We start from the raw sequence: 144,179 nt of genomic DNA, 5'->3' as shown, positions 1-144,179 counted from the left end.
TATCCTGAGGATTAGGCAAAGCACAAAATCAATGAAAGTAATCGTAATGAGTTGCAAAAGGCCCTGCATGGGTGAGGTAGTGGTTTTGATAACAAATGACAGACCTGAGTTCAAAATCCTGGCTGTATAACTTACCACACCTGCAACCTCTCTGAGCCTCAGTTTTCTCATCTGTTAAGTGGGAATGATAATCTAACATCTAACTCCTGGAGTTCCTATGATGGTTAAATGAAATAAAGCACATGACATGTTTGGCACATAATATGTGATCTGTAAACATAAGCTGACATAAGCTATGATTATATTTTAAAGAAAATAAAAATAAGAGAAACCACCCATGGCCTGGCTGAGTTCCAGAAGCTTCTGGAAGGCTCTTGACCAAAGTGAATCACAGTGAACTTGATAGGAAGGGCAAAAAGCCTGGAGCCACTCAGAGAAGAGAGGGGAAGATGTTTGATGGGGTAAGCAGGCCAGCTGCCAAGCAGACTCACAGCCTCATCTGTAGATGCCTTCAAGCCACAGAAGGCTTGTTCTGGGCAGGGGGAGGGAAAGTGAGCTCTGCCACTCAAGAGACACAATAAGGACCAGCCACAGGAGCTTCAGAGGACACAGTCCAGTGCAGTATGAGGAGACACTTTCCAGTAGGACTTTGCAAAGACAGGAGCCTCCTCAGGGAAGCCAGGAGGTGCCACAGGGGAGAGGTTGTGTGGACACAGCACCAGGCCTCTGTCTGAGGGATGCTTCAGGGCACAAAGGCAGCCACAGGCCTGATCCCCTGAAATGGCCTCAGCGATTTCAATCAGCTAATCCCCTCTTGCAAACTTGCAGTTCTTTTTTCTTTTCCAGGTAGCTTCATAAATTCATAAACTTGTATCCCTTCTGTGGCAGCAAATGATATTAGAAAGCTAATTAGCTACAGAGCTAATTTTCATGTCAGAGGGAAATTATAGGTTTCATGGTATAGAACAAAATTATCTTTCTGTCCCTCCTCATCCTCCACCCCCCAATCCATCCCATTTCCTTCTCCCAGAACATGTATACACTCCCCTTTTCTGTCTGGTCACAAATGTCAGCAGAGAGGGGTGGCCGCTCTGGAGTCCCTTTCTCTCTGGTGTCAGGCATATTTGCATTTGCAAACAGCTTTAATTGAGTAGAGTTTTTATCGTTCTTTTTCCTTCTCTTGTTTTTAAATGCAAATGTTAATGTTTGGTTAGCACTGGTTCAGAATTAAGCTCCTGCTACCTGTGGCTGCCTCCTTCCCTGGGTTCTAAATAAGCACTAGTGGAGTAGCACGACCTGCTGAGAGCTTGTAAGTCCTGGAAGGCTGGAGTCCAGCTAATTGCCAAGCATGCTGAGAGGGCTGGGCAGAGCCTTGTCTCACTTACCAGCGCTCATGGAGTCCTGCTTCCCACCGGCACCAAAGGAGGGAAAATTAGTGTGCTGGGGATGGAAAGGGAGGCGGGGGAGAGGATGCTCTTTGGAATTAGGTTCTGGACTCTCTTTTGGCATCAAAATTCAGAAATTGAGAAGGCCTTCAGAAGTCATCAGGTTTGGGCCCTGGAAGTTGGAATCTCTTAGGCCAACCTCTTAATGGTTTGACATCGGACCTCTGTTTGAATGCTCCTACCTGGTGTGTGTGTGTAGGGGGGTCTTTTCTTCATGGGGCAGCCCCATCCACTGAGAGCCAGTTCTATTTTTTAGAGAAGGTGCACTTAATTTTGAGCCAAAATTAATTTCCTATTATCTCTAGCCATTGGTTTTAGTTTTCACATAGAATGTAGTTGATCTCATTTCCAAATGACCACCTTTCAGATAAATGGAGGCAGCTGTTATGGAACCTCAAATGGCTTTTCTCCTACAAGCCACAAGTTCCCAGTTTCTTCACATTGGTTACATGTCTGACCCTTCATCTGCCCTGTTTCTCTTCCCATTGTGGACTCAGGCTATCTGTCTTCCATAAAGCAGAGACTTGTAATTGTGGGTGTGATGATCCAACTGATGGGCTGACCGGCACAGGGTGGAAGGGGGTCCCAGGCCCTCCCACACATTAGAGCTCTTCCCTTTTACCAAGACCAACCAGATGCTGCAGACTTACTAAGCAGCCACATCACACTGTCCTTCCTTGCTGAGCCTACAGCCAATTTCCAGTCCCAACCTCTGTCTCATGCAGGTGAATTCATGTGGAACTCAACATAGATAGGGACCACTGAGCTCCTCATTTAGTGACAAAGAAAGTATATTCTTCTAAAGTATCAGATTGAGCTCTAATCCAATGAGAGAATTTTACAGAAGAGGATATTTTTATAAGGTGTCCAGCTTTCTCTTTTGGAAATTAGAGACCTGAGTGCTCAGAAGTCGTAGCAGGGTTAGTATCCCAGAAGCCTGGGTGCCTCCTTTGCCTTAGGCCTGCAGTACATGATTTTCACAGGGAGAGAAGTTAAATCGGAAATCTGGAGGTGATCCTAAGAAGCTCTCACCCTGAAAGGGACCAATCAAAAAAGGAGCAACTGGAAGTGACTACTAGGTAGAAATGTGCGGAGAAGAGATTGCAGTGGCTTTAAGGTAGAAAGCTTGGTAGGCTGTGTGGCTGAGAAGGGAAGAGGTAAAGGAGGCATGGCAGGAAAGTAGAGAAGCTATAGCCTACAGTAACATTTCCTATTACCCTCTAGGTTCAGTGATCACCCTACCTCCATCACCATAGCAACACATATCCCATGAGAAGTGGTATTTATAGGAAAGATAGGAGGAGCAATCTGTCACTGTAATATTTGCCTCTAATTCACATGTGTTTTTGTCTTCTGAGTCCTCACCTAATAACCTTGTCTTCTGGACTGTGGGCATTTTGCATTATATAAGAGCTCCAGAAAAGCCTCACATGGGTTTGACCCTCCCAACATTCTGGTACTAAGGATATTTTTCTTTGACTCATTTATGAGCTCCCCTATGTCTAGAATCAAGAGTTAATATGAACATCCACATTACATAAATTCTGCATATCAAATAGTGGAAAGATGAAGAATCCATGCTGTATTTATGTGACATGTGCGCGCACACATACACACACACACACACACACACACACATGCTGTAGAAGTACTCTGAATTCCCCCAAGTGACCTTAGCCATAGAGAAGAGATATAGAATGCTGGTGTGTTACAAGCATTGTCAACAAAGATAGACAAACACTGGATCTTTACAGAGTAAATCCAGTACAATTTGCACCAATTCCATCTGTATGCACCTTTTTGTTGTTACCATCTAGATGTTCCTACTGCTAACATGGATGTCTCCAGGAATATTGACTCTCTTCAGTAATAGAGGGGGTGTTTGGCTTTTATCACTATTTCTGAACCCTCACTGTAGATGCCAGACTTAGACCTGACCCTGTTATTCTTGAATGACTCCATTTACAGCTATAAAATTTACACTTCTGGAGGCTGCTGTTTGGTATAGGCAAGAACATCATGTGCTGAGGTGAGTTTTGTGAGCAGTAATGTGAACGGGTCAGATATGGATGGAAAGAAACAAAAAAATTGTGGTTCCTACAAGTGGAGAAGAAAAAAGGTAATATTCACAGGAGTATAAAGTTGCCTTTTTGGGTTTTACCTGTCTCCAAGATTTTGGGAGTACACTACTTCACCGAATCCTTACAACAACTTGTGTAGTGCAACAACAACCATTGTGCAGTTGAAAAAACTATTTTTGGGAGACATACAATGACTCATTCAATTAGTAATAGACAGATATTAGATTGAACCCAGGACTCTTACCTATTAGTCCTGTACTTTTTCTGCTTTCCCTTGAGCTGAAGGCCTAGAAGAGAGACTTGATCCAAAAGATCTATGGGTGAGAGGTGGGAGCTCTGGGTTAACTGGGAAAGGAATGTTGGCTCAAATTCTAAAGTAAAGCTGCCCTAAATGGTTGGATGATCTTACAGATTCAACAAGAATTTGCAGAGTGCTTATTGAGAGCAAGTCTCTGAGGACATATAGATGAGTCAGACACAGCCCGTGACTTCGGAAAGCCCACAGATTGGGGAAATGTAGTAGGCTTACATGAAAAAATAAATCAACACCTAAGGTTAGATATGGGACATACAAAAAAAGTGGCATATGTACACAGGCCATGAACTAGCAGTTCTGAGGCATATGAGACCAGAGAAAGCCAGGACAATCAGGAAGACTTCCTGGAGGAGGTAGAACCACTGGGTATGGAGGTTGGAAGAGAGAATCCAAAGGTCAAAAGATGTCTCTAAAGATGCTGAGCTCTGCTTGCTCGTGTTCTATTCAGACTATGCTGAGGAGTCTAATACCCAGAGCAGTGGGGACAAGGGAGAGGTGTGCATAATCAAGATGGAACAATTCTCCTTGAATTTGTTTGATCTCAAAGTCTTTTACAACATGACTTGCTCCTCTGTGCCCACTTCATGACTGTGTAACCAAGGGGTTAAGAGCTAAGTGAAAAAAGGAATAAACTCAGATTTCTTTAAAAAATCATCACAAAATGGCCCCCATAATCATGTCAAGAAAGAGCAAAATATTTGGCAGCCTCGCCTTTTTTTGATAAGTTTTGCCAGGGGACTCTTCCTGGAAAAGCTGCAGACAAATGCCCTTGTCTTAGGATGCTGCAGTGTGGCGGCATCTGCAATGGGCTACTAGGACTGATTTCATCATTTATTTCCAGTACGCTGGCCAAGGCACCAAAATGAGCCGTGCACACAGCGGGATGTGTTGTTTCTGGACTGGCGGTTCATCGTGACTGGAAATGAGAACAATTGAAATTAAAAAGTATCAATCAAAGGCATTCTCTAAAGAATAAAACCAAGCCTGATACATCCAGAGGCACAGCCAATCAGTTTAAACTAGTAAACAAACCTAGCAAAGTCGTAGAACACAACGGTGACATACAAAAATCAGTTATATTTCTACACACAAACAGCAAACTATCCAAAAAGGAAATTAAGAAAACAATTTTATTTACAATAGCATCAGAAGAAAAAAAAATTGGGGAATAAACTCAACCAAGGAGGTCAAAGATTTGTACACTGAAAACTATAAAACATTGATGAAAGAAATTAAAGACACAAATAAATGGGAAATCATCCTGTCCCCATGGTTTAGAAGACTTAATATTTTTTAAATGTCCACATTATTCAAAGTGATCTACAGATTCAATGCAACCCTTATTAATATCCCGTTTTTTAAACAAAAATAGAAAAAGTAATCCTAACGTGCATATTGAACTACAAAATATTCTGAATAGCCAAAGCTATCTTGAGAGAGATAAAGAAAGTTGAAGGCATCACACTTCTTGATTTCAAAATATATTACAAAGCTACACTAATTAAAACAGTATAATATTGGTATAAAAACAGACATGTAGAACAATGAGCAGAATAGAGAGCCCAGAAATAAACCCACAGCATACACGGTCAACTGATCTTTGGGTGCCAATAATACATAATGGAGAAAGGATAGTCTCTTTAACTAATGGTATTGGGAAAATTGGATCTTCACATACATACAAAAGAATGAAATTGGACCCTTATCTTACACTGTACACAAAAATTAACCTAAAGTAGTTAATTAACAAAAATGTAAACATGAGACCTGAATCTCTAAAACTCCTAGAAGAAAACATGGAGAAAAAACTTTATAACATTGGTCTAGGCAATGATTTCTTGGATATGACACCAAAAGCACAAACCACATAAGCAAAAATAAATGAGTGAGATTGCATCCAACTAAAAAACTTTTGCACAGCAAAATAAACAACAGAGTGAAAAGGCAACCCACAGAATGGGAAAAAAATTTGTAAATTATGTAAGTGATAAAAGGTTAATATCCAAAATATATATAAAGCTCCTACAACTCAATAGCAAAACAGCCAATCAAAACCACATACACACACACACACCCACAAACCCCAAATGGCAAAAAGACTTAATAGACATTTCTTGAAAGAAGACATACAAGTGGTCAAGAAGTTTATGAAAAATGCTCAATATCACTATTCATCAGGGAAATGCAAATCAAAATCACAATGAGATACCATTTCACACCTATCAGGATGTCTATTGTCAAAAAAAAGGGATAACGAAGGACACAGAGCATTGGGAGCCCTTGTGCAGTGTTAGTGGGAATATAAAATGGTGCCTCTGCTATGGAAAACAGTATGAAGTTTCCTTAAATAATTAAAAATAGAACTACAATATGATCCAGCAATCCCACTTCTGAGTATATATCCAAAAGAACTGAAATCGGGATCTCAAATAAATGTTAATGCTGTCATGTTCATTGTAGTGTTATTGCCAATAGCAAAGATATGGAAACAAGTGTTCATTGACAGATGAATAAAGAAAATGTGATACCCACATGTGCATGCTGTGTGTATGTGATTTTATTGGTTGTTTTGCTATTGAGTTGTAGGAGCTTTTTATATATTTTGGATATTAACCTTTTATCATTTATATGAGAGAGAGAGAGAGAAGAGAAAGAGAGAGAGAGAGAGAGAGAGAGGAGTATTAGTCAGCCTTAAATAAGAAGAAAATCCTGCCATATACAACAGCGTGGATAAACCTGAAGGACATTATGCTAAGTGAAATTAGGTAGTCACAGAAAGACGAACACCATGTGATTCCACTTATATGAGGTTTCTAAAATAGTCAAACTCATAGAAACAGAATATAATGGTGGTTGCCAGGGACTGAGGGGAGAGAGAAAATGGGGAGTTGCTATTCAACAAATATAAAGTTTTACAAGACTGACAAGTTCTATAGATCTGCTGTACAACATTGTGCCTGTAATTAGCAATACTCTACCATGCACATACAATTTTGTTAAGAGTATAGATCTCATGTTAAGTGTTCTTATCACAATAAAAACGACCATATTTATGGAGGCCCCTTCTTCTCTCTGGACCTAGTTTTCTCACCTATGAAATGGCCAGTCTGGGGTTGGTGACCTCTTCCTCTAAATGTTAACTTTGAAATAAATCATTCCAAGTTGGCTCTGTGGTGTTTTGAAAGAGCAATGGCTCAAAGACGACATAATTGTGAATTCTTTAGTGAAACTTTTAAAGAGCTTAATATAAATTAAAGCCAACAAAATTTCCTTCCTCCTTTTTAATAATATTTCCCCCAAATTAAAATAATAGTGCTAGAATCAGAGAGAAACCACCCATAATCTCATGGCCTACAAGCAACCTATATTAACATTTTGATATTCTTCTACTTGGAACTCTTTTTATATTTGTTTATTTGCTTTTTGTGTTTTTTTTTATAGCTAAGTTCATACTGTGTGTACAATTTGAGGTCCTATTCTTACTAAACTTTAAAAAATTTATTCAACCCACAAACATGTATTGATAACCTATTATGCATCAGGCACTATGCTAGGCACTCAGGAAACAAAGATGAGCAAGATGCAGTTCCATTCTAAAGAATCTCATAGTCTGGATGAGAAAATAGATAAGTAATCAAGCAATTCAAATCTAGTGTAAGCATTTTGGGAGGGGAAGCACAAGGTCCTCTGGGAGCAGAAAGGGTTCTCAACAGTTACAAATTCCTAGGTTGAAACAAGCATGAGTTAGCACCCAGCCGCTCAGCAAAATGCTACATTTCATAGCCACCCTTGAAGCCAAGGTTGGACAAATAACTTAATTACCGTCAACAGGGTGTGGGTGGATGTAATATGTTTTTTTAATCTCATCTGGATCCTTTCATTGTCCCTTTGGCCCTTTACTGTTGACTGGAATGGAAAGTGATGGTAGGAACAGTAGCAATCACCTTAGACCACCTTAGATGGAAGCCACACATTGAGGATAATGGAGCAGCAGGATAGAAGGAACTGGGATTCCTACAGCAGACCTGACTGTTTACACTTGGTTTTCTATATAAGAGAGGAGAAGCCATCTACCTTGTTTAAAAGCCACTCTTATGTCTGTGTCTTTGTTATAGCAGCTGGAACCTCAATCCTAACTAATACAGACGGCAGGAAGATGCCTGGAGAAGTGGGCAAGGGTCAGAGACAGAGGAACTGATAAGACATCCCCAGGTGTTTGAACCTTATCCTGAAGGCCTTGGTAACCACTGAAGAGTTTTAGATATGAGAGTGACATAATCTAGTTTGCATCTTGGGAAAATCACTCTGACTGCTGCATAAAGAACAGATTGAAGCAGTCAAGAATAGAGCAAAGAGATCTGTTACAAGGCTGTTGCTATTGTCCAGTTAAGTGAAATTAGTAGAGTAACCAAGGTATTTGATGGTTATTGAAGGTACTGGAGAAGAAGCAAAGGCTTAGGATCACTGGACGTGGCAGTGGGAAATAAGTCAAACATCCATGGTTTTTGCTTGCAGTCACTAATAGGAAGCACAAGAGGAAGATTATAATTGACTCTGAGTCTTCCTAGTCAAAGTCAAGGGTTAACCCTGGGAATAATAAGTTCAGCTTCTGACGTGTTGAGTTTGAATACTGATGGGACATTCAAATGGAGGTGTCCTGTAAGAGGTTGGCTTTGTAAACCTGGAATTCTTTTAAGATGTCTGAGCTAAAGATGTAAATTTGGGAATCATCAGTGTAGATCATCAGGTAGATACTGAAGTCATGGAAGCAAATGAAGTCATCAGAGAGATAGCTTGAAAATGAGGCTATGGATGGAGCCAATATCTAGGTGGAGAAAAGAAGAGGGAACTTTATAAGAGGCAGAGAGCCAGGGAAGTGTGTGTCACCAAGACCAAGGGAAGATGGTGGTATAGCAGAAGACAGTGGCTAGCATGTTCAATGTTGCAGAGAGGCCAATTAAACTAGGAACACTATGCATGGTGTTCTGTGAGCTCAGCATTTATTCAATACATGTTGGAGTGAATTGCTAATTGGTAAATCACTAAATTGATGCTGTTGTTTTTAATTTAATTATTTGTTCTGTTTTTGCTTTCATTAGAAACAGCACATCTAAATTGCATTTGCTGAGACAGACAGAGTGGGAAACCCTGCTTATGTTACATAAACTCTTGTTTCTTGAGTTAAATAATGGACTTAAAGGTTTAAAAAAAACTTTGCTGTTTTGAGTGACTATGAAGATACTCTTTATTTATTAAAGAAAAGTTGACAAATAGAAGAAGAAAAGAAGGAAATAAAGGTGACACCAGGCAAGGCAGACAGAACATGGTGTCTATTTCCTTTGGTCACGGTCATCCTCCCTAAAAGCCACCTCTATAGAACAGGACTTGTAAGAGGGTGACTTCAAGTGCGGAAGTCAATGTGGCATTCTTACAGCAACTGCTCTTTCCCTTTTGTGGGTCAGAAATGCTTCAGATAATCAGGCAAAACCTATAGTCTTTCTACTCAGAAAACTACCAGAATATTTATCCATGCAATTTTACATTCCATTTCTGTGGGACACTGTGAAGTCTGAGGACTTGCAAACTCAGTGGGAACTGTTTCCATTCAGAGCCTCTCCCTACTTCTCCCTGACTCGTAAATGCCCCTAAATGCCATAAATTATCCTCAAGGACCTGTAGTTGCCTGAGCCTTTCCCTCTATTCACAGAATAGCTGCAGAGACTCTGGATTCACCCAGAGTCTCTGGCTTTCACCCACCGTTAACAAAACCAATGGACTCATCAATTTTGTTCTGGGCCGAAGGGGCAGCTTTGAGGAGTTGACTCTGGCCATTACCAGTGACTCTCTGCAGTTTCTTAGAAGAGAAAGAGCACTAGGCTTGAAGGAGGAAGAGCTGGGTTAGGTTTCATCTCCACTTCTTATTCATGACATGACCTTGAGTAAGCCACTCCACAATTCTGAGCCTCCACTTGTCAAAAAATTAATAATTCTTCCCATATCTTCCTTATAGAGTATAAATCTAATGAGTTAACAGCTGTGAAAGTGCTTCACAAAGTGAAAAAATGTGACACAAATAAGAGGGTTTATAAATAAAAAGTAAAGCAACTAATATGGAGAATTTACTACCTGGTAGCCATTGCACTAAGTGCTTTGTCTTTATCATTTTGTTCCCGCAACAACTCTAAGAGGTCATTATTCATTATTTTACCCAAGAAAAAAAGTGAGGCTCAGAGTGGTTAGGTGACTTGCCCAAGACTACAGAGCCAGTAAGTAGTGAAGCTGGGATTCACGAAGGATAAAATATCGGCTGCACTAGGGCAGCTGTGTTTGGGGGACATAAAGATAAAGGGTACAGGGAGGAAGCTCATTCTCAGAGTGCCTGTTAGCCTACCAGATACTTCACCAAGTAGCTTCAGAAGAATGCTGAGAAGTTGGTTACATGGGTTACACTGGCAGAGGACATGAAACAGTGACTGGTACATAATACGCCTCCAGTAGATGTTAGGTATTAGAATTACGTTACTGTTGCAATACTCATTGTACAATGAGAAAACCAAGGCTCAGAAAAGTTAAGTGACCTGCTAAAGAATACATAGACAGTAAATAGCAGAGCTGGGCTTGGTATTCAGGTGTCTGAGGCCCCTGAGTTCACATACTTTTCCCTGCCACACACTGCCTCCTGCACATAAAATGCTAGTGTGTTGTTTTTTCCAGATCCTCTACCCTTCCACAACATTCCATGGCCTTGAAGTGCCAAGGTTTGTGGCCTCCCAGACCTCTGGCTTTTAGTATTGCCTCCTACCCCTTTGGATTCACTATGCAGAACTGCCGTGTTTGAGAATTGGTACCATCCCAATTAGACATTTATTGGCCAGATTCTGTGTCTGTCAACATGCCAGCTGATAGGCTCACAGCCACAAGCCTCCAGCCCTGGGGACTGTCTGGTTCGAGCGGTGAGTCCTGTTAGTGGCTGGCTGGCCCCACCGCCAAGCCCGGAAGGCTGGAGGGGAGGGTTCGGGGGGATCGCCAGATGACGGAAAGGAGACAGTGAGTCTGCACAGGGCCAAGCGAGGCTTTCTCTCCAGCTCTGGTTTTGTTTATGCATCATTTAGACCCCAATGACTTCCCAAAATAATTTGACATGGCTAATGGCTTAGGTTTGTCTAGTGTTTCAGTTTACAGAGCACGGCAATTTAGTGATCTGATTTGAATCATGAAAACATCTCTAGAGATGGGTGGTATAGTTTCCATTTTACAGATGAAGAACACTGAGGTAGTGGTGGCAAAAATAATTTACTCAAGATTATGTGGTGCATAACAGTCGAGGCTGCTAAGACTCACATTCAGGGCTTCACTCTAAAGTTGCTGTATTTCTGCCATGCCATGTTGCTTTCTAATGAAATATACATTGGAGTTTAGAGCGAATAAAGAGAAGGTGTTTGAAAGAAGTCAGAAGGGCTATGCCAAGGCTGGGGCCAGTGTAGGGGCCAGCTGGACTGAGAAATGTGAGTCCTGCCCCTAGGACTCCTGCCTGGGATACTGGATCCTAGTAGATTGTCCATGCGCTACTCCATGGGCCTCTGAAGGCTACTGAGCAGGCCCTTCTTTGCAAATATTCTCTAAGCATATAGCTTGTTAAATGGTCTTGTGGACAGCTTCCCCAGTGTCTTATTGGTGTGGGAAACCTCAGGAGCCATCCAGGAATCCCCAAAGGTTGCTCTTACTTTTTGTTCTTCTCTAGCTCAGCATGAACTCTGAGCTGCCTTGCCCTCTGCTCCTGCCTGGCCTTGTTTCTGACCATTCTGTTTTACCCAAGTTGCAGCTGGGAAGGGAGCCTTAGAAATCATTAGTTTTAATCCTTTCTCTATGACAGATGGGGAAACTGAGGATTAGCGAGATGACAGCATGTTTCCTATGCCACTCTTCTAAGATGCTGTACTCGTGAATGTGGTTGCCAAGGCCTCAGAGCCATGTTCTGAAACCTTTGGTCCTGCCATTAATCACACCTTATCCAGACCTGTAATGGACTGGCCATATCCCCAGCTCCAGCCAGATCTACCTTGACTTGAGCAAGTGTGACAACAAAGCTGGCAGCTCTCCCTGAAGACTGAGCCTACTGCAGTCTCCTTGAAGGCAAGGATCCATCCTAGCCATTGTCAAAATACTAGCCTGAAACAGCCAGGTGTCTTCGACCTATCTTATCACTGAAGTCAGGGAATGAGATCAGCTTTGGTGAATAGAGAATTCAGGATGGGAAATCCCTTCCTCCAATCCTTTCAGATCCCTTAGTATTTGAGTGAGGCACAGGGGTTTTACCACAAGCAATATTCTGAGATTCTTACAGCAATGCATCACAGTCCTTTCCAAGGAGTCTGTGTGGTCTGCTGATATTTCTCCATTTGCTTTTGGATGCATCACAATAAGCCCCAGCTGAAGTCAAATGCACTTTAGTCCTCTTATCTTAAGTATAAGGGACTGCAGGGAAGAATTAGGAATCACACAAAGGCATTGCAAGCTTATTTACACCAGTGCCTGAAAACCAGAAGAAAATTGACTGAAGTAAGATATGAGACTACATCTTGCAAAACATGCTATAAAATGGATTAATGGTGACTACACCCTCTTAATATGTGAAATTGTCCCCAAATACTAACAAAATGCTAGAAAAGGAAAAACCGATTATAGTGTTAGGAATTTTTTTTTTTTTGAGAAATGCCCCTTGTTCAAACACAACTAGTGATTTAGCTTGCCTAATCAGAAAAAAAAAATTAATGATCTAAAATTGTTTAAAGTCTACAAATACTTATTTGAGTGTGGCATTTTGTATCCAACCGTGTGCTGGGTTCTGAGGACCCAGAAGTGAAGAAGAAGACCTAGCATCTATCCTCCAGGAGCTCAATTTAACTCCAGGAGCCAAGTGAACAATGCATCTTTCACTCGGGGTGGCAATAGAAATAAACAATGTAGAGAGATGGCTCAACGAGGAGTCAGGGAAGATTTTCTAAGAAGCTGTTGGCTGAGCTGGGTTTTGAAGGTTGAAGGGTTTTCATGGTTAGTGCAGGGAGATGGTGAGGCAAAGGTGTTACTAGTTAAGAGACCTGTGTGCAAAGGCACAGGGGCAGGAAGCAACTTGGTATATTTAGGACTGAGAATGTGGAGTGGGAAGAAAAAGTAATGAGTGGAGACAAAACTGGGGAGGCAGACAGGGGCCACCTGAGGATATGATGGGTATGTGCAGCCAGATAGCTTAACTCCAACTCAGAAGAAACTAGGGGAATTTTGCCTTTGCAGTTGTAAGCTGTTGAAGTGAGGACCTAGCATTCATTTTTATATCCATTTATTATTATTATAATAAATAATAGGATCTCAACATGACAAAGCACTTTTTTCTATTTAGTTTTAAATTTACATACAGAAAAATTCACATTTTTATGGCATATAGTTCTAAGGGTTTTGACAAATGCATACAGTCAGGTATTCATCTCTGGAATCATGACACAGGATAGTTTCATCTTCCAAAAAATTGACTCATGCTGCCCCATTGTAGCCAATCCCCACTCCAGCTCTAACACCTACTTTCTATCTCTCTAGTTTGCTTTTTCTGGAATGTCATATAAATGGAGCCATACAGTATGTAGACAGGGCAAGTTTTTATCATAGAAAAAAAATGGTCCAATTTGTATCTTTTCATGTTCAGAGGTCAGAATGTTTTAATAAATTGGGAGGGAAAAGAAAATCAGTGTGATAAGGCCCAACACTGGACTCTTTTGCAGACCTTTAGATCCTCTCTCCAATTGCCTTCATTAGTACCTTATGCTTTATGGACATGTTTGTTAAGTCTGTGGCTATGCTCCACGAAGTCATCCAGCCCACTCTTCTCTAAGTGGTTCTACAGATATGTTGCAGAGACTTGGACAAACTTCTTACTGCATTTCACCAGCACTGGCTGAGGGAATTCCCTGATCTGTCTTTAGCCAAAAAGGGGGATAAAGATGATTTGGTTGAACTTGCTGGGACATTTGGGCCAATTCTTTGTGCTCCTAGCTTTCTGAGCTATGACCAGAGAAAGGAAGCTCCAAGTTTGAACTCTAGGCATCATAATGAGGTCCTACTGTAGCCAAAAGGCTAGTAGCAGATGTAGAATAAGTCTGAGGTCTGTGAATCACGGGGCCAAGGAAGCATGTGATTGAGGAATTCTACATGGTGTCAGCCTTCATAGTTCCAAAGGGCGATGGCAAGGATGGGGAAGATAAGTTTTACCCAGCAACTGAAGTCTTCAGGGAGGAAGAAAGTGTGTTTGGTGAAAACCTCTTGGGTATTTTTTCTGCATTCATTATTACTTTTTAATGTTGTGTACCATTTATTAATACATTAAAATATATGGGAAAAATCAGTGCTGGATGATTTTTGTGTTTTGAAAATATTAGAAATAATATATCCCTCATGGTAAAACCTTCACATCTGAAGGATGAAAGACAACAGATCAAAGCATCTCATCCTCTTTCTCTCTTTTTATTAGCATTTCCCAGCAATTAATTTTCTTGCATGTTCTAGAAATTTTCTATGTATGTATAAATATATCCATTTTCTGTTATATATAACCAGATTATGTTACATCATATTGTGACTTCCTTTTTATCACTTTGTATCCTAATGTATGTTTAACATCATTCTGTATCAGAACATGCAGTTCAACTTTGTGTTTTTAAAGAGCTGCATGCTATTCCATAGTATAGATGCACCATAATTTATTCTAACCAGTCCCCTATGGAAGGAGATTAAGATTATTTCCATTTTTTTCTATTACAAATAATGCTGCAATGAGCATCCTTGTACATATGTCTCCATATACTCTTTTCAGTATTCTGCCAAGTATCAGCATGAAGAAAAACAGCTTCTTGAATTCATCTTCTAGCTATGTTCGAATATCCTTGTCTTTTATATTTCTACAATGCTTCTCTCACAGCGTCCAGCAACCATTTGAAATCAATCTTTTAATATGCTCAACCTTTCTTCTTTTGTTTCTCTCTTTATTAACGTCTCATCCCAGTAGGAAGACCCCATGCAGCTACATAGGTTTCTCTCGAAGCCTCCATGTTTTTCTTCTTAATTGGCATGGGTCTTTTATTTAAATATAAATATTCACAATTGTCTCATATATTTTTAAATGTATAGACGCTAAAATAGAAGATTCTGTTTATCTGATGACCAATCTGAATTTTCCTTTCTGGATAGAGGATCCTGAGTGGCTTTGAACTTGGTTGTGCAGTGGGATTTAGATATAAGGAAGAATAAAAGAGAAATAATTGTCACATTTCTAGCAAGAGTGTTATGGAGCTTCAACTTCCCATCAGCTGGGGGAGGAGGAGAGAGAGGCTGGGAAGTCTGCCACAATATTTGGCATGGCTGGGCTTCCAGATTGCATCTATTTTTGTAGCTGCACAAGTTGGGAGGAGATTAGAAGGATAGTCAAATTTCCTGCTCCAGGTTGTAAATTGATCAAGAGGTGGAAGGAGCACTAGAATGAGAGTCAGAAGGCCTGGTTCCTGGTCCCAGATTTCTCAGATATTAATAATGGAACTTGGGAAGAACTTTTTCCTTCTCCAAACTCACTTTCCCTCAGCTCCAAAAAAAAAAAAGGATGTTGAGTTAATTGGTGCTAATATCCCCCTCCATCTCCAATATTTTATTATTTTGAGGTTCTAGGAATGTTTGCCCAATTTTTAAAAACTTTCTGTACTATAAGAATGTTTACCCATGTATCAAAGTGATTAGGAGTATCTTTGTTAGTAAATACAGAGTTGAACTGGGAGTCCCATTTTTATCCATGTGTCCTCTGTTTCAAAGCTTTGCCTCCACCAATAAAGATAGGCCTGATGTGACATGCAAACTTACTGCAGAAGACCCTGGGACCACGTAGAAGCCTCCAAATGAAACTGTCCAGATGTCCCAGAAGCAGAGAAGCCTGGTTGGGCCCCAAAGAAGAGCTGGTGATATGGGAGGGACTCTGCAAGGCTGCGTATGAGAGTGTCTGATTCCACCCCTTTGAGAGTTCCCTCTCAGGACAGACATTCTGAAGATGGCCAACACAAGCTTATATGTACTCCATGCTACTGGGGGGCTTCTCAGCCACATGTGCCTAATGGCACTTCTGGCATTGTTCTCTCCTAAGCATGTCCATCCAACTCTCTCCGGAGGCCACAGCCGTGGTGCTCCTTCTCAGAGGGCCCCATATCCCTAGGCTGCTTTCCGGATCCTTTCTCACTCAAGACATTCCCTGTGTGCTCAATAATGAAGGTGTTTTCTTCAGGGATTGTTCTCAGAAGATTGTATATCTCTCTAGGATTCTTTGACCTCTTGGGAAATTGCCAGGCTTAGCCTGCATGGTAAAATATTTTTTAATCTATAAGGCAATTCATAAACTATGACTTTTAGCAACACTAAAACAATCATGAAAAAAAGCATGAAAAAGAAAATGATTTCTATTGAAATAATAGATTCTTTTCTAAGAACAAATTGGTATGGAAAAAGAAAGGGCCAAATTAACAAAAAATATCAATAACAGTAATTATATGTTATTATTATAAACAATGTATTGAGTACCTCTACGACATAAGCTTCATAAGATTAGGAGCCTTGTTTATATAGTTATCTGCTGTATCTCAGCTTTAGAACAGTCTCTGGGTATTAAATTGTCCAAATAATGCTCACTATGATCCTGTTTGTGTTACTGTGTTCCCATTTCACAGATAAAGTAACTGAGGCTTATGGTTTAAAGAGATTGTCTTGCCCAAAATCAGAGCTGAGAAGCATATTCCAAAATAGTCTCTATTATTATTACATGTCTTTTGGTGTCCCTAGGTCATCCCAAGCCATTCAAGGTAAAAGATCACATCTTGCTTCTTTAGATATCTATGGTGAATGATGTCATTGATTTGACTAAGCAGTTACCTTTAGTAAGTTTCCACCCTTGCAAAAATTCCACTGGTGAAACCTTTAGATTTTTCTTTAGAAATCAACAACATCCCACATATGACCACTGTGGGGTATGTGAAATTGAAAAAGAAGGAAGTAGAATTTACTATTTCTTCAGAATTATTATTGTTACAATTTCTAAACAGAGATGCTGACTACCTAGGAGAGTTTGAAGATTGCTAACTTCCTTGTGTGAAAATCCTATGAATGTTGAATGTTAGAAATATCTGAAATGAATCTCTGAAGGCTGGTGTATATTTTGGAGAGAGACTTATTAGAAATCTTATTCTCTGCCTTGCTTCTGAAATGCTAATTTGGTGCGTGCACTTACTCAGAAGATGACTGATGTGCTCGTCGGCTGATTGATATTTGCATCACCCCCTCACTGCTGCCGTTCGCTGAAAATGCAGGAACAATAATCAAATGTTAAGTTTCTTAAGAACTGTCTTCCAAAGAAAATCAAACCATTGGCCCTTTGTTATCTCAATCATCTCCAGAGCTTCTTGGGAAGAGCCTGTGTTTACCTTTCTTCTCAGAGAGGTGCGTGTGTCTGGAAGAGCACCAGACTTAAGAGTGAGAAGACCCGGGTATGAATCCTGCTCTGCTAGTGTGAGGATTCACAAAAAATCAGTTTACTGCTCCTTTGCAGTTTAATGGAACTTCCTGCCTCACAGGGCTGTTGGGATGGTTAAATGAGATAGCATGTGTAAAATAAAATGAAATTGATGCTATGAGGAAACTGCTGAGAACCGGATTACCTCAATAGAAAGAGATGGTTTCTGAAGCCAATCATCCTGGGAGTGTATCCCAACACTGACACTTACTGTGTGAACTTGAGGAAGTTCCCTGACCTCTCTGTGCTTCAGTAGCCCCATCTGGAATAAGGAGATAATTATAGTACACCTGCCTCATAGAATTGTTGTGATGATTAGGTGAGATGATGCACATAAAGGTGCTAACAGCAGCGCTTGGCCCGTAGAGCTCACTTGAAAGGGTTATTATAAACATTGGATTGTTATGAGGAATAAATGAAATGGTTTATAATGAAAACATGCATAGACAGTAAAATACCGTACAATCACTCGATTAAGATTCAATGAGCTGATGAGGACATAACAATGCTCCGACAAAGCTCCTACCTTCTGCTACTGCTGATGGTAGCTAGAATTGGAGGTGAGAGAGCAGGGAGTCACCTGGGACAGTGAGGGAGTGGATGCGAGAATTCAGCTTCCAGGAGATGGCCACATAGCCTTCCTTCTGCCTACAATAATCTTCAAAGAATGCTTTATTGTTTGCTAAGCACTTTCAAAAACAGTCTTTGTACTAATGCTTACCTTAGCTCTCTAAGATGGCAGGCAGATGAGGATGTTTTTGCAGTTAAGGGCTGGAGGGAGGTTAGAGGTAAAATGGCATTGATGAGGGCTCTCTGCTTGTAAGTAGTGAAACCTGGGCTCCCTCTTTCTCCTCCTCCCCAAGCTGTGCCTGGTGATCATATGTCCCAGGCCAGATTTTGTCAGTCTTCTGAGGGTACTGTTTTCTCTAATTCTTTGCAGTACAATAGTGGTTATCAGATCCAGAAGGTCTGCTCACAGAAAGCTGTGTGTATGATAGGAGAAGAAGGGAGCTGGCAGATGGGTGTGTGTGGCGGGGACTAGGGGGTTGGGATCAGTATCTCATTGCATTGTGAGTTGCCCAGGCGGAGGTGATGCTTTATAGAGAGGTCAGGGATCCCTGGACATCACTGGTACTTACCTCCATAACCCTCTATTTCCTCATCAGTGAAATGGGTTAATAAATATTTCCTTGCCACTCTGGTCTAGAGTAAGGATTCAAGGAGATAAACTATGAAAGGACCTTCATGGTTGAGGTCCCCAAAATGATGGAGTCCTTCTGCCATCTCATCCTTCATGGTGTTCAGGACCCCATAGAAACTTCACTGCTATCCCCACAGTCACAGCTTGGCTCTGTCTATGGGTTCTGCTGAAGGGAGAGGACAGAAGCACCTGTCTGCTTTCTCTCACCTCCACTAAACCCCCACCTAGGTTTATCTCTGGCCTTTGGTGAAGGAAGAGAAACTGGACTTTCTTGCTTTTTCTTGACCTCTGGTTCCTTGTGGCTCTCTATTCCTGCCCCAACCCATGGAAATCGGCCTGAACTGTCATAGAATCGTGCATTTTAGCAAGAAACACGTGTCGAAGTTCATCTGGACCAGCTGCCCTCACATCTACCTTCTACACATTCAGATTACCTTTCCACCTTTCCAAGAGCTCGGGATGCAAGTGGCTTCTAAAAAAACCTTTGGGGTCAGACACCAGGATGAATAAATCTTTTCTAAATCATCTTGGTTAAAGTTGATGCTTTAACAACTCAAAAGACAGGAAGGTATATGTAAGTTTTGGTACTGTTATTTTGGTACTGTTATTTTACTGTTAGTGTGTGTGTGTGTGTGTGTGTGTGTGTGTGAGCGCGCGTGTGTGTTTAACATTGTTTAGGTAAGATATAAGTGGTTTTCCTCTTTAGGAATTTGGACTTATTGAGATAAGTCCTTGTGCTGAGTTCCACTCACAGCCTTTTCAGGAAGAAACAGTCTGACCCCCACCTCCCTCTGCTGTGGTCCTAACCAGTTCCTTATGCATTGGTGACCTGGCTACTCTGGTCATAGCTGATTGAATCAGAGTGGGCATTTGACCCACAGGCAACCAGCCTGTAGGATGCTCAAAGACAAATGAGGTATGATGATGAAGATTTGGACCAATTGGATTTTTTTTCTTTTGGGGAGTTTAATGCAAAAGTTTAGGGTAGTGATCCCTTGGCATTTGGAGCAAAGAGAAAGACACATGAGGAGAAGCAGAGGCAGAGATAGGAGTTGGCTTAATGGGAAGGCTTAGGCTGAGGCACCCCATTTCCAGTATTGTTAATGTCAGGTCTGCTATGGATCCTGGGTAACTTTTCTATTTCTGAAAAACTCTGTGGCTACAAGGTAGTGCCTCATCTTTCTTGGAGTCTGGTTGGGCAGCTGCTTTCCTTCCATTTCCTTGGGACTTGGCCCTGGATGATAATCTTAGTTTCTTTATTTTCATGTGTATCATTTTAATAAACTGCTCATCCCTTGAAGGAAGCTGAGTCTCTGTTGTTTGTACCAACAGTAGCAAAGAATCAACTGCCAATGAGCCCTTTCCCTGCTGGAGGGAACAAGGTAACAGAGAAGCTGGGGAGTGCTGCCTTGAGTGTCACTGTCAACTAATGCTTCTTTAGAGTGACCTTCCCTGACCACCGGTTGAAAGCAGCAGCCTGTCCCTGCCCGATCAGTCACAATCACATCCCCTTTTATTTTCTTCAAAGGTCTTCTCATCAGCTAATATGGATCTTAGTATTAGTTTCCTGTTGCTACTGTAACAAATTGCCATGAATCTAGTGACTTTAAAAGCAACATAAATTTATCGTTTTACATTTCTGGAGGTCAGCAGTCTGAAAGGAATCTCATGGAGCTAAAATCAAGGTGTTAGGGGGGCTAGTTCCAACTGGGGCTCTGTGGGAGAATCCCATGGCTGCCTTTCCCACCTTCTAGGGGCTGCCCACATTCCTTGGTTTGTGGCCCCACATCAGATCACCTTTTCCCCCTCTGCTTCCATCATCACACCGCCTTCCCTGCCTGATCATCCTGTGTGTCCTTTTTTTTTAAACAGGGTCTCACTCTGTTGCCCAGGCTGGAGTGCAGTGGCCCAACTACTTTTTGTATTTTTTGTACAGACTGAGTTTCTCCATGTTGTCCAGGCTGGTCTTGAACTCCTGGGCTCAAGCGATCTGCTTGCCTCAGCCTCCCAAATTGCTGGGATTAACAGGCATGTCCTTCTTATAAGGGCCGTTGGTGATTTTATTTAGGGACCACCTGGATAACCTTGAATAATCTCCCCATCCTGATGCTTAATTCAATCACATCTGCAAAATCCCCTTTGCTGTATAAGGTAACATTCATATATTCTAGGAAGTAAAACATGGACATTTTTGGAGGGTTATTTTTCAGCCCACCATAATCTTCTTCATATATTTGTTTACATGTTCACATTTTTCCCCACAAAATAGAACTTCCGTGGGAGCAAAGGCCTCATCTGTTTTGTTCATTATTCCCAGAGCATGAGATAGGGCCTACTATATAGTAAATGCTGACAAATGTTTGTTGAATGAATAAATAAATGAATTAATGGAATGGCCAGAATTTCTAATGTTCCAGAGGCTCCTTTGGTCTAGAACCATATTATCTTTAAACCAGTGTCCTTTTTTTTTCTTTTCTATCTTTCTTTCTTTCTTTTTTTTTTTTTTGAGACAGAGTCTGACTCTGTTGCCCAGGCTGGAGTGCAGTGGCATGATCTTGGCTCACTGCAACTTCCGTCTCCCAGGTTCAAGCAATTCTCCTGCCTCAGCCTCCCCAGTAGCTGGGATTACAGGCACCTGCCACCACACCCAGCTCATTTTTGTATTTTCAGTAGAGATGGGGTTTTACCATGTTGGCCAGGCTGGTCTCAAACTCCTGATCTCAAGTGATCTGCCCACCTCGGCCTCCCAAAGTGCTGAGATTATAAGCATGAGCCGCTGCGCCCAGCCACCAGTGTTCTTTAAGCCCAATGGTTCTGTGAAGTACTGTTTCTGCAAGATGCCTTATAAAACAAAACAAAACAAAACAAAACAAAACAAACTCCTGTGGTCAAATAAATCTGGGAAATATACAAACTTATCTTCTTGTTCTTAAAGATATTCAGTATACATTAGCATATTAAAGTCTCTGAAACTTTATTGGTTGTATAATCCAACAATTCTGAAACTTACTTGACCAGAGTTGTTCTTTTCCTTGTTACAGCCCTTAATAAGATTCCACAAAATTCATGTTCAAGTATCTCATGTCAGGAATGCTGCTGTCCAGCTTGTTGGATTTTTTTTCCCCTCTTCTTTTTATTCTTCTTCTCCTTCCTGTCCTCTGCCCCATCTTCCTCCTCTTCTTTCTCTATTCTTTCCCCTCCTCTTCTTGTTTCTGTTTTTTATCTCTGAGCTTATTTTAGTCCTTAGCTTTCCTAACTCTGTTCTTGCAAGTTTCTACCCCCATCCACTTTCCTGTCCTTCCTTATGGGTCCTTACTGGAGAACTCGCTATACCCCTCTGCACTCTGGCCTATTTGTCAACACTGTTCTGAGTGCCCCCACCACATTTTTGTATTCATCTTTGGTTATGTGGTCCCCACACTTCTATCTTTTGGACTTTTTTTAAGTCCAAATTCTTCACATAGAAAAGGGAGGCTTATTCTATGACCTTCAATTATTTCACAGCTAAAGAGTAAAAACAAACAAACAAAAACAAAAACAAAAAAAAGTCAATCCCTTTTAGTTTACTTACAAAATGCCTTTGTTACCTAAGCCCTGGAGGAATTATATTCTATGGTTTTAAATATGCTTTTATCTTCCAGAAGGGATGATCTGGAGGCCTGGACACCCAACCTGGTCTTCTAGCGATGTGGTAGCCTGAGCTGTACTCCATCACCTGAATGGAGTCAGAGAAACTATTGCTTATATGCGAATTCATTCTGTTGAACCTCACGTCCATTGAGATGTTCATTCCCCTTAAATTAAGCTGCAGGCTTTGAATAAATTTTTAATTCCTGGCATATCTCCAGGATCCAACAAGTATAATTTGGGCCCCATAGTGTGCATGTTCTGGTGTAATCATATTTCTCTTTTATTTTTCATAGTGCTTTCACATTTGTTATCTCACCTAGTTCTCTCAACAAGTCTATGAGGCAATGCTATACACATTTTACACATGAGGAAACAAAGGTCAAGTTCATGTAGCCAGTGAATGAGTGGCATTCAAGACTCAACTTCAGACTTCAGACTCTTCTATAGCTACATTTGTACTAAAATTTCAAAAAGAGCAAATATTTGTAAAGTGGCTTTATGTTTGCAGGGCACTTCTATATACACCATCTTATTGAATCCTTAGAAGTACTCTATAGTATAGGCAGAGCAAGTATTTTAATCTTCAGTTTATAAGTTACAAAAACTGAAAACCTGAGCCTCAGGCCCTATAGCTAGGTCTCAGGTCAATGGCAGGGACTGGATTTAAAAATGGAACTTTGAAATGCATGTGTCAAACACTTTCAAGGACCCCAGAATCCCTCGTATCCCAGGGCTCTTAGAGATCTCACTATGGGCCCTCACTATGGGGAAAAACATCTCACTATTTTTTATTTTTCCACATTAAAAATATGTGGAAAATACAATCTAAGGTTAAAAAATCCAACCACTAGCTTGGGGTAACCACTGGGTGAAGTATGGCTGAGGTGTTTAAGGTAATAAAATCAGATGGTAGAGACCTTTGTTTTGTTACCTGAGGGCAACCAGCTTTTGGAGATGGGATACAGTGTATCCGAGATTAGAGTCAGTAAGTGAAGGAGATTTTACCCCTTATCTCTGTTCCCTATTCACTGTCTATCCTCATTGTCAGGAAGTTTTTTTTTTTATCTGTAAATGAATTCCCTCTTGCTGCAATTTGAGTCCTTCTCCTCTTGTTCTGCCCCAGGGGAGAGGAACCTGGTTTGCCATCAAACCTTTCCTTTCTGTGTATTTATTCTGCCCTGACTAGAATCTAGTTGCTAGTTGTCTGGGTTTTAGTTTCCTGTATTGCCTGTACACTTGTTCTGAATGATTTTGTAGAGAAAGCCCTTTCCTTTTTGAGAATCACAGTGGTTACTATGAAAGCCATCTTTTGGAAAAAAAAAAAAAAGATTAATTACCACCCAACTTTAGGTAGGATGAATTCCAGTTAGGGTCAGCATATAGGTCTGAGATGACGCGAAGACACAGAGCAGGGCTGGATGCCTTTTGTAACCCAAAGCTGGATGTGGGGAAGGTCTCAGACCAGGCCTTGTGGATATGTCTCTGGTGGTGTGGAGTGTGAGCCAGGACCTGGCTGACGGTGCCTGGGTCTCAGCCCGCAGGGGTTCGCCCTCTCTGTGAGGACTGTGTTCCTGAAGGGAAGTCACCCGGCAACTCCTGATTTGGAATTTTCTCTCCTCCCCACATGGAATAATTTATGGCAAGCCCTAAAATAAGCTCCTTAAAATATCCAAACAATGTTGTTGGTGGTTTTTTTTTTCCTTCCCCCTAAGCATTTTACATCCAGGCCTCCATCAAGCAAATTTCGGATAAAAGGTGATTAGTGTTTTGGCAGGATTTTCATGAGGCTTTCTCTTGTATTCCTGCCAAAAAGCTTGCCAGGCCCAGATTTGATTAAAATGGCAGTGGGCTCTGCTACTTGAATGTAATTAGAACCATTCATTAAAGCTTTTGCTGACAGTTTGGCAACCTGTGCATTTTTCAGAGTATGGCCAGCAGCCCATGGAAACAGCTCAGGGGAGGAGTACTGGCCCACCAGCCCAGGCCAGGCTGAGGAATGGGACATGCTCTATGGCCAGGAGATTTTTGCGTGGCCAGACTGGCATTCACAGCTAGGGAGAGCTCTTTTAATTGGATTAAGGGGGATGGGAGTGCTGCCTTCTCATCAAAACCAAAGCTTAAGCGGGAGGTTTTGTGGTGCCTTTCATAGCGAGTACCATGTGCTTAAGTTCCAGTGACAAGCACCCTTGAACAAACCCATCACATGCACAGAGCTGCGCAAGGTGGTCAGGCACGCCATAGCAATGCCAATGTCCTATTCTTTCTACCTCTGGTGCCTACTATAGGGCCTGATACTGAGTGGATACTCAGTAAATGTTAATGAATAAATAACAGCCAGATGAGAAGCAGAAAAAGAAAATCTTGTTTATTTTGAAATTTGTTTATTAGTTTTCAGAGGTGAGGTCTCCCTGCCCCCAGCCTTGCCCCCTCCAAGCCATTCGCCATGGTGATCTTTGTAAAAGGTGAGTCTGGCCATCTTTCTGCCTAAAACATTTCAGTGGCTCCTGTTATCTTCTGGATGAGGTCCACCGCCCTGAGCATGGTCTTGGCTGCCTCTTGAGCTTCAGCTCTCACCGCCTGCCCCCCTACTCCACCCCCACCTCTCCCCCATCCTTTGCTCTGGGCTCTCTGAATTCCAAGCAGTTCTTGGCATAGTCTAGGAAACTCTCACTTTTGGACAAGTTGCCTCCTCTACCAGAATACTCCCATGCCACTTTATCTTCATCCAGTTCACTTGTGCGTCTTTGGAATTATTGGGTTGGTGCAAAAGTAGTTGTAGTTTTTGCCACTGAAAGCCACTTCTTCCACGAAGTCTTCCGTGTGATACACAGAAGTCTTTCAGAATAATTTTTTGGGCCCTTATCGCTGTAACTAACACAGTCTGTTGATGTGGTCTGAGTCCATATGTCTCAGTCCCACTGAAATGTTCCCTCCCTGAGGGCAGGGACTATGCCTTATTTACCTCTGAATCCTCGGTGCCTAGCACAGGACTTGAATATGGCCAGTGCTCAAAAAGTATTTTTAAATGAGCGAATGGATGTGGCTGAACAGAATGAATATATTAGGTACCCAGTGATTTGATTTGTAGGTCTTACCCTTGTGCAGAGTGACTCCAGTGCCATGGTTTGACCCACAGGTGGTTCATTGATTCAATCCCTTAGCAGGTGGTGAGTGGTGCCTTTAAGACAGCCCATAGAAGGATCAGGAAGGCATGTGCTTAGCTCCGCAAAGGGACCTCATGCTGGGGAATCACAACCTGGTGGGATGGTTTGGTTTGCCCAGCAAATCCCTGCCCTGTCACTGCCTTGATATTGACTCTAGTTTGTGCTTGACTCAGCTCATGGCATTGCTCACCCTGACTCCAAAAAACAGCTTTGGCTTCAGTCTGCCACTCTGTCCTGGCCTCTTTGAATGCTATTTGTCCATTGTTATTCTGGAACTGAAACCCCAAATTATAGTCACACTATACTATGACTTGCAGTCCCATTTCATAGGTTGCATGATGAACTAATGGAAAGGCTGGAAAACATCATGGAGAAAGTCAGCAACACAGCCATGTCTTGGATGCTGGGTGTGTACTATGTGTATCATAGCAACAAGCAAAAGGGCAGAGATGACACTTTTAAGGTTTGTCACCCAAAAGGTTTTAAAGAGCAACTCACAACGGAATTGAAGTGAACTACAAGGTGTTTGAAGTCAACTGCCTTTGGCAATAGTTTTAATTACATATTGTTTCCCCTTTTTGCTAACATTATTCCTGGTCTTTTTAATCTATGGATGGGGGTTTCTGGGATAGCCAGCCTTTGACTTTATCTTCTCTTATTTGATATTTAATGCTTTATTTTAAAAAATGGTGTTTGCCCAATTCATTGAAGCTGGACAAGGGGGAGGACATATCTTAGATCAAATGTCTTTGGCTTCAAGACAGTGGAGGCACCCAGGTCCATCAGGAGCTGCTCTGGTTCTTGCAGACACGTGGTCTTTGTCGCAGAGTTCCCAGCTGAGATCACTGAGTGAGATTTCCAAGGAGGAACAGCTCCAATAGAGCAAAGGTCTTTTGGCCGCTTACTCTGGTTTCTCCAGCTAACACTCTTGCTGATTATCAGATGAAATGGATTGTCTTGTTGATTGGAGGTGGGGAATAAACTGTGAAAAACCTGCTATGCAAAGGAGGTTATGGCATTTAACATACTCCTTTCGGATAGGGCCTGAGATGTCCCTTTGCCTCTTCCCTAATGCTGGCAAGCATCATGAGGTCAATATAATTTGTCTTTCTCTGTATTTTTGCAGTGTTCCAGGAAGTCATGGCAATTGAGAAGGCGTAGGAGGAAGTAAGTACGGTGCTTAAGCATCCAAAACCTGGATCCACTTCTTGCTGGCCGTGTGACCCTGGGGTTTCTTATAGCCTATGTGGCTCAAATCCCTACACGGGGATTTTTAATAGTACCTATCTCCTGTAGGTAGGCTTTCCCCTAAAATTTGCAGTGAGTGGGGCAAGAGTCCAAATGGAGTACTATTACCAATAGTACTCTCTTACCCAAGCCCTATCTCTTATACTTTGAAGGGCCTAGCACATAGCTTCAAGCATGCACAGACGCACACACACACACACCCCTTTGCCTTCTGTAAGCAGCATCTCCTTAGAAATCCTGTGGCCCAGGATATACACACCAGCAGAGCAATGTATCTTGTGTGAACGATCTGTTTGGCCCTGGAAATAGATTTAAGAATGTTCAAGCTCTGAAGTCCACGATATTTGAGGGTCACAATTCCTTGGCTTATTGAATCCTTGGCTTTGTAGGCTCCTCAACCCATGAGAAGGAAGACAGAGCAGGCACAGAGTAGATCTATTAAAGTGTGAGGGCCAGAGCAAGGACTCCGATTTACCCAGCACTACTCATCATGTCATAATCAGTATCGAGATACTAATGCTTAGAATAATGCCTGGTCTACAGGAAGCATTCAGGAAGCATTAGCTGGTAGCAATATTATTATTTATCTCTTGAGTATCACAGAAACTGTTGGTGGTGGAGGAATGGAGCTCATGATTGATGTAGACCTTTACATCACAGAGAAGCAGATAGAAGAGGGATTAGAGAAAGGCCGATTGAAAAGATAATTTTCATCTCATCCATGGCCACAAATGTGAGTGTGCAAACCCACTTGAGAGCCCTGGGTCCATGACAAAAAAAAAAAAAAGAAATGATATGAGAATATAGGACAGAACATCTCATTGGAGTGCAAATAGCATGGCTCTGGCAAAAAGAAACTCAGAGTGGTAACTGGGTCGTTTCCTAACCTGAGTCTTAAGGGCAGGTCCTGGCTCTGTGGCTATATTAGTTTGTTTTCACATAGCTACAGAGAAATACCTGAGACTTGGTAATTTATAAAGAAAAGAGATTAATTGGGTCACGGTTCTGCAGGCTGTACAGGAAGCATAGCAACTTCTGCTTCTGGGGAGGCCTCAGGAAGCTTCCAATCACAACAGAAGGTGAAGGGGGAGCAAACAGTCTCATATGGCGGGAGCAGGAGCAAGAGAGAGTGAGTCGGGGAGGTGCTGCACACTTTTAAACAATCAGATCTTGCTATCATGAGAACACCACCAAGGGGACGGCGCTAAACTGTTCATGAGAAATCCACACCCATGATCCAATCACCTCCCACCAGGCTCCACCTCCAACATGAGGGATTACAATTTGACGTGAGATTTGGTGGGACACAGATCCAAACCGTATCAGTGGTAAACAGCTCTACAACTTTGAGTGAATCAGTTCACTTCTTTGAGCTTCAGTCTCTTCACCTACAAACTGGGGATGAGGATGCCTATTGTACCTACCTCACTGGGCAGTTGGGAGGATCAGCTGAGATGATGGAGTCTCATGGCACCCTCTGAACATGCTGAATTGTTCAGCATGAGGCTGCTGTTGTCTGCATCATTCTTGAAGGCCTTGGTCCTGATGCACTCATGATCCAGAGGAAGCAATAAGGAGAGCCTCTGGGATGTGAATCATCTGGTGGAAGAGGCTGGGGATGCTAGGTCTCTGTTGTGCCCTAGGGTGAGACTGCACATAGGTACAGTTCATGACAGTGGAGGATCAGAGGAGACTCTACAAGCTTGAAAGCTTCTTCCTGCCAGCAGAGCACCTCTCCAGGGCCCCAGGGTAGGAGAGGGGACAAGGGAGGCTTCACATCTAGTCCATGGCTTGGTTCATAAGGATGTTTCTGGACCTTCTAAAAAAGCCACCCAATCCCCAAGTCAGGGAGGACCCTCTAAATCCTCTCACATCTTGAACATGACTTGATTCTCTTTATGCCTGGGTGATCTTGTTGATAGCAGTTGGCTCGGTAGCTCTGCTTTGAAAACCTAGTCCCATTCAATTTTAGGAGGAAGATGTGTGTGTTGGGAGGGCAAGATGACATATACTTCTTCTGAATTTTCAGATGAGCACAACAGTTCTATTTTTATTATGAAGAACAAATCATATATATTCTATATATATTCTAAATATATACTCATATTTAAGTTATAAATTATCTAGATATGTATATATTTATATATAGATATAGATATGAATTATCTAGACATTTATCTAAGCTTGGAAAAATGTACATTGGAGAACCACATAATTCATTAAAAAGAGAATTTGAATTTTTTTAACTTTATTTTTATGTTATTTTGCCTTTGTATAGCAATTTTACTTTGGAATTCCATTCTAAAAGGATAAGGCTACTGATTGCAACATCATTTATGTATATAATAGCAAACACTAGAAATAGTATCAATATTGAACCATGGACAGTGGTTAAATCATGATATTTTATTAGAATGAAATTCATAGAGTCATTAAGAATAATGTTGTAGAAAATATTAATTGACATGAGAAGTCACTCACAATATATTGTTGAGTGAAAAAAAGATTATAGGTTATGATACCGTTTTTGTCTACTCAATGTATACCCAGAGAGAGAGACAAAGTCTGGAATGGATTCAACAAAATGTTATCAGTGATTTGTCTTTGGGTGCTAGATTAAAAACTATTTTTTTCTTTTTGTTATATGTATTTTCCAATTTTTCTACAATGAAAAGAAATCACATTTATAATAATTTTAAAAAGTTATAAATCAGAACTGTGCCGCCTGGAGTTTAGCACAAACACGGGGCTCCAACTGGGGCTTTGCCATTGCCAAGGAAAGCGGAGAAACCAACTGTTTGGTTTCACACATGACGCTGGTGAGGCTGCAGCCAAGGGCAGCATTTGTGTATGAGTGTGACCATTGAGACCAATGCCCGGGAACCTGATCGTCACTCACGCCCACGTCCTTTCCATACTGTTCCCAGTCTGGTTAAGATGCTGCTCGAAAGATGCATTTTTTTCTCTCAGCAGAGAGAAGTCTGAATCTAATTGGGTCCTTTGCTAGCTACACCATGCATTTGCACCAATATTTATCCCATCTGTTCCGAGAGTCTGCTCCCCATTACTTACCAAAACTGTCAATGGCTCCCCATTATTTACAGATTCTTTGGCCTGGCATGCAGGGGCTTGTGAGGTCTGCTCCCAGCCTACCTTCCCAGCCACCTCTCCTTTCAGCTCCTTTCAGGTACTTTCTGCTCTAGCCAGCTTGGACTGCTCACCATTTTCTAGTGACTCATTTAGGAGGCTTTCAACCACCGTGATCAGAAACCCAAACTAACTTCTACAGAAAGGAAATGTATTTTTGCATTCTCTCATGTTCCAGGGATTCCAGAGGATAGGTGGGCCACAGGGATGATTGAATCAGCAGCTCAGGGATGTCAGCAAGGACCCCCACTTCTCTGCTCTGCCATTCCTAGTGTTAAATTCAACCTCAGGCCAGAAGCAATTGGCTGCAGCAGTTCCAAGCATCCCGTTCAAGCATGGAGATGCCTTGAAGAGAAAGGCATTGTCTTTCCTGTGGTCTTCTCCTGGGATAAGAAAACTTTTCCAAAAAGCCTTTCTAAAAACCTCTCCCACACAGCTCCTTGGCCAGAATCAGAACACATGGTATTCCCAAACTGCTCACTGGTGTAGTGAATGGCATTAACTTTAGTCTAGGGAAGAAACACATCCCTAAACAAATCATTCAAAAGCAAGGCATGAGGTGATGAGTGCCATAGAGAGGCACTCACAGTGAGCTGTGTAAATGTGGGGCATCAGGGAAGCCTTCTTGGAGAAGGGAGCTCTCCAATTATTTTGTATTCACTACAAACACTCTACTTAACCAACCCCCTGCTATGGGACATGTAAGTTTTTTCTAATTGTTCCATATGACAAAACATCCAGGCGGTCAAACTTTAATTTATTTTCAATCATTTGTATGGGATAAAATTTTAGAAGTAGAATTATAGCTAAGACGAAGTGTATGTATATCTTTTCTTTTCTTTTCTTTTCGTTTCTTTTCTTTTTTTTTTGAGGCGGAGTCTCACTCTGTAGCCCAGGCTGGAGTGCAGTGGTGCGATCTCAGCTCACTGCAAGCTCTGCCTCCCAGGTTCACGCCATTCTCCTGCCTCAGCCTCCCCAGCAGCTGGGACTACAGGTGCCCGCCACCACACCCGGCTAATTTTTTGTATTTTTAGTAGAGACGGGGTTTCATCGTGTTAGCCAGGATGGTCTAGATCTCCTGACCTCATGATCCGCCCGCCTCGGCCTCCCAAAGTGCTGGGATTACAGGCGTGAGCCACTGCACCCAGCAAAGTGTGTGTATATTTTAGGAAACACACACGCGCACACACACACACACAGAGACACATACATATTTATCCCTTTTTAGGTCTCAACTATGTAAATGCATCATAGTTTATTCAATCAATTATTGGACAAAAGGATATAGAAAATTATACTGCAGTGAGTAGCCCTGTGCATATCTCTTCTGGTATTTTTGCCACTATGTCTTTGGGATAGATTCCTAGAAGTGGGATAGCTGGGTCAAAGGGTAAATGCATATATGATTTTGATAGATATGGCCAAATTCCCTTTTGTAGTGATTATATTATGTCATTTTATATTCCCACCAGCAATGCATGACAGTGCCTGTTTCACTAATCTTGTCAGTCGTCAAACTTTTGGAATGCTATCTCAGTGTCCTATTCATTTGTGTTTCCCTTATTGTAAGTTATATTGAGCATCTTTTCATATGATCAAGAGCTATTTGCATTTCTTTTTCTATGCCAGTCTGTACATAGCTCTTGCTCATTTTTCTATAGGTTGTTGCTCTTTTTAGTCTCTCTTTTTAGAAGTGCTTTATATATTAGGATTGCCCTGTTGTCTGTGATACAAGTTGTTAATGTTTCTTTTTCTTCAGCTTGTCATTTGCCTTTCACTATTTTTTGGTGTGTCCTGCTATGCAAAATTTAATGATTTTTAATTTTTGTATAGTCAAATCTATCGATCTTTTTCTTATGGCTTTTGGATTTTGAGTCATAGGGTAAAACCTTTCCCCATTCCTAGGTTATGGAAGGACTGACCCATACTTTTAATACCAATATGGTTTCTTTTTTCCCTCCTTCCTTCCCTTCTCCCTCCCCTCCCCTCCCCTCCCCTCCCCTCCCCTGCCCTGCCCTCCCCTCCCCTCCCCTCTCCTCTCCTTCCTTCCTTCCTTCCTTCCTTCCTTCCTTCCTTCCTTCCTTCCTTCCTTCCTTCCTTTCCTCCCTCCTTCCCTCCCTCCCTCTCTCCACGTTTAAATCTCTGATCCAATTAGAATTTATCCTAGTGCATGATGTGAGGGATGGTTCAAATTTTATCTTTTTCCATCTGGCTATCCATTTATTCCAAATCATTTTTGCACTACTGATTTGTTTCATCATACATTAAATTTTCTTATGAAACTGGGTTGATTTCTGGAGTTTCTATTCAGTTCTATTGCTTTATTTGTATGCCAATACGACACATTTAATGATAGAACCTTTAAAACATGTTTTAATATCTGCTAGGGCTAGCCCCATTCTCCACTTGTGCTTCTTTTCCAGAGATATCCTAATTACTTTTGCTTACTTGCTTTTGAAATGAACCATATAATCAACTTGTTAAGCTCCAGAAGAAAAAAAAATATTTTTATTAGGATCACAATAAATTTGCAATTTAATTTAGGGAGAATTGACATCTTTCTGAATTTGAGACTATCTAACCAAGAATATTATTTTGTTTATAAAATTTTGTGTGTGTGTCTTTGGAGAATGTTTTCACTTTTCTCGTAAGGTTTTAGACATTTGTTAGATTTATGTTAGGTGTTGGTGTAAATAGGCCTTATCTTCCATTTTATTTTCTAACCAGTTTATGTTTGTAAACATGAGGTTACAACTTTTCTATAAAACATTTTATTTTTATATAATTCCAGGCGTATAGAAAATCCAAAAAATTGTGCAAGGCACGTACATATATGCCTTTACCCAGGTTCAGTCATTGTTTACATTTTGACCCATTTGTTTTATCATTTCTCTCTTTCTCTCTCTCTCTCTCTCTCTCATATATATATATATATATATATATATATATATATATATATTTCCCCCAAACCATTTGAAAGTTAGAGATATTGTGTTCTTTTACCCCTAAATACTTCAGTGTGTATTTCCTAAGCACAAGAACATTTCTTTTATAATCACAATATAGTTTTCAAGTTAATAAAATTTAATATCATACTCTACTATTTAATCTGCAACTGATATTTAACTTTAATCAATTGAACCAATAATGTTGCTTATCCTCTTTGCCTCCTCTTCCCCAGCTCAGGATCTATTTCAGGATCATGCAATGCATTCTGTTGTCATGTCTCTTTACTTTCTTTACTCTGGAACAGTTCCTTGGCCTTTCTTGACTTTGACATTTTTGAAGAGTATGGACCAGTTATTTTGTAAAATATGCCTCAGTTTGGATTGAGATGCAGTTTATTCATGTTTAGATTCAGGAAAAGCTATTGATTTCCATATGTTGAATTTTTAAAAAATAAATGCTGTTTATTTGGTAGACATTTGCTTTCTAAAAATGGCGTCCAAAACCCCCCATAAAATCAACAAAGGATTTCTTGGTTGTAACAAGGTTGATGCCTCTCAATAGAGTGTAGTCTCCTCATTTTTTGGGTCTGATATTCTGGAAAAAGACTATCAGGGGGAATGAATATATTGATTTTCATAATGTGCTACTAACTACATTATTCTATTATCTGTGGTAAGTTTTTTTCTAAATTCCCTTGGGTTTTCTACATATAGAATCAGACCATCTGCATATAGAGGTTGTCTTACCTCTTCCTTTCCAATTCTCATGTCTCTGTTTGTTGTCAGAAATCTATAGGGGTATTTGGATTTTGGCCTCTAGTTAATGCTTAATTATTTTCTGATGGGCTCTGACTGCTGATTTACTGCTTGAGAGGGACTGAATATTTCCAGGAGAAATTTGCTTTTCCTATAGGGTGTATATAGGCAGGCAGTGGTGGTGGCTGGTAAGATGGTGAACACTGTGCTTATCCAAATCCCCAAATAAAACAGAATTCAATGGGAGAAGAGTAGGATTATTTGCTACAAAGCACGGAGATGTGTTCTGTAATCATGGAAACATTCAGTGAGGGCGCACTGTGTGCTACAGCTTGTGCTAGGCAGTAGATTACCATTTGGGGGAAAATTCATTTATACTCCATTTCATATCAGAGGTGAATTATTCCGGATGTAGTAAATGGCCAAATATATAAGAATTCAATCAAACACAAACATATAAGCAAAAAACATAAAATTTCTGGTGTTTAGGGGAAAGCAAGGAAGGTTACAAATGATTGCAGGAATCACAAGAACAAAGACTGGCAGATTTTACCACATAAAAATTAAAATTGTTTTTGCATAACCAAAATGGAAAGGCAAACTATCAGATAGGGTAAGAATAAAGAGTTAATATTTATTTGGAAGAAATACACATTAGAGCCTTAATGAGGTATAGTATTTTGCTTATTAACGCTAATGTGTGTGTGTGTGTGTGTGTGTGTGTGAAAGACAGAGAGAGAAAGAGGGAGAAATGTTACTTATAAATGTAAAACTACATGGCTATACTGAAAACCAAAAGGAAAAGTTCAAAGGAGCAAGAATGAGAAAGAACCTTGAGTGGTCAGGAAGGGATGAAGCCATTTGGCCAATGAAAGCTGGTACAAGGGCTGGGGTGTGAAAGCCTGCAGAGAAGCAGGAGTTGAGCTTGCCTCAGGCTTGGTGGGGAGGTACCCACTGTCAGACCACATTGCCACATAGTTCAAACCAGTGGTTCTCAAAGTGTGGTCCCTGAAGCAGTGGCATCTGCATGGCCCAGAAATTTTTTACAAATGCAAATTCTTGGGTCACATCCCAGACCTACCGAATCAGAAACTCTGGGGATGGAGTCCAGCAATCTGTTTTTTAATGAGGTGATTTCATTGCATGCTAGAGTTTGAGAACTGCCAACTTAAACTTAGCTCAGAGAGGAGATTTTAATAATTACTATTAATTTCATGAATTTATTCAACAAGTATTTATTGAGTGCCTGTTGTGTGCCAGGCATTGTTCTAGGCTCTAGGGATACAGAGGGGAACAAGACCATTAAAGTCCTCATTTTAGTAGTATATCATAAGCTTTTAGCATCTTCTTCCAGTAGTTCCCATGTGTCTTGTATTATTTAATTATTAAATATCTGTCCAGTTGGTCAAGGCCTATATCCTGAGCATTCTCCTTTTCTTCTCACATGCCACCCCAGGAAATCTTGTTGCCTCTTCCCTCAAAATACATCCAGAACTTGTCCTCTTTTATCACCTCCACCGCCCTGACCTTGGCCCAAGCCTCTATTATCCACAATAATTGAGGTAAGTGATGATGGAGGTAGGAGTCAGAGTAGGAGAGGAGGGGAGGGTGGCAGTGGAGATGTGCTTCAACACAGCCACTAGAATGATCTGCTTAGAATCCAAGTCCTATTGTGACACGCCTCTGCTGAATACCTGTGTGACTCTGTATTTCACTCAGAATAAAGCCTCAGTTCTTCAAGTACTCAGAGTAAAGCCCAAATCCTTCCTATCATACAAAGGTCTCCAAGACTGTGTGTGATATTCCTTCGTCCAGCCCAACATCTACACAGAAGCCACTGGACTCTCCCTGCCTTGATGTTTCTTTAACCCCACAGGGAGGCTCCCACCTGACAGCCTTTGCACTGGCCAATTCCTCTGTCTTTTGAACACTTTTTTCTCAAATATCCACATGGTGAATTCACTGACCTTCAGGCCTTGACTCAGATGCGACCTTCTCAATGGCCTGGACCGTCTTATTTAAAAGTATCATCTCATGCTCATTGCTTGCAGTCCTTGTTCCCCTTACCCTGCTCATTGTTGTTCCCACAGCACTGAGATTCATAGGTGTGACACAATTTACACTTATGCTTTGCCTGTCTCCCTCCCTTAGAAAGAAAACTTCCTGAGGACAGAGATTTGTCTATTTTGTTCTTGGCCCTAACCCCAGTGCTGAGAACATGGTTTGGCATGTAGTAGCCTCTTCATAAACATTTGTTGAATGAATACATTGTTTGATGTTGTGTGTTGCTATTTTATGATATTTTCTGGCAATTTATCTCAGGTTCGCAGGAATTGTTTATTATGTATCAATTTGACATCTGCAACTGTTTACCTTACTTAAGTTTGGGATTGATTCCCTTAGATTTTTAGAAGGTGATCTTCTCTTTTCCTTTTCTATGGGAATTTCTTTCCATGAGCATCTCTAATTATAGAGTATCTCTAATCTCTATTAAAAACTACAATATCCTGTTTTTTAGAGGGGGCATGCCCTTCTATGGTTTCTCCATTGAGATTAATATTAAATTGTTTATATATAATGTGTTTTTCTGTGTGTGTGTATCCATTCTGAGTCTTCAGAAATCTAAAAAGACAGAAGTATAAAAAGACCAAGCCATGGCTTTGTGTGTCTTCTGAGAAGCGCTGTGGTCTGCTAGATATATCTGAGCTACTCAGGTTCCAGCTGCCTCCATCTCACTGGAAGTTCGAGCTATTTCCCACCTCTGGAACAGGTTTCCCTCATTGGCAAAATGTGAACCAGGACGAACTCATCCAAAGAAGGCTGTTTCCACTGTTCTAATACAGCCACAAAACCCAGTTTTTGCTGCTTTGTCTATTAATGTGATAGATTAGGCTAATAATTTTCCTCTTGTTGAATCAATTTTGAAGAAAGAAATGACGATGGAAAGATCATGAGATTTTTGAATAGAAAGAAGCTGGATTAAAATCTAATTTCTCCCAGATAAGCTATGAGATTTAGAGTCTCAATGTCATCTTTTGAAAGGGGAGATACTTATCTAAAATATTGATTGTGACAATTAAATGAGATTGTAAATATGAAAGAGCTTTGCAAACCATAAGATGCCATGAAAACTATTATTGTTGTTATTATTATAACCAAAAATATAAAGCCTTACTAAATTAATTGTACTCTATCAGTATTACTAATTGAAAAAGAACATGAGGCTTTTTCTGCTATTCTTTTTTTTTTTTTTTTTTGAGACAGTGTCTTGCTCTGTTCCCCAGGCTGGAGTACAGTGGTGTGATCACAGCTCACTGTAGCCTGTATCTCCTGGGCCCAAGCAATCCTCCTGCCTCAGCCTCCCAAGTAACTGGGACTACAAGTGCACACCACCACACCTAGCCAACTTCTGAAAAAAAAAAATCTGTAGAGACAGAGTCTCTCCCATCTTCCATGTTGCCCAAGCTGGTCTCAAACTCCTAGGCTCAAGCGATCCTCAATTGGGTTTCCCAAAGTGCTCAGATTACAGGTGTGAGCCATTGCACCCAGCTTTTTCTGCTATTTAACCTATCATGTGTCATTTGAAAATGTCTGGATGCCAAGCAACTCCCTCAATATCCACTGCTGAAATCTAAATAATCAATATCATCAATATGCTTACTAGAATGTTATACTTTCTGATATCTCCTGTGACCCTATCATAAGAAACGAGGGCATCTACATTTCGGCAGTTGCTGTACCCAACACACAGAAACACTTAGTACTAATTAACCATTGGTTGACTTTCTGACATGGCTATTGGCATTTCTTGGTACTTGGGTGAGGAAGTAACAATATTATATTGACTGTACCTATCATTCACTGCGTTTTTCTTTTCCATACAAGTTGGCAGATGTATTTTCATTAAAGGTGGTGGTGGTGACTCTGAGGCACAACATGTGAAAATATCTTTAAAAGATAAGCATCTATAGTGGAAATACCTTTGAAATGAGCACCAGAGAACCTGGTTTTCCTAATCCCAACTTCACCACTAGTTGAGAGAACCTGAGCCAGTCTCTTAACACATTTACCTCAGTTGCTTCACTTCTAAAAGAAGAGATTTAGAAAATATGTCAGGAGCCTTCCTAGCTCTAAAAGTCTATGATTCTAGCTAATGGAATGAAATCTTAACACTTAGAAAACCCCTAAAGCCACCCAAATAATAGTTAATACGATTTAAAAGACAACACAGTAATATCAATCTAAGACAGATTAAAGCAAAAAAGAACTCTTACTACATTTAAAAAGTAATTAGTTGGAAAAAGGCACTACATGCAAAAACTAAGACCCAGCTACAACCTGAGAGCTGTTAAAACCGTTGGCTTTCAATACTATTAAGGGCTGAAAAGAAAACAAAAAAGCTAATTAAATTCTGAGCTTTCTAAAGGTAAAACAAATTCAGCATCACAGTGAACCACATTTTAAACAGCGCACAGACATTAGAATCAATCTAGTGCCAACTCATGTAATGCAGGCAGTAGAGGCTACCGGAGCTATCTGTGCCTGCCCTTGGAATCCCACGTGACATTTCAAAAAACACTGGGCACTGGGAGCTAAGTGCATCTGGGAAGCTGAGTGCTGCTTGGCAGAAGTCCCCAGGCTGAGTGCCTTGGGCAGAAATCCCCCAGTTTAGCAGGAGCCCAGAGCTTACACAAACTCCTGCTGGTCACTGGTCAGAGGGAAGGGGTATCAGACACAGTTGACCCCAAAACAATGTCTCCTCTCCTGAGTGATCAGAATGGGACATGCTGACCGCTCCACATACCTGTTAGGTTTGGAACTCACAGCTGCTCATTTCCTGGCAGTTGATAAAAGCCTGGAGCAAATATGTCTGAGAAGAGCTTAGGCAATGTGTAAGAATGCTTGATCTAAGCCCTTTGACAGCCTGGAGAGATGCTGAGAATGTCTCACACAGCTCGTTAGCATGGAATCTGTAGGCTTTCCATTTTGCATCTAGGTTTACAAAGTGGTTACCTATGAATAAGAAGTAGGAAAACAAAATGAGACAAGCTGACAAAACAACTTGAGTCAACACCCTGATTTATCTTGAGGGACTATTCTCTCTTCCACCCCAATGGTACTTCCTACCTCCTAGTTACCTTTTATTTGGATGTAGATTGGACTATGTATTGGGTAGAGAGATAAATCTCAAGGATATAGCAATCATTCATTTGTTTAACAAATATTTATTGAGCATCTTCTATGTGCCAGGCAGTAGCCTAGGCCCTGGTGAACTTTATGAAACAGGTTTCTGGAACACCCATTATTATTAAACACTCTCATTAAATTATGCTTGTTCTAGTGTGAATATCTGTAACAGACACAAACATGCAACACTTCAAATGAATTCACAATGCATTTGTACTTTGCTGCGAACATGTCCAGTGTAGATTAGAGAAACTTCCTTTGAATATTATAATTTAAAAATTTGAATTCAGTATTTGTTGCCCAAACCACATGATTACAACATTGAGAGAAATCGAGATGTTCTTATGGGACTTTCTAACAGATGTTGAAGGGAGATTTGACATAGTAAGTGGGGGAACACGTATGGATATTTGCTTAGAGTGTTCAGAAAAAGCATCCTCGATAAGTGATGCTTAAACTGAGCTTCAAGTAGAAATGGAATTGGCCAAGAAACGGCGTGAAGGAGAGAGCCTTCCAGGGAGAGGGAACAAGAAGCGCAAGGGCACAGCTTTCAGAGGAGAGCAACAGAACAAGTGTCACATGAAGCAGAAGAGTGAAGGAGAAAAAGGGGAGATGTGGGTGGAAAGCAGATGATGGAGGCAGCAGAATGATGGGGTAACATCAGATTTTTATTTTTAAAAGACTACATTGGACTTCTGGTAAAAAGTCTGTTTACTATAGTCTCCAGTGTGTAACCTATTAAAATAATCCACGGAACATAAAGCAGAAAAGAAAAATGCATCTAGAAGAAATATAGCTAGAGCTACAAGTACCAATCAGACTAGAGAGAATATCTGCCAAATTGGTGAATTTGGAATCAATTTGAAGAAGAATGCTGAGAGATGATACATAACCCTCCAGATTTCAGGCATGGTCCAGATTTCTCTAAAAGTAAATGAGATGGGCCTCCAGTTGTGAGTTAGGATTTTCTGCGAGCCAGACATACCTCCTGTGTGGGTGGTCTGCTTATCTGAAATGGGCAAACAATGAAAATTAGAAAAAAGACTATCTCTGAATATATTCAGAAAGAATGACCCAGGACAGACACTGTCAGCATTTCAGATCACTCCTTTGCCCCAGCCATGCAGACCACTCTTGAGCAAGTAGCAGCCTCTGGTAGAATGACCCCATTCTCAAGGGAGAGGTAAATTTAAAAGACCCACTATGGTACCTATGCATAGAAACTATGAAAACGAAAAGAATGAAGGAAGTTAAAAAGTGAAAACCAGATGAGGAATTTATATCTGACATGGAATTATTCCAAGCTATGAAGAAAAATTACTGCAGAATAGAGAAGAAAATTCCAGATAAATATTTGTTAAGGCTAGGTGTGGTGGCTCACACTTGTAATCCCAGCACTTTGGCAGAATGAGGTGGAAAGATTGCTTGAGGCCAGACGTGTGAGAGAAGCCTGAGCAACACGCAAGAACTCATCTCTACAAAAAAATATAAAAATTAGCCAGGCATGGTAGTGTACACCTGTAGCCCCAGCTATTTAGGAGGCTGAGGTGGGAGGATGACTTAAGCCCAGGAGTTCGAGGTTGCAGTGAGCTATGATTGTGCCACTGCACTCCAGCCTGGGTGACAGAGAGAGACTCTGTCTCTCTAAAAAATAAAAATAAAAATACTTGTTCCACCCTTTAAGAAGTTAAAAAGAACATGGCACCTTTGAAAAAAAAACAGAGAGATAAAGACTCAAGGAAGAGATTCTAAGATAGCCAAAGGAGAAAAAGTGAGCTGGCAATGTTTAGGAAAAAAACTGAAAACTACAATAAAACCACTATAGAAAAAGAAGTCACTTTAGAAGCTGCAATAATCAGATTCAAGAGCTCAAGGAGAGGCTTGAGTAAATTAAAGAAGCTGTAAAGATGTATATAAATTGTTAGAAAGAAAAATGATGGTCATGGAAGATAAAGGCCAACCAACATAAGCATAGCAATGTTGCTGGAAAAGAACAAACACATAAGACATAAATGCATTGAAGGATATCATAGAAGAAAACTTTCCTATAATAAAGCAAAAGCTGAACCTGCAGGTTAAGAGAACTGAATCCAGAAAGGAAAAAAAAAGACAGAACCAAATAACCCTTAGATATATGTTGAGTTACTAAGCTTCGAAGACAATGTTATATCTGCAATTTTTATTCCATATAAAGAATTCCATGTAAGAACCTCAAGCTTGTCTCTGATTTCTCCATTGTAACATTTAATCTCAGAAGACAATGAGAAACTGTATGCAAAATTCTTTTAGGAAGTTTTACCTAAACATTTTGTATTCATTAAATTATAATTTATGTATGAAGATAAAAAGCAGACATTCTTTAAAAAAAAATCCAGGAACTATAGCAGCTATGAGCCCTTCTTAAAAAAAATCTACTTGCTGACAAAATCTAACTCATAGTCTCAGGAAAATGACCACAGTCAGTGGTATTGATTTTTTCTTGATATGACCCTGTGCTCATTTATTTAATAATAATATTAGTAGTAATAGTAGTAACAACTACCATTTATTTGATACTTTCTAAATGCTAGGCACTTTCTAATTTACTTATTTTCTTAATCAACCCTTATAGCACCCCATAGAGTAGTATTCCTAATCACCCCATTTTATAGTAGAAGAAACAGTTTTAGAGCTAGTATGCAGCCAACTCACATGATGATTTCTTCATTTTCTGGCCTCCACTTATGTCTCTTTTATCACTTTAATCTGTGTCTTTTTGCTATGCATTCTGAGATTGCCTCAGGCTTATCCTCCACATTACAGATCTAATTTTCTGCAAAATTAGTGCTGTCCTTTACTGCTTCTGCCAATTATCAAATTATTCTGTAGCATTATCTTTACATATATCCTTTCATTAACTACCTTATTATATATTAACATATTGTTTTACCATCTCATCTTTCATTTCTTGTTTCTTAGAAGCTTTGCTCTTATTTCATCAAGGGTATAAGGCAGATGCTCTCCAAAATGTACTTCTATGGCCTGAGAAAAATGTGTATTTTAGGAACAACCTTTTTCTATCTCTGAGTGTTACATTTATCCTCTAAGTTGTAGGAGATATTTTATAGCCCTTCTGTGGACTGTGTGTGTGTGTGTGTGTGTGTGTGTGTGTGTGTGTGTGTATGTGTGTGTGTTTATATCTGAATATTTGGTCCTATATTTGCCCAAAATTAAGGCAAGTGAATTCTCCTTAGGTCTTACTTGGATGAATCTAGAATCCTTAAGTCTTTAACTGGAGGGCTGGTTGATTGTAGTCCTCATTCAAGGATGCAGCAGCCTATGGGTAGGAGGGATCTTGTACAAGGCGAAGTTTATGTTAACAAAACTTGCACCCAAATCTCTGTCTGCCTTAGCCTTCAATCCATGAAGGCAGAGTGTCTGTGACCGACAGCCTGCTTGTATTTCTGTCTTCCACATCAGGGAAAGCTGGCCATATCAGAAAAGAGCAGAGCCATTTAAGAGAGACTCCTGCTCAGAGTGAAACCCTGCTGTCTTGGGTTTTCTGCTGAGTGCAACAGGTTTCTCCTGGGCTGCCAGTACAGCTGATTCCCAAAGATTTTTCTATGGCATCAAGTGCATTTTCAAAGTGAAGTGGTCCCTGCTCTCTGGTGGCCGTGTCTGTCCTCCAGCCTTCACCCTTCACAAATTGGGGCTGTCCTTTGCCTTGGAGACTTTCTTCAATGAGGTGTCCAATTATTCCATTTGAAGATTAGAAATTACTCAAAATTCATAATGTGGCCAGGGTGCAGTGGCTCATGCCTGTAATCCCAGCACTTTGGGAGGCCAAGGTGGGTGAATCACCTGAGGTCAGGAGTTTGAGACCAGCCTGGCCAACATGGTGAAACCCCGTCTCTACTAAAAATACAAAAATTAGCTGGGTGTGGTGCTGGGTACCTGTAATCCAGCTACTCAAGACACTGAGGCAGCAGAATTGCTTGAACCCCGGAGGTGGAGGTTGCAGTGAGCAGAGATTGTGCCATTGTACTCCAGCCTGAGTGACAAGAGTGAAACTCCATCCCCGCCTCCACCAAAAAAAAAAAAAAAAAAAAAATTCATAATGTGGTTGAGACCCTTCTCTAGTATTGACAAGTGTTGTTATGCGCCCCATTTAAAAATTGTTCATGTGATAATTTCACTTGTTTTCTTAGGGGAGCCTAATGTTTCTATACATTGCAATATTTTCCCTCCATCCCTTATGCCCATATTTCAGCTTTTGACACCTGCTCCTGGTCTCTCAGTTGTGGCCTCATCAGATGTTCTTCTTTGGCTCTTTGGATTCAAATCCACATGTGGCTCCTTGTTCAGCCCAGCTTCCTAATGCCAGGATGAGCTGCTCTTGAGGGGAAAGTCCTCAGCCAACCACATTTCAGTGACCCCTTTAACTGGATATTTCTGTCTTGGCTTCCATTCAGGGTTGGAAAGTTTGGACAGATCTCAATAGTTTATTGGGATCTCCGTTTTTCTTACATTTTGGATAAAATCTTTATTTGACATAGATCTTAATCCTTTATTGGCTTCAATTATTTATCCCTTATCTGTTCTCTTTCCTTTTTTTAAATGAAAGTGTTCAACTGAGTTTTCAGATGCTTTGTGACCTAAAAGGGACTGGGATCTGGTAGGAATCAAAGTTAATTTAGAATCTGAAAGCTCATGCCTATATTTCCTTGGCAGAATTGAAAGTGACTAAAAGATTCTGTCAGTGTGATTCAACCCAGCTATTTTGTAAAGCCCCGGGCATGGGTAATGATGGGGGCGGACACCCAGAAATAGCAGCCTCGTCTATCATGGATGCAACTTATCAAAGGCCACAGTCAATGAACAAACCCGCTCTACTTATGTCTACTTCTGCTAGAGTCAAGACATGCCCACAGATAAGGAGGGAGTTTTCTCAGGATAAGGTCAGAGTGAAACAACCTCCATCAGAGGAAAAGCTGATTCCTAAGAAGGGGGAAAAACAAGCTAATGTTTTATGTAAAAGACAAAACTGGAAGGTATTGGGCCCTATATATAGCTGCTTCTCTGTTAGAATTGCCCCAGAGTTATGCTGGGATTCCAAGAAGAAGTGATTCACCCATTCCGGTAGCCTCAGGGCTCTGGACCAATGGTCAAGGCGGGAATGTGATGAGTGATCAAGCACTCTGTAGCACCTTGCTTCTCTCTCAGGGCTTTGGCTGCATTCCCAACATAGGCATCTGAATATATGATAGAGAAAGATGTCTTCTGAACACCAAAGGACTGCTCTGTTCAGCTGGCCAGGAGAAACAGCTATTTGGCGTGTAAGGAGGACAGTGATGGGGGAGCTGATCTGAGCTGGGGCAGCTGATGTGACATCAGCTTTGGCAGGGGAGGTGCTGACAGCAGTGGTTGGGACATGGAATTGTGTTGACAGAAGTTGAATCAGCAGACACCAGAGCAGCAGGCAGGAGCTTGCATGAGTTGTCCCAGATACAACATTCCTCTCCCTGTGAACGTCCAACATGCATAATGTCTAGCTAGTACTAGAGTAAAGACAAATCGATGCCACCCACTACCAATGGAGGAAACCAGCAGCTGGCTCTCTAGCTTCGCTGCTTGCAAACTGCCTTTCAGAACCCAGCCATTCATAAGTAGTAGAATTTCTGTGTTCAGGCACACACACACAAAAAAAGGAACTACTGGCATTTTCATTACAGGTAGTCATTCATTTGGCAGCCACCATTTCTTTAAATGTAAGATACTTCTGATTGTAAGATACACAATTATTTCACCCACACTAGGAAAGAAAAATGCTGCCAAATAAACTATGACATATGAATGATTGAAAGATGGATCCTGATTTCAAATTTGTAAAAATAGGAAAAAATATGCATCTTTGAGCTGGTAAAACACAGTGTGCATCAGGCACTGGGCTAGGCATTGAACATAGGGCTGCAGACCAGATAGATATCAAGTCTGGCCTCAAGCAACGTATAGTCTGGTGGGATGATGGATGTTGACAAAGCAATTACAAGTGTGTTGCAGGGCCTGGAAGAGCATGGGGTCTTCTCCAAGGAAGTGACATGAAAGCTGAGACCTGATGGGGAGCAGGAGTTAGCTAGGTGAGGGTAAAGGTAGAATTTTCCAGGCAGAGGAATTAGAATGTGCAAAGGTTCTGAAATGGGAAAGTGTTAGTGTGAGCAAGGACAAGAGTGACTGGAAGCAGAGTCAGGCAGGGCCAAATCCTGCGAAGCCTCTGGCCCATGTTAAAGAATTGGGTTAATCTAAGAGCATGAGAGGCCACAGAGAGGGTTTAAGCAAGCGTGAAACAAGATCAGATCGTGTTTTTTAAAAAATCACTTTACTTGCAGTGTTGACGTGAGAGGAGCATAAGAACAGGTGCATGGAGATCAGCTAGGAGGTTTTTGAGACAATTCAGAGAAGAGAGGATAATGGTTTGTAATAGGTGCTGGCAGTAAGAATGGAAAGAAATGAGGCTGTAGCATACTTCAAAAAGGCCAACAATTTCTGTGATTTGTATGTCTGATTTTTTTTTTTTGTGGGAGCATGGGGTGGGAAAGATTCAATTGGTATCCAAAAAATATATATATATATGGACTAAAGAAAATTATCGCTGCAGACTGGAGCCAGCTTTTGATTTTCCAGTGTTAATTGTGACTTGTTTGGAAAATGAAATTCCCATAATTTGGATTTTTCTTTAATCAAGATACACTGCTATATTAGGGCAAAAATGAGCCCAGTGTTTCAATAATAAATCATCTCCTTCAAATTTATTTACTTATTTCTCTAGATATTATTGCAGTGATTTTAGTTAGCTTCATGTTCATAAATGTAAATTGTGAATTTTATATATTAAATTATATTAAATTTTTTTTACGAGCATCCTAACAACAAGCAGTCACTTAAGGAAGACTTTAGTGATAAAGTATTTTGAATTTGTCTGGTGGTATTAAGTGCACGTTTACAAAATAAGAGACAATTATGGTGTGCTAGAAGATGCATTGCCCTAAAAATAAGAAGGCTTGGTTGAATCACAGCTCTCTTAACTTACTAACTGTGTGACATTGGACAAGCTATCCAAATACATTTCATCTGTGAAAATGAAGAAAGAGGATCTCTCTAGCTACCTTACAGGAGCACATGAATGTTAAATAAGATTCATAACAAATATTAATTGACCTCCTATCATGTACTAGGAGGTCAGTACATGAGGCCAGACAGAAGGAATACAGTGGTACACAAGACAGCCAGAGTAATAATTTTCAAGGAGATTCTCATTGCAGAAAGGGAGATGCATATTACAAATTTCTGTAGACATGTAAAATAGTGTTATCATCAAATAGTAGGGAGTATTGTACTTTAATCTTATTAGAGAATAACTTTCAAAAATATAAAATTACTACTTTCTCTTAAATATGAAATGAACATATGTCAAAGATTTTTTAACTTTTATTTTAAGTTTGGGGATGTATGTGCAGGTTTGTTACATAGGTAAACTTGTGTCACGGGAGGTTTGTTGTACAGATTATTCCATCACCCAGGTATTAAGCCTAGTACCCATTAGTTATTTTTCTTGATCCTCTCCCTCCTCCCACCTTTCACCTTCTGATAGGTCCCAGTGTATGTTATTCCCCTCTATGTGTCCATGTACTCTCATCATTTAGCTCCCACTTATAAGTGAGAACACGTGGTATTTGGTTTTCTATTCCTGCATTAGTTTGCTAAGGATAATGGCCCCCAGCTCCACCTATGTCCCAGCAAAATATATGATATAGTTATTTTTAATGGCTGGATAGTATTTCATGGTGTATATCTACCACATTTTCTTTATCCAGTCTAACATTGATGGGCATTTGGGCTGATTCCATGTCTTGCTATTGTGAATAATGCTACAATGAACATTCACGTGCATGTATCTTTATAACAGAATGATTTATATTCCTTTGGGTATATACGCAGTAACGGGATTGCTGGGTTGAATAGTATTTCTGTCTTTAAGTCTTTGTGGAATCACCACACTGTCTTCCACAATGGTTGAACTAATTTGCACTTCCACTAACAGTGTATAAGCATTCCGTTTTCTCCACAACCTCACCAGCATCTGCTATTTTTTGACTTTTTAGTAATAGCCATTCTGACTGGCATGAGATGGTATCTTATTGTGGTTCTGATTTGCATTTCTCTAATGATCAGTGATGTTGAGCTTTATTTCATATGATTGTTGGCCGCATGTATGTCTTCCTTTGAAAAGTGTCTGTTCATGTCCTTTGCCCACTTTTTAATGGAGTTGTTTTTTTCTTGTACATTTGTTTAAGTTCCTTACAGATGCTGGATATTAGACCTTTGTCAAATGCATAGTTTGCAAAAATTTTCTCCCATTCTGTAGGTTGTCTGTTTACTCTGTTGATAGTTTCTTTTGCTGTGCGGAAGCTCTTTAGTTTAAATAGATTCAATTTGTCAGTTTTTGCTTGCAATTGCTTTTGGCATCATTGTCATGAAATCTTTGACTGTGCCTATGTTCTAAATGGTATTGCCTAGGTTTTCTTCCAGGGTTTTTATCGTTTTGGGTTTTACATGTAAGTCTTTAATCCATTTTCGGTTAATTTTTGTATATGGTGTAAGGAAGGGGTCGAGTTTCAATTTCTGCATATGGCTAGCCAGTTATCCCAACACCATTTGTTGAATAGGGAATCCTTTCCCCATTGCTTGTTTTTGTCAGGTCTGTCAAAGTTCAGGTAGTTGTAGGTATGCAGTCTTATTTGTGGGTTCTCTATTCTGTTCCATTGGTATATGGGTCTGGTTTTGTACCAGTACCATGCTGTTTTGGTTACATGTCAAAGATTTTATTCAACTCATTCATTAGTGAGGGAACCACTAAGATGTTAAAACCATTCCAAAGAAATTTTGAGAAGTAGAATATTATATTTATGGGCAATATTAGAATGATTGCTAGTTTAGATATCAAACCTATCAGTGTCCAACAGGGCCATAGACCATAACTCACTGGGATTATCTGTTCTACCAGACAAAAATCATTTTTATCTCTACAGACAAAAATCTATAAGCTGGTCACTGGCCCTACAGAGTTGTAAAATAACCTAGTTAATAGAAAGTTAGGCCCCAATGAGGATTGAAAGAACACTCTAACTAACCTTATTTGCCTGTTTTCAGTTTCAAATTATTTCTCTCACAATCTCAAGTTCTCTTTGTTTTATTCCTCCAAAAGGTCATGTGAATATTAAAATATTTTGGAATAGGCTGGGCGCAGTGGCTCATGCCTGTAATCCCAGCACTTTGCGAGGCTGAGGTGGGTGGATCACGAGGTCAGGAGATCGAGACCATCCTGGCTAACATGGTGAAACCCCATCTCTACCAAAAATACAAAAAAAAAATTAGCTGGGCGTGGTGGCGAGTGCCTGTAGTCCCAGGTACTTGGGAGGCTGAGGCAGGAGAATGGCGTGAACCCGGGAGGCGGAGCTTGCAGTGAGCAGAGATCACGCCACTGCACTCCAGCCTGGGTGACAGAGTGAGACTCCATCTCAAAAAAAAAAAAAAAAATTGGAATATTAAGATACATTTACAATAATTTTTATCTTAAAATATCACTAGGATTGTGGTGGACATTCCAGTGAGCAAAAGTGAATAAACTGGGGGAAAGGATAGTAAATGAAATGCAAAATGGGGACCTGGGAGAAATATAATTAAAAACTCAAGTAACCCAAGAATATTCAGAGTTTCCCAAGTTTCAGAGCATCTCAGTAGATTACTACTTTATAATAAGGCCTTCCCAAAGCTCCACTGGAGCCTGCCACCAAAATTACCTAGCACATTTCCAACATTTCAACAAGTAATAATAGTAATATTCCCAGATGTCAGTGAAGTTATTCTATTCTTTAAGACTTAAAATAATGTTGGGAGAGTGACATCAGTAAGATGGTGGAACAGGAGTTCCCTAGCTTCTCTCCCTGCCCCAGAAATTCAACTAGCAATTACCCACAGGCAAGAATATCAATGTGAAAATTCCAGAACTTGGGAGTGAGGCTGAGACATCGCCTTAGACCACAGAATTGAGAAAAGCTGCAACCAAACAGTTAGAGGACTGATTCTGTTTTGACTACACTGCCCCTCCCCCAGACTGGCACCATGCCACATGCAGAGAGTTCCTCTGGGCCCATGGTTTCTGCAGTGGGAGGGGTGAATTAGAAGCAGTCATTGGGCTTCCCCATCATTCTAGGACCCTTTGTAGGAGGTTCACTCCTGTCTTGTCCTAAAACATTGAGAATGCTGGCAGGGCTAGACCAGTTGGAGACAAAAAATGGAGGTGGGGCTCACAGCGACCAGCAGAGGGATCCTGATGGTTGCTCTGCATTCCAGCCAATTAAGTGACACCAGAGAAACTAGCCAACAACATCACACCACAGGAAATATGGTACAGATTTCCAAAAACTGTACTACACAACCGGAGGAGACAACCTGGAACTCTCTCCAATCAGAAACAATCAAAGAGCCTAGCCAGAAGCCCCTCTTAATGACAGAGTCTAGCCAGTGGTCTCACCAAACCACAGAGCACAGCCAGTAATGCCATTTGACCTTAGAACAAAGGAAGTGATCCAGTCCAACTAGGGAGCCTGACAACAAGGTCTACCCATCTGGGGTTGCAACCAGATAGCCCATCCAGAATCCCCAGCCCTAAATAGTAAAAGTCTGTCACCATCAAAGAACACCTGCAAAGGCTAGAAGAGGTGACCATCTGCTCAAATGCACAAGCAGCAATGTAAGGACACAAGGATTATAAAAAGTCAGAAAATATAATATCACCAAAAGAAACTAATAAATCTCCAGTAATAGGCCCAGAAGAAAAGGAGATATATAAAATGACTGACAGAGAATTCAGAATAGAGTAATGTTGGCTTGAGTCCCTTCCTTCCCTCCCTCCTTCCCTCTCTCCCTCCCTTCCTCCCTTCCTTCCTTCCTTCTTTCTTTCCTTCTTTCCTTCTTTTCTTTCTGTTACCCAGGCTTAAGTGCAGTGGTGTGATCACAGTTCACTGCAGCCTCAAATTCCTAGGTTTAAAGGATCCTCCTGCCTCAGTCTCTCAAGTAGCTAGGACTACAGGCACATGTCACCACTCCTGGCTATTTTTATTTTTGGTAGAGACAGAGTCATCTTATGTTGCCCAGACTGGTCTCAAACTCCTGTCCTCAAGTGATCCTCCCACTTCGGCCTCCCAAAGTCCTGGGATTACAGGTATGAGCCACCACACCTAGCCTGATACTTTGCCCATATTCTGTGGGAAGTTCAATGTCCTTTCCTCCTCCTAAGATATCTATGAATTCTGGATGGCTTATGTTCCAGGGCTACCTCTAGCTCTAATTCCTTCCCTCATTGATGTATTATTCTCAAACACATATCGTCTTCACCTCTTCATTGTACTTATTAGTACCGAGTGTAGTAGACTTTACTAAAGTAAGGTGAGATAAGGGAATGTGTTCACATCCTAGCAGTTGATAACAGGATGTTAAAACAAGGCTCTTTCTGTCTGTGTTTTGTTTGAGGTCACAATGGCTGGCTAAGAACAAAGTAATAGTCTCAAGTATCTCTACATCCTTAAGCAGAGTGTTGGAATAGACTGTGCAGGTCTTAAAAAGACCTGTTGTTTTTTTTTTAAAACAACAACAACAACAGTTTGCTGATTCTTAGCCCATCACCCACCCTGAAGGCATAAGAAGGTTGAAGCTGGAGGGGCTAAGAGAGAACCTCTTTGGAGAAAATTGGTTATGCAATGCAGCTTTTTTTCCCTTACTTCACAAGGAGCGGGGTTGGGTTTTTTCTCCCTACTGAGAGAGGGAGCCTTAAGAGAACCATTCAGGCAATTTGACCTGTGATTCTTGAAGTTCTGTAGCACAGAATTTAATGCCAGGCCCAGGCCTAAAAAAAGAAAAAAACACACACATAGGCAAGAGCCTGCTTGAAAGAATCTATGGCAATAAATGGAAACTGTGTTGGGAGCAAGCTGCACCTCTATGAGTAGTGGGGTGCTGGGTGGATGAGAGTATCTCAGGGACCAGATCCAGACATGGTCACAAGGGAGGGAGTCAGCTTGGAGTCATCCTGGATTCCCTCAAAGAGGATTTCCCAGAAGGGCAATAGAAAGATCCTCCATATACACAGCGGTTGAGGGGAAGCTTCACTCACATCAGGCGGGATGCAGTCAGAGGCTGCAAAGGAGAATGTCTCAGGGACATCATGAAAGCACCCCTTGGGGACAGAATCAGCACTGGGACTCTGCTCTGCTCAAAGGGCACCGGCACCTGACTGTGTCTGTGCCAGCCAGGGAGCACATTTCCTGTCTATTCTTCTCTCTGCACTCCCTCTCCACTTTCCCCCTCTTATTTCCAGCCCTAAGAGGGCAAGAGACAGCCCAGTGAGGGGGTAAGAAATAGAAGACCAAGGTGGGGAAACAACAGGAAAGAAGCTGACCCGCCATGGGTCTCCAAGTTTGAGGCAGGCCAGAGATGGTGGGTGAGGGAGAGAAACAGAGAGCTTTAACTTTGAATGCAGTAAAGTTTCAACAGTTGCATTTCAACTGTTCATTTTATTTACTGAGAGGAGAATGTCTTTGTGATTGGAAGCATCGGGACTTTTTGTTATCTGTGAGTTCCTAGAAAGGTTAAGGGACTTGCCTAGACTTGCATCCAGGGACAGAGAAGGAATGGGCCCTCACAGCAGCAAGCGCCTTGATCCTATATGTTTGGGAGGGGGTGAAGGGAGGCTGGGTGTGGTTTCAAACACCACCTTCCCTTCCATCTTCTGGGTGCTGAGGCTTTTGGTTTGGGCGAGGGAGGAGGGGAAAGGAAAGAGAAGATGTCTCTTTATTTAACTGGGTAAGGTTGTAGCCTCCGGGGTGGCTCACGGAAAGTCAAACTCATCTTCTGCAGTTTTGATAGGACAGTGGTGGCTTCAACATGACAGGTTGATTAGGGACTTGTGTCCAGGAAGCTCCTTTGGCCATTAGAGGTCCCTTGAAAAGTTTGGCAGCAAGTTTCAACTGAACCCCAGCTAGTGGACTTCTCACAATGTTCCTCTGATATGGATGCCTCATTGTCCTCTACATGAGGGCAGTCAGGGACCTCCACATATGAGGAGGCTGGGGAGACTGTCTCTTTTTCTCATTCAGATTACACAGCCTGAGCAGTGATAAAGAAATGAAATGCTGGCTCTTCTCCTTGCAGGCATCTCCTTTCTTTGTGAATACTTAGAGAAGGAAAACACATAACCTCAAGAGAGTCTAAGAGCAGGAAGAACCCCCTTAGCCTTATGGGAAGGGAATAGCCTGTCTCCACAAATGCAGCACTACCACAAGGCTGATCCTCTCTCAAGCTTCAGGTCTTTTCTTCCTATGGAGTTTGGGTATGGGTGGTGGATCTGGCAGATGATTCCGGAATTAGCACTCTCAGTAAGTCCGTGTTGTTGTGGCTGGGCCTGAACATCCAAAGTGGAGCACCAAGTGCCTTTTGCTCTCTCCATTCAGGGTCTTGGCAGCAGTCCTGGGGCAACAGGAAAATCCCCAGTTGACACACCTGTTACAGGACAGCTGTGGAAAGCCTGCCTTAATAGTCATGTCTATCTCACTCTCTGCCACTGGTACTTATAGCTCTTCATCCATCAAACTATCCAAACAATTTAAAAGTTCATTTATATTTCTTGTCAGTAGCCACTCTCGAGTTAACATGCACCATACATATATTATTTACCAGGTGAGATAGAGCTACTGAGAAATAGGCCCAGGATATAATAAAAAGGAGACATGTTGGAGAGAATCCTCCTCTGGACAGTCCTTTTTATAAAGGTCAGTGGACTATCTTGTACACCCTCCCTTTGCAGGCGGGAACTGATTGTTTTGAGGGCAGCAGTTTTCATGTTTGTGTGTAAGCAACTCAAACAATAATGATTCCTCGGATTAGTTTAAATGTGCCTATTCCTCCTCTGTGACTAATTAAGACTGAATTCCGTGCATACAAGAAGCTGTTTGGCATTTGCTGGTATCTGTGAGACCTGCTGTGTTTGATTAGCCACTATTAGTTCATAGCTGTTGGACACACCAACCGACTTCCAAGATTGCCTCAATTATCAAGACACCTTGTCACCTTTCTGGTGAAGTTTTAACATCTTCACATAATCCCAATAGAGAGTGTGTGTTTTAAACTTGGTCTTATCTGGAAGACTAGTAAAAACATTGGGCACTTCCTCCTTAGGTGGTTAATGAAGTCCCCGGCAATTACAATAGAACAAATTACTTACAAATGGTTCCTATTTTTGTCAGTGCTAAAAATACTTTTTCATTTATATTTTCTTCCAGACTAATGTCCCTTTCCAAGGTGGAGAATTGAAAAAGAAAGGATCTGAATACCAACCTTATTAGACTAACAATGCAACATTTAGGAGGATAAATTAAAAATGCATCTATGAATTATAAATAATGTATAACCTCGCCATATAATATGGTGCATCCACAAAAATGCTGCTTTTTTTTTTTCTTAGGGGGTAACTTTTTTTACTTGTGGATTTGTATTAAAGTCCCAAGTCCTGGCGGTTGGGATCGATGGGTAGAGCTTTTAATTGGAGCTCTCTGGTGATTATCTAGATTGGCACCTGCTGTCAATCAGCTTCTAAAGAAATTACTGAGCCAATGATTAGGCTGATCCTGGAGATGTTAGGCCCCTTGGGGGCAATGTTAAGGCTCCCAACCACAGGGGAACCCTTAAGAACAGTGGAGCTATAATTTTCCAAGTTGCCGGCTTACCTGGCAACATACATGCTCAACTTTCTGGCTGAGTGAACTCAGAAGGATGATATCCCAGCATACATTGGGTCCACATGATTTTATAAGCAAAACAATGCTGCAAGTCCCCTAACAGCTTCCATTAGAGTAAAATGACAATACCCCATGTATGTGTGTGGAGCCCTTCACAGTTGTACATTATATAATTGAATCCCATTAATAAAATAACAATGTTGTGCTGGTCATTTCTGGAGAAAATATACCAAGTTCACAAAAATTTCCCCCCCTTGGTGTACATCATACTTTTTTAGAAACACTTTTTATAGAAATATTTTTTAGACTAACATTTTATAATTACTTAATCTTTTTAATTCAGGACCCACTAACTTAATTCAAGTAGGATTGGGCTAAATTTATTTTTTCCTCATCCTTGAATTGTGGCAAATAATGATAAAAAGTGTTCTATTGGTTAAAAAAATTGCTGCCATTTTCTTATAAAGTTAAATGTATGCCTAACATGTGACCTAACAATTCCACTCAGGTTTTTCCCCAGGGGAATGGAAATATGTGGAAATACACCCAAAGAAGTGTATGCAAACATTCATAGCAGCTTTATTTTTAATAGCTAAAAACTAGAAGTAATCCAAACATCCATCAGTAGGTGAGTGGATAAACAAACTGTGATATAGCCAAACAGTGGAATATTAGTCAGCAGCAAAACGAAATGAACTGCTGATACATGGGAATGAATCTCAAAAACATAATGCTGAGTGAAAGATGGCCAGACACAACAGATTATGTGCTGTATGGTTCTACTTCTGTGATGTTCTAGAACATGCAAAATTAATCTATAGTGACAGAAAGCAGATCGTTGGTTGCCTGGGGATGGAGGTGGGGTTATTGACTGGGCAAGACATTTTGAATATTTTGAGGTGATGGAAATGTTTTGTTTGCGGATTGAGGTGATAATTATACGGGTATATACATTTGTCAAAACTCACAATCTGTACACTTAAAATTTAGGCATTTTATACTATGTAACTTATAACAACAAATTAGATTTTTTAAAAAGTGACACCCTGTTACATATATCTTTATTAATAACAAAATTTCTCTATCTCTTGTATCTCTCTGTGCTTCTCCTGTTTCTGATGTTAATTTGTTTTTTAGCAATACTATTTCCAACATCCAAATGGTATTGGAAATCCCAGCTTGAGTTTGACAGATAACTTATAAAACAAGAAAAAAAAAGATTCAATCTTTCCACTCCAGGTCTAACAGGTCCCCAGATTCCATCTATTCCAACTCCTAAATGTTTATTTTGTCTTTATACTGCTGCCTCGCTCCACCTGCACTGCTTTAATTCAGCGTTCAATTATCTGTTCACTGGTCTTCCCTCCTCTGATTTGGTTTGAACAAGAGGATCCTTCATACTATCTTCCAGGTGCCAGAAAACAAAATGGTACCCAGAAGCCTTATGGCTGAGGGAAGGGCAGGAATGTTGGAGAAGAAGCAAGGCAGAGGGTGGAATTGAATAGGGGCTTTGGGAAAGCTTGATGAAGGTCTCCTATGCTTGCTCTGGGATTCTTAGGCCCAAGATATAGTTGTGAGTAAACTGGATTGTTCTCAATGCCATTGGTATTTCTCTATGTTCATTTCTTCAGTGTGTTAGTAAAGCCTTTTAGAAAGTATTGGCCCATTTCAAGTATGTTCAAGAGAAACAGGGCCATATGTGCTGGTGGCCACAGAAATCAAAAGCAGAGAACTTCAAGGAGGACAGGAGACTTGGAAGGGTAGAACTAAAGCTCAAAGATGCAGCCCAGTCAGCTCCTAGCATCCAACCACCCTTCACAATTTTCTCCCAAGTCACTGCTTTTCTGTCTGACCCAAAGAGGATTCTACCCCGTGTGTATTAAGGGAGTGATTTTCTTTGTGTTTGTATCCTCACATTTTTCTCTGCCAGAGAGTTGGTGATAGTGAATGGTCACCTGGGAGGATAAAGGTGACAATTTTAGGCCAGCTTAGTTCTTTGTAAAAGGTCTCTAAGAGCCTTTCACCTCTCTGAAAGTGCCTTTTATCAAGACTCCAGATAGGATAGCCTCCAGTGAGAGATTTCCCATCGATTACACACTTGTCAGGGGAAGCACAGGGCCAGCTTAGAGATTTCCATCTTAAACTTTCAAAGGAAGCTGCTTGCTAAAGGTTCTGGAGCTGGAGGAGCCACTAAAAATCAAACAAGTAAGCAGAAACCAAGTTTGACTTTTGGCCCTAGGGGTTGGAGAGATGGAGATGAAAGCTGACAGGCTCCTGCGTGACAGGGCCTCTGTGGAGCCCAAGAGGGTGACTCACAAATCTGAGTGGCACTTCCTCTCCGTGAGTCATCCTGTGAGCAAAGCCTGAACACCCCTGCCCAGCCCCTCAGTGTGAACTCTCCTGGCCTGCTGACCCGGATATTTGCAGGCAGGCCCTGCTACCCTCAACACAGGACACATCCTTGAGGGGTACAGCCTCACTCTCAAAGACAACCAAGGCCTCAGCCCAGCAGATACTTGCTATGGCTAAAAAAGCAGGGGACATTTTATCATAGGGGGGCCATGGGGATGAGCTCTGTTCCTAGGTTATCTTGTAGTCCTGGATCTGCTGTTGACAAACTGAGTGAACTTGAACTTCAGTACGTCACTTAGTCTTAGTGTTTGGGGGCCAGAGTTTCCCAAACTATAAAATAAAAAGAGTACATTGTTTTGTGGAAGAGAGGATATGTACACAGCCATGATGTTAGACATTGACAATAATTTGTGGGGAGTGCAGATCAAGCGTAGGTTAATAACACAGAGAGGAAGTGATATTTGAACCGGGTCTTGAAAGAACAAAGAATTTTCCATTCAGGCAAGAGAGAAGAATATTTCATGCTAGGCAATATATTCCTAAAGCACTGAAGGCAGAAGAGGCAGGGGAGAGATAACGAAGCCAGTATGTGGGAGGAGCAGTGGATTCAAGAGCATGAGAGAGGGAGAGAAGCATAGAGGTGTTTTAGATGCAGGATCAGTAGGTGATGTCCACTGTAGGAACGCACTTCCCGCATTCTACAGAGGATGGCCTGCTGGCTCCTGGGTTGGGTGACTGGGCACCTGATGATTTAATTAAATAAAACACCCAAAGCAGAAGGGGGGTGGGAAATGATGAATCGAATTTCTGACCTATTGAAATGGAAGCATCCATGTTCAACCAACTGACGTGTCCATGAGCTGAATAAACCAGTCTCATGCCCAGAGGAGTGCTTGAAGCTAGAAACACAGATCTGGTGTCATCAGCTGACATTGCTCTAGATCGTTTCGAAGTTCTTTTTTAATTCAAAGTCAAAGGATTTGTGATTCTAAATTTTGTAAAAGGAAAAATTCAAAAATAAATCTTTTTTTCTTCTCATTCTAATGAGACACTTAGTATGTTATCCCCTGCTTCTCTTTCAGTAATGTTTATGTGTCACCATAGGGTGTTTGCAGGATTTATGCTACCAAATTTTGTTTTATTGAGTTTCTGTTGGCTATTCATAGTGGTATTTTAGTCAACATAGAATGGCCTCAGCCCAGAGAATTAAACAGTAGACTGACATCAATGAATCCTTAAAAAAGGCTTTGGAAAAGACTCTTAGCTATTCTCATCAATCATCAGTGGCTCCCCATTTTGTGTAGAATAAAGTTCAAGCTCTTCAGTTTGACATTTGTTTCTGATCATTAGCCATGCCATGAGCAGTCCTATGGAGAGGCCCGTGTGGTGAGAAACTGAGGCCTCCAGCCATCAGGCGCATGAGTGAGCATGGATACAGGTTCTGCAGCCTAGTCAAGCCTTAGATGATGCAGCCCTGGCCGACACCTTATCTGCAGCCCCGTGAGAGGCCCAGAGCCAGAAGCACCTAACTAAGCCACTCTTGGATTCCTGACCCTCAGAAACTGTATGATAAATGTTTGTTGTTTTAAATTTCTAAAAGTTTTTGGGTCATTTGTTAAGCTAAGATCAGGAGAAGGAGAAAATTGCTTTTCTGATAATACTGTATGTGGAAAATGGGCCAGGAAAGGCTGAACATGATTTCAGTATTTTGGAGCTCTCTGCAAGGTGCTGAAAGGAGGGGACGGGGGTCTGGTTCCGACTCTTCTGCCTGTTCACTGAGTGGCCTTGAAAACATCATATCTCCTGTTATTTTCTGTTTGGGCCTCCGTTTCCTTATTTTTAAATGGCGATGGGAGTGTTAGTGCCAGTCTCCAGTCTAAAACCTTTACTTATGTGCAATAGTTAATAGTTGGCAAATGTTTTTATATACTGTGGTCAGGATTTGGAGACAACAAAAAATAGTTCTCCAAATTTCAAACTAAGGAAAATAAAATTGGCTTTTGGGAGTCAAACTTCAAAGTTAGTACATATGGCTTAGGACAGAGACACACCAAATTACCTTAAAGCAGTGTTTATGGGGGCTTCTGACAGGCTACAAGCTAAACCAAAAATGTAATTACTTTCTTCTTACCAATGAATGATTGGAAATACCATGAATGCTCATTTTTTAATGCACAAAAAGCTCTTTGGAGACTTTCTGGAACAAAGTAAATACTTAAGAGATGTTATTTATTACTGTATTTATTTATAGCTAAGGGAAACAGAAAATGAATAAGTTGGTCATTGAAAGATATTATGATCTGATATTTATAAAAAAAGGAGCCAGGGTTTATTAAGAACTCTAACTTGGTGTTCTAATAAGAAGTCTAGCTGCTACACACAGTACTGAGCAGCATGGCAAATGTCCAACACCGCACAGAAAACAAAGAGTTGGAATTCCCAAGATGCTTAGGCAGGATGTGTTGTTATCAGTGCATCATCATAGCTGTCATGAATTGGATCTGACTTCCAATTGCTGTTATTCTTTAATTAATTAAAGCACTTTGTAAAATTATATACAGGTCTTATCCTTATAGATACCCTTTGGGGGTAATTGCTGAATTGTTATGATTTGAATACTATGTTGTTCCTCTCTCATTTTGATCACAATATTCTTTATCTGCTGGGAAGTGGAAAGGGGTAGAGTGGGTGATTTTGTGTGATTTTTACTCTATTCAATGAGCCATGGTAAAACTTTTGAAAATTATTGACTTAACGGCCCTGTGGGGCCAGCCTTGACCATTGTGTGATTAAATATATGAACCTAGCTGAAGCAAAAAATGTGCCAATCAGCAGCCTGCCAGCAATGGGAGCCAGTAGGAGTAGGAGAATCATAGGGACTTACACTATTATTGGCCATCTATTGCTCTCCATGGACAAGAGAGCCTTGGTCAACAGCCCTAATGGGAAGGGTATACTGAATGTGAAGATGCACACAAGGGATTGTGTCCAACGGACTTAGAACATCCCTGTTTTCTCGGCAAATTCATCCTTATTGTTGAAGAATGTATCCTCTCAACACTTGACCACTAAACATTAGATCCTTCTGACTAACCCCCTGCTGTGGTCTGAATGTTTGTATTCTCTCAAAATTTATATACTAAAACTCAGTTCTCAGTGTGATAGTATTAAGGGGTGGAGCCTTTGGGAGATGATTAAGTCATATGAGTGGAGAGCCCATGAATGGCGTTTGTGCCCTTACAAGAGGCTAAAGAGACCAGAGTTCTCCACTTCCGCCTTGTGAGGACACAATGAAAACACAGCCAACTAGGAACCACAAAGCAGGTCCTCACCACACTGAATCTGCCAGTGCCCTGTGACTCAATCTTAGACTTCCCAGCCTCCAGAACTGTGAGAAATAAACTTCTGTTTTTTAGAAACCAGCCAGTTTATGGCATTTTGTTATAGCAGCCTCAGTGGACTGACATTCCTCCTTGGCCTGATTCCACATTCATCACATGATATTCTAATTATGACATGACTTTTCATATATGTCCATATGATGTTGGTCACAGAGATGTGAAGTATTTTAATCAATCTGTCCAGATAATGAACATGTTGACTTTCTAGGTTTATATCCTTGTCCAAAGTCAACATTGCCATTCTCCTTGATATAACCCTACCCTTCTAATTTGTCTCCCAGCTTCCACTCTTGCTCCCTCCATTTCAGTGTTGTATTGGCCTCTAAAAAGATTATTTCTCTATGTGTGTTTATTAAAACACTATCTCATTTGACCATCACAGCAAATGCAAAAGGTCTTATTATCTCCATAAATATATGAAGAAGTTGAGAATTATAAATAGTAAATGACTAAAACAATTAATAAGTTGTAGAATTGGGACTCACACACAAGTGAAGTAGGTTGTTTTTGTTACTGGTTTGGTGCATTTAATGATCACCTATTACATAGGTTTGTTTGTCCTAAACAAATAGTAACAGCATGTTCATGTACTTAATCTTTATTCTATTGTTGCTACAGATGAGAAAATTGAGGCCCAGAGATGTCAGGTGAATTGTTCAAATTTACCCTGCAAGTAACAGAGTTCAAATTTATACCCTAGATTTTTTTACCAGTACATTTTTGGAAGATATTATTATTCATATATATATATTTTATTTATTTATTTATTTATTTATTTTTTGAGACAGAGTCTTGCTCTGTCACCCAGGCTGGAGTGCAGTGGCATGATCTCGGCTCACTGCAACCGCTGCCTCCCAGGGTCCAGCAATTCTCCTGCCTCAGCCTCCCAAGTAGCTGGGATTATAGGCATGTGCCACTACACCTGGCTTTTTTTTTTTTTTTTTTTTTTTTTTTGTAGTAGAGACGGGGGTTTCACCATGCTGGCCAGGCTGGTCTCAAACTCCTGACCTTGTGATCTTCCTGCCTTGGCCTCCCAAAGTGCTGGGACTACAGGCATGAGCCACCACCCCCGGCCAATATATTTTTATTTTTAAGGCCTACTATAAGCATTCCATTTCTATTTCTAAACATGTTGACAATTTTTAAAATTTTAATTTTATATTTAACTTTTCAAAATCCCAATTTGGTTTCCATTAAAATTTGTGTATGTGTGTGCGTGTGTGTGTGGATGTTTTCTATTGTTGACATAATAAATTACCACAAACTTAGTGACTTAAAAAATGCGAATTTAGTATTTTTGAATTCTTTAGGTCAGAATTCCAACACCAATCTCATGAGGCTGAAATGAAGGTGTTGTCAGGGCTACATTTCTTTCTGGAGACAGTAGTGGGAAATCCATTTATTTGCCTTTTTCAGATCTAGCCATCAATTGCTTCCCTTGGCTTGTGGCCCCTTCTATCTTCAAAGCCAGCAGCAGAAAACAGAGTCCATCTCACACAACCATCTCTTTGGCTTTCTGCAGACAAGAACGGTTCTCTGCTTTTCAGGATGCATGTAATTAGATTAGGCCCACAAGAATAATCCAGTATAATCCCCCCATTTCAAGGTCCTTCACCTTAGTCATACCTGTCAAGGTCTCTTTTGCCATGTAAGGTACCATATTTCCCACGTTCTAAAAGTTAGGAAGTGGACATCTTTCAGGGCCATTATTCTGCCTATATACATATGCAGAATTATGTATATTTATATATATAAAAAAATAGATTATATAGTACATAATCTAGATAATCTGATAATCTAGATAATCTGATTATATAGTACATAATCTAGTAACGTTGTTATGTTACTAGATTATGTACTATATAATCTACATGTTTTGTATATATATAATTCATGTGTTATCTATTTATAGTGTTATAAAAATACTATATAATTTATGCATTTTGAAATTTCTGTTTATGTGTATATACACTGTGTGCTTAGATATATATATGATATGTGAAATACCTAGAAGTCTTTTTCACAGTTGTTTTTTCTGATTCTTATTTCTCCACCCTTTGCTCCACACTCAGTGACATAGGTAGAATTGGCTATTTTCATCTTTTCACTTTTTTACTTGAGTCTACTTTAATTGAAGTGATTATAGCAGTCAGAGATGCTAAGTTATAAGCATTGGCAAACATCCACCTTCCACGCCTTAAAACTACAAAAGCCCTCATTTTACTCATACTCCATGTCAGTCATAGGGTGACTGCAGGGCTCTGCTCTGTGCTGTTCTTACACAGGGACCACAGGGCAGGGAAAATCCAGCTCCATCATCCACAAACACCAAGATAGAAGGAAAGTGGTGGATTGTGTGCTCATTCTTGAAGCCCCACTTCCAGGCCCATTTCATTAACCAAAGCACATCACTTGGCATCACCTAAGTTCAACAGCACATTGAATATTTATGGACAGTCCTAGTGACTCCCTTTAAAATGCACAAACATCCTTTAAAAAGTCCATGTCCTTTAACGTAGAACTACAAGATTTATTATGGAAAAAAAAAAAAAGTCTTTACCCCAGAGGACTACTGCTCCACCTCAAGTAGCAAGCACTTTAAATTGTATAGTGATTTCTTCTGAATTTACCCTCCAATTTTGAAATAAAAGGTATAGTTCTTTTCTTCCATTTTAGATACCATCTATTAGATTCCTGTTAAGGAAGTTTTGACTTACTTCTCTTCCTCACTGCCTCTCCATTCACACCCTTCTTCTCCCATCTTCCTAACATAATCACATTACAATATTTGGTTAGATCATTATTTAGTGTTTACAATGTCATGATCCTATAAACTACACTTACAGCTGAGCTATAGAGTGTACTATGGTTTCATTTCCTTTCTTGTACATTTTTTCTTAGAGTTGGTAAGTGCCTCTTTTTAGAAATTTGCATAGTTCTCTGTGTATTTATCATTAATTTTTTCCCAAGTTCTCTGACCAAGCTGTAAAACTCCTATTAAAACATTCAGACACACTGAATCCTTCATTAGTTCCATTCTGTTCTTCAAAACATCTCTCCTCAGCCCTCAGTCCCCCTGCTCCAAGTAGGATGGGTCATTCTTTAGGCTTATTTACATCTAGAATTCCTGTGCCTTGAAAACTGTGAGTTACAAATCAAGAGAGAAGAAAAGACTAGATGACTTCTGAAGTCCCTGGTCCCTGCTCTGAAATTTGAGGACAAAGACGAAATGTTATGAGAAGCCTACATAGGTTCCAAGAACTGACTCTGGACCAGTGTCCTATGGCCAACACTGCCCATCACTGCAGCCTGGTCACTGGATTCTGGGTCCTCCTCTGTACAGCTCAGGTTTACATTCCTTACCTTGACTTTTGTCTCTGCTGCTTTTTACATCTTGATCATCCTCCGATCTCCATTGTCCTGAAGCCAATAATAAGAGACAAGGGGAAAGGGCCAGCCTGTTTTGTGGGGGTTCCTAAACTCCTGAACTCCAGCCCTAGAAGCATCCTCATGGTTTTGTTTCCCCTGTGTCCCATCAGAAAGGAAATTATTAGACTACTCAATAAGTAGAAAATCCAAGTCATAGAGAAAAGCAGTGTGAAAGATAATATCTTGTTATGCTCTTATCTAGGAACTGATTGAATTCCTGAAAGCTCTTGAGGTGCCCCTGCTGGCAGCTGTGGCTGAGGGTTCAAAGCAGAGAAACAGAGCATGTGGGGAAATTTTTTTGCTGCACGATTTTCTTCTCACACCTGGAGATGGAGTGAAATTTGCAAGGGGAGTGGAATGGGAATATACATATTGCAATGATGATGGTAATGCTTTTATACCTGGTGCACAGATGAGATTTGGTTTGGTTGTAGAAGGATAAAGCAGAGAGGACAATCAAAATGATTTTGAGAAACTGATGAAATCCAGACTGCTGCAGTTCTGTTTGTGTGAAGAGTGTGTTAAATAAACCTAAGTGATTTTATGCCTGCTTAGTCTAACACCAAGGAAATGACATTATTTTTCTCCTCTCCTTTTCTGTTATGTGGTAACATAACTGAAGATTGGACTAGAAAAGACATTCCTGGGGCTTTCTCTGAAAATAATGACCCCATCCAGTGACAGGACAAGGATTGATGCTAGGAATTAACCACTTGTAAATGGAAATTAATACTCTAATTAGCAAGATAGGAAAATCCATCTTATTGTAAATAGTGCTACTTATAGATTGTGATATTCCTCCAGGGATTACCAGGTTATTTAAAAGGAATAAATCAAGAACTACATTCAGACCCATGAAGAAAGAGCAGCAGAAATATTCATAGCAGGCATATGTTAAAAACTGGCAATATTTTCACCAAGGTTGTAAAACAATGGATAAAGTCAATTTTTAAAAAGATACACATTTGTGATTTTTAACACTTCTTAGATGGAAAGTGTTTTCAGATTGGCTCTTGAATATTAACATTGTCACCTAGACAGCTTTCTAGCAAACAGACTCAAGACATTGGATAAAAAGATTAGTCTCACAAAAAAATGAGCAGATGAATACTGCATTTCAAATAAAAGCGAGGGTCTCCAAGGATTAAATATAAACATTCGATAAACCTGCAGCTCTGATGAAAATCTATTTAACAGCCTGGCATTTCTATAGCTGTTTAAAATGTGGAACCTGCTTTCACATCCATTAACTCATTTGTTTCTCAAAAGAGAACAGATGAGGAAATGGAGTCCAGAAAGATTAAAACTCACACAGCCTCCCAGGTATTAAGGGGCTGTATTTAATGTTAGCCTCCCTTGACCTGGAGTTAAAATGCAGCCATACTTCTCTAGACAGCCCCATGAATGAACATAGAGAGGACATTCCAGCCACAGTAGGGTTGTGACTTCTTTTTGAGTTCAAGAATGAATCCATGCAAGCCAATTAGAAAAATGGCTCCCATTCCCTTCATGTGTATGAATGTAAGGATAGCAGAATTTCATCCTATTATTCCCATTATAACACTCAAGTGTGACAGATTGATTAGGGCTCTGGTAGTGACAGTGCACATCACAATCTGCCTTGAATCAAGACTCTTCATGTAAACATCTTCCCTTCTGGACCACAGGAGCCAAAGACCAGCAACAAGGTCTTTAATATTTTGTCTCCATCCTGTGCCCTTCCCAGTGCCTAGCACAAAGGAGCTGCTTCATTAGCATGTGTGGTGCTTGAAATAAGCCACAGAACAGACACTTTGCAGTGCGCCAATTGAGTTAAATTGTGGACCTGCAGACTGGAAGTAGTCACAGCCCCTTAGAGGGTTAGCGATGTCAGATTGTTCCCTTTTCAATCATATAAGCTGGTTCTTGTTTTTTTGCACAGTTCCATCCCGTTTGGGGGGATGAAGTCAAACATGAGTGACCCCCTACTTTCACACAGAGTGAAAATGTGTGTGAAAATCAAGTCATAAACTCATACTCTAAAAGGAGTTGTTTCCGGGTTTCTGTTTTCCAACACTTTAAATCCCCTATCATACCAGGCCCTCTGGCTGGGCTAGGGGAATTCTGCAAACCCCAATAAGCGATTATCCATGTGATGTTATGGTCCCTACCCCAGCTATGGACCACACCCTAGCTCACACCCCTACCCAGGCTTTCATGGAGGGCCTGAGAGGTGGCTGGAAAATCAGGGATTGGGGTACAGTGAGAGGTGGCTGGGGAATCGGGGATTGGGGTACGGTGAGAGGTGGCTGGAAATTGGGGATGGGGTACAGTGAGAGGTGGCTGGGGAATCGGGGATGGGGGCACAGTGAGAGGTGGCTGGGGAATCGGGGATTGGGGCGCAATGAGAGGTGGCTGGGAAATCGGGGATTGGAGCGCAGTGAGAGGTGGCTGGAGAATCAGGGATTGGAGCGCAGTGAGAGGTGGCTGGAGAATCAGGGATTGGGGCGCAGTGAGAGGTGGCTGGAGAATGGGGGATTGGGGCGCAGTGAGAGGTGGCTGGAGAATCGGGGATTGGGGCGCAGTGAGAGGTGGCTGGAGAATGGGGGATTGGGGCGCAGTGAGAGGTGGCTGGAGAATGGGGGATTGGGGCACAGTGAGAGGTGGCTGGAAATCGGGGATGGGGGCACAGTGAGAGGTGGCTGGAGAATTGGGGATTGGGCACAGTGAGAAGTCGCTGGAGACTCGGGGATAGGGACACAGTGACAGGTGGCTGGAGTATTGGAGATTGGGGTGCAGTGAGAGGTGGCTGGGAAATCGGGGATGGGGGCAAAGTGAGAGGTGGCTGGGGAATTGGGGATTGGGACACAGTGAGAGGTGGCTGGAGAATCGGGGATGGGGGCACAGAGAGAGGCGGCTGGGGAATCGGGGATGGGGGCACAGTGAGAGGTGGCTGGAAATTGGGGATGGGGGCGCAGCGAGAGGTGGCTGGGGAATCGGGGATGGGGGCGCAGTGAGAGGTGGCTGGAAAATCAGGGATGGGGGCACAGTGAGAGGTGGCTGGAAATCGGGGATTGGTGCACAAGCTACAGGAGCATCCACGGAGAAAACCTGTGCCAAGGGAAAAAACAACATAAAATAATTTCTATTTTATATAAAATTGGGGGAAAGGGTTAAAATAAATTTATATGCAAGCATAGACAAAATATAGGAAATAAATAGACCAAAATTTTAATAATTTATTTTTCTAGGTGGTATTTTATATTTTTTCTACATTTGTATTGCTTTCATGTCCCCATTTTTGAAATATCTATAAGTTCTTTTTAATTTTACTTTTATCTACCTGTAAGACATTAAAAATATTACTGATAAGGCTAAAATCTGACCACCATCCTCAAATCCAGTTATTCTCCCGACTACCCAGAATTAACCACATGCCACGTTGGCATCGTCTCTCTAGACATTTCGGACATACAGTGGTTCCCCCTTATCCCCACTTATTCTTGGGGTATATGTTCCAAGACCCCCAGTGGATCCCTGAAACAGCGGATAGTACCAAACTCTAAATACACTGTGCTTTTTCCTGTATAATAATGGGTGGATAGTGGATGCAAGGTGGGTAGGCGGGACAAAGGGATGATTTGTGCCCTGGGTGGGATGGAACCAGAGGGCACACAATTAAAACTTGTGAATTGTTTATTTCTGGAATTTTTAATTTAAGATTTGCAGACCTTGGTTGACCATGGTAACTGAAACCTCAGAAAGCAAAACTGCAGCTAAGGAGGGACTACTGTACTCACATATATGTATATATGCCCATGGAACTACACAGTATTGTTTTGTTTCTACATAAATGACATCATACCATTCATATTCTGCAATTTGCTATCCACATCAGTTACATATAGATATGTCTCAGTAAAAAAAGAAAAAAAGCGTAATATTTCACCGAACTGAGAGACTTGCAGTCCGGGTTGAGCACTAGAATCACGTGAGGAGCTTTAAAATAAAACCAATGCTCAGGCCCTACCCCTAGTGACCCTGAAACAATTTGATTGGTTTCCCCTCCCTAACTCTAGGTGATTTTTTTTTTTCAGTTGTTACAATTTAATCACATCCTGCAGTCTTGTACATGAGTGTGTGGTACTCTAGGAAGACATCAAAAAACAAAAAGCAACTTGTATTACAATTCCCATCTACACCCCCACCAGAAATATGTGAAAAATACCCATTTGCCTTTATACTTCTCCACTTTATATATTATTACTAATTTTTAAATTTTTAAAATTTTTGCTGCCTTAATGGATTAAAACAAACAGTATGTAGTTTGTTTTCATTTTATTGATTACGTAGAAGATCTATATCTTTTCATGTCTTCAGCAAGGGATTAAGAGCGCAAACCACCCAGTTTTTTATCCCAGTTCTGCCACTTCCGAGCCATGTGATTTCAGATCAGTTGCTTAATCACCGTGCCTCAGTTTCCTCATGTGTAAAATGGGAGACTAATAGTGTCTACTTCATAGGCTTGTTGTGATATTAAATGACTTAATACGGATAAGATTTTAGAACAATGTCTAGTATGTAGTAAGCATGCAATAAATGTTAGTTATTCTCTTTGGCTATTTGGACTTTTTTTTTTTTTTAGCATTACTGATTAATCAGAAAACAAAATTAATTTCTTAAATATTGGCCCATCCAGAGAAAGCTACCCAGGCAGGCCTCGAATCAATCATGGCTAGAAACCTTAGATACCTTGTTCCTGTTCTCGGTAGTTGTCTTAGCCTGTTTGGACTGCTATAATAAAAACACCGTAGTTGTTTACAGGCTTATAAACAACAGAAATTTATTTCCCATAGTTCTGGAGGCCGGGAAGTCCAAGATCAAGGCACTGGAAGAGTTAGTGTCTGGTGAGGGCCCTCTATTCATCTCCTTGCAGTGTCCTCACGTGATCAAATGGGCAAGGGAGTTCTCTAGGAGCTGACTTTTATAAGGATATTAATTACATTCACGAGGGCTCCACCCTCATGACCTAATCGCTTCCTGAAGGTCCCACTTCCTAATACCATCACCTTGGACATTAGGACTTTACATATAATTTTCAGAAGGACACAAACATTCAGTCTGTAGCAGTAGTAAAATGGGAATGACAGCTCTGTACCTGTTTGAAGACAAAGGAGGTGAAACATGTCTTTTGGGGGTCCCTAACAGGTCAGAGGTGATGTGTTAACTTCATTGTTTCATATCGGGAAGCAAAGTGTTTTCATTGCTATCACAAGGTGAGACTGCAATGCTTCATCCAGCAGCCTAGAATGTTAAATCTGGAAGGACTTTGGAGATCATCCACCAGACACTATTTTACAGACGAGAACATTGAGTCCCAAAGCATGAAAGTAATTTGGAAAACTTCCCACCGTCACCCAGTGACAGAACCAGACTAGGATCTAGTGCCCCTGACGTTCAGGAGACTTTTTTGCTATACTTCTCTATTGTTCATTTAGACCTAGTGCTTGGTGAGAGTCAGGGATGGCAAGAAAACAGATCCAAATATTAATATGTATGTGAGAAATCATGAAAAAAAGTTTTAATTTTACTAAATTAAGGCAAAAAGTAAGAAAAATTAGGATTTGCTATTTTAGACATGATAAGAATACAAAAATATTTTTAAACTGTAATAGGACCGGCTTCTTAGCCTTAGGACAATTTCCTAAGTATTATATAACCTAGAAAATGTTTTCGTGCCATAGGATAATTTGTTTAGGTAAAAGGCCGAACAAATCCAACCAATTCCATTAAAGTATTTGAATAAAAACATATACAAGAGACAAATATGGAAAGCATGATTTAAATAACCTGCAAATATTTGGGATCCCAATGTGATTTTACAAAAAACTCATTCTCACCCAAAGATGACAGAATTTGAAAAATTTTTAAGTCTTTAAAAAAATTTTTTTTAAAGTCTAAATTTCTGGAAAAGCAATTAATTTTATAAAAAGTTCAGTCACCCTTAACGAAGAATTATATATCCATCTCTGGTTTTGAAGAAAAGCACAGATAAACAAGAAATATGAGGCATATCATTTTGTTCAACATGATTAATTGTGTAAAATACTGGTAAGCTTTTATCCATAATGCTTTTCTGGTAGCACGAAAGTAGGTTAAAAAAATTGCTGATTATCTTTTCTCTTCTAAAGTAAAGCCTTCAATTAGTGTACGCAAAAGTCATCAAGGGGATTCAGAAGGCTCAGTGTGAAATGTTAACGAGAGAAGCTGACCAGTCTGGATGCTAATAGAAGGCAATGAGGTCTCGGGGGTGTCACTGTGAAGCACACCATCCTGAATCCCATATACAGGGGTGGGGAAACAGGGTGGGTTCAAACCCTCCGGATTTCATTCCTGGGGCTTGAGATTTCACATCCTCTGTTAGTGACAGCTTACCTGTGCTGGGTTGATTCTCTACTTTTCACTTGCAGGAGAAATCAAGGGGAAATGTCAAGTGACTTATACAAAATAAAGGAGAAATGCAGTGACCTAAAAAACAGGTTATTATATGAAAATAATACCTAAGATAGACAAAGAGATAGCACTTTACAGCCATTCCCTCATTTCCTTCTGTAGCTGGTATCTAATGTTATGTAACAACTTGCTCCAGAACTTAGTATTTAAAACAACAACAAACATTGATTACCCCAGTGTTTATAGATCAAGTACTCAGGCGAAGCCTAGCTGGGTGGCTTTGGTTCAAGGTCTCTCATGGGGTCACTGTCAAGATATCGGCGGGAGCTGCTGTCATCTGAAGGCTTGTCTTGGGCTGGAAGATCTGCTTTCAAAGTGGCTGACCCACATGGATGACAAATCAGTGCTGGTTGGTGGCAAGAAGCCTCAGTTCCATGATACATGGACTTTTCTTTGGGACTGAGTGTCACAACATGGCACTGGCTTCCCGCAAAGCAAGTGATTCAAGAAGGAACAAGGTGAAATGCAATGTATTTTATAAGTGACAGTGCCCTGTTCTGAAAAATGAATGAATTGGACTAGATTAGGGAGGGCAAACAGGTTTCCATATATCCAGTCTGTCATGAAAAAGCTGGAGGTATCCTCAGAAGAATTCTAAGGTTAAATCTCAGATAGAAGCTTACCCTAATAAGTTAGTGATGTTGGTGACACTAGGAGCAGAGAGTGGTGACATCCATGGCATTTATTTGCCATCCTTGGACTAGATAATCAATTAGCTTCACTGAAAGATGGAGGCTGACATTCTATAACCCACCCAAGCCTTCTCATCAACAGGAGAATGTTCTGAAACCAAATTTGGATTATCCAGTTTTCTATACCCAGCTCAGCCATAATCAGTGTTGCCTTTACAATTTTTGTAAATAGCCAGCTGGTTACTTAATTAAATTCACCCAGTTGTTTTCAAAACATCCAGGAGTATGACCAAATTCAATCTTTTCTTCAAACTAGTTTTGCATAGCTCTGTGAGGTGCTACATGACGATATATGTTATTTTAAACTCTCCTTATTTTTAATGATATAAACAATGAAAGCCTAAGTAAGAGAAAGGAGCTAACACATTTATTCCCATTCTGCCATCTGTTTAAAGCTGCTGATGTAATTCCAGTTTGAAATTGCATTAGCGTTTGCCTCCTGGACTTCTTCCTTATTTCCTTTTGTATTTCAGGCCTTCTGTACTTAAGAGAAAGCACTGCCTCTAGGATGTTGGTCAATTAATGCGAAGCTACAGTATAGCTCTGGCCATTTTCAAACTGGTCTCCGATTTGGATTTCCTTCATGATGAGCTAGAATGACTGTAACTGGAGTGTTATTTGCTTAAATATATTTGGTATTTAAGGTTTGATTAGTGATGTTTTCAGCAATATCATCAACAATCAGCAGATTTGTTTACACTGCGGAGGATGGCAGAGATTAAGGGTTGTGGTCGTGCATACTCAATCATTGCATACTGGCTTTTTTGACTTTTATCTCTGGATTATGCCTGAGAATTCAATTTTAATTTTTTTTTTAAATGCAGCTGCTTTACAGTGATTCGGAGTTTTGTTAAATTGTGTGATATTTTGTGTGTGTTGGGGGGTGTCTTCTATGAGGCTAGATTTCATTTAAAATTAAATTTTGGTTGGATGGCCAGGGTATGGTTTCTTTGCTTTGATATAAACTGGGGGTCCTTCTCTTCACTTCCAAATATCCCCAGTGGGGACCTGGTGGCAGGGGGACTGCGAACAAGGTTTTTGAAGACACAAGTGGGGCTGCGGCAGAAAAACCAGAAACGTGGGAAGCTTCCTACAGTTTTCTGAGCCTCAGTTTCCCCACCTGAGATAATACTAACCAATTCAGAAGTCTTTCTCTTCTAAACAAATTCTACTGTTACCTGAAACAAACATCTTTACCTTTCCTTGCTCTCACTGTAGTTAGTGGCACTGCTTTGGGGAAGTGACATTGAATTTCATGTCAGAAAATCTCATTAGGATAACAGAAGGTTGGACTTGGAAGGGACCTTAAGGATTCTCCCCCTAAAACTCTTTTTATTTATTTTTGAGACAAGGTCCTTCTCTGTTGCCCAGGCTGGAATGCAGTGGAGCAATTATGGTTCTCTGCAGCCTCGAACTCCTGGGCTCCAGCAATCCTCCTGCCTCAGCCTCCTGAGTAGCTGGGACGACAGGTGTACACCACCATGCCCAGTTAATTTTTAAAAATTTATTTTGTAGAGACTGGGTCTTGCTATGTTACCCAGGCTGGTCTCAAACTCCTGAGCTCGAGTGATGCTCCTGCCTCAGCTTCCCAAAGTTCTGGGATTACAGGCATGAGCCACTGTGCCTGGCCTCCCCAAAATATTTTTTAGACTGTCAGTTATACTCACCCTCAGAATGTAAGGGCATGGCCAGTAGAGAGAAATGTGTCTTACCAGGTACCAAGAACACAGCTCGACTTCAGCAAGCTGATCTGGAATATCCCTTGCTACTCAGAACCGTGGCTCTGAACTGTGGCTCAGAACCACTTGTGGATTTCTTTCCTTAATATCAATGTCTGGCTCTTACATCCAACTTGCTCAATCAGAATTTTGGGCCATGGGGACCAATTACTTGTATATTACAAAGCTCCATGGCTGATTTGGAGTCTAGTGAATCAAAATCTTTTGGTCAAGATGGAGAACCTCAGTTCCGGAAAAGCAGATCACTGGAGGTAGAATGGAGTCAGCAGACAGTGCTGATTAGAAAATCCAGAGACCAGGGTTTGGGCCATGATCTAAGTACTGAAGTCCTGAAGGAGCAGAGAAAGAGGGAGAACCCATACAGCTCGGGAAAAGCAGGGGAGCCCTCACAAGGCAGGTGACATCTGTGTTAGATCTTAAAGATAAGTAGAAATTTTCCTTTTGGAGAAGAAATGATGGCTGAGAGGAGGACAACATTGAAATTCATCACAGAGCATGGCACAAAGCAGGAGGTATGAAAGGCAAATGTTTTGAGCAACTACTCATCTCTTCCAGAGACCATATGAGATGCTGGACATGGAGAAGTTTGACTGGAACATGGAGATGTGGAATATCAGGAGTTTGACCTGTAAAAGTAATCTGCATCAACTCATTAAAAGTCATGACTCCAAAGTAATAATTTTGGAATTGATCCTGTAGTCTGTTGTTTGCAACTGCAAAGTCACAGAACACTGGTATGTTACAATTAGCCATGAAAAGCTACAAGTAACGTATTAGTATTGGCCATGAAGGAGGCAGCAGAGGAGATCCCAACTCTGCTACTCACCAATCATGAGCCACCTACTGTCCCCTGGGAAAATTATTAAAGTGCCTAGTGCCTCATTTTCTTCATCTGTATTGTAGAGATAATTATGGCACCTACCTGACAAGGTTGTTATGAGGCCTAAGCGTTAGTATCTGTGAAGCTGTTGACATAGTACCTGGCAATATAGATATCAGTAGTAGTATTACTATTGCTATTATTGTTGTTGTTGTTATTTCTACAAAAGTTTGAAGAGTCATATACAGACACATTCAAGGAGGTTCAAGTTGACTTATAATTCACACTCTCTTGCATTATTAAGTGGAACAAAACAAAGTAGTGAGTGAACCTTTGTCTAGTAAGTTGCACATAGCCCTAGTAACATCTAAGGCAGTAAGTGGAGCCTGCAAATATTCTCTTGTGTGAACCACTGCCACAGGCAATGCCAAACATCTTGAGTAGGGTTGCCAGGTAAAATACAGGATACCCAGTTACATTTGAATTTCAGATAAAACAATAAATAACTTCTTAGTATAATAAGCATGTCCCATTATTGCAGGGGACAGATACTAAAAAACTTGTAAGTATGGTGGTAGGGATCCATGTGATTCTTTGGTCACACTTCAGGTGCCAGAGTCCCTTCCAGAGAGGATGGATCTCCCTAGCCTTTCTGGAGGAGGATTCCCACAAGTAGGGGTAGCAGCTTCATCCCTGAGAAATCTTCAGGGAAGCTGGTGTCGGGCCCTGAAGGCTGAAAAGCATTTTGACAGGTGGAAAAAAGCATACAGTGTTGCATTCTAGGAAATAGCATGCTCCAACGACAGAGGCACGGGAGTATGCCTGGGAACCTTTGAGGAGACAAGGGTGGGTGGGGCTGTGTGTGTGTGTGTGTGTGTGTGTGTGTGTGTGTATGTGTATGTGTGTCTGCAGGGGTTGGATGGGGCTCAAGAGGACACATGGTCAGGGCAGTGTTTGGGGCCAGGAGTTTAAGAGTTTGAGAAATTATATTGAATGAGTTGTAACCTTGTAACTGAATAAGTTACTACCCACTTCCTGAATTAGTCATTTTGCTTCCTTTCTTAATGGGTTTCAGACATGTTTCCCTAAGCACTGCCATTATTTTTCCTTATGATGATTAGTTTGTTTGTTTGTTTGTTTATTCATTTTACAATTCTTCTATGTTCAGTTAGTGAAAGGTTGTAAGATGGATAGGAACAGCAAGACTCAATGATTATTTAACAAGTAATAAACTGACAGTACAGTCAAACAAGCTTGTCACTGGAAGTCTTACTCTGCTATGTGAAGTTAACATGGCAGAGCTAATTTATTTAATTAGAAGCTGTTTTTACTGGAAGACTTCCAGGAGGACAGTGGGTGTATTCTATGGCGTTTCGGGGCTCCTTCGATTTCAGAGGTCTCACAGATAGAAATTAAATTGAAGAGGACAATTAAAATAAAACCCTGTGAACTGTTACCTCCTTCAGTAGTGTCTGTTGACTGCATCCCCCGCCTTCAGCTGTTTGGGGATGGAGACCTTTATCCTCAGAACTAGGCAGATATAAATTACATTAAATTGTACCAAGCTCTTTTGGTGTTTTTCCCGGATTTAGAAGACACACATCTTGCCATTTCTTGATTAATTACTGCACGAAAGTTGCAGATAAGCGAGCTTGGCTCAACATAACGAAGGATTCGCATGTGACCTGGAAACGCTGTCAGGCTGGGTAAGGAGGAGCTGGGTTCTAGTCTCAGGTGCAGCAATAATTCTTTGTGTGACCCTGAGCAGGTTGTTTCTCTTCCCTGGGCTTCAACGCTTCATTTGTAGAACGAGAAGGGAAACTTTATGGTTGCTTTTAGCTGCTCCATTCTGAAATTCTGGGTCACAAGAAGGCTGTCAAAGGAAGGGACCCAGCCAAGGCAGAACATCAAGGAAAGACCTTTAGAATGGCAGAGGCTGAGTGGAGCCTTAAAGGAAGAACAAGCATCAATGACAGCAGCGAATCCTATAAATGTCTCTAAACAAATAATCATTATTATAGATGTATGCGAAGACTTACCTAGAAGAAAGAGAGAATGCTAGAAGGTTCTTTGAATATTATTATTTTGAGAATCTTAAATGAGTTAATGTGTATGAAGTGCTTAGCATAGATCTTCTTTTTTCTGGGAACAGTGAAGTAGGTTATTTAGATCAATCCTCCTGCTGGAAGCAATGGAAAATATACATTTTTAAAAAAAAATCTTCTTAAAACCATTGAAGAGATGACAAAAGAAATATTAGAAATACCAAATTAAAAATAAAGGGAAAACGAAAACTTAGCAAAGTAAGCAAACACAGAAAGTTTATTGCTCTGAGCACACATGTGCCGATTTCTCAAAATCAGAAATATTTTTTCTGGCAGCCTTGAGAAATGAGGGGAACAGAAATAAAATCAAAGCCTAGGCCCACAGCAGAGAGGCAACTCCCAGCAAACCCTTCCCACAACAAGCTAGAATCCCAGAGACTTCACTCCCAGGATGAGAGAGAACCAGAAATGGCATAGCCCTCATAGAATCACAGCCTGGTTCCAGTCTTCTGAGTTTTTTTCTAGTCCCTTACTACTCAAAGTGTGGCCCACAGATCCCCAACAGCAGCATCAGCAGAGAGCTCATCTGCAACATAAATTCTTGGGCACCACTCCAGACCAATTGTATCAGAATCTGTACTTTAACAAGATCCCTGGTAGAAGCAAACCCAAATCCTTTGGAGAGGAACTCACTTTCATTACGGGCCTCAAATTACTGCTGGTAGTAATCTCTCTAATGCAATTTCTGGTCAATACAAAAGATAACAAAGCACAGAAGAAAATTAGGCAAGAGAGTCAGCAAAAACAACAGACAACAGAAACAGATGTACAGGGTCTCTGGAGACTGGAATTATCAAATGCAGTTTCTCAATTAATAAATTATATTCACAATAGCTATGTGTGAAAGGGAACATAAAAAGTAAAAAAGTTCTCTTCAGTGAATAGCAATCTATTAAAAAATTATAATGGATTTGAAAAAGAAATTCTAGACATGAAGTGTTTAGCACATTGGGGTAGTGAGTTCCCTGTCACTGAAGGTACATGAACAAGGCCAGACAACTGAGTAACAGAATAGTTGAAGAGGGGAGTCTAGCCCTGGCTAGCGGTTAGCCTGGTCATCTTCAAGTCTCCTTATGGTACAAATGCTGTAAGATATTTTGCCTAAGAACAAGACATCCTCCAATTGACCAGGGTCCTCAGATCATGTCTAGCTTGACTTCTCCAGGTATGGGCTTGAGAATCCTGCCCAAGACTGCTGCATTTCTCACTGCCCCAGGGTAGCTAACAGTTACCATGGCTGTGTAAACTTGCAGAGAGATAGGGATCATCCATAGAAGCTGCAGATGAAACACAGGGAGCCAATCTGGGGGACATATCACATACTATGGATCCAGGAGAAGTTTTAATAACATGTAGTTTAAATTGATCATTTGCAGACATCTGCATGAGTTTGCACAAACTCTCTTCACTTTAAAACATTCTCAAAACTTTATAATATTCCAAAAGAAAAGAAAAAACCATCAACTTTTGACCTGCTGTCTTTCTTGGTTCTGTTTATGTTCTCAACTTGTTCTACTCTATCAAACTCTCCAAATGGGGGGGCCTATGGCCATATTTTCCATCCATGCTCACTCTTCAGAATCCCCTAACCCAAATTTCTTTGCATACAGTCAGTTTATTCAAGTTACACTTGTTCTTAGGTTCATCCTTTCCAACATTTCTGATCATCTTCTCCTTCCTGGGGCTCTCTTTGGAAATGACAGTTACCATTCAAGGGGCATCCTTAAACCACTTTCTATTACATTATTTAATCCTTACATGAATCATGAGTAATCATTTCTGTAAGGGCTATTACATGGTAATATTCATTCCTTATAGAAAAAATAGAAAATACCTGTAAACAAAAGCAAATTGAAATCTCTTCTAATTTTACCAACAGGAGATAACTTTTTGCTAATGTTTGTTAATATTTGGGATGTTTTCTCCAGGCATTTTTTCTGTGAAATTTTGCAAAACATGAGATTTTATATGCTGAGCATACATTTTAGTCTGTCTTTATTTATTAACAATAGATTATGAACCCTTTTCCATGTTAATAAATATACAGCTACAACTTAATTCTTAATGTTTGCACACTATGTTTCTATATGGATATATGACAACTTCCTTACAAATCTATTGTTAAACATTTGAATTAATTCCAATCTTCACTATTAAAATAGCATCTTATAGCTATATCTTTGTGTACATCCTTAATTATTTCTCCAAAATAAATTCCTAAATGTGGAAATGAATTCATACTTCTGCTTTTGACAAATTTCCCCCCCAGAAAGTTTGTACTAATTTAGACTCCCAACAGCCATGTGTGAACAGGGCTATTTCCCTGCACTCTAACCAACATTTGGGTATTAATGTTTTTATTGCCCTGGCTAATTTCATAAGTAGCATTTTATTATTGTTTTAATTAGCTTTTCTACAGTTATAAGTAAAATAGAATATGCTCTTCCATGTTTATTTACCAATTGATTTTTTTCTTTTGTGATTTAAATTGTTAATATTCTTCATATAGTAACACTGGTACATAGAAATAAATATTAACCAGTATTATTATCATCATCATGATTATCATTATAGGTAGCAGCCCTTGTACATTGTAAACAGAATCCCAAATTTTTCATTTCCTTTTAATTTAATCCAATTATATTTTATCAATTTAGGCCATACAGAGGTTTACATTTTCGATATGAATACATTCATAAACTTTGATTTTTACGGTTTCTGCCTTTGATGACATGCTTGGGAAGACCTTTCCCATAATAACATTATATAAATGTTGTTTAAATTTTCCCCTTAGAGTATTTAAATGGTTTCATATTGTATATTTAAATTATTAATACATCTGGAATTTAGTTTCATATAAGGGTGGGATAGAGACTAGTGGGCCTTCACAAAAAGCCAAATGGTTTTTCTACTCAGCATTTTAAGTATTTTTCAAACAGAACAGAACAGGAACATTTTTGAATCAAGACCTGTGAATGGCTACATCTCTGAGTGGAAAGGAATTAATTACCGCATGTCAGAAATCAGCATGGGGCCAGAGCTGTTAAACATACTAATGGCTTGGATGGAAGGAGAGCTGCAAAGCAGGCTGCTAGCTTTTCTCTGTCCAATGGTGATTTAAGAGGGTTACTTACAGCCCAAGATGACAGTGAGGAAAGCCAGACGGCCTTCAGTGTCAGGGAAGGGAGCAGCTTGGTGTCAGCAGACAAAATTGGATCTGGTCATGATCCGTCTGCAAGGCTCTTCTGGGCCCTCGTTGTGCAGATGAGAAAGGGGTAAGAATGGCCAAGACCTTCCCTTCTTGGCCAGGCCCAGAAGGACCACACCCAGAGGCTCCTCTAGGTAATAGCTCAGCAGCCAACTGTGCTGGGGGTTCCCCTCCAACATGGCCGTCTTCTTTGGTTTTGCTCCGTGGATTTCTAGCTTATGCTTCTACTCTCCTACATCCCCCACTCTACTGTTTTCTTCAGAGCACACATTTGATATTAAAACCATTCTTCCCCAGACTTTGTTTCCATGCTGCACGGCTGTCCCACCATCGCATGTCTTTTCCACCTTTAAACTGTTTTTCATAAGGCTATTTTTTCTGAACATAGCTCTTGGTTATTCTATCAGTGAGAAACATAATGCTATTACTTGACAATTATAACTTGCTTTTAATAACTTGCTTCACTTGTCTTTTAATACAAACCTCTGAGTAATCCTGACAGGTAGTTGGGGAAGATCGTGTGGACAAAGCCAAGATCTGAGAAGTTGTTTGTCTGAGGGTCACAGTGACTCAGGAGCAGATCTGAAACTTGACACCAGAGATCTGGCCCAGCTTCAGAGCTCATCCTACCAGCCTCTGTGATCCCTTTCCTACTTAACTTGGTGGTTCTTGGAAGTCCTGTGGTTCAACATAACTCTAATAATTTTCTCTGTCAAAGTTCCATGCTAGGTTGTAAGGGTACCAAGATAACAGAGTCATACTCTGTCTGAGCAGGTTCACACTAGGAGTGACTTTTGCGTATTTTGTCTATACAAAATCAGAGGTGGGCAGAAGGAACTGCTAAACCGTTGTCAGGCTGTTGGTTGGGGAAGGCATCACGGAATACATTTTGGCATGTGGGTTGGGGCCTGTCACACTAGATGACTTTGGCATCTTTAAAGGACATCTGTCATACCATTCTGCCCATTCCCCATCCACACTACAATTTTCCTTCCCCTACTCTCAGTTTGTGCAATATCACCTCCTGGCCACAGGTATAGATTCAGGTGTGGGACCCATGTTATTTCAATGGCATGAAACTCTGGAGTTTTGATAATTCCATTGGAAAAAAAAAAAGATGCTGACTTCCTGCAGGGGTATCTGAAGCTGGTGACCATCTTGTCTTTGAAAAGAGAGAACTCACCTGAGAACAGAGCCCACACAGGAGCAAGTAGAACTGAGAGAGGCAAAGGATAAAACTGAGCCTGTGGGACATTGTCTGGGCTCTGAACACAGCCACCCCGAAAGCAAATACTTTGAATTTTACAGTCTTGTGAGCCAATAGATTCCTTTTCTTATGCAGGTACATCAGTCTGAGTTGGGTTTCTGTCACCTGCAACTTAAAGATCTTTTGACTAACGTAGAGTTCCATTTCAAATCCAAGGCTCTGTGAGTCTTTGGCAGACTGGAGGGCAGACATGGTGTCCAGCTGCCTCCGCACCTAGCTCCTCTGCCTTTCTGGTCCAGCTGCCCAGCATTCATGAAATGATTGGGCCAAAACTGTGCTGCTTTCAAAGATGTAGATTTTTATTCCTTGGTGGTATGAGGTTTCAGACCAGCAGGACTTTAACTCTCCTTGGTCGAGGCAACTATTGAAGCATTTCTGCAGAGTGGTCCAGCTGCTGATATACCTAGGTGAGGGCCACAGATGGTGGCTGCATTAGGCCATTCTTGCATTGCTATAAAAGAATACCAGAGACTGGGTAATTTATAAGGAAAAGTGGTTTATTGGGGCTCATAGCTATGCGGGCTGTACAGGCGGCATGGCACCCGCATCTGCTTCTGGTGAGGGCTTCCGGAAATTCCCAATCATGGCAGAAGGTGAAGGAGGAGAAGGCATATCAGATGGCGAGAGTGGGAGCAAGAGACAGAGGGAAAGGTGCCACAGTCTTTTAAACAACTAGATCTTGCATGAATTCAGAGCGAGAACTCACTCATTATTGTGAGGACAGCACCAAGACATTCATGAAGGATCCACTGTCTTCACGAAAATACCTCTCACCAGGCCCCACCTCCAACAATGGGGATTACATTTCAACAAGAGATTTGGAGGGAACAAACATCCAACTCTATCAATGGCTATCCCATGGGGGTTCTATTGTTTGTCTTGGTAGAACAGCATCCCCTTTCTGTAAAACGATCCCTTCCCTCACTCTAGCCTTGTAGTTTGAGTGGGGCTGTCACAATGTTAGTCACATGTGACCAAACTGATTGGCCTGGAGTAGGTACCTGGCCAAGAATGAGATGAAGAAGAAGTCTCAGATCTTCAACAGTGGAGATCTCTGGGGTCTTTGGTGAGCAGGTACCTTGTACTGTGGAAGAAACAGTGTGAGGAACGAATGAAGTGGCTACAAAGAGAGAACATGGGATGAGGGCTGTGGATATGGGGCAGGCAAAATCAAGTGGTTTTCTACTACTGGAGTAGAAAACTCCTTGAGATTTGTCCTTGAGATTCCACTCTATCTTGGTGAAATTGGTCTCCTAATAAATCCCTCTGCAAATAACCAAGCTAATGTAGCTGAATTAAATACCTGGCATTTGCCATCCAAAGGGTGTTGCACAACTCCTGAATTCTCCAAAGCCATCTTGGCTCCATTTAGCTAACAAGCCACCCACCCATTACATCAGTGGCTCACAGCCCTGCCTCACATTTGAATTACGTAGGGTGCTTTTAAAATACTGTGGTACCCAGACCCAGCTCCAAGGACTTTTACTTAACTGGTCTAGGGGAGGGCCCAAGCATAGTGCGTGTTTTCTTTGTTTTGTTTAGTTTTTGTTTTTTGTTTTTTATTTTTTATTTTTTTGAGACAGAGTTTCACTCTGTCGCCTAGGCTTGAGTGCAGTGGTGTGGTCTCAGCTCACTGCAACCTCCACCTCCCAGGTTCAAGCAATTCTCTGCCTCAGCCTCCAGAGTAGCTGAAATTACAGGTGCCCACCACCATGCCTGGCTAATTTTTGTATTTTTAGTAGACACATGATTTCACCATCTTGGCCAGGCTGGTCTTGAACTCCTGACCTCGTGATCCACCCGTCTCCGCATCCCAAAGTGCTGGGATTACAGGTGTGAGCCACCATGCCCGGCCTGCATAGGGCATGTTTTTAAGCTACTCTGTTAATTCAAGATTTGTAAACCACTGCAGAGATGATCCACTCCCCTGACTTGCCTCTAGAATGGGACATGGGGCACCAAGGTGTGAGGAAAAGACCACTGGGTGATCTTGCTGTCTGAGGGGCTCCGTCCAAGCCCATCTTGGTCATTAATTCTGTGACTATAGGCAAGTCTACTGATCAAGTCTCTGGGTCCCCACCTGTAAAACGGAAAGAATAACTACTATGCTGTCTTCCTCACAGAAGTCTTTTCGGACAAATGTGAAGAACCTAGAACTTTGGGAATCTGGAACCTGCATCTCCCAGAATAGAAATCACACTTTTCATGCTCCTCACACAGGGGAAGAGGATGCCAAGGCTTTTCCACATCATTCCTTTGGAGTCAGAACTGAAATGTTCACAAGGAGAAAAGGGCAACTCCACCTCAGCAGAGGAACACAGCAGAAAATGGGTTTCTGACTGGCTGTTCCCTAGACATGCTTGTTTTGTCATCCTCATTCCCTGCCCCACTTGCGTGCCCGCCCCACCCCAATCAAAGTTCCTGTAGGAATACCTCAAAGATCCCTTGTCAACAGCCAGCTACCCATCAAGGCTACTTGATGATCAAATCAGCCTTTCTAGGCCTTTTCCTAAAGGATTTTAATCTCTGTCCTTGTTCTTCCCTGGATTTTTTTCCACCACTCTTTGGCTTAATAAATGCCTTTCCAGAAGGCTTCAGCGCGGCTGGAAGTATACTTGAACGGCAATTCTAAGTCCTTATTAGCTCTATAGTGATCAGGTGAAGGAATAATTGATCTCAATCAGGAACACCTGGTTTTATAATTGCACAAATGATTATAATTCAATAATAAAAGTCAATTTAACTAACTTAATTCAGATTGCTTTAACCTCTCGCAGACAGTTAAAAAATGAACAAGCAAACAGGAAAGGGAAAAGAAAAGAAAAAAAGAAAAACAAAGCTCTGTCTAAACTACCTGACCAAATAGGGCCAGAATGTAATTGATTCATTTTTCCCCTACATTAGGTAACATGAATTCTCTCTTCTGGGCCTGTGTTCATTAAAGTCTTTCTGTGTCGAATGTCCTTCTCTTCTCTCTGTACTTCCAAACTGTATTCCTTTTTTATGATCAGGCTGAAATACAACCTCCTTTACATTCCGTAGAAAGGTTCTGGGATGGTAGGAGTTGGAAAGACATTCACTTCCCCCATGGGGCTTGAGTGAGATCGGGCCCAAGGGGAAGAAAGTGATATCCATTAAGCAGCTATTATGAGTCAGTCAGACATTATTTCTGGCATTTCAGTCAGTCTTCACAGAGAAAATAGGAAACTGAGGCTAGGCAAGCTTAAGGATTTCCTCAAAGTTTCATAGCCAGATAATAGCAGAGATAGGACTTGAACCCAGGCCTTCCTGATTTCAGAGCCTGTGCTCTTTGCTCCCCACCATGACAGACAATCAGGGCATCCCAGGCCTTTCCAGGCTTTTGGACTTCGGCACGACTTCAGCTACCCTTTTGAGTTTCAGCTGCTGCCACTTGAGTCTGAACCATGAAGAATTTGGCCAAGAGGTTGCCAGTCAGATAAGGCTTTCTCTGTTGGCTTCCACCTCACGGCTATTTGCAGGGGGTGTTGTTAGGAGCCTCAAGAGGTGTGCATAGGGTAGAGGAGGATCTTAAGGATCTACCTCAGCGGTAGCTCTCCCCTGTCTCTCCAACCAAACATTCATTCATGGAGATCAAAGGAGAACATGAAATGCTGGTCTGTGTATCACTTCAACTTTGTGAATCCTAGAGACTGAGCTTCAAGGAGTATGGTCTTGAGATCATAAAGAATGCCTCAGGCTGAGGCTGGGAGATGGAGCAATGCCCCCAAACCAGTTGTTGCCTCTGTCTGCTTTCTGGGCGGGAAGGGAGAGAGGAAGACAGTGAGGGACCTCATTGATCCACCCTTCCATTTACTAAACATTCATGGAGTGCCTGGCAGCCCCTGTGCTGGGGATACTGAGCTGACTGCTGCTGCTGCTGCTGCTGCTATTACTACTACTACTACTGTTTGTTATGAATGATAATAATACCACCTGCCATTCATTAAGAATCAGATACTCTGATAAGGAGATATATGCATTAACCCATTTTCCTTTACAGCCTTCTAAAGTAGGTGCTAGCAGTAACCCCTTTCACAGATGGACAAATTGAGATTAAGAGAATTTAAGTAATTTACCCAGAGTTGCAGAATTTGATAGTGTTAGACAGAGTTAAGGTTTTAGCCCATGAATATGGCTTTAAAGTCTGTGCTTTTAACTTTTCCTCTGCAGAACATCTCTAGTTTGTCTCAAGGTATGGTCCCTGCTCTCAAGGGCTCATAACCTAGTGGGGGATATGGGTGTGCATATGAATCAAAGAATTCTGTATGAAAGGGCCAGTGGAGGCATACATGATCAATGATGGCAGAAATAGGGAGAAACATAATTAACATAATTCTACTGAGACTGGAGTTGGGAGATGATCCAACTGGGAAGACTTCCTGTAAGAGGTGATATTTGAGCTCACCCTTGAACATTCTAGGAAAGATGACAAACATACGTAGTCACAGGCCCAGACTGGGAGAAAGTCTGCAGTGTTCAGAAGCCCCCAGAAATCTGGTGCACTTGATGTGTAGAGCACTGGTGTATGTGCCAGGTGAAGTTGAGACGGCCTGGAGAGATGGACAGTATGTTGTCTTGGACAGTATTCTGCAAAAACAAAAATCCTGGAGAGTAATGAGTAAGGGATTAAAATAATGGACTATGTTTTATCTATGGCCGGAAAGGAGACTGGGCAGACCAGAGGGGAGGGGCTCATCCAGGGAGAAGTAAGAAAGGCCAGAGGGGAAAGAGTGCAGGCAGAGGGTCTCATTCTTTATCCCTGGACAGCTGGTCTGTCTCCATGTAGATGTCCCCTCCCTGGCCTTTAAAGGCTGAGTTCTCAGACAGACCCTGTGCGACACTCTGATACACTTTGACATGAGCTTATTGGCCAGTTTCTGAATATGACTTCTTTTTCTAGAACACATTGGCCCTCATGGATAGTGTTTCTTTTCAGAAGCTGTCACTATAAGCTGTGAAATCTCCTCCACTCCTCAGCTCTTCACTATCCTCCTTATTAAGAAATAATTTGGTTCCTCAAAAAACTAAAAATAGAACTACCATATGATATAGCAATCCCACTGCTGGGTATATATCCGAAAGAAAGGAAATCAGTATGTTGAAGTGATATCTGCATGCCCATGTTTATTGCAGCACTATTCACAATAGCCAAGATATGGAATCAACCTAAGTGTCCACCAATGGATGAATGAATAAATAAATGTGGTTTAAATACACAATGAGATACTATTCAGTCATAAAAATGTATGAAATCCTGTCATTTGCAGCAATGTGGATGGAACTGGAGAACGTTATGTTAAGTGAAAGCAGCCAGGCACAGAAAGACAAATATCTTATGTTCTCACTCATGTGTGGGAGCTAAAAAAGTGGATCTCAAGGAGGTAGAGAGTAGAATGATGGTTACCAGTGGCTGGGAAGGGTAGGGGAAGAAGGGGATGAGGAGAAGTTTGTTGATGGGTACAAAAATACAGTTAGAAGGAGTAAGTTCTAATTTCAACAGTACAATAGGGAGACCACAGCTTTATAGTTAACAATAATTTATTGCATATTTCTAAATAGCTACGAGAATTGGAACATTCCCAACACAAGAAAAGATAAATGTTTGAGGTGATGGATACCCTGATTACCTTGATTTCATCATTAAACATTGTGTACACTTATCAAAATATCACCCCTACCCCATAAATATGTACAACTATGTCAATAAAAAATAAAACATATACAGAAAAAGAAGTAACACATTAATTAATAACAATTAATATATTAAGTATAAAGCAGTAATTTATGTCCATGTATAATTATTAATTAAATAAAGTAATTTATATTAATTCATTGAAAATGCAGGTAAGGGGCCAGGCGCGGTGGCTCACACCTGTAATCCTAGCACTTTGGCAGGCCAAGGCTGGCGGATCACGAGGTCAGGAGATTGAGACCATCTTGGCCAACATGGTGAAACCCCATCTCTACTAAAAAAAAATACATAAATTAGCTGGGCCTGGTGGTGCATGCCTGTAATTCCAGCTACTCAGGGAGGCAGCAGAATCACTTGAACCAGGGAGTCGGAGGTTGCAGTGGGCTGAGATCGCACCACAGCACTCCAGCCTGGTGACAGAGTGAGACTCCATCTAAAAAAGAAAGAAAGAGAGAGAGAGAGAGACAAAGAAAGAAAGAAAGAGAGAGAGAGAGAGAGAGAGAAAGAAAGAAAGAAAGAAAGAAAGAAAGAAAGAAAGAAAGAAAGAAAGAGAAAGAAAGAAGAGAAAAAAAGAATAAAAAAAGAAAATGCAGGTAAGGAAGAATTTTTTTAAATTTCCTGGAAAGTCCGTTTCCCAGAAAAAAACATAGCCATTATTTTGGTGTTTGTTCATTCAGAAGTTGTCCGATGGTCATGTGAAGAGTGTGTATGGGCATACTTTTCTTTCACAAAAATGCAACAGTATTGCAATTCAGTTTGCAGCCTGCCTTTTTCACATGGCAATATATGATGAGCACCTTCCCATGGGATCACATGTAGAATGAATGGTTTCTAAACCTTTGCAAACCTCGAAATCTGCAGCATGGAAGCACATAGGTGATGAAGCATAGGAGATGGCAAGGATCATGGGAAGCAAGCCATAGTATTTGAGCCCTGGTTTTTCCTCCTAGAGCTGGGTGACCCCTCTGAACCTTACCATTTTTATCTATGAACTAGGGATGTTACCACACCCCTACCCAGCAGACCTCGCAGGTCTGGGGTGAGTATCTATGCAGTGGCAGACATAAAGTGGTAGACTCTTAATATATTATTCAAACATAAGAGATCTGTAAAGACTCTGTGCCCCAAATTCCCCTCCTTTTGCTACTGAGAGCTCTTAGATAACATCCCCAAAATCTGAAGATTCCAGGCTTATCCCTGGGGTACCTGCCAGCCAGTCTTCCTGGTTGGTAATAATGAAGTTCTAACATTGGAATGGGGAGGAATTAAATCAGCCTGTCTGACTTGTCTGGCTTGTTTTACCACAATATTTTCCAGTCTTTTGGCTACTATGGGGCCCATGTTCCAAGCAGGCTGGGCATCTTTCACAGCTCCCTCCTCACAGTGGATCTCATCACCCCACGTCTCTGCCAGCTAACCCTGCCAACTTGCTCTTACCTCTGTTGCCTCTTAGAGTTGGATGCTGTCTTCTCTTGCAACAGACCCCTAGAATGTCCTCAATCCTCTGCCCCACCTTCCTGGACTAAGACGACACCACATTTTGCCAGGAGAGGAGGTGGTGTGGCTTTCCAGGGCTTCTTCAGGGCTTCTGATGGTGACTTTCCAGAAAGGCCACCCCAGTGCCCCAGGGCACCCTCTGGTTCTACCCTGCCTCCTCCATATACCCAAAGTGGCATATGGACACTTCGTCGCCAGCAGTGAGGCCCTGAATGATGGCCACCCTCACTTCCCAGGATCCCATCACAGCTGAAGGAGCTGTGAATTGAATTCCAGGCTGTTCCTTCTCTCCCTCCAATCCATTCATTTGCAGTTCCCTCTTCCTGAATCATTCTTCCCCCACCCGACACCCACAACCCTTCCCCATTCCCCAGACTCCCCCTTCCTCATCCTTGAGAACTGAGCTCAGACTGTGGGGCCTTTCTCATCCTGCAGGGCTACTTTAGGTGCTTATAGCCTCAAAGCATCTAGTACTTCTAATTACCACAGCAAATTCTAATTTTCTATTAACTTGTCTCTAAATTATGAGTTCCTTGAGAAGGAGACTGTGTCTTATTTTCTGTTATTGCCTAGAGCTGAACACATAATAGGTGCTTAGTAAATATTTGTGGAATTAATGACTGAACAAACTTAGTATGTCTTAGTCTCACAAGGGTCACTTCAACCCCCTTTTGTGCTTCTGGAGAATTTTTTTGGTAATCTAGAAATCCATCCATCCTTTCTCCTGCAGCTGAGCTATGAGCAAAAAAATCAAGGTGGGCAGACCTGACACTAACCTGCACCTACCCATTTGCCCCTGTGGCCTTCCCCAGAGGAAAAGTCTGATCTGTGACTCACAAGGCCTTGGTCGCCTTCTCTGTTGACTTCCTGACCTATCCTCCCAAAAGCTGCCCGGCCCTCGTTAGTTTCCAAATGAAAATGAATTTTGTTAATGTCCTAAGAAGTTGCTAATATCCCTACATGTAAATAGAGATTTCTGCCCAGATTCTGTTTGGGTATCATCAAAGCTGAGATAGAAGTCACTGAGCTTACCTCATTCATGCATGCATTCTTTGATGCAGTACACATTTTCTGAGTTTCTATAATGCCCCAGGTACTGAGGTAGGTGCCAAGGATCCACATTCCACTGTAGATAGGCTCTCTGCTTTAACAGATCTCACTGTTAAAACAACTTCACCTAAAGCCATTTCTTCTGTTGGTGGATTTCTGTAATGGGCAGTTGGGCTAAAATTCAGCCCATTTGTGTGTTTTTGAAACTGTTTAGATGTCCTGTTCTTTTTGTGCTATCTTTTGGAAGTGGGGGGATTGAAAGATTTATTTTTGTAATGATTCATCTTAGAACTCTTCTTATATCAATTAAGATATACAATCTTTTAAAAATAAACTATGCAAATGTGTGGTAGATGCTCCTGACAGCAAAAACTTAGGCATATCCTGAGAATGACCTTATGGTCTATGAAGAATATGTTCAAAGCTCCAAGCTAAGGAATCTGGGAGTGGCCAACCTGGAGATTCATTTCTTATCTATGAGGAATATCTGAACCTCCGGCCCATTCCATGGAACACAGACCATACAGGGGATTGAGGCCCTTTATTTTGGGTTAAATGAAGTTGTCAGGTGGTGGTTGTTAGGGGGAGGATGCTCATTGAAAATGCTGTGTAAATGGCATGCTTTTTACAAGCAGCAATGGTTCTTTTGTCCAACCTGCCACCACTGGCAGGGGACCGCCCTGTATGTAAGTCCTTTTAATAAATCCTATGTCTCATTGGCTGGCTCCATGTCTCTTCTTCAGCCTCTCGAACATAGTGTCATCCCTACTGAAGTCAATAGGGATTCAGCACAACAGCAAATCAGACTGATGTTCAAAGATTGGAGTTTGTGGTACCAATGGGCTTTCAGTGCCTTTTCAATCCAGTTGCTGGATTCCACTGGCACGAGGAATTCATCTGTGGTTGAAGGGAGGGGTGGTTTTGGAGGGAGTATGCAAAGATGAGAAATGGTTTCCCCTCCTGCAGACCTGAGAGATGGATCCTGAAGGGAAGGTACAGACTAAAAGTTAACGGACCATGTTCATAAAAAAGTGGAAGGCTCTCATCTCATACAGAGCCCACCCTGGAGCTGGGATGAGCCTGCTCACCTCCCTTTCTGTACCAGAGGCCGAGTGTGGTTTTAGCCACACTTTAGGGGGACACATGTCCTTCAGAGGAACTATGTGGAAGGAGAATGTGAGAGGAACCCTGGAGGAAAGGCTGAAAGTGATGCATTACGGAGCAGAGGTGAGGCAGCCCTGTGGACAAGTTGAAACAGCTGGGGGAGGGGCTGCCAAGGTCCTCCGGTTATCCAGGTTGAGGCTGAAGGCTAGCAAGACTTGGGCATCAGTGTCACTGGAATTTTACTTGTGTTCCCAAGATGCTAAGGCCTGAGCATGTTTGGGTTATAAGACGCCCCCAAGAATATAAAACAACCCTATGCACACCAAAATGAATCTTATAGGAAATATAAAATTAAATTTTAAGCTTCCATTGTTAAATTAAGGAAAAGATCATCTTTACAATGTCAAAAAGAAAAAAAAATGAAGCCATGGATGGATTAATAGGCAAATGGATTGTTAAGCGAACTGGTTTTAGGCAACAGATCTTTAGGTGAAGTGATGGAGCTGCTGTTTGCCCTTGATTGCAGTCCTGAGACCACAGCTCCCCCTCTGTTGAGGCTCTTGAACAGGGCTGACTGGTTGCTCCCATGTGAACTCTGCATTGCCAAGGAGAGGAGGCCCAGCCACTTCTGGCAACACTCTGGGCTGGGGCAGGGCAGCCTCCCCCATGATGGCAGAGAGCAAACAAAGGTAGCCACGCTAAGGCTGGGGCACAAAGGGCTGTGTTCCCAATGTGGCCCCTGGACACTGGCCAACCCTCCTTGTCCTCTAGGACTCAGGTCAGAGGCGCAGTATTGCAGGCTGGGAGAGAATGTCTCTGCTCCTAGGAACCTTGGCCTGGGGATCATCAAAACCTCAAGCTGTAAATACCCTTAGGAATTATCTAGTCCAACTGCCTCATTTCCCAGAGCAGTTGCTGGGGCCCAGAGAATGGAAGGAATTTGTTCACTGTCACCGGGAATGCTAGTGACGCAGGCTTCCCCGGCTGGGTTCAGTGTACCACACTGAACCCTGACAAGGGACCCTGGGTTTCCATTTGGTTTATCACGAAAATCAAAATAATTGCATCACTCAGTATTTTCCAGTTACTGGAAAAGTCTAACTTTGTTAAATTCACGAAGCATAAACATTTGCTAATCAAAGTACTTACCCAAATGATACTCAATTAAAGCAATATTAAGGGAAACAAAATGTGTACATGCTACTGACCACCTACGCAGGATTTATATCACATTCCCTTAAATGAGCGTTAAATCAATGGCAGTTCTTACTGGCTGGGACTTGAACAGCAGGGAGTTAGCTGGAGCCTTTAGGAGGATTTGACAGGCAGAGGGAAAGGTGCACCACTGTCAGGAGCCAGGAACTCCAGCTCCTCCCTTGGCTCTGCCACTCCAGGGCCCAATGACCTGAGGCAAGTCCCCAGCCTCTCTGAGCTTCAATATCTTCAGCCTTGAAATGATGCTTGAAATGATGCTCCCCGCCCAGCCTGCCCACCAGGGTTATTGCAAGGACAACATGAGGTGGTCCCTTGAAAATTGTGATGTTTAATGCAAATCAATGTTTTCCAGATGCTCTCAAGCTGGGCCAGTGGCCAACTGCAGAACGGAGAGTGGCCGAGCAGGGAAGGTCATAGAAGGCACAGGATGGGGAAGGACACTGGAGACCAGGTTCCTGTAGGGTAAGTTGTAATCACTGGAACCACTGAGCCTGGAGAAGGTGAGATCTTTCCGAAGGGAACGGAAAGTGGAGTCAGTTGGATCTGGGATATCTGGGTCTTCCCGGCCACGTGGCCTTGGGCAAGTCATGTGAGTTCTCTGGGCATGTAAAATGAAGATGAAAATATGCATTTTGCAAGGCTATCATAAATATTAGTAGTAATAATAACAGGCAGATACTGAGTGCTTATCATATCTTAGATACTATTCCAGGTGCTAAGTCTGTACTAACTCATCTAAACCTCACAACATCCCCGAGTCCGATGTCATCCCTATCCCCATTTTACTGATGAGAAAATGTAGGTAAAAAGAGGTTCAATAACTTGCTCAAGGTCATATGGCTACAACATGTTAGAACCAGACTTGGCACTTAGGCCTCTGGCCCCAGAACCTATATATTTAACCTCTCTGCAGGCCATATTAATGTCCTGTGGCTATTGTAACAAATTACCACAAGCTTCGTGGCTTAAAACAACACAGATTTATAAGCTTACAATTCTGGAGATTAGAAGTCCTAAATCTAAGGTGCTAGCAGGGCTGCATTCCTTTTGGAGACTCCAGGGAGAATCTGTTTCCTTGTCTTTTCCAGCTTCCAGAGACCACCTGCATTTGTTGGTTGATAGCCTCTTCCTCGAATCACCCTGATCCTCTGCTTCTGTGGCCACATTTTCATCTCTCCAAATCTGAGTCTTCTGCCTGTCTCCTCTAGGGACCCTTGAGATGACTTTGGGCCCATCCAGATCATCCAAGATAATCTCCCCTTCTCAAGTTTCTTAATCACTTCGGCAAGGTCTTTTTTGCCACATAAAGTAATATTTGCACTGGGTTCAGGAATCAGGATGTGGGCATCTTTGTGGGGGGAGTCACTATTCCACCTACCACACAGAGCCCCTTCAACAAGTGAGATTAGATGAGAAAATGTTGGTGAAGCACTGAGCCCAGAGATAGAGCATAGTAGGTGTGGATGCTGGTGATAGTGAAGGGGTGAATGGCTGACAAAGACCAGGTGACTAATTTCACAGCTGCCAGAAATCAGCCTCCAGGGACACACAAGGAGCTTTGCCACACGCTGAATCAGATAAGGCCTCTGACTTTGTTTTGCCCCAGAAGCAGACCTCAAGAAGAGGACTCCAGTGCAAGTAGTTTATTTAGAAGGCAAGCCCACAAAAAGTGGGAAAGCGAGACAGGCAAGGCAAGGCAAGGAAACCAATGGAGAATGCCATGAAGCTAGTTACCACCATAGGCAGGTGGAGCTTAATCCCACTGGGGAATTGTGGAAAACAGTGTGGAGCTCTGCACCTCAGAGTTAACCTACCTGAGAGGTGACAGGGCTGGGGTATGGATGCACCAATTCCCTTCAGTCTGTTGCAAGTTGTTCCAGGGAGGGGGAGAGTGGAGTTAATTCACCTACACACCCATCTGCACACACATATATAAAGCAGGCTCTGCTATTTACAATAGCAAAGACTTGGAACCAACCCAAATGCCCATCAATGATAGACTGGATAAAGAAAAGGTGGCACATATACACCATGGAATACTATGCAGCCATAAAAAAGAATGAGTTCATGTCCTTTGCGGGGACATGAATGAAGTTGGAAATCATCATCCTCAGCAAACTAACACAGGAACATAAAACCAAACACTGCATGTTCTCACTCATAAGTGGGAGCTGAACAATGATAACACATGGACATAGGGAGGGGAATATCACACACTGAAGCCTGTCAGGGGGTGGGAGGAAAGGGAAGGGAGAGCATTAGGACAAATACCTAATGCATGCAGGCCTTAAAACCTAGATGATTGGTTGAAAGGTGCAGCAAACCACCATGGCACATGTATACCTATGTAACAAACCTGCACATTCAGCACATGTATCCCAGAACTTAAAGTAAAATAAAATAAGTAATGATAGAAAAAAAATTAAAAAGTAAAGCAGGCTCTGATGGCCAGAGAATGCCTACCTGCAAATATCCATAGGTGCTGGCAACTGGAAGTCTGGCTGCGTGCACTGAAATGGCAAAGATAGGGGTGCTGCGGCCAGGTACTGGTGGTGTCTGCTACCCCACCTTGAGCCTATAGTCTTCATTTCTTGTGGACACTATCCACAGGCCAAGATAATGCAGAAAGATGAGAAAATCAAGGAGTCAGCGTCTGCCCAAAGTGAAGGTAAGAGGATGGCTTGGAATTCACAGCTGGCAACTGAAGCTGTTGAAAGACATCACCTTAATGTTGCTCTCCAGGGCTTGCAGCCCTCTTAGGACAGGTGCTGTCTGCAGGGCGGCCTTGCGGTGACAGTGGTCGCCCCGCTGAATCCCCAATGCTGTCTTATATTGCCACTTTCCTGGGAGGCTGTCATCCATCTCTGATTTAGACTACCCCGAGGTCTTACGGTTAAGCTGTTGAGTAGGTTTTGTCATTCTGTATTATTTTCCTTTGTACTTTTTGTTCAGGAAGGTTCCTGGCTGTCTTTGGTGTAGTTTGTATCATATCTTCCAATAAAATAAACACATCTCTCTATAACCTGCCATCCATGCATCGTCACCCCTCTTCCTTTCCTCACCCCGGTGCAATCTGGCTTTTCCCCTGCCTCTCTGGGGAAATGGCTCTCCCTAAGGTCACCAATGGATTCCAAATTCCCAAACCTAATGGAATGTCTTAGTCAAGCTCCAGTCAGCTTTTGATGCTGTCAAATGCTGCAGTGCTGGCTGGTGTTTCCCCCCATTCTCCCTCCTTGAGGCTCTGTATTTCCTGGGTTTCCATGCATGACACTTCACTGGTTTGCTGGCTGCTAGACTATTTCTGTCCCCTTCACTGAGTTATCTTCCTTTGGTTGTCACTTAATGTCAGTTCCCATGGGGTTTCAGCATTGTCTCTCTTCTCTTCTCCCACTTCGCACTCTCCTGGGGTGATCTCAGCCAAATCCACAGATTCAGTGGCTATTCACCTACAATGCCCAGATCCCCAGCTGTCCCCCAAGCCACCCTCCTGACACCTAGATCCAAATGGTCCTCCCCCCCTCGCAGGTCAGTTCCACATAAATGTCACATTCAACAGGCTCAAATCTGACCTCATCTTCCTGGGAAAACCAGCTCTTCCTCCCGCATGGCCCATCTGGGTGAATGGTACCCTCCCATCCCCATCGTTGTCAAGCCATATTGGGGCCTCATCCTAAGTCCTACCTCTCCTTCATCTGCCACATCAAGTCCCTTATCAGTCATATCTTTGTTATTTCCCCTTAACCAGCTCCCACCTGTCCTCTGCTGCCCAGGTCTCTCATCTGTGGTTCAGGCCTCCACTGGCCAGGGCAAGAGTTTCCCAGCGTGTTCTTCTGTAGCTGGGATCAGCCAGGATCATCTAATCACAATCCTGTCATTTTACAGGGCCAGAAATTTGCCTGCTGAGGGGAAGGTGCAGGCTGGGTACCCAGGCCTCCTGGCCCATGATGAAATGGAGGTTGAAGCCAGACAGGCCTGCGCGCAAAGCCTCCCTCCCCTCTGTGCCAACCTGTGTTAGTTTCCAGTTGTTGCTATAACAAATTACCACCAACTGGCCTAACACAACACACATTTATTATCTTACAGCTCTGGAGCTCAAAAGTCCAAAATGGGTCTTACAGGATTAAAATCAAGCTGCCAGTGGGGCTGGTTCCTTGACGGGGCTCGAGGAGGAAACATGCTTTCTTGCCTTTTCCAGCTCCTAGAGGCTGCCTGCATTCCTTGGCTGGTGGCCCCTCCCACTCCAGTATCACCCCAACCTCTGCTTCCATTGTCGTGTCTGTTTCTCTGACTCTGGCCCTCCTGCCTTGCTCTTGAAAGGATCCTTGGATTACATTGGGCCCACCCAAACAATCCATGAAAACCTCCTCATCTGAGGATCCTTAACTCAGTCACCCCTGCAAAGTCCCTTTTTAAATAAGTTTTTGGGATTAGAATGTGGACATTTTAGGGGGATCATTATTCAGCCTACCCTCCTAGCTGTGCCCCCTAAGAAAGTTGCTTAACCTCTCTGAGGTTCTGGTCTCTCATCTATAGAATGGGAGTAATTTTTTCCACCCACAGAGATAGAGTGAGGAACAAAGAAGAGAATACATCTCATGTCCCAGCCTCTTCCTCCCAGTCCTCATTGGTGCTAGCTAGGATAGGATCAGGATCCAGCTATCCTCCCTACAACTTCCAAGTTTCAGGAATCTTCTCTAAAACTTCAACTGTCATTTGTCATAGGAAAGAGATGCCATGCTAGTCTGAATCTACTGGGACAGCTCTGTATCTGAGGCCTGGGTGCAAGGCAACTTGGCTGCTGAATTAGGGAAGAGATAAAAGAAGAATAAGAATGGTCTGTCTTATTTTTTTAAGTTGTAAGAACATATTTAATGAAATAATGAATAATGATATTTTGGCTCTAATATTATGAAAATTTAAACTTTGATTATGCATAGCAAATACTTTTATTTATCCATTTTGTAAGAACAATTTTTTACAGGTAAAAATTATTTTAATTTTTAACTATAACAGAACATTAAAAATTATCAATAAACTTGAAACCTTGGTGAAATGGATAATTTTCTTCTCTTTCTTTCTTTTTTTTTTTTTTTTAAATGAAAAAGGAGTCTTGCTCTGTTGCCCAGGCTGGAGTGCAGTTGTACAATCTTGGCTCACTGCAACCTCTGCCTCCCAGGTTCAAGCAATTCTCCTGCCTCACCTTCCCAAATAGCTGGGGCTATAGGCGTGCACCACTACGTCCAGATAATTTTTGTATTTTTTTTTTTTTTTTGGTAGAGATGGGGTTTCACTATATGTTGGCCAGGCTGGTCTCCAACTCCTGACCTCAGGTAAACCATCCGCCTTGGCCTCCCAAAGTGCTGGGATTTCAGGCATAAGCCACCATGCCTGGCTGATGAAATGGATAATTTTCTAAAAGAAAAAAAAAATACAAACCACCAAGGAGAAGTAGAAAGCCTAACTAGATTAATTTTCACAGAACAAATTGAAAAAAATTTGCCAGTGTTCTACTGTTCCAGTGTTGCTGGTACATCAAAAAAGGTTTTATCTACTTTCATCTAACCTAGCACTGCAATAATTTTAACCCAGCACTGCATTAATTTTTTGATTTTTTAAATTGCACTGCACTAATTTTAACCTAGCACTGCATTAATTTTTTTTTATTTTTTAATGGAAAACTAAAAATGGGATACATTTATTATGTACAACATTGTAGTGCCCCTCAACGGCTTTCTAACTATCCAGAGAAACCCAGCGGGAGATGATCTCTCTTTTCCTCCTGCCATGATTATGTCTGGATGACAAGTCTGGCACTCCTGTAGCTGTCTTGTCAGGAGCCTGAGTACGAAGCCAGCCTGAGGATAGCAGAGAGGTGGAAAGAGCACAGGCTCTTAATGATCCCCATGATTAAGTCAACTAAATTTGATGCCTGCTTTACCCTAGAATTCTGATTTTTAGAGAATAAATTATTAGAGAATAAATCTTCTTTATTGGTTAAGCCTATTTCCCAACATTTGCTGCCCAAAGCATTCAAACTGATGTGGTAGCTGTGTGACCTTGGATAAGCCTCCTAACCTCTCTAAGCTTTATCATAATCCACGCTTTCACACTCATTATGAGGATTAAGTGGAAAAGTACATACAAAAGTATATTTCAAACAAACTATATAGTGCTGGACAATTTAGGCTATTATTATTATCACTTTGAGCTTTGGTCAATGTGCATTGGTTAAATTGAGTCTATTTAACAAAATTCTTTATATCATGGATTTAGTCAAATTTACTTTATTCTAATCTGTTTTTTAATTGACAAAATTTGGATATATTTGTCATGTTTTGCTCCTTGATGGTTTACATCATGGATTTGTTCACATCTCTGCCCTACTTTGACCCAGTAACTTCAGCTGCATGATTGCAGAGCTGTGCTAGCATGAGGACAATGCACAGGTCTTTCCCCCCTCGCTCTGCCTTGCCCAACTTCAAATGGGTCTCCTACAAGGAAAGGGAAGTGGCCGAAGTTTGTGTCATGAGAAAAAATGCCCCAGGAAGGAGAAACAAGGCAGTCTTCCAAGTCTCCCTTGAAAAATAAGAGCCCAGGAATACCTGAGAAGAAGTCTAAATGGCCCAAACCCCACGGGCTGCCCCATGGCTCCCAGGTGCCGAGGCTTGCTCCGCAGTTTCGCTTCATCTGTGCCTCTCAGTCAATACATTCCTCTGGGGGAAAATTGTAGTTCTGAGGATTTCCAAATAGCGCCTAGGCCATCTGTTCCTTCTGAGTATCTCCTCTCCTTCAGCATAAGGAAACTCTAATTGGGGGAACCTTTGCCCTTCTCCTTTTCGCTTTTTCTATGAACATGTGCAGATGAAGACAGACCGCAGCATCTCTGTTCATCTGTAGTCAGATCTCTCGACACGATGCACAGATCAGGCAGGAAGGGCTCAGGGACTTGAAGAGGCATGGGCAGTGATACCAGAGGGAATATACCCTGCTTTGGGATGGTTCTGGCAGGTGACTTCAGACTGCTCCTTGAAAGATGGAGAGATTGGGATATAGGGAGACTGAGGGGAGGAAGATCTTGCAGGTAAAGGGACCAGTATGAGGGTGAGGAGGTGAGGCCACTCAGGTAGCTTGTAGTTCAGCATTGATTAACAAATGCTGGTCTGTGGACCAGAATCAACCTGTGATAGCTTTTCTCTGGTTCACAGTAAAAGTGACAAAAATAAGGACAAAGAGTATGTTTTAAATAAAGATAATTCATTCAACTTGAAGTTTTCTTTTTTATTGTTTTGAACATTAAAATGCCTTTCCTTTTATAAAACGATTGTTATCATCAAGCATAACCATGGGAGCCATGGGTATTTTCCTAACTGTTCCTCTTCTCTCACCTTCCAGGCGTGTGGGAGGATTACTCTTCCTGGCCCTGTTTAAGTGAGGTCTGGCCAAGTGATTTGTCTTCACAAATGAAAGAAAAGTAAAAAGAACATGTCACTTCCAGGCAGAATGTCTGAAAGCCAGTGGACAGTCTGCCTTGATCCATTGTCCTGCCTCAGAGGTCATGGAAATATATGTCAAGACTCAGTCGCTGTCAGCCTGGATTCCCCAGTGACTACAACACTGCCAACCTCCCTGGGCATGTAGGGGGAGAGAAAAATAAGCTTCCATTGTATGAAGCTAAGAGATCCGGAGGGTTATTTCTTCCTGTAGCACACTCTGACTAATAGAGTAGCTAGCAGCTAGGAGGTTTTTAAATATCTTTATTTAGCAAAATGAAATGGTGCCAATCTTACGTTGATATGATTTTTTTTTCTTTTGATATTTAATTGCCCCGGGAAGTATGATGCCTTGGACATTCTGACACTGATAACTGGAGTGTGGGGAGGTGTCCGGTTTAACACGGGTAATAGTTCTCAGGACAGGGGCCACAATATGGGACCCCTCAGCCCCAATTCAACCAGAGTCACACCTGTTTTATCTGCATAATGAATAAATGAACAAGCATACTGGGGTCTGCACAAGATTTCACATCAGGAAAGGGTTTTATAGCTGAAAAAGAAAAAGTTAAAAGTTGTGCAGCAAAGACTATGCTAAGCCCTGGGAATGTGGTAAAGAATGAGACAGACACAGGCTGCATATTGGCTATGACTTTCAGCTTTGCGGGGCATGGAGAGGCCGAAAGGGCAGACAAAAGACAAGTCAACTAATTAATTAAATAACTGAAAGTAGAAACACTCTATGTAGGTAAGATATGGGGACTGAAGTAGAGATTAACAGGAGGTGGCAGGCTGGTAAGATCTCTTGTCAGAAGGTAGTATTTTAGTTGCAACCTGGAGGATGGAAGGGCTACCAGGCAAAAAGGTGTGTAACCTGTTCAAGAGGCTGAAGGCTTGCATAGCAGGAGGCAGGGCTGAGAAGGAGAGAAGCAGGAAATAAGTTGGAGGGTCCACAGGAACCTAATAAGCAGGCCCTCACAAGCCACAAGGAGGTAAGCAAAAGAGAGCAGCAGTGGATGACGCTGCCTTGCCCATGTCTACTTAATAAACACTCAGACTTGATGCCTTCAAAGCAGAAATCCTGATGTCCACTCTCTTGCTCTCCCCGTCTGCCTCTCCTCCTACCTTTCCCATCTCATAAATGGCAGTTTCATTTTTCAAGTGACTCAGGCCCCAAACCTTGAGATCCCTTTTGCCTCCATGCCTAATCCATCAGGGAATCCTACTGGCTCTGCCTCCCAAATGTACCCTGAATTGGACCACCTTTCACCACCTCAGGGCTATTATCCTTGTCCAAGATGCTAGCATCTCTTATCTGGACTTTTGGAGTAGCCTCTTCACTGGCCATGCTGCTTCCACTCTTTATCCTGAATCCTTTGCTCTACACAACAGTCAAAGAGATCTCTCAAAACACATAGTCAGACCATTGTCTACTCCAAACCTATGACGGCTTTACACCCCACTCACCATAAAACCAAGGTCGGTACCTGGGCCTTCAAGTCCTCCATGGTCTGGCCCTTGGGCAGCTTTCTTATCTCATCTTTGTTTCTCCTCCCCTTGCTCACTCAGCTGCAACCCTGTGTACCTTCTTGATGTTTTTGTTTGTTTATTTTTGTTTTGTTTTGTTTTTCGAAACAGGGTCTCACTCTGTCACCCAGGCTGGAATGCAGTGGCACATTCATGGCTCATTGCAGTCTTAACCTCCTGGACTCAAACAATCCTCCAATCTCAGCCTCCTGAGTAGCTGGACTACAGGTGAGTGCCACCATACCCGGCTAATTTTTTGTATTTTTGTAGAGACAGGGTTTTGCCACATTGCTCAGGCTTGTCTTGAACTCCTAGGCTCAAGCAATCCATCCACCTTGGCCTCCCAAAGTGCTGAGATTACAGGTGTGAGCCACTGTGCCCAGCCCTTCTTGATGTTTTTAAACATGCCAAGTGGCATGGTTTTGTGGCGTGGTCTTTGCATTTGCTGTTTTCTCTCCCTGAACCCATTTTCCTCAGTTAACTGTTTCTTGTGGTTTGCTCTCTTTCATTTGGCTCTTTTATTCATGGTCATGTTATTGGCGTGCAAATCTCTAGAAACACCTTTCATCATTTTAATCTCCACACCTGTTTATTTTTCTTCATGACACGAATCGTCACCTGACATATTTTATGCTTATTTTTTCTGGGCCATAGGTTGGCAAACTTGTCTTATAAAGGGCCAGATGGTAAATATTTTAGGCTTTGCAGGCCATACGGTTGCCGTCACAACTACTAACTCTACCATTGTGGTGTAAAACCAGCCATAGACAGTAAGTAAAATAAATGAGCATGGCTGTGTTCCAATAAAACTTTATTTACAAAAGTAGGTGGCAAGATGGATTTGACCTATAGGCCATAATCTGCCAACCCCTAGTTTAAGCATTTGCTGTCCACTTCCTAAAATGCCAGCTCCAGGAGAGTAAGGATTTTGTCTTTTTTGTTCAATACTCTCTGGAGCAACTACTAATGTGCCTGGCACATGGTAGGCAATCCATAAATATTTATTGAATTAATTAATTGATTAAAGAATAAGCTCTTGGGAGACCTTGATTATAAGGGCTTGGCTAAGGAGTTTGGATTTTCTTCTTTATAGAAGTTTGAAAAGAGTCTTCGCTAGTTTTAACAATGTTCATGACTGCTGATTGACAGCTCTTATCTGCAGTCTGCAATTCTCAGAATGAAGACATTTTGAGACAAATAACAGCCGCTTGCTCGTCTCACTGTTTACTCCTCTTGTAAGAGCACTGTATGATGCACATCACACATTGAGTTGGATGTGTGATGATGCATCAGACTGCTGCCAACAAAAACACATCGAAATAAAATAATCATCTCTGCAGAGGCCCGGGAATGACACTCCAGACATTCCATGGAAATCAAGGAGGCTGCTGCAGTTCTGCAGGAGACAGGATCGAGGACCCATCATAATGCTGGGTGTGGGGAAGCACACAGGTCAGGGCAGGATTAAATGAGTGGCAAGACTGAAAGAGTTGTAAGGAGACAGGTTAGCTTGGGCTGGCTGGAGGGAGTAGGTGGAGACAGATAAAAGCATGAGTCATTTTCTGGGACTTGGTGAGCCAAGGTGTGGGATTGGCCAAGAGTGGGATGTGCTCCTGAATTCTGAAGAACCCAGTTAGAGAAAGTATTTTCCTTGAGGAGAGGTAGGTTGGATATGCAAGTCTGGACTGTGGACAGCCTCGAAAGCCAGTTTGGGGCCAGGTGTGGGTGGTGGCTTACGCCTGTAATCTCAGCTCTTTGGGAAGGTAAGCCAGGAGGATCACTTGAGCCCAGGAGTTCGAGAGTAGCCTAGGCAATGTTCCCCTCTAATTACAATGATTACTTTTTATCTTAGCACTGGGCTGCCTAGAACTGAATCACAGCTCTGCCACTCGCTAGCTCTGTGGCCTTTGACAAGTCCCTTAGCCTTCTTGGGCCTCTGTTCCTCATTAGCAAAATGGAGGATAACAATAATACTTTTCTCGTAAGGTCACTGTAAGGATTTAATATATTAAAATATGTGATATATTTAAAACACTTCCTGGAATATAGTGAGCTCTATATAAGCAATGGCTATTATCATCATTATCAATTTTACTGTTACTACTATGTTTATGCTATGTGTGCCCATATCTTATCTGCTATAATAGATTTGAGCCTTTGAAGGCAAGAACTGTACCTGATTCATTTTTCATTTTCCCCAGTGAGTAGTAAAATGCATTCACATAGTATGTGCTCAATAAGTATTTGTGAAGTTAATAAATAAATGATCAAATTAATGAATGAATGTAATCTTTGGAATGGGATTTAACTATGGTGCTGCAAATAAAGTATTATTTGTATTCAAGGATACTCTGATTTTTAGAAAGAAAAACAAATGATGTGGATAATGACAGGACCCTAAGAACTTGAGTCAGAAACATGGGACAAGGCCGGGCATGATGGCCCATGCCTGGAATTCCAGCACTTTGGGAGACCGAGGTGGATGGATCACTTGAGCCCAGAGTTTGAGACCAGCCTAGGCAACATGGTGAAACTCCGTCTCTACAAAAAATACAAAAATTAACCAGGGGTGGTGGCATGTGCTTGTGGTACCAGCTACTCGGGAGGCTGGGGTGGGAGGATCTCTTGAGCCCAGAAGGTGGAGGCTGCAGTGAGCCATGATTGCACCCCTGCACCCAAGCAAGACTCTATCTTAAAAAAGGAAAGGAAAGGAAAGGAAGGAAGGAAGGAAGGAAGGAAGGAGGAAAAGAAGGAAGGAAGGAAGGAAGGAAGACAGGGCAAATCCTACAGAATGTATTTTCTTTTTCTTTCTTTTTTTTTTTTTTAAGACGGATTCTCATTTTGTTGCCCAGGCTGGAGTGCAGAGGCACAATCACGGCTCACTGCAACCTCTGCCTCTCAGGTTCAAGCAATTCTCTGCATCAGCCTTCTGAGTAGCTGGGATTACAGGTGCCCGCCACCATGTCTGGCTAATTTTTTTGTATTTTTAGTAGAGATGGGGTTTCACCATCTTGGTCAGGCTGGTCTTGAACTCCTGACCTCATGATCCACCCGCCTTGGCCTCCCAAAGTGTTGGGATTACAGTTGTGAGCCACCACACTCGGCCAGCATGTATTTTCAAAACCCAACTCTGTGCCTTCATTTTTCCATTGGCAAAATAAGAAAGTTTGATTAAATTATCTTAAACGTCCTATATGGTCCTAAAGTTCTATTATTGGGAATCACTAGATTCTCAAGAGTCTTGTTTTTTGGTGACTACATCATTTGGAATTTCCTAGAAAAATGAGCGGAAGAATTTCTTTAATTGAAAAATGCTTCCAAAGGACTCCTAGTACTAGGATGTAGAGAAAGATCTTATCAAATATAGTGAGAGCTTGAGTTAGAGGTGGATTCTTTGTTTCCTCATTTTAATTAGTACTAACATATCAAGAAGAAAAATTATTCTATCTACATGAGCCACATGTGCCCCAAAGACACAGGAAGCTTGCAAACAGGGACCAGGCCTGTTCAGAAGTCCCTGGGAAAAAGGACAATGAGAAGCACCAGCAAAATGAATACAAATTCACTTGGGAGTCACTGACCCTGCTGAATAAGTGGTTTGGCAGAGTGAGCTGTGCTGCTGCAAATCTTTTTGGGGCTCAGTGTAAAGGGTGAAGACTCTGACTTTTTTTTTTTTTTTTTTTTTTGAGATGGAGTCTCACTCTGTCACCCAGGCTGGAGTACAGTGGCACGATCTCAGCTCACTGCAGCCTCCGCCTCCCAGGTTCAAGCAATTCTCCTGCCTCGGCCTCCCAAGTAGCTGGGAATATAGGTGTGTGCCACCATGCCCAGCGAATGTTTTGTATTTTAAGTAGAGATGGGGTTTCACCCCATTAGCCAGGATCATCTTGATCTCCTGACCTCGAGATCTACCTGCCTTGGCCTCCCAAAATGCTGGGACTGCAGGCATGAGTCACCAACCTGGCCAACTTTGGCTTCTAAAGATGCCTTGAGACAATGGCAGAGGGAGATCTAGACCAGATGGCCCTGTCTTCTAGGTCTCACTCAGCATCTTCTCCAACTGCCTGTGTGGCTATCATTTGTGTTATTGGATGTTAAATTCTCCAAAGATTGGGCTTATTTGTCTGAAGACTCACTAGCGTCTAGTAAGTGCAAAACAAATATTTGTTGAATGAATGAATAAATGTTGGTTAAGCCTTAAAGTCTGGCTTTGGGGAATGGTGAGGTGAGAGAGGAGGTGTCGTGGGTCCTTTAATTTCCAGGTTGTGTGGTGGTAACCCGATGAACAGTTATTTCCGGGTTAAAAGAAATTATATGTGTAGTTACCAGATAAAGGCAAAGCAACCAGCACATGTTCTTCCTTCTTCTCTCTTGACTCCTTCTCAGTCACCTTGGGCTGAGAGTAGAGTCCTGAGGGCAAGGAGCCTAAAGCTGTAACACTGGCACAGTCTGTGGGTTTGCCCATCGCTGAAGGAAGTGCCTGGGATATCGGGTGGCTGGTAGCTCGGGATAACAAAAGCCATGAGGCAGACACGGCTGATTTCTGTTGGGGTTCTGCCTCTCCTACACAAACCCTGCAGCATGTGATCTCCCCCAAAAGAGCCCTGTGCTGGGTTGCTGGGTTCTGGGCAGGGAGAGGGAAGCTAGATTCCTCCTCAACAGATGTCACCATAATTAGATAACTCATTATATCAAGGAATAAGGAAGGGAGATCAACATGGATACAAATGCAAACATATTGATAGCTTTTCTGCATGTGAGTTTGTGCAATCTGGGAAACTGATTTCCTGGACAAGGCTCAAGGGATGAGTCAGCGGTTGGAGCCTGGGGAGATTTTCCACAATGAAATTCTAGTCCCAGGAAAGTATCCTAAGAGCTTTCCACCCTGTAAGATCATTCCCAGGGGCGGCCACGGCTGGAAGCCAGTGTGGGTGTGTGCCTATGTTCGGGAGAAGCCCAGCAGGGAGCCAGAGCCTGGGGGTTGGAGGAGGGCAGGGGACACAGGCATGCTGTGAGTGAGGCAGGCTGCATGGGCCATGGCTGAAGCTGATGCAGCATACCCCATCCACGAGGGCTGCCCCTGCCTGTGGTGACAGCCCTTGGAACTGACTAACAGCAGGAACAGGCTCCTGCCATCTGAGTTTGAAGCCTCCCTGGGGAGGTCCCCAGGGTCCCCAGGCTGGGATTAAGTGTCTTTCGCAAGTGTTCCCATATGACCCTGCTCATTCTGTTGGAGCACCCATTGTTCTATCATGGATGTGCCTCTTTTCCCTGTGGCAAAATGTGTGCCATGGACTACATGATCTTTTCCAGTTCGAACATTCTAAAGATGGATATGCCTAAAAAAAAGAAAAGAAAAGAAAAGAAACTGAATTGACATCGAACACATGGCCGCTCCTTGGCTGAGCATTTCGCATCTATCATTTCCAACAACCTCCTGCTGTGGACCTTGCAGTTTTCAGGGGGCAGTGATGACTTAAACCACTTATGCCTTCTGAGATCCCAGAGCAACCCAGGCTCTTTCCCTATGGTCTGGTTAGCAATGTGTACTTAGCACTTTTCTCCTACAGGAGACTTAGGGAAGTGGAGGGTGTGAACAGGGAGAGCTGCTCCTGCAAGAGTTCCTAATGCGTGCTCCTCCCATGCCTTCATTCTCCATTCCTGCACCCCAGGCATTTCATCTGGGGTTCCCAGACATCATCCATTCCTTTCTCCCCATCTTCACCCCAGCATCTAACACACAGTGAATGACCTCTCCTATCTTACAGAGCAAATAGAATCAACAGGAAGGGAACTCCCTCATCTTACTGCCATGGAAGAGGTGCCCCACCTCCTCCCTAAGAACTTCCCTGGTGGCTGAAACCCACCTCACACTCGGAGAGTCGTGGTCTATCCTTGATTGCATTTCTTGAATCTCTCCTTTCCTCTGCCCCCAGCCTAACCTAGCCCCTCTAGACTTTCCTCTGGGCAATTATGATATACCCCACCATCTCCCCAGTGGTCTTTCTGCCACTACTCTCTTCCTCATTCTGGGCCTTAGATTTCCCACCCACATCTCACACACCTCCTGAACCTACAGAAAGACCTTTCAGCTGCTTGAAGCTGGCACTCATAGATCTTGGTATGAGTCCCAGGGAAAATCCTTTTTTGGTACCCAAAGTCCATAAGCAGATAACACTATCCCAAAGTACTTGAAGCAGATAGGCTTTAAATATAAACGCAGAAGTCCTTAGTTGTTTATGTTTAGAAGCCAGTGCTATGTGTGAGACATTAAAGATATGGCAGGCTTCTAGCTATACATTCCTAAAGAATTGGTGGTCACTATAGCCCAGAGAGTCCAGGCCTCAATGAGAGATGACTGTCAATAAAAGGTAGGTCTATGCTCAGCTGGTCACATAAAACAGCCAGTGACCGCTGCTCCTGAACAGCCTGCGGCAATGACACCTGGTCCTGCTACTATTGCTCCTGCTGACCGGAAGGCCACCTGGGCTGGGAGACAATGCAGAGGGCCCCCTTTCCTCAGGGATTAGATATAGTCAGACTGTCTCCACTTTCCACTGGAGTCATTGGCCCCAAACCTGCTTAAAGGCTGGGAAACACTGACACCCCTTGCCTAGGAATCCACTTTCTTCCTATTTGGTCTTAGGGAAATGAGAGGCAGTGTTAAAACTTTCTGGACAGTGTTTTGTTCAGGCCTTGTGAATCTGTGTAAAAGTCCATTTAGAGGACCTGTTTGTATTTGTAGCTCCAACTCTGGAACCAGAAGGTCAGTCTTTAACAGATGAATGCCGACTGTCCATCCCCTTTCCAGCATTGTCTCCTGCTCGTTCTGTATGGCGACTCTCTTTCCCTAGACATGCACCATGCTTCTTTCTTCTGTTTCCCTTTATGGCCAACTCTGACCATCCAGTAAGGACCCTTTCAAACTTCACCTTTCCAGGCAGCTTTCTGGGCTTTGCCTAGCATAGTATCTCTCACAGTCCCGTGCTATCCAGTCAGCACGCTCTACTTTCTATTAGAGACATTGTTGTGCTTGTCTTGTCTCTCCGTCTACTCAGGAATTTTTCCAAGAAACAAATCAGTCTAAGTCGTGGAGCACATCCTCTGGGCCCCAGCATGATGTCGACTGCATGTAACTTGCTATGGAAGGAGTATATTGTTTCCTGGCACTTACTAGATACCTTATATTCATTATCTTTCCAAAGTTAATCTTTTCAAAGCCTTGACAGGGATATCATCCCATTTTGCAGATGGTAAAACTGAGGTTCTGAGAGGTAACATGACTTGCCCAGGGTCACTTGGGTAGCAAGTGACTGAGATGGGATTTGAACCAGACTTTTGTTTGCAGGCTCCTGCAGTGTGAATGGAGGGGTAGGAGGGGTAGAAGAGCTAACTTGCTCAGTTGTGTAAACACTGCTTTATAGACACAGTCTTTCCCCACCAGAACATATATTTGAGATGCCTTTGAGAACTTTTGAAGGAGCTCTTGGAAGAATGGAGTCAATGTGGCCACTAAAGGGGAGCACCAGAAAGCAGATCAGAAACCAAGAGTTTGGTTTTCTTCTGCTGGCCCTCCTCCCCTTCAAGGAATTTGGTTTACAAGTTGTGGAAGAGAGAAGGGGAAAAAAGAGAATTTCCAGATGAGAGAAATGGTGTAGATATGAAAGTGTGGGCAACTGTGGGAAGATACATAGGTTGTGTCCATATAAAAGAGACCTCTGTAAAAATGTATGTAGTTTGTCATTGCTTTCTGACGTCAGACTGCTGTTTCTTGTCCATATGACCTAATGAGGTGGGACTGGAGGTCACCCAGTATATGTCCCCGCACGTCTCTTCCTGTGAGCAGAGCAGGTGTTGGTATCTCTATTTCACAAGAAGTGGATTTATGTGCTTCAAACCAGAATTTTTCTACTCGGGCTGCTGTAACACAATACCAAAAACTGGTTTAAACGCCGAAATCTATTTTTTCACAGTTCCGGAGACCAGAAGTCCCAGATCAGGGTCTAGCAGAGTTGGTTTTTGATGAGGACTCTCTTCCTGGCTTGTGGACAGCCACCTTCTCACTGTGACCTCGCATGATGGGGAGTGAAAGATCTTGTGAGCTCTCTGATGCCTCTTGTTAAAAGGACACTAATCATATGGTGTTAGAGGCCCAACTTATGAGCTCATTTAACTTTAATTACCTCCTTAGGGCCCTATTTCCAAATATAGTCACACTGGGGGTTAGGGCATCAACTTATGGATTTGGGCAGGGCAGTGGGTGGAAGGAGACACAATTCAATCCATAGCAAAACTCAGATCTCCTAATCCTGAGCCAGTGTCCTTTCTCTGGGGCTGCTTACATCTGCGTGTTCTCCTGTGGCCTGGCCTCATGATGTGAATCCAGCTTGTCTATCCCAGGTCTTGTGCAAGGAGGAGAGAATCACCTCTGTGCTTTTGAACTCTCCTCTCCCTGTTCGTGGCAGTTTCCCACTGGTTCTCAGAGTCCTGAGACTGATGCTTATTTGTTGTGGGGCACTGGTGATCTTTTTTGATAGCAATAGAAAGAGAAAGAACTATGGGATCCAGTTCACTGTACATTCAAGATCCATCAAAGGTGGGCTGTGGCTATAGAAATAAGAATGCCGTTTTAAAGTGCAATGTTCAGATGTCCAAGTTTACTGAGCTATTTAAACCATGTCTAGAGTACTGTGTTCTGAGCGTCACTTATATCCAGGTTGCCAAAGGGGTGGAAATAACACTCTCTAGTTAATGGTTAAAGGAACTATGGATATGGGGTAGAGGTGAATATTTCTTCTCTAAAGAGCTGTTTTGAGGCAAAGGAAGATGAAGGATGCTTGCATGGGCCTGGGTTGGGGAGGCAGGATGGGTGGAAGAAGCTCTAGCAAAGCAGCTTTCACTTAGTCAGAGGACCCTTCCTGAGGCATAGAACTTCCCAAAGATGGATGAATGGTGGTGATCTCTTGGGTGTGTCCAAGCAGAGGTGGGATGAGCTTGGGGATTGGAGGAGAAGGTCAGATTGGCAAAGAGTAAGCTATTACATATGAAATGTAGCCCGTGGGGTTTTCATTGCAAAAACACAATCTGCCTTCTTATTTTGGACTTTCAATTTATTACTAAGAGAGACAGAACAGCCAGGAACTTTTTGGAATATACAAGAGTCCAAGGTAGCCAGTTGTAAATGACCCAGAAACTAAAGGAGCCTACATTTAGGAAACTTGCCTGCATTGTACATCATTCCTATTTTGAGGATTACCTCCTGAAACAGAGACTGTCATTTCTGGCGCCAACTTCAGAAATAATAACATCCCCTTAGGGCTTGTAATCCACACTAGAGAAATCATTAGCTCAGATACCTAGCACCATCTGAAAGAGCTGCTCTATCTCACTTGAATCAAACCAAACCAGCAAATATTTACCGAACACCTTGCCTGTGCAAGGCCAACCAAGATGGGTAAGATCTGGTTCCTGCCATCTAGGCACCAACAAGAGAGGGAAGGGGAGAGGACAGGTTGTAAAAAGCTTAATTACAATGTCACCTCTTCTAGCGCTTTTCTAAATTGTTGCAATTATTTGTTTAAAATGGCCAGCTGCCCCACCAAGCTGTGAATTCCCAAGGACAGTATAGCTTACTGGGTGAGACACAGCACTTATACTAATAAAACCTGAGCTCAGCTTTCCACCCAGCCATGTGTCAGTTGCAACTTAGGACAAGTTGTTTCACTGCTCTATACTTCAATTTCCTCATCTGAAAATGTAAATAATATTGGTACTGATTATTGTGTGAATTAAAGCAAATAATATATGTAAAGCACTTAGCACTGTGGCCTGGTATATACATGACACAATAAATATTTGCCACTACTAGTAATAGTAATACCGTGGGATTGCTCTATGTAGGAGTTAATTTCGGAAGTAAGTTCACAAGGTAGAAACCATACATAATCAATATGATTCTTCAAAATCCCATCTTACATGCTCTCAAAATGATATACCTCTCTTCTCTCTCTCTCTTTCCCAGTCTCTCCTCCCTGTCACATGAATAGGATTGGCCCACTTAAGTTAATAACAGCTAATATTTAATGTGTGCTTATTACATGGCAGGTACTGGTAGAAACCTTTACATGCATTAACCCATTTCATTTAATGCCATATCAATTCCATGGGTAAGTACTAGGATTTGCTCCATGAGAAAACTGAGGCACAAAAAGGTTAAACAACTTGCCCAAATAACACAGGGACTTTAATCCAGGTGGTCAGCCAGCCAGGCTCCAGAATACGCATTTGCAACCCCTGGGTCCAACTGTCTCTTCTAAAGTAAATAAGATGTGACTGTCCTCTAATACTAATTTTGGTATGGCCAGGCATTTGTACAAATCCTGGAATACAGTGGATGTTTGCTGAATGTTTGTGGAATGAATGAATTCCTCAGGTTACTCATTGTAAGAACTACTGCCTTTGCACAGAGAACCCATCTGTTCATAAACTCACAGGCAGCGGAGGGGAAATGGGGCTGGGGTGAGGCCAGCAAGGAGCATCTCCACCTCGGGAGCCTCTTTGCTGTTCTCTGTTGATGCTTGGCCGGCTCCTGGTCCATGTCTCCATCCTCATCCTCCTGGAGCCAGCTCATTCCCAACTCAAACCATCCTGCAACAAGAAGTCTTCATCCCATGCAGCTGCCATCTTGTGTCATTTTGCAGATGCTATGTCACTATCTTCTTCTAGGGTGAGGGTGTAAAGGGAGCAGGGAGGCCAGGAGCAGTGGCTCATGCCTGTAATCTCAGCACTTTGGGAGGCCAAGCCAGGTGGATTGCCAGAGGTCAGGAGTTCAAGACCACCCTGGCCAACATGGTGAAACCCCGCCTCAACTAAAAATACAAAAATTAGCCAGGCATGATGGCGGGTGCCTATAATCCCAGCTACTCGGGAGGCTGAAGTGAGAGAATCACTTGAACCTGGGAGGCAGAGGTTGCAGTGAACCGAGATCACGCCATTGCACTCCAGCCTGGGCAACAAAGTGAGACTCCATCTCAAAAAGAAAAAAAAAAAAAGGAGCAGGAAAAGGAGTTTACGACTTTAGCAATCTTTAGAGGGACTCTAGTAAAGTGATGTTTCTCCAAGTAGATTGATGGGGGGAAGTGCATACATGTATTCTCAGGGGTTCATGAGTTCTCTCCAAGAATTTTTAAGTGATGTGTTTTTATTTCAATGATTATGTGATTAAATTAATAGTCATATATTCTAGGGATTAAGGCTGCTAACTCTTGCATCAAAGATCCTGGATGCAAATCCTGACGTTGCCAAGCAACAAATTGAATTGAGCCCTTGCAACTAGGCTCCTAAATGATCTGAGAAGTTGAATGCAGCAAACAAGTTTTCCTCTTGACCTTCTTCTCCTTCCTCCCCATCTAGGCAACTCAGAATCTGGTTATAGCTTGTATTTACAGTTAGGTCCTGGCCTTTGGTGCAAGACTTTCTGGTGGGGGTGACTCTTGAGCTGAGAAGGGATCCACCAGGCTGGTATGTTACATAACCATTACACTCACTTCTACAGTGCCTTCTGGTAGAAGATGTCTTCTCCCTATGCATTTGGTCCTGACAAAAACTATGTGAGGTAAGTAGCGATACAGTTGACCCTTGAACAATGTGGGGCTTGGTGGTGCTGACACCCCACGCAGCCGAAAATCCCCACTTTTGAACCCCAAAACTTAATTGCTAATAGCCCACTGTTGACTGGAAGCCTTACCCATAATATAAATGCTCAATTAACACATATTTTATGTGTTGTATGTATTATGTGCTGATTCTTACAATAAAGTAACATGGAGTAAAAAGACTTCACTAAGGAAATCATAAGGAAGAGAACAGCTATTTACTATTCAGTAAGTGGAAGTGGATCATTATGAAGGTCTTCGTCCTCATCATCTTTACATTGCATAGGCTGAGGAGGAGGAGGAAGAGAAAGGATTGATCTTGCTGTCTCAGAGGTAACAGAGGTGGAAGAAAATCTGTTTAAGTTTCCCGCACAGTTCAAATCTGTGTTGTTCAAAAGTCAACTGAATATATATTTATATTTATATACAGTTTACATTAATCATAATTTCTATATTTGCAAATCTGCCTACTCATTAAGATTAATTTTTAACCCCCAAATCAATACATGCAGCACTTTTGCTGTGAGCAGAATGGCAAAAAATTGCAGCCACCCAATGTGCACATTCCCAGCTGAGGTCAAACAAGGCGACACTCTGCCTCCTTGTTTCAGCTCTCACACTATAAACAAGTGTCCTTTTGTGGTCTACTCGGTACCACATTTTTCACATTTTTGTGCTTTTTTGTTTGGTATTTCACTGTTTCAAATGGTCCCCCAGCATAGCACTGAAGTAAGCCCAGGGAGGCTGTGATGCTCCTTACAGAGAAAACAGCTGTGGTAGAAACGCTTCGTTCAGGCGTCAGTTACAGTGCTGCTGGCCATGAGTTCAGTGTCGATGAATCAGCAGTAATATTAAATAAGCTATCTTTAAACAGGTGAGTTCAATGTCAATGAATCAGCAATAATATTAAATAAGATGTCTTTAAACAGAAACGCACACATTATTAGGTTTTATTATTGACAGAATTGTAACCAGAGGCTCACTGGAACCTAACCCTGTTATTTCCCCTTTGAGCAGTGGTTCAGTATCTGCCAGTGCAGTGTTCCCGGAGGCTTTTTAGAACACAATGACTGCAAATAATAACAATACAAGGCAGACTGGGTATACATAAAATATAAGAAATTTTAAAATCGAGGCTCAGAGAGGAAGGAGAATCTGCCTAAATGGCCTGGATTTCATATCTGATGCAGAAGCCAGAGTTGGTCCCTGAACTCAGGTCTGTCTGAGTCCCTGCTCCCTCTACCACCACCACTGCCACCCCCCCACACTACCCCCACTGGTCAGGGGTTCATGGCCAGATGACTTGTACAGACAATGGCCGTTTGTGGAGTTTGGGTAAGGAGGACTAACACCAGATGTCTTTCACCTCTCCTTTGCTAATGCTGCTCTTTGTTTCTCCTCCTACCCTTTTTGCTCATTTGTTTTTGGATTATCCATAACCACTTTGCCATTGCATTGAAGGTCCTTCAGAACAAGTGAGCTTGCTGCAAAGCACAAACCTTTCCAAAGAGGTGTCTAGGGAAACAACAGGGCAGTCAGCTTGGAAATAAATGCAATCTGTTTTTTTTTTTTTTCTTTTTTTTTTTTTGAGACGGAGTCTCTCTGTCGCCCAGGCTGGAGTACAGTGGCGCCATCTTGGCTCGGCTCACTGCAAACTCCGCCTTCCGGTTCAAGCAATTCTCCTGCCTCAGCCTCCCAAGTAGCTGGGACTACAGGCGCCTGCCACTATGCCTGGCTAATTTTTGCATTTTTAGTAGAGATGGGGTTTCACCATGTTGGCCAGGCTGGTCTCGAACTCCTGACTTCAAGTGATCCACCTGCCTCAGCCTCCCAAAGTGCTGGGATTACAGGCGTGAGCCTCCGTGCCCAGCCTGCAGTCGATTTTTACATTCAAGTTCACACATGAGCCAGTGAAAATTCCCCTACTTATTCTTACTGAAATTTAAACTCTAGAACAGGGCAGGTGAGAGGAGAGGAGCTGAAGGAATATCTGCACCTTCCCTGACTCTACCTTGGCAGCCTTCAGCAATCCTGGAGAGTCTCACCCCTTCCCACAGAGGAGCAGGGACTCTAAGCATCTTCAAACAATCAGTGCCATTTTGTGGGAACTTAGATCCAATATATCCCTGTTCACGGGTCCCACAATGCTTAGAATGATGCACTGCCCTGAGGAGTTTGACAGACGTGGCAGAGGAGAGAGGCAGGAGGGAGGAGGAGAAGAGACACTTAACAAGTGTCTGTGAGGTGGCGTTTACATTTAGAATTCCCTTTCCTTTCAAAGGAATCTCCAGGATAGCCAAAGAGTCCAGCTTAAAGGTAGCCAGCCAGAAAAAGTGCCCAAACCACGCAGTGAGATCACACCTTTGAAGACCCCACCTTGGCATAGACTCTACGGCTTTCACGAATGATGCTGAGCTCTCAGCAGCACCAGAACCTCAGGCTCTGACACCCACAAAGCTGCAGGTCTCCAGGGCTGCTTGGGCCAAAAGGTGGGTTCTGGGCAGCCCCCTTCCTCCTGGTCCACTTCTAAACTACACTCTTCCCTGGGCATATCTGATTCATAAAGCCCAGGGCACGTGACTGAGTGACTGAAAACAACAGAAATTTATTGTTTTACATTTCTGGAGACAAGAAGTCCAGAATCAAGGTGTTGGCAGTGCTGCCCTCCCTCTGGAGGCTGTAGGGGACAATCCATTTTTTGCCTCTTCCAGCTCCGGAGCTGTAGACATTCTTCGATTTGTGGCCAAATTGCTCCAATCTCTGCCTCTCTGATCACAGTGCCTCCTTCTCCTCCCTCTCTGTGCTAAATCTCATTCTGCCTTACATTTATAAGGACATTGGCACTGGATTTAGAGCCCACCAGATAATTTGGGATGATCTTCTTCATATCAAGATCCTTCACATCTGCAAAGATCCTTTTTCCATATAAGGTAATAGTCACAGGTTCTGGGGATTAGGACATGGTACTTTTTTTTTTTTTTCCGGAGGAGGGTAACCATTCAACTCACTGTACCTGGCTATAGATTCAAACCACCAATGAGGCTTTTTATACAAGTACAGATATGGAAGCCTACTTAGACCAATGGAATTGAAATCTTTAGGGCTGTGGCATCTAGACTGCATTTTGTTGTTGTTGTCGTCAGCTTTCCAAGTATTGTGCTGCTTAGCCTGGCTTGAGGACCAGTGATTGTACAATCCACCTCTTTATACAGCTGAGACCAGAGGCCCAGACAGGGGCCAAGACTTCCTCAAGTCACATTGTACAGGCTTGGACCCCCAGCAAGTGTTCCTCAGCCACTTCCAGCTGTGTGCAGCCCCCATCCCACCAGGACCCTTCAGGCTTTCAGAGCACCCAGGTGGCCAGCATCTTCTCTGGCTTGCTCTTAGCTAGGATCCTTATGAACTTTCTCAAGATTCAGGACAATGCCTGGCCTCAGATTGGATGGGTCCCCAAACAGGGGCCAAATCAACCTGCTGACTTGCTGTGTGACCTCAAGGAAGTCACTGAACTTCTCTTTTTCTAGTTTGCTCGTCTTTAACATGGAGGATTCAGCTCATTGTGCTCTAAGGCAACTTTCATAGCAGAAATGCTGTGATTTGGTAATTCTAAGCATCTGAAAATGTTTTCTTTGGCCCTTGGCCATCCCAGGATGTTTGATAAAATCTGATCATTTGGATAAGTCCCAGAAAAGGAACAGATCAGAGCCTGCGTTGGGTGCTGGGAGCCCACCTGATGGGAGAATGTGTGTACATGTGGCGGGGAATAGGGAGCATGGTAAAGTGTGGAGACTGAGAACTAGAAAGAATTAAAGATTATTCAACTTGTTCCAAATATAGAAACTGAGCCCCAGAGAAGGAAATGATTCGTTCAAGTTCATACAGCTAGTTAAAGGCAGAACTGGGATTAGAATTAATCCATTCCTGGGTTTTTTCCCCTACAATGAGGATGACAAATACATTTCCTTTTCTGCCCTCTGATCAATTAGCAGTGGCTACCTTGAGCACTGACTTCTGGAAGGTTCCCAGGTTCTTCAAAATTCAGCAAGAAGAATGCTGATTGATTAGCAATGTCTGATATGGCCACAGGAAAGGAGAGTACCCAGAATTTGTCAGCCAGGACTTACCAGGACTTGTGATAGAACAAAATTGCCAGTGGGGAACTTGAGGCTCATTCCTCATAGAGAACCAACAGGTGAAAGAAAAGCAGTAAACTACATAATTCCTTCTGCAGAAAACTCTTTTAAGTGCCTGGCCCAAAATTCAGAGGTGGTAGTCAATGCATGCTTAGGGAACCAGTTCAGTCAAAGTTTGCTAAGTAACACTGGGAACAAATAGTATTGCAAACTGTGAAAAGGGAAGCAGAACAAGATAACGAGTAAGGTAGAAACACATGGTACAATGTGCACCAGAAGTTTTTGTTGTATTTTTTAATGTTGCTCCAACTGTAATATCACTGCTTAGACTGAGACAGTGAAATTAATTGATTTACTTTCAGAAGCATAGTTGCAAAGTTGTATGTAAAACTATATGAGCATATGGACTTGCTAATTTCTCCATGCCTAGATTTAATTCTAGTCAATAACAATAACAACAATAGCTATGTCATTTAATCCTCTTGACAACTTTATGAGGTAAATGTTTTTATTATCACTGTTTAACAGATGAGGAAACTGAGGTATAGATGGGCTGAGGGACCTGTCCAAGTTCACACAATTAATAGGTGGCAGAACTGGGATTTGAATCTAACTTGTGATTTCAACACGTCCCTCTAATTAAAAGCTGGACCCAACCTGAGGCATATTTGAGAACTCATGGAAGTTACTAGAAGTGGGGTATAGGCCTCTTCAGAACTGGCCTTGAAATTTCAACTCTTCTTAATACAAAAGCAACATCATGGTCTTTCTCTTGTTTTCATTTACTAGGCTCCAAATCACCAAACTTCTTTGCCTCTCTGGGAAAACTAAATGACCCACCACTTCAGAAGAAGGTCATGGGGTCTGTGCACAGCTTTTCACATCCTCCCTGAAACACCAACACGCCCGGTCCAGGTTAAAGGATATCAGCACTGCCACACACTCTTCTTTTTCCCAAATTAATCAAGAAGTAGGAATTTCTGACAAATGCCATCTGCTGATTTTTCAGAGAGACAAGTTTTGGTGGTGTGACCAGCAGGTGCCTCGGCTTTTTCTAGCATGCAGTACCAAAATAGTCACCATGGCAACCCTGGGAGGGCAGACTTCCAAAGAGATGCATTGTGAGCTCAGAAACTCTAGAGCACTTTCAAGCTAAAAGGAAGGAGGCTCAGCAGTGGGTTTCCAACTGTGGCAAGTAGCGGCTTCTCCCCACATCCCTGGGCTGGACCCCAGGCCCCTGCATACTGGGCACAGCCAGGACCCCCCGACCCCAGGGCCTGTGCTTCTAGGAAGAGGGGGAAAATTGAATTTGTGGGGAGTGGCAGGCAGGTGGAGCAGGCAACTCCCAGATTTCTTGCAGGAGCTAAAGTAGCATGGAGGGTGATAAATGGTGCCCACCTGGGTTGGGAGGCAGGAGAATTGGGTTGAAATACCTGCCCTGTCACTTGCTAACCAATGACCTTGGGCAATTGACTTGGCCTTTCTGACTCTCAGCTTCTCATTTTCAAAATGGGAGTGGTGAGCTTGCACTGCCTCTTCACAGGGAAAATTGTGGATATGATAGGAAGCTTGTGAAGACTGTTGGGAAAGTGCTCAGTGGACAGTGCAAAGCAGAAGAGAACAGGGATTTGGGGATCAGAAAGCTTGGGTTCCAGACCAGGCTCTGCTGCTTTCTAATCTTATGAGCTTGGGAAAGTCATAGAGCTTGTCAAACCTACTCGCTCACCTTGGAAGAAGGCTCAGAAGCCCTGCCTCACAGAGTGGATGTGCAGGTTATCTGGGCTCTTTCTGTGACCTGGGATTTTACACTCCCCTTCAGTGCAGACACCAAGACAGGATGGACAATACAGAGGATTTTACTAGGGGAAACATCTGTGAGATAAAAATGGGGAGGGAGCTGGTAGAGGCTAGAAGAGAGGAAAGGCTGGGAGAGCCATCACACCTTGATGCAAGTCTGACCTAAGTGCAGGAGGGAGGGAAGCAAGTTTGGGTGGAAGCTCCTAGACTGCCTATAGCAAGGCCATCAGAGAGTCCTCAAGCCAAAGTCACCTATCAGAGAAGTTCCCTGTTTCTTGGAGACAGGTCTGCCTTAGTATCCCTGCCACACTCAGTTGCTGATTGTCTAGAAGCAGCCAACAGGAAGAGTGGCCTCTACATAAATATGGGTGCAAGCAGCTGGAGGCCATGATCAACTGAACTCTCTCTTCAGGAGACATATTCTTATGGCCACCACACCTACCCAATCCTGATGTCTTTTGCTTGAACATCCACATCAGGTACTTGGCCTCAGACCCACACCTCTACTTCAGAAGCCTTGTACCCCACATCCATGGTCCTCTTACCCAGAACATTATAGGAACTCAGGTTCAATGATGTCTTAGAATACCACCCCTAGGAAAAAAATATATTTTCTACATCTCAATTAGATTATGTAGCAAAGGTGCACAGGCATTGTTCCATTCTGCATTTGAATGTGCGTGTATGTAGGAATGCATGCTTCTTTGTCAGTGTGCACGCATATGAACAGTATATTTGTATATATAGATGAGCATTTATATCTACGTGTATGCATGTTGTGAATTTATGCAACAATACCATTAGCCCATTAGCACTACATAAGCATTTTGCACACAGTATCTTTGATCTTTACAACCATCTTTGAGGTAGATAAGCAGGTAGTTTTGTAGGCACAATCCTTGTTTCAGCTTAAATGTTTTCCCCAACATGCCACTCAGATAACACAAGGTAGAGCCATGGTTTGAACAGAAATGTCTTCCTTCAAAGTTTCAGCTCTTGTCCTTTCTTCCACCCACCCCCATCCCACCTACTCATATGACTATGTGTTGCATGAAAGCACATACGTGTGCATATAGAAAAAAGATTCAGATGGGGAGGGGAATATAGCTGGAGAAGTATAGATTGATTATGGATTGGTGACTGGTGAAAAGTATTTCTGCCAGAAGCCCCCACACTACAAAATGTAATCCTATTAATGTGTGTCATCTAAAAACATATATTGTATCCTAGCTGTAAGAATTTCTATTTAATGGGCTACAAAGACAAATTTTGGAGATCCTAAGCAATTTGAGTCTCTTATTCTTCTAGTATAATCAAACAGTGATCCACTTTCTTGGCCTTCCCCCAGAATCCTTGCTCCCATGGCAAGTTTTTCAGCCCAACTGGTGGAAATTGTTTTGTCCTGATTGAGAGGTATTAAAGAAAAAATATCTACCCCAGCACCTTAGTTTTCTAAATCACTTGTCTTTGCTTGTTTCCTAGCAGCATGAAATACTAGTCTGGAGAAATAGATTTAGAATTAGTTTCAATTGCCATTTATTGATCACAGGTACTATGCATACAATTTTCATAAATGGTCACATTTGATTTTGATTCTCATCAAAATGATTTCTATTTAGCAATGAAGAACTGAGGGTCTAATGGATTAGGAGACTTGCTCAATGTACCCTGTTAGTAAGGGGACAGAATAGGAACTGGAGCTGGGCTCTGCAGAATTCATGGCCTGGCTCTTTCCACAGTATTCACATTCTCTCCAGGCAGAAGATACGATCTGCCTAAATACTTGCTTTCCAGGCCATCCACTAGTTCTGCTGTATCCTGGGAACCTGCAGGACCAGCCAAGCCCAGGACAGGGCCGCCTGGGGCCAGGGCAGGTAGACTTACCTGGAAGAGCACCAGCCTGGCTATCAGCATATCCACTTTCTTCCCATTTCCTTTTGCAGCCTCCTTCCTTGGTTCACAATGACAGTCCAACTTCTGCCAGTCCTGACTGTCATTCAAGCCTTTTTGCTATTTAAGAATTTTGAGGAAGAAAACCGTCATGTACTCAAAATCCTGGTAATCAGAAGTGTCTGGAGATTTCGAGCTGTTAACATAGAGAGGTGGCAAAATTATTTTCTGGGATATCCTTATGGGCCTGAATGGCAGCGGGAGTCGACATAGCTGGTGCCTGGGCAGGTTTCCAAAGCACAGCCGAGGTGGAGAGTAGGTGAGGGCTGCAACAAAGGTCCCGACATCTGAAGAGCACTGCACAGTTTGTCAGAGGATTTCAGCTCCACACTCTCACTTAGTCCTCACAGCAACCCCATGCAGTGACTGCTGTCACTTCTTTTCATGGCTGAGAAGACTGTTGGGAGAGGAAAAATGAATTGCCCACTGGCAGGCAGGTAAGAGGCACAGCTGAAACTCTCACCTAGTTCTTCTGACTCCAAGCCCATCATCTCAGGATTGTACCCAAGTGGCTCTTGCACCAGTATCAGCGCCAATGGCAGGGTCAGCAGAAAATAGCAGAGGGGCCTGAAAACAGATGGGAACATCTGGAAAAGGTAAGGAAGTTGTCTTTGTCAGCTCCAGCCGCTATAACAAATACTCTAGGCTGGGTAGATGAAATCACAGAAATTTAGTTCTCATGGTTCTGGAGCTGGGAAGTGCATGTTGAGTGTGCCAGCATGGTTGGATTCTGGGGAGGGCCCTGGCTTGACATCTCCTTGCTGTGTCTTTACATGGCGGAGAGCAGAGAGAGGAAGCACACTCTCTCCTGTCGCTCTTTATACAGGCACTAATCCCACCACGAGGGTCCTGTCCTCATCACCTCATTACCTCCCAAAGGCCCCATCTCCAAAAACTATTACTCTGGGGATTAGGGTTTCAACATAAATTTGGGAGGAATGCAAACATTCACTACATAGCAGAAGTATACAGCCCTGGAGGCCCAGTTCATTTAGTGTAATAAGCCTGGTGCTGTGCTAGGCACTGGGGATATGGCCTGAACAAGGTCATCCAGACCCTTCCCTAAGAAGTTAGACTCCAGTGGGGAGACCGTTGGATAAACAGGCAACTCCAACACAGAGTAACAAGCATTCTGGTGGTGGAGGGACTTGCAGGCTCTGTTGGAAGGCAGGGGAGGGCACCACACCCAGATGCAGTAGTGGGCCTCTTGATTCATTTTCCAAATATACAAAAATGACTTGGGTTTGCAGAAGGAGTGAAAAAAAAAATAAAAGGTAGTTGCTGTGGGAGGGGAGATAGATCCAAGAAGGCTTCCTAGAAGAAGTGGGCAGCCTTCTGGAACTGGGGCCCTGAAGGATGGGTAGGATCCTGATGTGCAGAGACTTGGAGGAGAAGTATTGTAGCCTAAGGAAACAGCATGGTCCCTGCAAAGGCATGAAGGGGGAGATTCCCGAGTGTAATCACCCACCTTCAGACCCTGTGTAGGCACCGTATAGGATAGGGTAGGGTAGCAGGTGACACAGCTGGAAAAGCAGATGGGGGTCAAGTCGGGCCTTCCAAGGTTTGGACTTTATCTTACAGGCAGTGGGGAGCTGTTGAGAGCATTTTGAGTGGGGCAGTGACACTGCTGGCTCTGCATTTTGGAAAGGTGGTTTTCAGAGCAGTTTGGATGATGCTGGGGAGTAGCTGACAGGTTGAAGATCAGTCCTGAGGAGCAGGTCAGTGAAACATGATAAGGGCATTGGCATTCAGTCTGGGGCGTGAGCAGTGAGGCGGTCACCCAGGCTGGCTTGAGGGGCAGCACAAGCACACAAGCCCAAATCATATCCGAGGAGAAGTGCAGATCCACTTGGAGGAGCCAGGTTTGCCTTACATCCAAGAGGCAAGCTCAAGGCTAGTGATGAGCCAGAGGGCAGGGGCAGAGCAGATGAAGGGACTCCATGAGAGCGCAGGGCCAGGGTGGGACGCCAGGGCCGCTAGTGTGAGGGCTACTGCTGGAAAGGGCCGCAGGGCCCGAATTGAATGTGGGTGTGCATGAGTGCATGTATGTGTGTTGGGCGTATGTGTGGATAGTGATGCATGCATGCACATGTCCTGGGCTGGGAGGAGAGGGCACTGGGTTAAAGGGTGACAGACTAGGGGATAATGAGGGCCCCCAAAGGCTTGGAGGGGAGACACACAGGCAGGAGTAGGTCTTAACACCCACATGGGCACTCAACCCTTGGCCATCTCTGTAGCTGCAGAAAGCAGAGCAGTGAGCTTCCCAAAACAGTTTTGTTGCCTTGGTCATGCATCATACTGGAAGGCAGCGCCTGCAGCAACTCCCAGCTGTCCAGCTCAGGAGTCCCGCCACTGTGCCCCAGGCACCTACTTAGCACGTGATACCAGAGACACAGACATGAAAACCCGGTCTTAAAAACAAAAACAAAAACAAAAAACTTGAATCAAACTCCTTTCCGGCACTTTCCACTGATTTTCTAGACGTTTGTCCTCTGTGCTCAGGGCTGAGGAAACCGGCTTGCCTGCAGGCTGGTCGTTCCAGGGGGTTCCTTTGAAAACTTCCTGCGGTGTCCAGGAGCGAGCAGCCTGCTGCACACAGGACGCAATGCCTGCTGAAATCCCAGATGAAAGTGAGCGGCATCGCCGAGACAAGGCTAGATCCTTTTCAGCACAGCGATCCCTTCCTTCCTCCTTTCCTCCCACAGCTCGGCTAGAGTTTTCTGCCCAGAGGAACTCTGTGAGAGCGTTTCAGAGCCATCCGGGCCGCTTGCCCCCAATAGGGCTACGCTGGCTGGCTGACCCCCCTCCTGCTGGGGGGTACTGTACCCACGGCCCGGGGCTTCTCTATCCCTCTCCTCCCCTCCCGCTGCTGACGCACGCTTCCTATAATAAGCCTCTGTTACTTGGAGCAGGGGCGGCTCCGTAGTAAGCCGAAACCGCTACTATATTTACACCCTTTCCACATTTAGACAAAGGCTATTTTTAACAGAAGGTCTATTTGTGGGGGTTGCCCACGTCACACTGTTCACATGCATCTCACCATCCTCAGTCTGTTCTTCTGATTTCACACTTGTACCGGGCCTCTCTCCTTCTCTCTCTCCCCTTCTCTCCATCATTTTTCTTTCGTTTATTTCTTCCTTTCTCCAATGTCCTTCCTTTCTTTAATCAGATTGAGGTCTTTGGCAGGCTATTTTGCCAGAGTCCTTCAGGGGACAGCGAGGCCCTGTCCTCACGGAGCAGAGTGGGCAGTGCGGCCACGTGCTGGGCTGTGAACTGTTCTTGGCACCTACTGTGGGGACCAGCAGAGACCCCAGTCCCCAGAGGCTCCATATGGGCCTGTTCTGCCTCCAAGTTTATGTGGGCAGGATGCTGGGATCATGACAGCCTGGCCTTTTCTCCTCATGCCAGTCTAGTTTTATTGGTGGGAGAGGAGAGTGTGTGTGTGTGTGTGTGTGTGTGTGTGTGTGTGTGTGTGTGTGTGTGTGTGTTGGGGAAGGGGTGGTGAGCAAGGTCAGAGGAAAATAAGTCAATGGGGTCATCATTCATGCAGAACACTTTTTCAACTTAAATATTAATTTTATCAGATTTGTCTAAGATGACAGAGTTTTTGTTTGGGTGAAAGGAGGTTTCATATTTCCTAGATTCATAATCCACTTAGGAAAAAGGAGGGGGGATGCACGGAGTTAGCACATATTAAGTGCCTGCTGTAGTCAAGCCCTGTTGGACACCAGGGACATCTGGACCTTGACAACGGAGCGAAGGGGTGGTCCTGCCTGCACCAGGTTTCAGGTGAGGAGATTGAGGCCCACAGAGATCCGGGACTGGCCTCACTTAGCTGGTAAGTGGCTGTGCTGGGACTTAAATCTATGTGTCTGGCTACCAACTGCATGCTGGCCCCAAATCTCAGACCTCCCCCATTGTTACTTTTTCGGCTCTCTAAAAAATCAGCAATCTTCATTAACACTGTTTCTGTTATTTTCTTTCCCTCGTTCTGCTCCTCTCCTCACCCTCCCACCCCAATGAGAAGAGACCTTTCCCACCTCAGAACCCCATCTGCACTTCCTTGGTCTACTTCTTCAGTTGATGAGTCATCTGAAATACAGACATGTCAGAATCTAAAAAGGACACCAGAAAAGGCCTTGTGGGCACTAAAGGGTCCCAGAGAAACCCCATGTTGTCAAATCCCATGTTTTTCCTCCCAACAGTCAATTTGGATTATAGCTTACTGCATTTTTGAGAGAGGAGAGCTGAGATTTGAATCCACATCAGACTGTGCTGGAAACAGAATACAGAGCCCATCGTAGGATGTACTTCCCTCTGTAGCCTAGTTTCTGAAAGTGTCATTAAACATGTGGGAACCAAATGCCCCCTGAGTCCCCATATTCAAGCCTTTAAAATTGCAGATTCTGGTTCAGACATTTCCTGGAGACTCTGATAAGAGATTATTGTCTTCTTCGTGTCCTAGTGTCAGGGGTCCTGAGCCCAGGAGTCTAGCAGCTGTAACATGAGGCCAAGTCACATTCATCCCTAAAATAGAGATAATAATGTCCCTTGCCCACTCACCCACTTCACAATTTGCAGAGATGTTGCAATTAGAGAATGCATGTGAGTGTGCTGCTTTGAAAGCTGGCAAACGCGACAAGACTGCTAGTCACTAGTGCTGATGTTTTCATCCTTAGTGAGGATGTGAGAGAGGGCTCAGGAAGGCCAGGTGACATGTACAAGGTCACACAGCAAGTAAGTGGTTGAAATAAAGTCACAATAGCCCTGTGTCCCTCAGCAAGGGGCTGAAAAGAAATTACAGAGCCAGTGGGAAGGCTCGGGTGCTGAGCTTTAGCAGTGCTAGGCTGAGCTCAGCCCAGAAATGGGGACACTGATTTGGGACGAATCCCATCGCTCTCCCCAGCTGACCCTCCCTGCATCTTGGTCCCAGTGGCTTCTCAGGCTTCTCTGCAGCATGGGTGTTCCTGCCTTGGCCAGAGCCGAAATCCCAGAGCAGTGAAAGAGGAGCCAGTGTCATGGGGCTTCTGGTTTCAGGACACACTGGAAAGGTGAGAAGGAAGCTTGTCTTCCCATGGATCTGGGCCAGGCCTGGGTGGCGGGGCCTCCCCGCCAGGAGCTGGGACGTTCCCCAGGTGCCCGGGCATCCCCAGGTCAGGAGGGCCGCCAGCAGTTTTTCAAAGCATTAGCTTGGTCAAAAAATAAATCATTAGGCACTTTGCGGAGACCAGATGCTTTGTCAGTGCAGGCAAAACCTGACCCAGAATCTGCAGCCTGGGAAGGCCTTATGCTCACCTGGCTTAGGGGCCAGTTTGGGGAAAAGAGGCCCCTGCTCTTTGTACCTGCTTCTTGGAGGACTTGATGAGAAGACCTACACACCTTGACCTCCATGACTTTGACCTTCACACCTTGGCCACGCCCTTCTCACCACTACTACCCATCAGCCACCAGCCACCAGCCACCACTCCACCTCTCTACCCCCAACCCTCATCAGACTGTCACCTACTTTCAAGGTTCAGATATTGCTCCCTATGTGAAATCTTGTCTGGCCCTCTTTCTCCCAGTCAGGAATAATTCACCCCTCCTCTCTTCTCTGTGTCCTTAGTGTTCTCTGTGAACGTGGTAGCCGTCTCAGACCAGTCTGTGCTGGAGTTATCCTGGCACCCAGCCTACAATCAGAGGAAATATGCGGTTCATCCATGGAATTTGAGTCAGGCCTAGTTTTCACCTCTTCTGAGGGTGGAGCAGGGCCTCTGGGCTGGAGGGATACAGACAGTGTAGAAGATGCTACGGTGTCCCACCAGCTCCCCTTTTAAGGACCAATGCACACCCCCTGCCCCCAGCTGCTAAATGTCACCTGTTTGCCTGCTAATGACTCAATGATGCCCCCCTTCTCCAGAGAATGGCTCTCAGAAGACAGAAGCTGCATCTCCACGAGATTACAACTTTCTCCCCATACCTGCTCCCCAATCACTGCCACCACAGGCAATGACTAAGTGACACAGAAATGCAAAAGGGCAGTTCCCTCCCCTCAGGAAGGGACACCTCTGCGGTATGCTTTAGGCTCCAGAGAGTCAGTCCACTTCTACCCCCTCTCCAAGGATCAGGCCAAGGCTGGCTTTCCCTGAGATCACAGTTTATGATGACCAGCCTGAATTTCAGTTTTACACTGAAATTCCCGTATCCCATCAGTTTTGGGCAAATGGGGCTGATTGACTAGCTTAGACTGGGTTACCAGATTTAGCAAATAAAAATACAAGATACCCGGCTGTATTTGCATTTCAAATAAACTAAGGATACGTTTTGAGTATAAGTAGGCCTCATGCAAGACTTGCAACATACTTATAGTAAGAAATTACTCATTGTTCATCTGAAATGCAAATTGACCTGGGCATCCTGTATTTTATCTGGTAGCCTGGCCCTTGACCACGCCTGTGTTTGTCTCTCTCCCTGCTCCTATCCTGCTTCCTTTCCTCTCTCCCTTGCAGGTTTTTCCTGAAGAACACTCCCCCAGTAAATCACGTGTACCTAAATCCTTGCCTCAGGCTCTGCTTCTAGGGAATCTGATCTAAGACTGTCATTTGTCCCTCTCTGCTGTCTAAGGTGGCCAGAGAAGTCCTTTCATTTCCCCTGAACCTTGCAGAAACTCTTTTTGTTCAGACTTCGCCTGGTCCACCTTGGCTAGAGTGAAGGAAATCATGACACCAATTGTCACCAGCTGAGTCCCCCACGTCCTCACAACAGCCCTGAGTGGTGGCTACAATTCTTAGATCCATTTTTAGATGAGGAAACTGAGGCAAGAGAGATGCAATAGCTTACCTGGCTGCACAGAAAGTGGCAGAGCCTCAATACAGAACCATATTTCCTGCCTCTTAGACTCCTGCTTCATAGGTGCCTCCCAGGGAATTCAGGAGAGACACAAAAGCAAGGCTTTAGCTTTGCTTATCTACCCCCTCCTGGCCCCTGCAGCATTTGGACTTCAAGTTTTGACCTTGTCTCTTGGATGGGGGCCCTAGGATGGGGCCATTCTAGGTAAGCTCTCTGGGTGACCCAGGGGGCTAGCCACTAACTTCACATTTGTGAAGAACTGGCTTCCCAGAAACCACAGGAAAATGGGGGTATCCAGAAATCCATGTGGCCACAGCCCCCTTTAGGAAAACTCTATTTTCATTGATCCATGACAGATCTAGGTTCGTGGCTTAGGGTCTGAGCTTTGATTTAACCAGGAACATGAGAACTAGATTGACTTCTGGGGACCATCCAGCTATGGCCCAGTGGGATTTGAAGTTTCCATAGACCTGACATTCATGTTTAGTTAAGTACTTAACCTGGTACCTGGCACAAGGTAGAGCTCACCTAACAGTGGCTGTAAGTAGTAGTATTTCTTATAAGCAATAGTAATAAGAACATCTGATTCCCCAGATAACATGAGAGTGATAAGAATATGTCCTGCAGTGCACTCAACTAAACAGACTTCAGCTCAAAGCCATCCAAAGATGGAATGAGTTGCCTCAGAAGGCAGTGAGCTTTCTGTCACTCACAGGAAAGAAAAGGGAAGGAATTTGTTTATCTACCTGCCAGTGGGAGATAATTTCCATCCGTTACTTCTTTTAATCAAATGCTGAGATGTTCCAGAAAAGGCTGGATGATAGCTTGTGATGGTGTGCCAGCTTCTGAGGGGCTGAACAAGAAACATGGAGAAGTCCTCCCAGACCTGAGACTCCAGGAGTCTTAGAAAATGCTGACATCCCACATTTATGATAAGACCAGTGGCCACTCTCGTGTCCAGAAATCTGGCAAATTGTTCCAGAATAATGTCACAGGCTCCAGCCCTACACTTTTCAGAACTGTCCACACACTCAGACCAATTAGAGACCTGGCTTGTGCCCCTGAGTTGGGGGGCGGGGATAGACACTTACCTATGGGCCCTCAAAATCCTCCTGACCCGCAAGTTCCCCAGCATGGGAGACTGCACCAGGCCCTCTTTCTTCCTGTCTGTCACCACACTGTGCCTCCCCTCTTCTTGAGCAGCTCAGCTCAGCCACGGACTGAGTCAGGCATGCTCAGTTGCCAGCCCTACGGCAGCCCGGCTGAAGGAAATGGCTTTCTGCTCCCCCTCCCACAGCTGTCAAAAGGATACCCCAGAGTCCTCATTACACACACACACACACACACACACACACACACACACACACACGCCCTTACGGAATCTTTGCCCACAATCACAAAATCACAGGGCTGAAAGAGACGGCAAGTACCTAGCAGATTTGTTAAGTCCAGGCCTGTCAAGAACTTCCCTACCAGAAGCCTCCATCCACACACCTTCACAGTGGAGAGCTCACCCCCAGCTGGTGTCACCCTTCCCAGCGGTGAACTCTTTGGCCATTAGAAGGTGCTTCTCGTATCCAGGTGCCAGGCATCCAGGTATCAGGTGACTTCTTCTGGCTTCCTCTCATTGGTCCTAGTGTTTTCAGGAATAGCACAAGAGTCCAATCTTGTTGGAAGGTGTTGTACAAAGAGGTGCAAGAAGATACATGGGAGGAAGTAGTGAGAGATGAAGTCAGAGATAGTGAGAAACGTCAGAGAGAGAACTGGCAGGGATGTACACAGTCTAAAAGGGACTTGTATCCTGCATGCTGACAATTTTTCCATTGTGCTTTTTTTTAAAATTCTGTTGCTCTTCAGCTGTGTGGAAAACATGTCCACCCCAAATAACTTACTCTCTGAGAACTGCAGAAAAAACAAAAGTATTGTATTACCTATTGCACTGATGAGAAAAGGGTGATCAGGAAGGGAGAAGACTCAAAACTGTGTCACATGGAAAAGAGTTGAAAGAACTGGGTCTCTAGCCAGAAGAAGGGATTTGGCTGGTAAAGTGGTTGCCTCTGACAATCCTTCCTGGGGAAAAAGGATTGCACCAATTCTAAACAGAACAAAGAATTGGACTTAGGACCAAAGGGTAAACCACCAGAGTGACCAAAAGCTTTCTACTAGACAGAGCTGTCTAACAGTTGTTAAGATGGTGAGAAGTCCCTGTCACTGAAGGTGTCCAAGCAGTGGGGGCACTTGATATTTTGTGTCTGACAGTTCATGAGTTTTCTTTTAATGCATGCACATCACCACCACCACCCCTAACACACACACACACACACACACACACACACACACTGAAGCCTGGCTGTATAAAGGCAGGTGAGGCACACCAGTGTGGGGCGTGCATCTCTCACTTGGCTTAGCTTTGGTCCCCCAGAGATTTTCCCATTGCAGACTTGCTTGTCAGCAAGAAATAAAAGCCTTTCCTCTCTCCTTGGGAGGAGCAGAGCAGATTGTCTGGATCTGCTGCGTACTGCCCTGGCTCTGGTCTCAGCACAAACGCGTTCCTTCTGCTCAGTCTGTTCCCGTTTTGACAATGCAGAGGGGAGAGCTGGAGAAAGTCCCGCAGCCCAGAGTCCTGGCAGTGGAGGGCGGGGCTTTGCTGTTGGACCCGACGGATCACATTTGTATTCAAGAAAGACTAGGTGGAGCCCCTTGCTCCCAACACAGGCAGAAAGGTTGGCTGGGATTGGTGCCCATCCTCAGGCATCTTTTGAAGAGAAAGTGCTACCTGCTGCTATCCTTTCAGTGTTTTCTCAAAGGCAGAGCCTGAAAAAGGTTTTCGCAGGAGGAAACTTCTCTAAACCTCTCTAGCATCCTGGAGATTAAAATAAGTTATTTTTTTCTCTGCAAAAGAGATGAGGTGCTCTGATACCTGAGGGTGGAGTACTGGACCCTTTACATGATTAAGATCCAGAAAATATGCTTTTTGCCTACAGCATTGTATGTCCCGTGACCAGCCAGTAGTGATCCATTAAACAATGTTACTCAAGGTGGATTCACTAAGCACCCACTCTGTGCTAGGCCATACTTCCCAGGCACTGGGGAGCAAAGGTGAGAAAGATCCAGGACTTACCCTCAAGAAGCTTATAGTCCAGTGGGAGAGACCATCACAAGCAAAAAGAAAAATTAAATCCATGCACTCAGGGCTCCAGGAGAACTTTGCTGTGAGTGCACTAGCTGTCCGGGAGCATCTGGGGTGGCGTCTGCAAGGAAGGGATGCTTCGGATGAGTTTTCAAGGATACACAGGATTTTATGAAGTGGCAAAGGCAGGAGTGGGAAGGGATCTGTGCATGCAAAGTTCTGGGAAAGATGTGGAAAAGTTTTGTTTATTTAAGGAACTATGAGAACTTTGACGTGACCAGAGGAGCTACCATGCAGGCAGGGAAGTGCAAAGGATGAATCTAGAGCAGAGGTTTTAACCAGGGACAGTTTTGTACCCCAGGGACACTTGTTTGTCACAAAGAGAGGAGCAGCAGTGCTACTAACATCTATAGCGCAGAGGCCAGGAATGCTGCTAAACATCCTACCATACTACCGTGTGGACAGCTCCCACAACACCATGATCTGGTCCACAACGTCAATACTGCTGAGACAGAGAAACCCTGAGCATGGTAGGGTGTTTAGGAGTATCCCTGGCCTCTCTGCCCACTACAGAGAAGCAGCAGCCACACCACGAAAAAATGGAGTTCTGTTAGGGGCACTGTGCTTTCTGAGGGTCACACAGAGAAGGCATCCAGGGGAAGGAAGCCAGGGGAGAGTTGAGCTTTCAGATTCTGCAATCTGGAGTCCTCTATAGCTGTGTTTCAGCTAGCCCTCCCAGCTTTATTTTCTGTACATGTTTGATAAGCCTGCATCCAGTATCTGCCTCCAAATTGTTGACAAAAATGTTAAATGCAAAAATTTCAGGGCAAATAATGACTTAGACTCAAATAATGCCATTCAGTTTATGGGCATTTTGCATCCTTCATCTCATTTATATTCATTTTACAAAACAGAAAAATGAAGCTGGGAGATGTTCTGCAATCTAGGAATTATTTAACTATAACACGTTCAGCTCCCATCTCTTCTCCTAGGCTGGTCCCTGAGTGCTCCAAGGACCCATGCATCTGACCATAGGGGATGCTGGGAGTATCCTCCATCCTGGCCTGAAAGAGCTCCCTTTCAGCTTCCTGGATTCATATCTGTGTGAGTGGCTAAGGGCAGGTTCCCTGGTCTCCCTCTGCCCCTAGCTGTGACACTCACATACCCGTCTGACTACAGGGGACTCTCTCCCTCCCTGAGGCTGAATTGGTAAGAGGACCTCTCATGGATAGCAGGCAGGGACAGCTGCTCAGCTCATGTTTTCTGGCCAAGAAGCATTACTGACCCTGTGATTTGGCACTTCATCCAAACTGGCAGATGGGTACAGGTGCCTTGCCGTGATGCTGCTTCCTCTCCACCAAGCATGCCTGACCATTAAATCACCCAGCAGAGGACAGCACCAGTCAGCTGAGGGGTGGGCTCTTTTCAAGTGGAACCCCAAAATACTGCTAATCTGAAATGTCACTGTTCTCAGGGACAGCACGAATGAACCATGCCAAGTCACACACTGCAGAAACACTCTCAATAATCAACACTAGGTGTTCTAACAGTTTGTTCAAGCCTGTTCATCTGTGGTTTAGAAGTTTATAACATGACAATCTTTTACTCCAATAGCTTTCTGAAAACTGACTTCCCATATTCCCAAAGCCATCGCCAGCTCCCAGCTTTGTCATTCAGGAAAAAGAGTATGCACCTCCCCTTCATCCTCCTCATCTCTCACCATCATTAAGTACAAGCCCAAGGAGAAGAATCAAGGGCAATGAATCTTCATCAAACAATAAAATCCTGCCTGGTACCAGACCTACCTGTGCCATCCAAGCACTGCCTGCCCTGTCCCTCCATTAAACATCTTACCCTTGCTGCTGGTGGCTCCCGGGGCACTGTCCTTTCCGTGGCTCCTCCTCCCACCGGCATGGCCCAGCGGCTCTCTCCTGCTGCTCTGGCTCCGTCCCTCTCCAATAACATTGCTCCTTCTCTGGCAGGGTCCAGCCACTTTGTCACAAGCTACATCTATGGCGAGCAACGACTCCCGGCTGCAGGGTGAGACAGATAAGAGGATAAGAGGGAGCAGGAGCAGACGGAGAAAGAAGGTGGCAAGACAGAGCAGGCGAGAGATAGTGGTGGCTAAGTCTAGGGTGCTGATTATGGAGTAAAGGGAAAAGGAGGCATGAAAGCTGAGCCCGTGTTGAAAAGAATGTCAAAGGGAGCTCAAGCACTGGGCGGGGTGAGGGCAGAAGAGGGGTCCTTTCCAACCCTGGCACCTTTAAACTGTACAGGGGCTACCCTGGCTTGGAGCCATGCCATGCCTCTGATCCTAGGGAGTAAGAATCTCTTTTTGGGGGTGCAGGGCAACAGCACCCATTTCTCCATGAGCCACGTGCTTGCGTTTTCCAGTGGGATGCTCTCCAGGGTCATCTGGGTCCTCTTGCCTTGTGCTTGTTCATCACCTGAGCATGATTCTTGCCTGCTCAGCAGGGCGGTAGGGGGTTGTGAGCTCACAGCCCAGAAGCTTGACCCCTGTGGGGGCTCGGCATTGGTCCCTGGGACTCTGTGGCAGTGAGGCAGCCACACAGTGTCGAGTGGCTACTCTGTATGAGGGGATTTCTAAAAATACATCTGTCCTGCTTCTCATGGGGCTCATGAGTGCCAGGCAGATGGGACAGGCATGTACAACCTGCTCCCTCCTCACTGTCCCCACCACCGTCCTTCTAGTTCGGGTTGCCGCCTCTTCTCACCCAGACTATTCCACCAGCCACCTGCCTGCTCTCCCTTTCCCCGTGGCCTACCAGGTATTATAGTTACTAAAAACACAGGATCCTGTTGGGAGACCACACCTCAGCTAAAGCCTATTCTCTCATTCATTCATTCACTCACTCATTCATTCAATCCTCAGCATGCACCTCATATACATTTAACGTGCCAATGTGGCATGCTTTTTCGAGGCCAGGCTTGTGGCAGATGCTACAGATTGGGTGAGTGAAGCCAGACACAAAAGGACATAGTGTATGAATCCATGTGTGCAATGCTCGGGAATAGGCAGATGTAATCTACAACAATGGAAGTCACAAGACTGATGACTTCTTGGAGGTGGCGTGTAGCTATTGACTGAGGAAGGGCAGGGTGGGCTCTCTGGGGTCTGGCAATGCTCTATATTGTGATCTGAGTGACGTTCTCAAGGGTGTAACAAATTGAAAATGTACTGAGCTGCACACTTGAGAACTGTGCCTTTTACTATAGTATGTTAGAACTCATTATCTTTTTAAATGTATATAAAACATAATTCTGGTTTTGCTTTTTGGAACTATACACATATCCATGACTCAAGAATCAAGGAGAAAACTATTAATACTCTAACAGTGCTTGTCTCTAATTGGTAAGATTATGGTAAACTTAATTTCCTTGTTGATACTTTTCTGGATTTCCCAAATATTCTACACTGAATAGATCTTGCTTAAGTAATGAGATTAAATATATTAAATGTTATTTTAAAAGTAAGAGCCCTCGAGGTGAGACAATCAGCAAGCACGAGGCAGGTGGCTGTCTTCCCAGAGGGGCCAAGCCCACTCACGAGCTTTTGTCCTCTTAGGCAGCAAGGACACCAGCTTAGGAGTCATGTTCCAGGTCTGTGAGATTTCAGTTCAGCTAAATAAAGCTCTTGGCCCGCTGTGGGTGGTGAGGTGGGGCTGCTGGTGGAACCCTCGGGGTTTTCCTCTCATTGCTGAGGGGAAGGAGGCTCCAGGGCTTTCAGAGGCTTGCCAGGCCCATTCTTACCCTGGCAGCCGTTTAGACTAGCCTGACTCAGAGTCCCATGCACTTCTAACCTCTTAGACTTGGGACTTTGAGCCCCAGCCTGCCTGGAGTTCTCTCTTATGGAGTGGGGATAATTTCAGGATCCTCGCCACATCCCTTCAGCAGGAAGGACCTGCCCTATGCAGTTTGGGGACACAGAGAGATAGAGTGAGCTGATGGCACAAGTAAAAAAAAAATTTATATATATATAAATTTTATATTATATATATATCAATTGTTATTATATTTTATATATTATATTATATATTAATTTTATTAATAAATTTTATTATATATATTATATATTAATTTTATTAATATTTATTAATAAAATAAAATATTATATATATAGATTGAACCCTGGAAACTCTAAGGAAGGAAGAAAATGGAACATGGAGGAATCACTCTGGGCCTCGGTTTTCCACTGGGAAATGTGGCTGTTATGAGATTACCATATGAATAAGCATGTAGAAAATGCTGGAATGGGGGCTGGTTTTGTGTTCTGGTTTTGGTGACGCTTTGGGACATGGAGACCGGCTGCATAGCTGGCTCCCTGGCCTCCTGCTCCAATTCCAGTGCCCCACTTTCTTACTCTCTTACTCTCTTGGCCACCACAGCCCAGACATAGCAGGGGCAGGATAGATTTTTTCGTATGTGTGTCCGAAGCCTGATTTCTGCATTGGCAAAGCTATTGTGGTCATGTGATGAGGATCAGCTTGTGATTCACAAATGTATTTTGTATTTCTAGCTTGGATCCTAAAAACACTTCCCTCTTCCCTCCCACCTCCCTCTCCTCTGCCCACAACATGAAGGCTCCCACAGAGATGTCATGTGAAGGCTTCTCAGGCTGAGCCAAGGGAAGAGCCAGTGGCCAGCTCTGCCCTGTGACACACACAGCCTCCAGGAGTCACATGGTCTCCAGCTACCACCACCTGCCCTCTGTCCCCGGCCTGCTGCCCTCTCCCTGGCAGGCTTCCTGAGCTGATGCTTCCCTCCAGACTGCAGCGTAGCAGACAGTGAGACTGACGGACAGAGGGTACAGGGCCAACAGGCTTGGACAGTTCTGTTCCCAGCTGACCTTGGGGTGGGAATCCAACCGGGAAGCTCCTGGACACTACATGGTGTGCCCTGCAGGAGATGAGGTGCCTTACTGACCCGATCCAGAGGTAGACAGAGCTATTGGCAGCTGCTTCCCCACAACCAGCCCCAGCTCCACGAGCATGAGCCACAGGTGCTGAAATAAGGCAATGCAGGGAGCCAATGGCAGCATCCAGTGTCCCTCATGGAAAGGCTGGAAGCAGGACATTGCCAGGCCTTGGGGAGAGGGAAGAGGACAAATACAGGAGGAGTCATCTGTGTACATATTCACAAAAAAGAAAAACAAATCAGGGATTCTCAATCAGGAGCTATTTTGCCACCCAGGGGACTTCTGGTAATGTTTGAAGACGTTGTTGGTTGTGGAAACTGGGGAAGTGCTACCAGAATCTAGTGAATAGAGGCTAAGGATGCTGTTGCTGAACAGCCTCTGATGCACAGAACAGCCCCCACCCCCAACAAAGAATAATCCAGCCTCAAATGATAGTGTTGCTGTTGAGAAACCCCGATCTAGAGAGAAAGCAGCTTTGCTAGGGAAGATTTGAGCAGGGCCCCATGAATAAACCCACCAGAGTGAGCTGCAGCTGTGAGTTCCAGGCTTGGAACCTTCCGTGCCTGTTTAGTGCCCTCAAATTTGAGCCCATACCCTTCGGCACACACACTAAGACTTCCTTCCATGATCAAGCCCTGGCTTACCCTTCAGCCTCATCTCCCACTGAGTTTTGGTCACACCAGACCATCAACATCCCAGATACTCCAAAGTCCTTGCCCTTGAGGAAGGAGATTCCATACCCTGTCTGGAATGCTCTCCTTCCACTTCTGTCTGACAGATACTCACTCCCCATTCCCTGTTCTGCATCCAGCTGTGGCATATTTGAGAAGCCTTCTTTCATTGCTATCCTGCATCTTCCTTGTTCCTGGGGTAGCACACAGCCTCTCTTTCATAGAACATCACACAAGACAGCTGCTGGGATGGCTGACTTGTGTATCTGTCTCTCCCACCAGACTGTGGGTTCTCTCAACAGGGTGAACATGAAAAATAGAAGCCTCCAGTTTCTCCTGATAGTGTATAGATGGGCAGATCTGGCCTCAATGGCAGAAGATACTTGGGGAACTGGAGAAAGTACAGAAGGTGATGTGAAATCAATTGGGTCATCAAAAGAAGACGGGTGTACCACAATTTGTTCCTCCACCTGCTGCCCATGAACATTTGGAGGGTTTCTAGTTTTTGGCTATTACAAATAAAGTTGTCATGAACATTTGCATACAAATCTTTGTGTAGACATATGTTTTTATTTTTCTTTGGTTAAATACCTGGTAGTTGAATGGCTGGGTCATATGATCAATTTATGTTTAACTTTTTAAGAAACTACCACTGTTTTCCAAAATCATTGTACCATTTTACACTCCCATCAGCAGTGTACAAGAGTTCCGGTTCCTCTATATCTTCACCAGCACTAGGTTTGGTCAGTCTTTTTAATTCTAGCCATTTTAGTGGGTATGTAGTGGTATCTTACCATGATTTTAATTTGTATTTTCCTAGTGACTGAGGATGTTGAGCATCTTTTCCTGTGCTTATTTGCCATTCATATATTTTCATTGGTAAAACATATATTCAAAGACAGAGTTTTGAAAATTATGAACATGGTCTTTGGAATCCATCAGACCTAGTTTCATTTTCTGGCTTGGCCATTTACTGTGCAATTTAGGATAAGTGGCTTATCCTCGCTGAACTTCATCTTCCTCTTGTGTAAAATGAGGATAAAAGAACCCAGTAAGGTTAGAGTGAAGATCAAACACTAAATGCCTTTAAAGTACTTAACCCAAGGCCTAGCATATAAAACATAATAAACATTATTAATAATTATTATAACTTTCTCTCTTGGTCCAATTGGAATTATAACAAGCAAGACCCCTGGCATACCTCAGAAACTAATCTCTGCAGGAATTAAATGGTGTTTTATTTCCAGTACAGTATATATACATAAATTTTTTTATCCTTAGGTATTGGAAGTATGGAATTTTGTACCAGTCTATTATGTCACAGCAGAAAGAGTCTTTAGAGATATCTAAACCAAGGCCATGCCTTAGCCCAGGTCCTCTAGTAATAAGAGCCTAAGGCAAGAATTACAATGCTGGGACTTTATTTGAGAGGTGCAAACCTAGGGTTCTCAGGGTGAGGAAAAAATTAGGAAGGAAGACAGGAAGATTTGGAGGTTATTGTGCAAGTTTCCACTACACAAAAAAAATTGCCAAAGAGACACAGTAGGTCTCTTGACAGAAGTGCTTGCTCAGTGCCCAGAATTCCCTGGAAGGCTTACAAAGAGAAAGCACACTTCCCAGAAGCCCAAGGAGGGAAAAAGCAGAGGATGCTTGTCTGACAGCTTCCCTCCCATGATCAAGATTGACTTCATGGAGAGCAATGTCCCCTCCACTTCTGGGGCGTGTTGTCCAGCACCATGGTGGCCATTCAGGGACACACATCCCTTAGGTGTTCTGGCATTTCACCTAAGCCCAGAAGTCAATGGGCAGCTTCGTGCCAGTGGGAACCAGCCAAGGGAGAAGAAGAAAGTGCACCAGAGTTACATCCTGTCTTAGTCTGGGAACCCCTAGAAGCAGATCCTGAGTCAAAAATTTGAATGCAAGAGGCTTTGTGGAGGAAGAGACTCCAGGAAGCACTGGTAGAGGAAACAGAGAAGATAGGGAAAGCTGAGAGCGTGGGGGTGCCAATGTACTGTTGTGGGTGCAACACTATTGGAGACCTCTGGGAATCAGTAAGAAACCCATTTTAGGATTTTCCCACATCGACTTCTACCTCCCCTCCCCCAAGAGAAAGGAGGGCCAGTCTCTGGGAGTAGGGCTCTTTTGGCATATCAGGTACCACATCTGCCACATCACGGGCCAGGAAATTTTTTCTTAATTGGCCAGGATTTTTTTAGATTTGTTGGCTGCATGGTTTCTGTTGCAACTAGTCAACTTTGCCCTTGCAGCTCAGCCACAGGCGATACATAAACAAATGAGCAAGGCTGTGTCCCAATACAACGTTAGTCACAAGAACAGGCAGCCAGTTGGCAGGCATAGTTTTCAGATCCCTGTGCTACAAGTATGATGCATCCCATTTTGCATGGAAAAACTGAGGCCTAGTAGAGAAAGGTAACTTATCACGTAGCCAGCCAGAGGCACATCTGCTGACTTTTTGTTCAATATTTTCTCTACTGTGCCTTGCTACCTCTCTACTGAGGCCTTTGTGTGTGTGTTTAAAGAACTGGCAAACAGAATTCTCCCAGAAAGTATGTGTGTAACCCATATTTTTTAAATGGTGGTGGTTTGTTTCCTCTTGGTGGCTAGAGAGGCTCCAGGGCCTAAAGTTTTGCAGGCTCCAAGAATGGCTCCAGGCAGCTATCTCCCTGAGCATCACTGAGTGGGGCTGCTTTGGAAGCCTCCCCCGTGCCAGCCTCTTCCACCAGCCTCTGCCTCTGCTGCCTTGGCAGAGTGTCTCCAGCAGTGGTCACAAAGCGCAGAGTGAAAAAGCAGTTAGAGCATTGGATCCTGTAAAGATCTAAAAATATCCAGGAATGTGTGCACATATGTGGCCCTTCTGTGATCAAAACATCTGGGAAGAAGATCAAATGTTCCTGCTTTAATTTGCCTAAAATTCTGCGAGGACTTGGAAAGGGAAAGATGTTGAAAGTCATTGACTTTAAGGGGGTGAGGTGGAGGGAGGGAAGGACGTCACAAGGTTTTGTATTTTTAAGGCAAAGTAAGTTATGTGTATGCAGAATCCTCCCCTGGGGTGAGTCCTGGACCTTGATTTCTTTGGGATTCTGGGGATAGTTTCTCATAACGGGGGCGGAAAGTTCATTGGCTACAGACTTGAATTCCTGATTTGACTGCATTTGTTTAAAGGAAGATCAAAATGCCAAGACCCTCAATCAAATATTAGGAGCCGTGATACCGTAACAAATCACTAAATGTCAAATTTGAAGAAGGCCTGGTGTAAGTCAGGCATTTTTCAGATGCAGAAATCAAGACCCAAAGGGAGAGCTTTCCTGGGTATCCCTCCTGACTCTCAGACCACTGGTGCATTGCAAAGAAGAGTTGGAGCAAAGTTTCAATCCCGGTTCTGCCACTTCTAAGCCATCTGACCTCATCTGTATACGGATGATCCTGAATAGTTTTGTCCGTAAGAAGCCAGGTTGGAAACCTCTGGATCTCGTGTAGCTGCTTGCTGTGGCCCTGTAGCAGGGTGACCAAAGGCAGGAAGATGCCCACTGTCTTCATTACTTTTCATGGTTCCAAATCCTAATCAAGTGGCCTAGTCATTTGGGCTGACTGATGTCAGTCTGGAATTCCATTTGGTCCCTGGCTTGAATCTTTGGCCAGAAAGTGGTTAACTGGCCTCTAGAGTACCCTTTCTTCAAGCTACACCCTAACTCTGGGCCAGAGAAGGCAAGCCACTCCCTCAAGCTTAGGCTGCAACGAAGGCAACCGCCCATGCATCCGCCTGTGCCACTCTTGCCCATGCACCCGCCTGTGCCACTCTTCAGTCCCACTGGCCTTTGGAGGCCAAATAGTGGCTGCATGGGAGATGAGACGAAATCCCGGACTGGGATTCCCAAAAGAGATTATGCACGAGGAGGAAGATCTAAGTAGCGCCTGGTACTCAGGCACCAGAACTTCTCAACCTGCTTCCATCAGGGAGAACAGTAATCCAAGCAGGACCTTGACTTGATCTCCACCAGCGGCAGTGCCTAGTGCACCCTCTGGAGGCCAACCTTTCTGTTCCTCTCCAGTTATTCCAATGGGCTCAAAGACCAGGCCCACCAGGGGCACAGCTGTCACTCTAAAGTGACAAAATCATGAATTACCAGGATAGCCCTAGTAGTATCTTGGCAACACTGTTTCTTAGTCCTTTCCACTGTTGCCACTCGGTCCCACATGGGATCATCGAGATGGGAGGTCCACACACCCAAGGTCTTTATGAATGTCTCTTTCATGCTGCCGTACACTGTCTACACTTAGCTAAAAAGTCACGTTCTCTCATATTAACCATGTGGCTAACAAGCCAAAGACTACATAATGAACATCCAAGAGCAATGGACTATGATTGTAACCGCAACACCCCAATTTGCCACCACCCTATTAAGTTATCATTGCCTATCCTCTCCTATTTTTATCAGTCCACAGAAACATTAAATATACCTCCTTTGCCACAGAGAGAAAAATCTCAAAGTACGTAAAATCTCTCAACAATTATCCCTTGTTTCTTTTTATTTCACTTGGTCCCAGCTGTAAGAGCTGTAGGAGCCTAGATGGAAGCTGGGTCTCTTCCTCAGCAGCTGAAGACAGACTGGAACCATCCTCTGTTGACCTGCCAAGTTGGGTCCATCTAATGCTCACTCTCTCATGTGTCCTGCTTTCCCAAAGTTCCAGAGAGTCAAGAAGACAAACTGTTGTGCCAGGACTCACTTGCAGCATATGGAAAACAAACTAATCTCCAAGCTGAACGCCAACCACATATGCGCGCTTCCAGGAGATAATGAACTGGGATTAAATAAGATTAAGACTCCTCCATACAGCCCATCTCTGGGGATTGACAGCATCCAAATGGCAGGGATAGGCTTCAATTATCTCCATTTCTAGGGGTATATTGTTTTACATATTGGTTGGTCACATGTTATAAGTGTTTTTTTAAAAGCACCCCTGGGTTTTTTTCCTTAATTTGAGAAGTAGGGAAATGGAATCAGAGAGATACTTGGCCTGCTCCTAGTCTAGATATCAGGCTAGAGGGAAAAAGTGAAGTCACATCAATATGGAGATATGCTTGTGATTTCTACATTCTGTAAGTATGGGACTGATACCAGGTGCTTCTTAGAGATAGTGTTGACTAACGTGGCCTTACTCCCACATTTGCTCAGGAAAGTCCCAGTCTGTTGTCCTGACTTCCTGTCTGGTTTAGCATTCATCCAGGATATATGTTATTTTTACTCCTAAGGGGGTTACTTCCTCTGCCATGCACACTGCAGGCACCTGTCTGGTGAGCTTGTTTGTATAAAGTATCTGAGCATATTTCCAGATGGAAGTTAGAACAGGTGAGACTATGTGACTAATTAACATGGAAACCATGAGGAAAATACTGAGCTTCCCATTCATTGGCTTCACATCTAGACATAAGAGAAGAGGAAAAGATTAAAGTCCAAATGAAGAATTGAGCAAGAGTTTTCTGATTCTCTTGATTTTTCTGTACCAAGGATAACACCCACGTCCCTGAGTTAAAGAGAGAAGGTCAAATTATGAGGGTGTGTTGGCTGCAGGCTCCAACCTCTGGAGAGGAAAGCTAAAACACCTTTTTAAACAATCTGCTCATAAGCAGGAATTTTCTGACATGAGTGATGAGCACTGCTCTACTGGGGTGCTAAGATAATAGTGGCAAATGGATTTCAACCATTCTCCAATTCCAATTATCTAATACAGATGCTTAGAGCACCATGTTGAGAAAGAATCTAGGTTTGGCAAGAATGAGCGCCCTCATTGATTTGGGATGTTGGCTGTGGTTCCGGAGCAGAAAGCATCTGCACACATCTCAGTAATTTACCATTTCTGTGCTAACAAAAAGAATTTCAGTGGGTGGAACACAAAACTTTAAAAACTATTCCTTCTACATGGCATACCCTACTGGATGCTTTTTCCTTTTGAGACTGATTATGTCTGTAACTGTAGTTGGCTAACAAGGGCCTAGGGCAATATTCTAGCTTATAAAGCCCCACTCTTCCACCATAATTTTCTAAGCGAGAGGGTAAGGTAGGAGATTTAAGCCTGCTCTACCAGATCTCAGGATAATGCTTTCTTTCCCTTTTATGCTCTTTTCCTTGGAAGTGTCCTTCCTTAATTCTGCTCATGGAGATGATAGCTCCTACAATGAGCTAGGATGACTTTTAGTGATGGACTTGATTAATCTAGGGGCACAAATTTGGACGCTACAGTTTGGATATAGTCTAGTCTATCTCACCAGGGTGAGAAGATTTGGTGCCAAAGCTTTCTCTGTAGTAACATTTTCCCTCTGACTGGCTTTGCTGATCTGTGCCCTGCTCATGGACATAGCAGGACTGGTGCCAGACAAGGTAGGAAGCTGATGGACTTGTGGATTTGAGATCTCAGCAAAACATCTTGTCATTTCAGCACAACCACCAATAATATATATTTTCCTGCAGCTGTGAGGATTAAAGACAACGTATAGAAAGTGCCTAGGACTCAGGCTACTGTTATATAGTTAGCTATTACTATTATCATCACAATAACAACCAGTGTCACTCAATGACCAAATCTTTCACCATCTGGTTTGATTTTTGGCCAAAGTAATACATACTGTGGTGACTACAAGGTAATTCTCTTGAGAAAATAGCTGGACAACAGCAGGCAGTGCAAATCTCCTCTAAAGACCCATTAGTAAGAAATTCAGTACAAATTCCATCCTATATTTCATTGCTCAAATGAAGTGTTGAACATAGTGGGAAGTTTGATGTCAGCTACTCTGCTTCCGAGGGTTTGTACCTTGAGAGATTTTCATAATGTCTTTGTTAGAAAAAATGCTGGAGGCCCAAGGCGAGCTTCCCCAGATCATGCTTGCTCATTGGTGGGCTGGGTGTGAGATGTGCACACGCTCCAGATGTGGTGCACCAAGCCACTGGGAAACCTTAAGGCCCTTCAGCAAGCTGGCTCCAGGATAACTAGAAGCCAGGTGGAGGGTCTGTATACTGGGTCTTCCATGAACATGTTCATCATGCATGGATGGGACAACTCTTAGGAGAGAACTGGTTTATATTATTTAAAATAACTATAAAGATAGAATTTGTAGATTTTGGTTAAGTTATAAGGTTTATATGTTGCCTATTCATAGGGAAGAGAAAAGGCTCCACAAAGGAGTATGTGCACTTTTAAGATAGGCCAATAAAGATGCTGAAGGCCCTGCTCTCCAAAGAAAACTGGTGATTAAGAAAGCTGGAAGCGCTGGGCAGGCCCTGGTTATATAAACAAATGTTGGACCAAAGATGCTAAAGGGCCCCTGCTTTTACAAGGAGAAGAGGAACTAAGAAACAGAAGGCCCAAAGGGACCAATGATGCATCTGGTAGTCAAGGAAGGAGGCTGAGAACGGACAGTGTGAGCCCAAATGTGCACTCTGTGGGTTCAAGGATAATCTATGTGAGCCCAAGGGTATACAGTGTCAATGTCTGCTGTCTGAGAGGTCCTAAGTTTGAGAGGTGATATAAAAATGGGATTTGGGGCTGTGCCCAGTGGCTCACATCTGTAATCCCAGCATTTTGAGAGGCCAAAGCAGGTGGATCACTTGAGGCTAGGAGCTCGAGACCAACCTGGCCAAGGTGGCAAAACCCTGTGTCTACTAAAAATACAAAAATTAGCCTGGCCTGGTAGCATATGCCTATAATCCCAGCTACTCAGGAGGCTGAGGCACAAGAATCACTTGAATCCAGGAGGCAGAGGTTGCAGTGAGCCAAGATCTCACCACTGCACTCCAGCCTGGGAAACAGAAAGAAAAAGGATTTGGGGCAGGGGAGCCAGGTATACTCTAAATTCTGCCTAGGTCCAACCACTTTCTTTCTCATGAGGCACCCAAGGGAAATACAAAGGCTCAAAAGTACCAAAATAAGACATTATTAGCTGAGGCTTTAACACTAAGATCTATTATAGAATTCCAATAAACTAGATTAAAGCACGTTGAGGGCTTCCTTTTCTTAATCAGAACAAGTTGTATGAATAGTTAATGTTCCACTGTATCCAGGAAACCATCCCATCTGGGGCAGAAGTGCCCGGGGCTACTGGTGTCTGTGTGTGTCTTGGCTGTCCCTCTCCCATGATCCTTCCCACTCTGGCTTCACCCAGCATCCAGTCCTCTCATTTGCTAACGAGGGTCCAAGGATGTCTCAGAAACCACGAGACTATAAGGAAGAAACTGAAGGAAGGAAGGTTTTAGTGCAGCTGAGGAAGGACTTTCTAATGGCCAGATCTCCAGGATGGAAGAGCTGCCTCTGAAGATCATGAGCTCTCTGTCTCTGGCAGGACAACTTTGGGTAGAAATGCTGTAGAAGGTTTACAGCCTCAAAAGAGAATAGACCTATTAGATCCTTTTCCATCTTAAAAAGCTATGATTCTTAGTCTTTTCACCACTCCCGGCTTCAGTTTCCTGATCTTTACAATGACCCCTGAAACACTTTTCTGCTCTGTGGTAATGATAGACCCTTAATAATGTTGCCACATTTCTGGTGCATCATAGGTGAAGAGGACTAGAATGAATAAAATAATGAATAAACACATGTATTATTTGTACTGGTGCTTTACTTTAAGGAAAACCACTGGATTAACTGGTGAGGGGAAATTGCAGGAGAGAGTGAAGTGGTAGCTCTGTATTGCCAATATTGCAGAAAATATGCATATATCTTTCATTCTGCCTAATGTTTTATCAGTTCATGCTTTTCCCTTCAGAAATTGTGTGCCTGCACGTAGTATATAATCCAGTTTCCCAACCAGCTTTAGGAGATGCCAAATATTTAATGACACCCCACCTAGAAACAATAAATACATTTGAGTCAGTCTTAGACTCCTGGGGAAAGGGATGCTGAAAATTTGATGAAAGGGATTAATAAATTATAACCAGGCTATTAAGATGTGAATCACTAAAGGCTCCTGACACTCTTTTCCTCTCTCTAATTAGAATTAGGAAACAAATAAACAGAGTCACCTCCTGGTACTCAGAATTCTGCCCCCACCTTTCTGAGGCCACTTTGTTGGTCTAGTTCATAGACTTTCATTTAGATATTAAGACGGCCTTTACTGATCAGCAATAAGGTTCTGAAAATCAATTCAGAGGCAGTGCATTGACTCTCTAAGCCAGATGCTATGACCGTATTGATGAGATGCCATTCACACAGCTGGGGAAGGCGAAAGTCCAATTTGTGAGCCATAGGGTATCTTCCCAATCAAAGTGCTCCTGCTGATGGATTTCAGGGCCTGCTTTAAGCTGTCACAGACCCAAGCTTCATGGAAGGAAGCATAGAGATTGTCTCCTCCCATCTCTTTATTCGTAGGCAGAAACTGAGGCCACAGGAGAGGAAGCAAGTTGCCCAAAGTCATGCAAACTTTCATAACTAAACACACAAGAGCCTGGATCTCCTGACCCCTGGACCACTATTATTTCTACACCTATTATGAGGGCCCAAATTCAACAGCTTTGTATTTTACTGTTCAATCATTAGATTAATGCTTTATAATACAGACATCAGAGCCAACTACTGGGAGACAATTCCATCACCTCTTTGTAGGGGAAGCTTGGTGGCTCTTCCCCTTGAATACAAGATGTAGACTTCTGATGTCATACTCATTCAGTTTGGGTGCAGAAACTGACTCTCTCATTCATCTTTATATCCCAGAGCCTGGAACAATGCCAGTATTGAGGAGTCTTGGGGCAGAGGGAGCAGGGATTATTTAAATGAATGAATCATGAGAATTTATCTAAGTTCAGAACTTTTTTTTTCAGTGCATAGTGACTCAAAGCAAATAATGGAAAAATGCATTTTCCTCCAAATAATTCCCAAGTTCTGTTTCAACTTGATCTTCAACAAACATTTGTTTGGGTTTACTACATGCTAGGAACTAGATAGAAGGAAATAAAACACAGCCCCTATCCTCAGAAGCTCATGATCTAGTAAGAGAGACAGATGTCCCAGTGGTTACAATCCAGGGTGAGGGTATGCATGTTAGAGGTATATCAGAAGAGGGACATGCAGACCAGAGGCAGGGGCACAGGTGACAGCTGAACTGAATGTTGAAGTCAATTGGGGAAATGATGAGGAAAGGGGTTTTAGGCAGAGGGAACAACATGTACTAAACACTAACATGAGAACGCTTGAGAAAGCTTGCCCAAGGATGTAGGAAGAATGCAACCAACAAATTTTAACATGTTGTACAAATTAAATTTAAAATTGTTTGCTTCTCTGTTTGCTTTTCCAGAAGAGGTCATTGGTGACTAGTGAAAGAAGCACTGAACTTGGAATAGGGATAACTTGAAAAAAATAATGATTCCATTTATTGTTGCTAAGCTTATACTGTATATTCCAGGCTCTTTACTAACAGTCACTGCATGATGGGAG

The 144,179-nt window shown here is 42.9% G+C and overlaps 3 long non-coding RNA genes across 5 annotated transcripts, besides 6 other annotated features; 2 read left to right on the top strand and 1 right to left on the bottom strand.

Moving 5' to 3' along the window:
* Nucleotides 1-29,351: 29,351 nt before the first annotated feature.
* Nucleotides 29,352-100,984, top strand: LOC107987011 (uncharacterized). Of its 2 annotated transcripts, XR_001746548.2 has the most exons (4): nucleotides 29,352-29,860; nucleotides 34,981-35,086; nucleotides 89,976-94,457; nucleotides 97,016-100,984. It is a non-coding gene; the product is annotated as an uncharacterized LOC107987011 (long non-coding RNA). The 2 variants fall into 2 exon arrangements; XR_007061697.1 differs by lacking the exon at nucleotides 29,352-29,860 and having other exon boundaries at nucleotides 32,938-35,086.
* Nucleotides 55,278-56,477: an enhancer, noted in NCBI's record as "P300/CBP strongly-dependent group 1 enhancer chr9:102195429-102196628 (GRCh37/hg19 assembly coordinates)". NCBI's record gives its function as "activates an origin of replication core promoter dependent on BRD2, BRD4, P300/CBP, MED14 and CDK7 cofactors, with strong dependence on P300/CBP, by STARR-seq in HCT116 cells {active_cell/tissue: HCT116}" and the evidence as "EXISTENCE:reporter gene assay evidence [ECO:0000049][PMID:35650434]".
* Nucleotides 55,760-55,839: an enhancer, noted in NCBI's record as "active region_28711". NCBI's record gives its function as "activates an Ori minimal core promoter by ATAC-STARR-seq in GM12878 lymphoblastoid cells {active_cell/tissue: GM12878}" and the evidence as "EXISTENCE:reporter gene assay evidence [ECO:0000049][PMID:35858748]".
* Nucleotides 55,850-55,969: an enhancer, noted in NCBI's record as "active region_28710". NCBI's record gives its function as "activates an Ori minimal core promoter by ATAC-STARR-seq in GM12878 lymphoblastoid cells {active_cell/tissue: GM12878}" and the evidence as "EXISTENCE:reporter gene assay evidence [ECO:0000049][PMID:35858748]".
* Nucleotides 69,365-70,564: an enhancer, noted in NCBI's record as "BRD4-independent group 4 enhancer chr9:102181342-102182541 (GRCh37/hg19 assembly coordinates)". NCBI's record gives its function as "activates an origin of replication core promoter dependent on BRD2, P300/CBP, MED14 and CDK7 cofactors, and independent of BRD4, by STARR-seq in HCT116 cells {active_cell/tissue: HCT116}" and the evidence as "EXISTENCE:reporter gene assay evidence [ECO:0000049][PMID:35650434]".
* Nucleotides 100,985-114,366: 13,382 nt separating the features above from the next.
* On the top strand, nucleotides 114,367-134,284 carry NAMA (non-protein coding RNA, associated with MAP kinase pathway and growth arrest). Of its 2 annotated transcripts, NR_102270.1 has the most exons (10): nucleotides 114,367-114,486; nucleotides 115,217-115,618; nucleotides 118,168-118,770; nucleotides 119,756-119,892; nucleotides 121,816-121,963; nucleotides 123,081-123,225; nucleotides 129,125-129,236; nucleotides 129,747-129,924; nucleotides 130,115-130,239; nucleotides 134,022-134,284. It is a non-coding gene; the product is annotated as a non-protein coding RNA, associated with MAP kinase pathway and growth arrest (long non-coding RNA). The 2 variants fall into 2 exon arrangements; NR_102271.1 differs by lacking the exons at nucleotides 119,756-119,892; nucleotides 129,125-129,236; nucleotides 129,747-129,924; nucleotides 130,115-130,239.
* Nucleotides 117,744-130,292, bottom strand: LOC124902232 (uncharacterized). Its single transcript, XR_007061692.1, has 3 exons — nucleotides 129,987-130,292; nucleotides 128,124-128,253; nucleotides 117,744-118,571 (listed from the first exon to the last, which is right to left on the bottom strand). It is a non-coding gene; the product is annotated as an uncharacterized LOC124902232 (long non-coding RNA).
* Nucleotides 119,954-120,535: an enhancer, noted in NCBI's record as "H3K4me1 hESC enhancer chr9:102131371-102131952 (GRCh37/hg19 assembly coordinates)". NCBI's record gives its function as "activates a minimal SCP1, AML or CMV promoter by ChIP-STARR-seq in primed H9 embryonic stem cells {active_cell/tissue: H9 hESC(primed)}" and the evidence as "EXISTENCE:reporter gene assay evidence [ECO:0000049][PMID:30033119]".
* Nucleotides 121,022-121,071: an enhancer, noted in NCBI's record as "active region_28709". NCBI's record gives its function as "activates an Ori minimal core promoter by ATAC-STARR-seq in GM12878 lymphoblastoid cells {active_cell/tissue: GM12878}" and the evidence as "EXISTENCE:reporter gene assay evidence [ECO:0000049][PMID:35858748]".
* Nucleotides 134,285-144,179: the final 9,895 nt, after the last annotated feature.

Source organism: Homo sapiens, chromosome 9 (genome assembly GCF_000001405.40).
Source record: "Homo sapiens chromosome 9, GRCh38.p14 Primary Assembly".
NCBI classification, from domain to species: domain Eukaryota; kingdom Metazoa; phylum Chordata; class Mammalia; order Primates; family Hominidae; genus Homo; species Homo sapiens.
This window is presented reverse-complemented; position numbering and strand designations above follow the sequence as displayed.